The 141,099-nt window shown below is 42.7% G+C and overlaps 10 protein-coding genes and 1 long non-coding RNA gene across 14 annotated transcripts in view; 6 read left to right on the top strand and 5 right to left on the bottom strand.

Moving 5' to 3' along the window:
• LOC311029059 (regulator of G-protein signaling 20-like) overlaps positions 1-21 on the bottom strand; it is a 5,119-nt gene extending 5,098 nt beyond the window's left edge. The window contains exon 1 of the mRNA XM_084033942.1: positions 1-21. This exon is cut by the window's left edge and continues 88 nt beyond it. The gene's annotated coding sequence lies outside the window, so the exon portion shown is untranslated.
• Positions 22-5,316: 5,295 nt separating this feature from the next.
• On the top strand, positions 5,317-28,246 carry LOC311028701. Its single transcript, XR_014598768.1, has 3 exons — positions 5,317-5,378; positions 5,895-6,018; positions 28,129-28,246. It is a non-coding gene; the product is annotated as an uncharacterized lncRNA (long non-coding RNA).
• A 5,927-nt stretch (positions 28,247-34,173) lies between these two features.
• Positions 34,174-39,540, top strand: LOC311029063 (delta-type opioid receptor-like). Its single transcript, XM_084033952.1, has 4 exons — positions 34,174-34,293; positions 34,533-34,785; positions 36,884-37,236; positions 37,538-39,540. The coding sequence occupies exons 2-4, from the start codon at positions 34,541-34,543 to the stop codon at positions 38,062-38,064; spliced, it is 1,125 nt and encodes a 374-aa protein (XP_083890078.1). The 5' UTR covers positions 34,174-34,293; positions 34,533-34,540; the 3' UTR covers positions 38,065-39,540.
• A 609-nt stretch (positions 39,541-40,149) lies between these two features.
• On the top strand, positions 40,150-43,735 carry chmp5b (charged multivesicular body protein 5b). Its single transcript, XM_084033771.1, has 8 exons — positions 40,150-40,303; positions 40,954-41,058; positions 41,685-41,731; positions 41,868-41,961; positions 42,063-42,134; positions 42,781-42,889; positions 43,184-43,299; positions 43,398-43,735. The coding sequence occupies exons 1-8, from the start codon at positions 40,235-40,237 to the stop codon at positions 43,446-43,448; spliced, it is 663 nt and encodes a 220-aa protein (XP_083889897.1). The 5' UTR covers positions 40,150-40,234; the 3' UTR covers positions 43,449-43,735.
• Positions 43,736-43,762: 27 nt separating this feature from the next.
• Positions 43,763-48,095, bottom strand: fastkd3 (FAST kinase domains 3). The gene is made up of 7 exons (XM_084033770.1): positions 47,164-48,095; positions 45,367-46,863; positions 45,189-45,274; positions 44,497-44,671; positions 44,342-44,411; positions 44,129-44,243; positions 43,763-43,984 (listed from the first exon to the last, which is right to left on the bottom strand). The coding sequence occupies exons 2-7, from the start codon at positions 46,829-46,831 to the stop codon at positions 43,886-43,888; spliced, it is 2,010 nt and encodes a 669-aa protein (XP_083889896.1). The 5' UTR covers positions 46,832-46,863; positions 47,164-48,095; the 3' UTR covers positions 43,763-43,885.
• Positions 48,096-51,512: 3,417 nt separating this feature from the next.
• myl12.1 (myosin, light chain 12-1) lies at positions 51,513-54,228 on the bottom strand. The gene is made up of 4 exons (XM_084033955.1): positions 54,113-54,228; positions 52,748-52,954; positions 52,384-52,545; positions 51,513-52,038 (listed from the first exon to the last, which is right to left on the bottom strand). Exons 2-4 carry the CDS (start codon positions 52,929-52,931, stop codon positions 51,866-51,868), a joined length of 519 nt encoding a protein of 172 aa, XP_083890081.1. The 5' UTR covers positions 52,932-52,954; positions 54,113-54,228; the 3' UTR covers positions 51,513-51,865.
• A 3,534-nt stretch (positions 54,229-57,762) lies between these two features.
• Positions 57,763-82,085, top strand: myom1b (myomesin 1b). Of its 2 annotated transcripts, XM_084033767.1 has the most exons (40): positions 57,763-57,917; positions 58,288-58,493; positions 60,066-60,200; positions 60,304-60,478; positions 61,969-62,126; positions 62,292-62,384; positions 63,347-63,435; positions 63,714-63,755; positions 65,740-65,901; positions 66,379-66,540; positions 68,318-68,459; positions 68,736-68,932; positions 69,167-69,220; positions 69,309-69,433; positions 69,512-69,695; positions 69,773-69,947; positions 70,031-70,152; positions 72,246-72,263; positions 74,612-74,808; positions 74,904-75,030; positions 75,163-75,347; positions 75,454-75,568; positions 75,633-75,789; positions 75,870-75,976; positions 76,055-76,099; positions 76,191-76,327; positions 76,417-76,561; positions 76,843-76,902; positions 77,214-77,281; positions 77,393-77,506; positions 77,999-78,086; positions 78,175-78,213; positions 78,301-78,406; positions 78,499-78,662; positions 78,836-78,872; positions 79,005-79,027; positions 79,238-79,293; positions 79,389-79,604; positions 81,172-81,313; positions 81,383-82,085. In XM_084033767.1, the coding sequence occupies exons 2-40, from the start codon at positions 58,339-58,341 to the stop codon at positions 81,604-81,606; spliced, it is 4,740 nt and encodes a 1,579-aa protein (XP_083889893.1). In that variant the 5' UTR covers positions 57,763-57,917; positions 58,288-58,338; the 3' UTR covers positions 81,607-82,085. The 2 variants fall into 2 exon arrangements, with proteins under 2 accessions (XP_083889893.1, XP_083889894.1); XM_084033768.1 differs by lacking the exon at positions 72,246-72,263.
• Positions 82,086-82,857: 772 nt separating this feature from the next.
• LOC311028741 (phosphatidate phosphatase LPIN2-like) lies at positions 82,858-92,941 on the top strand. Of its 3 annotated transcripts, XM_084033487.1 has the most exons (20): positions 82,863-83,019; positions 85,657-85,857; positions 86,563-86,658; positions 86,750-87,024; positions 87,103-87,219; positions 87,381-87,507; positions 87,587-88,025; positions 88,319-88,418; positions 88,519-88,706; positions 88,940-89,033; positions 89,123-89,192; positions 89,285-89,368; positions 89,477-89,556; positions 89,909-90,068; positions 90,174-90,322; positions 90,403-90,489; positions 90,599-90,751; positions 91,381-91,495; positions 91,592-91,695; positions 91,786-92,941. In XM_084033487.1, the coding sequence occupies exons 2-20, from the start codon at positions 85,666-85,668 to the stop codon at positions 91,928-91,930; spliced, it is 2,775 nt and encodes a 924-aa protein (XP_083889613.1). In that variant the 5' UTR covers positions 82,863-83,019; positions 85,657-85,665; the 3' UTR covers positions 91,931-92,941. The 3 variants fall into 3 exon arrangements, with proteins under 3 accessions (XP_083889612.1, XP_083889611.1, XP_083889613.1); XM_084033486.1 differs by having other exon boundaries at positions 82,858-83,019; positions 85,606-85,857; positions 91,381-91,695; XM_084033485.1 differs by having other exon boundaries at positions 82,859-83,019; positions 91,381-91,695.
• Positions 92,942-93,087: 146 nt separating this feature from the next.
• On the bottom strand, positions 93,088-101,351 carry emilin2b (elastin microfibril interfacer 2b). Its single transcript, XM_084033498.1, has 9 exons — positions 101,161-101,351; positions 100,934-101,059; positions 99,733-99,914; positions 98,010-99,620; positions 94,452-94,661; positions 94,319-94,372; positions 94,191-94,241; positions 93,993-94,109; positions 93,088-93,589 (listed from the first exon to the last, which is right to left on the bottom strand). Exons 1-9 carry the CDS (start codon positions 101,277-101,279, stop codon positions 93,264-93,266), a joined length of 2,796 nt encoding a protein of 931 aa, XP_083889624.1. The 5' UTR covers positions 101,280-101,351; the 3' UTR covers positions 93,088-93,263.
• A 345-nt stretch (positions 101,352-101,696) lies between these two features.
• Positions 101,697-124,742, bottom strand: smchd1 (structural maintenance of chromosomes flexible hinge domain containing 1). Its single transcript, XM_084033142.1, has 47 exons — positions 124,457-124,742; positions 122,823-122,898; positions 122,427-122,585; positions 122,242-122,324; positions 122,008-122,141; positions 121,801-121,915; positions 121,428-121,547; positions 121,024-121,184; positions 120,836-120,929; positions 120,541-120,745; positions 120,329-120,461; positions 119,702-119,882; positions 118,910-119,104; positions 118,718-118,831; positions 118,511-118,617; positions 118,335-118,417; positions 118,138-118,251; positions 117,555-117,631; positions 117,321-117,444; positions 117,090-117,231; positions 116,786-116,879; positions 109,955-110,027; positions 109,421-109,560; positions 109,197-109,325; positions 108,895-109,116; positions 108,625-108,767; positions 108,412-108,497; positions 108,204-108,322; positions 107,833-107,988; positions 107,621-107,749; positions 107,431-107,510; positions 107,138-107,295; positions 106,902-107,017; positions 106,729-106,790; positions 106,305-106,392; positions 106,069-106,200; positions 105,774-105,935; positions 105,560-105,686; positions 105,104-105,223; positions 104,679-104,764; positions 104,467-104,589; positions 104,181-104,362; positions 103,142-103,251; positions 102,600-102,670; positions 102,363-102,531; positions 102,111-102,269; positions 101,697-102,005 (listed from the first exon to the last, which is right to left on the bottom strand). The coding sequence occupies exons 1-47, from the start codon at positions 124,583-124,585 to the stop codon at positions 101,923-101,925; spliced, it is 5,865 nt and encodes a 1,954-aa protein (XP_083889268.1). The 5' UTR covers positions 124,586-124,742; the 3' UTR covers positions 101,697-101,922.
• Positions 124,743-124,845: 103 nt separating this feature from the next.
• On the top strand, positions 124,846-131,114 carry mettl4 (methyltransferase 4, N6-adenosine). The gene is made up of 8 exons (XM_084033143.1): positions 124,846-125,265; positions 125,810-125,875; positions 126,105-126,480; positions 126,734-126,803; positions 126,939-127,113; positions 127,193-127,299; positions 127,387-127,478; positions 130,819-131,114. The coding sequence occupies exons 1-8, from the start codon at positions 125,032-125,034 to the stop codon at positions 131,052-131,054; spliced, it is 1,356 nt and encodes a 451-aa protein (XP_083889269.1). The 5' UTR covers positions 124,846-125,031; the 3' UTR covers positions 131,055-131,114.
• The last annotated feature ends 9,985 nt before the right edge of the window (positions 131,115-141,099 follow it).

Here is a 141,099-nt window from a genome sequence, read left to right as displayed (position 1 = left end):
CTGCGCGCATGCGTTTTCCTGCAAGTGTGAAAAGATTTTTCCTTTTTTTCTCTCTCTTCTTCTTCTTCTTCTTCTTCTTCTTCTGCGCCCTGTGCATTGACGGCCAGAACACGCGTGTGCGCGCTCTGTTGCAGCGATGGCTTCCTCGGGACAGACTGAGGCTGATTACTCATCTGTAATAAACTTCCTGATCATTTCTCGTGAAAGACATGCATTATATTCCCTCTCCTACGAAAACCCCATGATGCACCATCTGTTAAAATGCATGGAAACGTAAGAAAGTAAAATCATCGCAAGGTAAATGATTGACTCCTGGCTGTCCAGCTGTCAGTTTGGAGATGATTTCATGTTAAACTGGCGGATGTGTGTAGATTGAAAGAAGTCATCGACACAGAGGCGCTGAATAATTCAATTAAACATCTGGAAAACCCCAAATTTGCACATCTGCAACTTCTCTTGTGGTGCAACCAGAAAGTGCAGTGCCGCTTAAGTCCACCAGAGGTCAGCAGCGGTCCATTTAAACGCACCGGAGCTTTGCTGGTGTGGAGAGTGAGCGTATATAATATAATTGTATGAGTATTTCCATATTATGCTATTTTGCATTTCTACATTTCAGAGTGAAATTGATTGACTTTGATATTAATATTTGGATTTTTAATATTTATTTTGATTTCAACTTACACTTAACTTGTATATAGATATTTTATTACTTATTTTCTTGTCTTAATTATATAATCCTAGCTTTTCCTTCTACGTCTGCGAACAACAATGTGAACGATGCAGAAAAGCAGAAATTCCTTGTATGTGTGTACGCCTCCTTGGCCAAATAAATGAATTGTTAAGGATTGAACCAGAGGTCCCACATTTCAGATGTCTATGAGTTTTCAGCCAAAAAGACATTTAGCTAATAACACTTCTCTCGTGGCTTCATTTAACTGTTTGAGGCGTGAAGAGGACCGTTCGATGTTGCACAAACAGGCCTGCTGCTTACGTGATGAGGCGCCAGAGACACAGAATGGGCAATTATCTGAACAGAGGCCTACTTGACCATTAAGTAGCCTCATTTCATGTATAAAATCAGCGTTTGGATTCAGTATATCATTCATTACCATCAATATTTCATGTTTTGAGTTCAAACACATTAGTATTTTATTTGTCTTCTTCCTGAAGTGCAAACCGAACCGAAACCACAACCCAAAAACCGCAAGACAAAGAAAAACATGTGCTCTTTGAACCCCATCATTATTTTCTGCACGATTAAGCATCTCATGACCCTTTGGAGGAGCAAGACCCTTAGATACAACAGTAAAATGCTACAATTTAATAATGTAACGTATGAGATCATATGCTGCAGAACCAGTACTTTTATATTCAATACATTAGAATTTTGAATACAGGAAATATAGCCAGTCCTTTAGGCTGTGAAATTCCTGTAAAAGTAAAACTTCTTCTCAGTTCATTAAAACTGAGAAATGAGCTCGGCCCCTACAAGCAGAGTGAATTTAACTCACTGTTTGTTGTATTATTGACAGCAGCCATCCTTGCATGAATGAGCCATTCAGCTGCTGTGGAGCTGGATAATCTGACCAAAACAGAACATATACTGTGTATTCCACTGCAGCGTACGGTCCCATAGGTTACTATCTCCCAGTCACACATAGGAGGAGGGCGACCAATCAAACGTGAGCACATTGTGTGCAGCACGTATTGGCGAATGAGATTATCCAGCTGAAGTTTCAAACATCAAAATTGGAAATATGCTAAAATGGTGATTGCGGCAGAAGACTATCTGTCCCCCTTCCACTTTGTATGTGAGACACGGTTATAAAGCAAAGTCAACGCAGGAGTCTCCCCCTCTAAGCCTCGTCATAAATCATACGGCTCGGGGCCGAGAAGAATTGCTTCTTAAATGGGCCTTGCTCTCTGATGAGATAACTGTTACCCTGATGATCTACAGCTGGAACATGTGAGCACACGTTTTTCATCCCGCCACACGGGCAGTAAGCGCGTATAAGCTGTCAGCACATCTCGGCTCTACTGTATGTGCGTTAACTCTAAATCCAATACGGTCGCAGCCTCGTACGAAATAAGATCCAGCCTTCCACAACACGTTCAGTAAATCAGCCGCGGGCTGCGTTTACAACTAAAAAATGTGCAGTTACAGTCACTCCGGTTATTATGTTCCACATTTTACCCAACCTTGATTCATTATACGTCATTATTCCTGCTTTAGAAGTGAGTAAAAACCTCTTAATGAGGATTCAAGAGGCTCTTCTACTGGTGCTCTGTAGCATAAAGAGGATTTACACAGTGCAGGGTTTATCTCGGAGCCACAGAGGTTTCTGCTGTGACGAGTCCTCCTCGCTGATTAAACACCTTTTCTCTCTCCGCTGAACAACCGCAAGGTGAAGATACATGAATGTGTCCTCAGGTACGATCACATCCACGAGACGCAGTTTCCACTTGATTCAGAGAATTTGCTGCATCCGAACCACTTTTTGATCAATCTGACTCAGCAGAAGAAGACTGGGGGGGACTTTTTTGGAAACTCCATTATTTAATTGTCACGTTTAGCAGTATTTCTTTACGTTGCTTTTGTTTTCATGCTCTCTTTTAGCTCTGATTTTGGTCTCAACCACCTCCGGAGGGGAAATATAGTTCCCTTTAGCACCAGCTAGTCTAACTGCTAACTATATAACTTGTTATCCTTATGACCTTTTGACCCCGCGGCATTTTAAATCTGGCTTCCAGGCAAAATGGTCAAACAAATCTTGTTTTACATTCGTTTGATTGAGCCGAGCCTTATCTAGAATGAGCTCATTACAGCGGTTTATTGATCAGTGGTGGCCATTTTCCCCCCCTTAGTTTAAAATTGGAACACTTTTCAGTGAAAGGCAGTTCCAATTGGACTGAATTGACTGAAGTGAATTTTTCAAACTGGAGGAAATTGGTTTGTCAATTCGCCTGCAGGAGAGAAAACAACAGAAGTCTGCAAACAACTCAACGGAGGGGAGCCATCATTCAGCTTCATTCACTTTCAATTTTTGCGATAAAATGACGACTTCAAAAGGGTCATAATTGGTTTCCCTGTGGGCCCCATAAATGCCTTAAGTGCTGTTACAACTGTCATTTTTAAGGTTGTTGTTTTTTTGCCTTTTGTTGTGGAAAGCGACGCCCAGCATCACCCTCCATGTGATTCTTTGAAGCAGGGAGGCGGGGGTGCTTTTCAGGATTCGCAGGAGAATAAAACTAAACTCATTTCTCATTCAGGACTTAAAAATGCATGACTTCATTCTGTGCGAATGTTCCCGCATGCATAGTGAATAATGCTTTCAAGGTCTACCAGATCCCGGTGCGTGGACTTGTTCTGTATTTCTACAGGCGCACCTTCATTTCCAGAGATATTCACCCTCTGATGACAGCCTCCTCTCTCCCGGGAAGGCTTTCCTCCAGATATCTGATCCTGGCTGCATTATTTTTTTCTCCCATTCAGCCAAAAGAACATCAATGAGGTTCGACCTGAAATATTCCAGTTATCCCAAAGGTGTTGGATGGGGTTGAGGTCAAGACTCGATGCAGGTCGAGATCTTCCATAACAAAAATAATGGTTCCCAACCTGTCACAAGGAGGTTTACATGTCTTTGATTTTTGCTTTATTTTTGTGAAATACTTGTTACTTTTTACTACTTCATCCCTCAAAAACTCCTTCAAATAGACAGGAAATAATGAACACAGCAGGAAGGCAATAACTCGTAATGAGTAGACATTGATTCATTTCAAGGAGGGAGAAGCTAAAGGTTGAAAACATCATTGTATGCTGTAGCATTAAGATTATCCAAACAATGGAAATCAACCCAAAGTCAAAAGCACATGAACTCCAACATTAAACCTTTTCCCCATTAAAATAAACCTATTATATATGTAGGTTTTTAAAATGCGGGGCTAGAGTCTGAACTTTGAGGACAGCACATTTATTGTACCCTTCATATAATACATTATTAGAATCGTCAAAATCCCCATTTCACAGCACTTGGTGTGGCTCAGTGGGGAAGCACTCAGCCCCTTTGGGTTTTTAAAAAAAATCTAAGTCAGGGTTGAACAATAACAGGAACACCTGACACTTCAGCGTAACGTAATACAATAAAACCGCCCTGCAGTCAGTGATTCGTGGTCCCCTGGGGCTGTTAGGAGACGCACAGAGGAGCGGGTAATGGAGTGATGAGGACGGAGCTACTTCATATTCACGCCTCATTCACCAGGAAGCCTGAAGCCAAAGAAAAACTGAAAAGACATCAGAAAAAGAATATAGATTCTTCTTCTGTTTTTTTTTTTCTTTTTGCACCTATACTGAAACCGTTGAGTGGATCAACCTCTGGTTCCTGGTGGAGTCTGACTTATACAACCAGCACAGCCAGTCAGGTGGTTGTCTTCCACGTCTGTCCGTAAGCCTGTTAGGGTTTTAATGTTCCTCCGCGTCCATTTTCTTCTTTCTTGCTCTGTTTCAAGGTTTAATTCGTCTCCTCGTGGGACAACACCTTGGAAAATATGGTGACTAATTAGAGATCTCTGAGGGATAAAGTGAAGGTTGGGGGAAATGAAACAAGCGGCTCCAAAATAATTGGACTGAGATGGGCGATGGCTTGCGGATGTACTACTGCACTGTGGTGGTAAAAAAAAGGAAAAAAGAGGTGTTTTTCCCTCCACATCCTTCATGATAGTTGGTTTCAAATTTAAGGATTTGTCATCCATCATATTCGCTCCCTACAGGGGAGAGATCTGCTATAAAACAGCCCCCTATATTAAGTGTAACATTACTTTCATTCCCCCAGCGGCAATATGGTTAGCTATATAATAAACGGAGAGAGCAGTATATGGACGCAGTAAAATTGAGAAAAAAATCATGAAAAACTTAGACAGCAAACTGTGTAACAGACATAAATAACTAAAATGTGTTCTTCCACCTTTTTGTTTATTTGTTTGTAAAAAAAAACCCTGTATAATGATCACTTACAGCCCATAGTGTATCTGCATCTCTGCCCTTCCCTCCAGACACTTTCGCTGCAATTATCTACCTGTCCACCAGGTGTCCTCAGACGTTTCCACCTGCAGTGACCCCTTTTCCTCATGTAAAAACCAGTAAGTTCATCATGAAGTTGGATGGAAATGATTTATAATTAAATTGAAAGTAATTTAGTTCATTAAAAATGTTTTAGTATGGAGAGTAAGATAACTTATAAACAAGGTAGGGGAACTGAAGAATTACTTTGTAAAAAAAACACATATTGTTCCTTTAGTTTCGTTTGTTTTGCCACGTAGGTCAGGAAGAAGGCCGGAGGGAAGGAAGGCTTGTTCCGGGACATGGAGGACAAATAATAACAGTAAGTTAACACACACTTGTCTGTTATTATATAAGTTAAAGAACCCAAACGGCGGTGTTTGTTTGTGTGAAGCCTGTAGTAGCGAGTAGCTGAAATCACGTACGTTAGCAGCTAAGCTAGCGGCTGCTAGTTAGCTTAGCTACGTTGGTATCGCCCAATCGATGCTGCCTTCACGTGCTAGTCGGAAGATCCGACTTCTCACTTGTGAAATCGGAATTGTTGTCATGTTCAAGTGCTTTGTTGTCGGGAACTGTGGACATGGTTACGTCAGCTAATGAAATAATGGGATTTATTTATTGGTTTGTGATTCTTTAGTGCTTTGTGAAGCTAGTAAATCACCACTTTTATCAGACGTACAGAAAAGAGAATATGCATGGCCACTGTGCACCCTGACACTGTGGATTCTAGCTCTATTTTTGCAGATTCAGGAAACCGTTAATTTCTGTGGCACAAGTATTTGTATCTATTTGGTAAAAGTGAGCCACTTTACTTAACCTTCTCACTGTTTCTTCAAAGGTCACCTTCTCTTGATGTTGGAAGTAAAGATGGTCCTCCCTGCACTCCATCGCCCTGTCATCATGTATTCTGCCGCCTGGAGCGATGCCTCGTTGCATCATCGTGAGCGCCCACAGCACAGTAGGTAACTCACAGCTAACGCCGTTGGCATTTTCCTTTTTTATTTTTCAGCAGTTTGTTTATGACAAAACTAGCAGGAGGACTCAGGGTGGCAGATATGCATTGAGTCATTTAGTCCTCGATGACTCATCAACTACGAAACAACAGCTTCAAACTTCAATGACATAAATTCTGTTTGTATAAATATATATACTAGTTCCCTGTGACTATCAGCTAAAAGTTTTGCCCCTTAAAGAGCATGAATGGATCATTTATTTGTCAACCACAACAAGGAGTCAGTTTGCTGCTGTTGTTTGAATATATTAACCTCCATTAACTTTCCACAAGAGGATTTGAGAGGTTAATTAATTACTAATTAATTATACAGGCAAAGGCTTTGGGTGGAGGTGGTGGAGTGGAAATAGTTGCTGTGCTTCTTGCAGAATGATATGAGGCAGCAATGTGGCTTCCTGGATAACTTCACCGCCGATTGAAAGGCTTTAAATTGTAATTGCAGCAACGGGCCGTTTATTACTTGCGGCACCGTTTGAATCTCTTTCAACGCAGAAGACGTAAATGTCATCCAACGTCTCTGTCGTCGTTTATGGCAAATTGCTGTTTACCTACAGAAGGGACCTGAGGACACATGATGGAAATACAAACATAACAACAAGATAATTCAGTCACACAAAGCCGTCATCCGACCAGTTAAAGCACTCTGAAGTAGGGCTGTTCGATTTTGCCTAAAAATAAAATCTCGATTTTGTTCTCTCAAAATCCGATTTTCGATTACGATTACGATTATTTTGTGAAATGACAAAAGGCAAAGAAATTATTTCAAATATGCTGCTTTTTTATTGAACATTTCCCCCATTGGGCTTTAAATGCAATTTGCTCTTATTAAACAAAAAATGAATGAATAAAGTGCAAAACTCTTTTTGTAAAATAAATAAAGTTTGAAAAAATATAAGAAAAAAATCAGCAAATCAGCACTTGCAAACATACAGTAAGTTATATTTCCAATTAAATAAAACAAGACATTTTCTAATTAAACTAAACTGGGTCTTTGCATGCTAAATAATAATGTAACCCATGAAGGAGGTAGAGGTGTGTGAAAAATCGATTTTACGAGTTTCACGTTTTAACATCGTTCTAAATACATAATCGCGATTACGATTTAAAATCGATTAATCGAACAGCCCTATTCTGAAGTATTACTGACAATAACACGAAGTAGAACTTTGTTGTGAAGGACATTAATTCTTCTGAACAGTCTCAGTTGAATAACCTCCTGTGACCTTTAGCTCAGTCAGTGTTGCTTTAGATATAAAGGCAGACAAATTGGTTCAAGGAGATACTTCAAACTGTGTTTTGGGGGTTTGATGGGAGGTCAAGAGGGTTTTAATGAATATGAAATGTATCATAACCCAATTCTACAAAGTGCATCAATGCAGAAACCCCTGTAGGAGGCTGCTTATCAATTATTTAAGGTGTTAATTACACACAATTTTCCTATTAGACAATATGTTTTTCAAGTTGTGATCATTGATGTAAATGCCAAAGTTCTTTTTACTTCATAGTGCAATAAGATGTTTAATTATCAGGTGTTATACCCTGAAGTAACAAAGGAGATATATTCATTATTAATACATTTTTTAATCTGAAAGTAGCAGGATTTCTGCCCGTTTAAAAGTATTTCCTCGTATTTACGGTATGCACAGTGGGATTGAACCTGATTCATTTTGCCCAATCATCACGTCCAAAAATAATATAATTTGAAAAATATAATTAAGTGTTCCGCGTGATTCCAATTTGGGTCTTTATTTCTCAAGGCAAGGAACCACGTGCCAATCCAGAAACATTATTTTTCTCATCCCATCAGCCTTTTATGGACAAACAAACAGCTTTTTTTTATTGTTGCAATATTTACAATAAGAGCTTCAAACCCATTTATATTCATGAGTGACTGAGGCATGAATATGGTTATTAAGGGAAAGCAAAACATGCAATGCAATGATTTCAATGCATTTGAAAGATGACACTCTTTTCAAAGCTTTGTCTATTTTTCTTACTTCTTTCAAAAGGCCTGAAATACACGAGTGCTGAGAAGAAAGCTTTTCATGCTAAAAACTTTCAACAATGTGTGTTCTACAGTCCACAGAAAACCACATGGGACAGCAGGATAATATCTATTTATTGTGGAACAACCACAATGTCTCAGTCTCAACAGTTGGATAGATTGCCATGAAAGGAATTGCCTGCATTTATGGCGTATTCATTTGCTGATCCCTTAATTTTCCGTCAAAATGTAACATTTAGAGGTAATTAGCAAGTGTTAGCATGCTGGCTATGATGGTGAAAGTTAGTGGGGGAGTCAGTAGTAGGCTCAATGCAAACAAATGGCAACATATAATCAATATTTTAATATATACTTTATTTTTGCTTAGATTTAATCAATGCAGCTTGAGCTGAACAGACCTGCAGGCGTTGTAGGTTTGAATGAATATGTCTCTGCTTGTTGTCACCGTTCCCCATCAACGCAGTAACAAATGTGAACGATGGGCCAAATCCACCCCGTAATAAATTCAGCACACCTGGGGAAAGTCTCAGAAGCTGTCGGAGCAGATCTGATCCGGTGGCTGTCACGGCTGTTTTACCGTACAGCCGTCTGGACCGAGTGCACACTGTGGAATAATGTCGGTAGTTAGAGTTGCACTGTTGGAATTATTGTATCCACTCACTGATTTTTACTGCTCTTGGTTTAGTGTGAGCTATAAAAAAAAGGTAGAGGAGAATTTAATGAGATTCTTACAGCTACTGTATATGGCACCATGCTGGTTTTTATAGGCTACGGCATCCCAGGAGAAACTCTATGGCCATTATTAAATCCGCTTGTGTATGCGTAGTGTCTTGAAACTTGATTGTGAGTGTATGTGTGTGAGAGAGAGTTTTAAAATGAAATCCCCCAAGCGAAAATCATTAATATGCATTTTCCCCCCACTTTTCATAACAATAAATTGGAAAAAATGCAAAAACAACACGACAACTTCATTCACATTAATAAAGTGTCAATCAAGCAGCCTTTTCTTGAGTCTCCGTCAAGATATCCCACAAGAGAACAGCTGAAATAGTATTAGATGAGAAAATACAATATGAAGACATCAATCAACACAAGGTGAAGAGAACACAATGGAAAATATACATAACAGGGAAGTTTAGTTTGTGTCATGTTGAATATAATTCATGTTTTGAAGTTTGTACAATATGTGAAGATGGACTTTTGTGTTCTAGATTTGATAAACTTTCTTCTTTAATTGTTTGGCAAATGACTACAAGAATCTCGTAAAACACTACGCCAAACCAAGAAACATAATCCATAATGTGGCGTATATACATGGTTAAACAAATGAGGTATAATGTGGTAATTAGTCAGCATAACAGGTGCTGGTAGGCAGCTTCTTTGGACACCACCAGGCTAGCCATTTCCCCCTGTTTCCAGTCTTTATGCTAAGCTAAGCTAACACTTGCTTAGCTTTCACTCCATACTGTGTTTAATGGACAGATATGAGAGATGTATCGTCTTCTCATTAGGCTCTCAAGAATAATGTGAATATGAATAATTAACTGAAGAGAAATAGTTTAATCTATTAGGAATATTATACATTTTTTAAATATTTGTTTTGACACGATTTCACAAATTATTTCAGGATTTTCCAGCAGTTCACCTTTTTAACATTTTTTGTCACAACACAGGTTTTCATTAGCATGGAAATATCTCTAATGGCACTCTATTTCCAATCATTGACATCATGAACCTGTAATCAGGGCGTCTTTGATCATCTCTTGTCTTTCTATCGGAGTCCTTTCTGTCGGTTTGATGCGCTTTGCTGCTTTGATGAGCTTTATGAGGCATCGCTCTTGACTGGGATTGGTTGACTTCTGTGCCATGTCATTTCCTTGCAGTGAGTCAAATCAAAATGATCTTTCATTCCCTACCTATGCATGTTTTTTGTTTTAAATCACTCCTCGTCTTTCAATCAGGTCAAACATGCAGACGGGGCCCACCCGTGGCAATTTGCATCAAAACAGAGAAATAATTGCAGCGATGATGGGCTTGCATGTTTGAATGTAATAACAGAGAGGTAAGATGGATGCAGCCCAGCACAGAAAACCACATCACCATTGCTGCATGGCGACGTCGTAGCTCTGTCTGGTAATGGTGATGGTATGTTGTGTAATGTAAAGAGCTTCATTCTTGCAGTGATTGAATTTTAAACGACCCTGGATCGAATTGGTTTAAGCTTAAAAAATGATTTGCTTCGCCGAAGCAACGGAGGAACAGAGTGAGCAAACGTGCTTTGAGAGTGGAGGGGCTTTCTAGTATATTGACCACCCTGAAAAATCCAGTTTATCACCCAATTTATTTAGCCTGTAGTCTTAAATAAAGTTCTGGTGTTCATTCTTTTAGACAACCATTTTTTTTTTCGTGTTTTGTGGAGCAAGTTTCAAATGAATCTGGTGATGTTGGTTCAGCAGTTAGTTATCAACCATCTGGGTTACGCTGATTTATTGAACACCGGATGCGAAATCCAAACTTGCTGGGCCATTAACTCCATGATAGCTTCTCACCCAGCGCTCACCGAAACCATTTCCTCTTTTTGCTTTCCGTTATGGTTGACCTGGAATTTATGGCCATTCAGAGGTTTTCTCCAACTGTTGACACACAAACACACCATAAAAATAGCTTTTATTTAATCATTCTAGGAGTGATTTTACGTTAAAGCTGCACGTATATATATTTGGGTAGAAATATGTCACTTTTAGAGACAAACCCGCAGAAATGATCACGATCTTGTGGTCTGTTTTAAATGAGCCTGTCATGTTTTCCCTTCAAAGGTTGCAGGATTATGAGTAATTGGGTGATCATTATCAAAGCGCCCCTCTCTATGTCAATTAACACCGAAAAAGCTGCTAATTAACCTTTCAACCACTCCTGACGTCTCATGGGAAATAAGGGCTGGACACCTCGGCCTGCTCGCTGATAAGTGCACTTGTCTGATCAGTTAAAAACCTTCCTCTTTCCACCTGCACCGCTTCTCCCCTCCGCTGTGCGAGCGAAAGGGCAATTGGTCCAGAACACCTAGGATGTCGGCTTCAATCACTTCCAAATGAGCTGACGTGACGTAGCCGACAGCAGCTGACTGTGATCCCACGGAGCCCAAGGGGAGGGCAGGGTAGAAATGATGCATTTAATAAACGGGGTGAAAGAGAACGCCACAACATAGATCATTGATCTGTTATACACACACCACCTTCACCGTTTGGGCTTCTTTTACTTTAAGGGTTTATCCAGTTACATTCTGGATGGTTGTACATGTCCCAGAGCACTCTCTGGCCTCCGCGGGGAGCTTTCAACATCTAAAGACATTCTCGTCACAAACCAATAAATAATGCCCTGTTGATTGAGATATTTGTCTGCTGAATCGATTTACAATCAGACCGGCAGTAAGTGAATCAGCCAGGCTTTGAATAATTCAGATTTATGTAAATTTGAATAAATAAGCTTTTCTCATTTTGCACTGGCCGTACTTCAAAGACAGAAAATCCATCTGACATTAATGACTTGATTGGAAGAAGTGTGTGTGTGTGTGTGTGTGTGTGTGTGTGTGTGTGTGTGTGTGTTAATTCTATGTATTTGAGCAGTAATAAGGACTGTTTTTCCACTCCACCAATTTGAAGTAAATGAGAGCTTTTTTGTTAATTAAAACTTATTACAACAAAGTATTTAATAATTTACGAGACACAAATTAAACCATGTTGTTAGACAGAAACGATGCAGTTCATTTAATGAAATGCATAATGAAAGATGATGATTTAGATTATGACTTGCTAAACAAAGAATAATTATTCCCAACTTACAATGTAATTGTTCAAAGGAAATAATAGAAGTACCTGGTAGTTAAATGCAAATGAGTGTGAAAGTCTGGGCCAAGGCCGATGAAACAATAACTGTCTTAAAAGCATTCTGCCCTTCATTCTTATCTTTATTGAATTTATGAAACATGCTTTAACAAACCTTTCACGTGAGACGTAGCTGCTTAAATACCCTTTTAGTCTGCTGTACAACTACCTCGTACTCCACATATCCCCATCTTCTGTATATAAAACACAAGAAGGTATTCTGCATGAAAAATCACAAGCCCTATTTAATTAGTATTTTAATTTAATGACTGCATTGTTTTTTCAATGTTAACATTTACACATAATTACATTTGTTATCTGATATATTTTCGAGGGGATCTTCTCCTGAATATTAATGACACAAGTAAATAGGATCTGAGTTCCCCAGCGGCTTACTTCTGAGAAAGATTATTGTGTTTCTTTACAAAGATTAGGATCTCTGCCTCGTTGCAGCTCAGGCTATTACTCTTCTCATCCCAGACGTGAGACTGTTTGTGCTGCACTGAGCACAGTCGTATTTATGTGCCTTTGGAAAAACAACAGAAAACAGAGGTGATTATTCGTACAGCCTCCTCTTGAGATGTGACTGGAACAAAGTCTTGCAAACTGCATGCCGCTGATCTTTCTCTGTGTAACACTCCCACACGGCCGGTGTTTTCTTTTATTCCTCAGCCAACCACACATGCATGTAACGACACCCTTTGACTTCTTACCGTATCCCATAAATGCACCGTACTTGTTCAGTCGAAGCTCTCCAGGCATTTTGGTAGCTATGATTCAAAATACAACATCAGGAGCAGCTTCAATCAAACGGCTTAAACTGTACACACACACACACACTCACTCCGTCCTTCACACTCACTGATGTTACACTGCACACAGTGGGTACCGACTCTGCAGTTTCGAAGAATAGCCACGAACAAAACGCAGAACAAAAGTTCCCTTTATTTTGTTATTTAAAACCTTTTATTTTGGAGTTGCAAAATGAGGAAATGTTGGGTTTCCATCAGTGGTAGCACGACTCGTCACAGTGCATCAATGCTCCAGACCTGTTCCTTCTCTCTGGAGATACATAGCCACGTAGCTTTCAAACATGGTGATGCTAAAACGGCAATTTTCTGGTAAACAAATGCTAAATGTGGTTGCCGTGTAAATATCTATAGCTATTATTACTATTGCATCAACCAGTTACCCAGACAGGAAGTGCATCTTATTTAAATCCACTGGAATATATACGAATATACAGTGGCTTTGGCTCGACCTGTGTTTAATGAATTGACCTCACGCCTTCCTGAGATCCAGACTCGAGCCCGGCGACCTCTGCATGCGGTCTGGCTGATCGGATCCCAAAGAGAGCAGTATCCGATCTCTGAACACTTTAGAGTTAATGCGTCCGCCATGATTGGATGACGAGTGTTAGCCACGGCCTATTATAGGCGAAGCGATTGTGACATTAGACAGCCGCCTAACAGGATTGCTTTCATTTGTCACATACAATGAAGGAACATAACTGGAGTGATTGACACTGACAACACAAGACTGTATTACCACGCAGGATTGACACTTTAGCTGCAGGCTGGGTGGCAAATGAAGGGGTTTAGAGGAGGATACAAACATGTAAATACCATTTAGCTGCCTCTCAACATCTGAAATTCAGTTTATGTGAATGCCCAAGGGACTAGGGCTGAGTGATTTTATCGATTCTGCGATATAAATCGATATTTTGTTTCCACAGAAAGTATCGATTTTTTAGCCACGAGTATCGATACATTAAGTCCCATTCAAATCCCCCTGGCACTCTGCTCGCTGCGCCGAGAGACGGCCGCGCAGGATCGCGGCGCCGAGAGACGGCTTCGCGTCTGGTCTGAACTGCACTATCGGTTAACAAAGGCGCCGAAAGGAAGCGTGCTTCGTTCGCGGTGCTTCAGCGGCCGCCCGGTTCACGCCGGCATGACGCCAGGTTCACACTAGCTGCTGCAAAGCGTCACGGCCACGGAAATCACACATGATCCGCTGCCCCCCAGTTCAGACCAGACGCGTATTTCTCCGCGACGGTCGACAAGTGCTTCTGCTCAGCTGTTATTCATTCAGAGCTATTTTTTTCATCGTGGGTAAGTAAATAACCTCATGAAATTAATAAGCCATATTACTGTAGACACCCAAATCCCCACCCCCCGCCCCGTAGCCAGCCCATTCCGTTGCTCTGTGTATGTGTGTGTGTGTGTGTGTGTGTGTGTGTGTGTGTGTGTGCTTTGTAAGTTACAGTTTGCACTTCAATAAATGTAACTTATTTTCTCACCACATATTTGATTTATTTTGTCCAGCATTTGCAAGCTGGAGACTCTCTGTCCAGTCAGAGCCATATATTGTGTAATTGATTCTTTCAGTTGATATTAATTCAATCCAAGTAATTGGAACACTCACAAGATGTCACCAAAATCACACTGTACCTTTTAAATCTTTCAGAAAATGATGTAAGTGTATCGAATTATATCGAATCGTATCGTTGACTGAATATCGTGATTTATATCGTATCGTGAGCTGAATATCGTATATCGTATCGTATCGTGAGATTAGTGTATCGCTACAGCCCTACAAGGGACTTAATGCACACGTTACTGTACAATTTATATTCTGGGGTCACTTGTTCTGTTCCCCGCTGGCTTACGGTATTATTTGTGAGCGCAGAGCAGCCGTTGAACCACCATTTACAATAGATGTTGTTCTGGGTGGAGATAAAAACAAATCCTCCTCTGCACTGAAGGCAGTGTAGTAGAGACCAGCATCACCACTGATACAGGCAGAGAAAATCAAAGATAGTCATGTTTTCAGACATGCCACTATGGAAATAAGTACTTTAAGTGTTTTTCTTGGTGGATTAATGTAGAAAAGTGTGTTCTAATGTTTAATGGAAGACCAAACCCCAACTTTTTAAAACATATTGTATCTTTATTGCATCTTTATTAGCCCAAACTGGAAATTAGATTCCTAATTTCAAACATTTTTATTTTATTATTGAAAATCAGGATGTAAATAATAAAACGTAGTGTAACTCAGAGGAGCTGCTTGTCACTTAAAGGAGAATAGTTGGTCCGCCTTAAAGGTCAGCCCACCCGAAGTGAGCCATTGTACCTCGCTTCAGGGCTAAACCCCTTCACTTTAATCAACAGGTAGCAGGCAAGACACGGGGAAGTTGGCTCGGGCCTTGAGGAGTCGTGGCATTTATTCAACATCACACACTCTGTCTCGACCGGTGACATCAGACCGACAGAAACCTTGACAGTATGTCAGGCAGACGAATTGATGCGGCGGAAACTTGACTTACTGCTCAACAGCTGAACTGAGGACTCCGTTTCCTGTTTTGTGCATAAACCCTGCAGCTGGTTGGGGTGCAACGCTGCGTCTGAACATCCAGGGTTTAGGTGTGCCCTGAGGACGAACACTGCTCTCTGATACATCGGCACAATAAAGTTTATTAAAGGAATCACGTCGCTGTCCTGAACCTCCGTACCTTCCTGGCTATTAGATGAAAGATAACGATGACTCACGCTCATCCAAACCCATACCTTCCCTATAATGTGTCCTCCTGAGGCGCTGGCACGTATTTCTGGCTGAGAAATGTTTCCCAGATACTTTGGGATGAAATGATTCAAACGGCCCTATAATTGCCTCGGGCGTGTAGTTGAGAGCATGTAAGGTCATCGGGTATCCGAACCCGGAGTGGAGTGCTCATTAGCAGGCTGGCCGTCAGGTTATTGACCATTAGTGCTGTGGGTACTTGCTGGTTGTCACCTCTATTAGCCTAAAGAGCAGTCTGGGGAGCTTCTGGTCCCAAAAGGTCTTCAGCAATATGAAGGTGGTTGATGCTGAATAATAGCTTTGATGCTCATACATAATTTATAGCTTTATTCACTGCAATGTATAAGAATCTCCATGTGTTTCACCCTGAAAAGGACTTCAAAATGATTGCTAAATAATCAAAAAATCAATCGGTGTTGTGGGGAATGCAATACTCAGCAGCTCCCACTTTTAATCCAGATGAATGCATTTATGGATCCACTTGCTAGAACATGCATGACAAAGGATATTGGCATTTTTCATGCGTTTTTTTTTTTTTTTTTTCTTCACTGACAAGAGACGTTTTGCAAAATGATTGTGATTTTCTGTCAGAAGGTGATCCACATGAATTCCCATAATAACAACTCAATATCGTTCAAAGTGACATCCACGTCAAGCGGTGGGAATTTGATGAGGATGCTCAATATATAAACATGATTTAGATAATATATGCAGTATACAGTATATATGTAGATACTTGTATTTCTCATTTCGTGTGCTCATAAACAGTGTCACCATGTTGATAACAGAAAATAACATATTAAACAACAGGGTGGGCGTCGAGGGACCGCGGGGTATGCTAACGTTAGCTAGCTATCAACTGGTTGCCGTGGTTTTTGATTGACACTTTTCTTGCTGTAAATGATTAATGTCAGTCTGGGTATTGTGAATGATCAATGGTCCTAAGTCGATTATCAGAGAATTTAAACAAATATATCAATCAAGTTGATCAAATAATTTGACAATTTATCAATCTTTTAAATTCACATCCATTTAATTATTTCCATCATTAATTGCTAAGCATTCTTATCACTTCCCTTTTCTTCAAATATGTTTATTTCTCCAGCTCTTCAGGCCATTTAACTTAAATGAAAACATTTTAGCTGTGAATGATGAACGTAAGACGAGGGGAAATTATGAAACAAGGCTGTTTTCATGATGTCACAAATTTTTATCAAATTTTTTAATTTCAAATCCAGTCTTTATTTCAAACCACATGAATTTACTTCACCTCCATTTCATCGTTAACAGATACAACAACTGTTTATTAATGTTCATGTACAACTAGAACAATTATTTATCTTTTTTTTATTTAATTTTGACTGAATCATGTGAAGACGGATCAACTCAACGGCCCTTAACTTGCCATTAAAAAAGAATATCACAGGTGACCTCAGGTGATCATTCACCTTAAAATTGACTTCCTTTCAGCCAGGAGAAAGTTAATTCCTTGACAGACTATTTATTCTTTGCCTGGTGTTCTGATTAACAGCCACTGCCCTGCGTGCTTTAGACATTAGAGGGTTTTGTTATTGGCTGATGGATGCGTGGTGTGTTCCACTTTGACAGGGCTTATTAGTAAGAGTAATGCCTGCTGTCTCCACGCCACCTCTGGCCTCCGACTAATTGTGTGTGTTGCTGTGTGGGATGTGCTGTTTGGGTTTGCTCGTCATAGTTAAGAATAGAGGCAAGTGTGTCACGCTGGCGGGTGGACGCCTGAACACCTCAGCGAGAGATCGGGGGAACATCTGCTGCCACCACTCAGCTGAAATGCATGATACCTTACAGGAAAACAGCTGAAGAAGGGAAAGAATACATCATGAGCAGCACAGGGAGACATAGTAGGCATCGGAGCTTCTTCCTTTAAATGTTAGTGAATACAGTGTCAGTCTTTTATGTATTTATTTAATCTCAGAATCTCATGAATAATTTCTAAAATGACTCCCAACACACTGTTTAGCTTTTGTGCAAAGACACATTCATCAGGTTGATTCTGTAAAGCAAAATTCACTTTAAATCTTAAATATAGAATCATTTTTTGTTTAAATCATCTACGAATTTTAAACATTTTTTCAATAGAAAAACAGACATTTGGTTTTAGCACTTGTGGCTCTTTAGTCATAAACAAGTTCATTAACGAGCCGAAATCAAGTCTGCGGTGTAGTTGATGGTGTTGAAGCGTTCAGGTGTGTGATTATACGTCTCCCTGCTTCCTCGGCTCCTCCACCAGCAAATACACAAAGAGCCTAATTGGCTCGGCCATCATCGTGGGCTGCACCTGGCACTCAATCCCCACTCTCTTTCCCCTCCGAGACGGCAGGAATATATCTGTGAAGCACGTCTGCAATGCAATCTGGTGGTTTTTACAATATTCATAACGTGGCTGTGTGATTGATGTTGATGCAGTATGGCTCTATCTGACTTCGCCTGGATGCATAAATATTGAATATAACTCTCCTCCTGTAGGTTGCAGGTGTGTAACTTTAAGCCCAGTGGAATCCATTCCACATGGAATTAAAGAAACATCCGACTTGAATTTTCCTACTTTTTTAACAAGAATATAATATCTGACGACACATTTTCATGGAGAGCAATAAACAGTTGGAGTATTGGAGGGGAGACATTTGAATTGGTCCAAAAGAAGGAGTTTTTGTTGATTTATTTTGCTATAAATATAAATACATAAAAGTAGATATATACTGTAGAAACAGCAGAAGGCTACAAACCAATAGAAAAGCGGCAGTTAAACCTCAAAAGGTGGAAAACGTGATGAAAATGTGACGTTTATGTTTGTTTCATGTATAAATTTGAGAAATGTTACAATCTCCTCAACGCTCCACACAGATCTGCTGTTTGGTTTGACAACTACGTCACATTGTTCAGGATTTATTCACTATGACAGTTTTTTTTTTAATTCATACACCACTTTTTCCACACAAAAGTTCCATAAAATCCTCTTGAGATTTTTCAACGTTTCCACAATGTGAAATTTGAAAGCCTGCATGAAAACCATATCCAGCTTCTCTGCAGTTGAATCTTGAAACTGATTGAGATGCCACTGACTTGGTGTTCCCTCGCTGCCTTCGACCGCTCATTTTCCAGTGCCTTAATCAGATTATAGTCTTTGCTATCTGGTTTATTTTGGACGGGAATCTATGAAAATCGACGGCGTAAGTAAAGAGTTTCTTTTCATGGCTCTCAGCATGTCGGCTCCTTTTGAAAACAGATTAATGACACCACTGATGCAGCCTTGCTTAATAGGATTTATAGCTTGTTCACACTGATGGATTAACCACATCAAATATCTGGAAGTCTCCTCCTGTTTATGATGTTCACAAACAAATGCAAATGAGCTCTTAAGTTACTACGTGGCAAACCGGAATCAAAAATATCTCAATTTAATGTTTATTTTATGTTTTTTATCGGAATGTAACTACATTATTGGTATCATTTTGGATTATTCTACTGATTATTTCGAGAATAGTGGTGTCAATCATTCTCAAATTGACTAATTGTTTCAGCTCTACTTGTAGAAACTCTTGTTTTTGAGGGTGCAGACCAGGAGACCTTTTCCTGAAACAGGAAATACATATTTAAATGTATTGGTTAAGGCCTCAAAAGGTCTTTTTCAAGAGGACACTTTGACATGTCCCAGTAGGAAGAGCACAGGTGCTGAAATCATTGATTGCTGAATCCCATTAAGCCTCTTTGCCATGTCAGGTCATCTCTATTTGCCACTGCAGCTTTCAGAACAGGCTTTTAATGTCAGAATATGATTCACCTGCAGTGACTGAACACACACTGACACTAAAGCATGTATATAAAGCATGCTTAATGAAATGTAACCAGCCGAGGAGCATGTGGGCTTTAAAAGAGGACCGTATCCTTATCTGCCCCAGCCCATGAAAACAGGCCATCTGTGTGTTGTAAAGACCAGCCAGTTTTCATGATTGTTTCAGGCTTCTCACTATTTACTGGAAGTGTGACACACAACGGCTCTGAAGTGCTTCTCCCTAGAGAGGCTCCACAAGTATGCCAAAGCCTTTTGTCACGACAGGTTGTTGTTTGAGCTGCGTTTAAAATGTTGCACCGTTTTCTGAATCTCGGTGGGATTCGATTTCTATTTTTATCCTCCTTCGCTGTATTCATACATCCATTCAATCTTTCTGTGTCTCAGCGGCACGCCATACTGTCATTATTCTCCCAGAAGCACTCTGGTCACTTAAAGCTCCATGCGAATGAGAGCCAAGGCTACAGGAGCCAAACTGCTCACAGATGCAGCTGATGTGTCGAATCCATGTTTAGAGCTAATTGTCACAGCAGCTGGGTTTTTAGGAAGGAGATGGAAATTAACACTTTACAGCCTCCAAACGAGGTTTTTCTCTGGCACAGAGAGAAATTACCATCCCATCACATTTTTACTCTTTTAAATCCTGTCACAAGCAAAAATAAGAGTCTCACTTGAAAAACCTAGAGGCGACATATAGTGACAGAATGATCAGGGTGGAAAAAGGCCAGGTCTCGCCCTCTCCGTATTATGAGGAAAAATGAAATAAATGGTTGTGTCGGACTCTCCTGTGAGGAAAAGTCCCGGGAGGCTTCACTTCATCCTTTTGTTGTAACTTCAAAGTGTATTTCACAGGCACAATCTTAACCCCCCCACCCCTCCTCAGATCAGTCGGTGGCGTGGTCTGCCGTCTGCTGCTTTTAATGTTCTGGAGAATTCACACCGGATCTCATTCACCAACCAGTGTAAGAACAGAATCTGCACTTAATGCACATTGGTGCTGACATGGGTTTTAGTCCCTTTCTACAGTTATATAATACAGGAGTTTTGGGATTATAATTGGGACAGAATCATTTCTATAATGCTGTTTAAATAGTAATCAAGTAGTCTGATTACTGTGTTCATTTTAGGACTTTTTCATATATGATATCATATGGACCGACAGTTTATTTTCATGCTTGTTAAATATTTAGAAATGTGCTGAAAACAACACCAATCAGCAGCTTAGTTGCCTATTTACACTACTGATGCTACTTACTTTACTTCATTCTTCATAGTGTATTTTGGATTATACACACAGTCAAAACAATTCAGTGAATGGTGAAGCTGTTGGTTTCATTTCTTTATATTCAAAGAGTAAGCTGCAAAAATGTAGAAAAAGCTACCTAATTGGGTTTGATAGTGTGATTTTGTTGCCCACGTTTTAATGTGTAAACCGGTCATTTCTGAGTTGAGCTTCAGAACCAGAAGCAAATTTAAATCCAAAATATTTTGTCATTTTGAAACCCCTGAATTGAGTATGCATGGCAGGTAGATATTAGGTCTCTCCAGTCTGATATTGCCGTCTTTCCTTCCTACTGCGTTCCTTGTTAGTTGGAGCATACGTGCATAGTATGCAGTACGTGGCGTGAATAATTTAACAGGAAATTGCTGTTATTCTTCTTGCTGCAAATATCCTGCCCATCACAATAACCTCACAACCGTCATTATCCCTGAAATCCGTTTCAAATGTTTCTATTCCGTCCAGTACTTCTTGTGTAATCTGCCGCTAATTCAAACGCATCCGTCATCCACCAGCCTGCTCACAGCACACCTTGTTGTTAAACCAGACATCCCATAATGCACCAAGCAGACCAGAGAGAATGCTCAGAATAGAAATGTGCACATAACAGTCAATTAATTTCCGTCGCGCCCTGTTCTCACCCTTAAAGCGCTGCCATTGTTCATTCCTAACCCGGGTCGAGCGGCTCATCTGGCTCAGCCGGAGCGAGAAGTCGCGAGGTCGGGAGAAAGTCACATCGTCGACGTACGTTTCACAATATCTCCGCCTTATTTGTCTCACCCGTGGCCGAAGCGGTTGAGCCGGATTTATCAGTCAGACAGAGATCAGATGGAGGATCATGAGGATGTAGGGTGGTAACAAATGACAGGAATGGGTCTCAAATTGGGTTTTGGTCAGACAGGCCTGCGGGGGCAGAGTCTCAGAGCTTGTACAGCTCCGGTTCAAACCCTGCTGATGGTATCAGAGCCAGCTCCATCCGATGCTGAAGCTAATGAGGAGGGATTCCCCTTCAGGGGTCATTTAAGAGACAAAAACCTCCACGTAGAAACAAGTGTGCTGGTTGATACGGAGATCTAAATACAAGCAGAACACAACATGCTTAAGGAATTGTGCTTTATTAAAGAAGATAAAAATATTTATTTTACTGGTAACGAGTACAAAACCAATTTTTGTTGCTTTTTTGACATATTGTCGAGTTCATTTAATGAGCCTATTGCAGAGCTTTTGGGATCAAAGCATTTGGGTGTTCATCGTCAAACTCCGTGTGACAACTCCACACTGAGCAGGCAGTTTGTATTACACTAGGTACTTCATTAAGCTGTAGCTGGAGGTACATTTTAATTAGTGCAGAGTAAGAGAGCTGTCTCTGACTGTAGACATCTCTGTGTGTTGTTACCAGTTACGTTTTTTCATTCGCGACGCACCATTTAAACCAAATCTATAGCATTTTCTCTTTTCACGTTGCAATCGATGGACTTCAGTCACTCCATCACTCAGCTCTGATTTTAGTGGTTGTCAAGCAGAGTATGAATCAATAACAACATGCCAAGCCTCTGTCGCCCGTCTTTACGCGCTGATAATTCATCCGCCGCTGACGGGACCTAATAGAAATGCACTTCCAGCACCTTTAACTGCTTGATATATGTATTAATATTTGCCTGACCAGTTTCCCCCAGAAGCAGCTGTGTAATGGATGAGAGCAAATGACTGTCACACTTGGAAAATGCCAGTTCCCAGCGATATGCTGCTGGATTCCAAATTTTAATGGTCCATATGGAGAAAAAGATCATTAGGTCGCCCACATCATGTCATTTCTATCATGCCGTATTGATGGTAGCTCAACCAGAGAACATTAACAACATAAGTTTGTGTCTGATGAACATCCTGTAGCTTTATGGTATGCCAGTGGTGGAAAAAAGTTGCATCAAAATAAAGCACTCATTTCCAGAATGGCCCAATTCACAATATATTATCTTATTCAAGTATAATTAATGAAAACTGACTCATAGTAGTACATTTTCTAATCCAAAGTTTGTTTGTACCTATACCACCTTTTTTAAAATTTTCTAAAGCATTTGTAGATCTTTTTTTTTTTTTTGTACTGGTGATTCAATCAGGAGATTCATAGAAGAGAAAATGAATGAGACTTAGAGGCTGTATCCGAAACCGCATACTATACTGCTAGTACGTACTGATTTGGCCAAAATGTAGTATGCAGTATGCAGTATGCAAACAAAACAACAAGCCCTCCAACTCATACGACCACAGTTGTCGTTGGTCCATGCACTCGAATACGACCTCCTGGAGCGTATTGCGGAGATTCTTCCGCAACGATAGTAGTGGTTAAGGTTAGGGTTAGGTCGACGTGTGGGGGGGGTCTCTGCCGATGATGCACGCGCGGGGGGGGGGGGGTTAGCGCGGGGGGCGCGCGGGGGCGCGGGGGGGGGGGGGTAGCGCGGGGGGCGCGCGGGGGCGCGCGGGATGGGGGTTTAGGGGGGGGGGGGTTGCGCGGGGGGGCGCGCGGGGGCGCGCGGGGGGGGGGGGGTGATTGACGGGGGGCGCGCGGGGGGGGGGTAGCGCGGGGGGCGCGCGGGGGCGCGCGGGGGGGGGGGGGGGTGGGGGGTGGGGGTGGGGGGGGGGGTAGGGTGGGGGTGGGGAGGGTGTGGGGGGAAGATGTCGTGGAATCGGGGTAGGTTTAGGTCGACGTGTGGGGGGGGCTAGAGGGCGCGCTATTTTGAAACGTAACATATGGTCGTAATTCGGTGCTTGACACACGACCTATGTGGTCGTTTTCTCGAGGAGGACAGTCTGAAACAAAAGCAAAATCTGCAGTATGCGAAAAGTTCCCGGATGTCGTACTGATTCGGAGAATATTTCCAGTATGCATCCGACCAGTCTACTCTGCCTACTGTTTCCCACAATGCAATGCGCTGGAGCCTGGATAAATCGAGTAATGACGGAGCAAGAGAGCGTTTCCAGGGGAATGCAAACACCGGAGCAGTACGGCGTTTATATTTGTTATATTTGTTTACATAAGTACAGTGCATAGGCTACTTGATTATTGTGACGAAAGCTATATAGGTACAATAGAAATCCAGGCTGTTGTACATATGAAATGAAAAAAGTACTCTGTTAATTCAAACTTTTTTTTTATTAATATTTGGTGATTTCTGTACATGCAGAGCTCCCGAGACAGCGCTATATACTGTATACTGTCCACTACAAACAGCGGTTAAGATAACTGGCTTGCTGTCTCCCCCGGGACGACGACGCATGTTGGCCGGCGGAACACCTCTGGAGACGGGCAGCTGCCTCTGAGACGACCCGCTCCTTCCGGAGCTTCACTTCTCCGAAAACATCGAGGCAAATTACTAAACAGCCGTCATTTGGGTAAACTAACCGCACATTGGGGATCTAAACGGTTACTTTCTCGCATGAAAAAATATAAAAATTTAATAAAGTGACATAATAACAGCGCTACAGCGGGAAATAAAACAGCTTTGCGCCTGTTTTACAACTACCGCTGCCGGTCGCCACAAAATGCATTCTGGGAAACTTGCATACTGCATACCGCGGTGTGAACGGCGTCGGTCTGCTGAAGTAGCATACTGAATCCCACATTCAGTACGCAGTATACAGTATAACGCAGTATGTAGTAGGCAGTACGGTAGTATGCGGTTTCAAATACAGCCATAGACTTATTCTATTGCAGTATTTGAAACTTGGGTCGTTAAAATTGGAGAAACCGGGGGGAGAGAGTCAGTTTTATTTTAAAAATGATCCAAACCGAAGCCCAGTGAAAGTAGCTCGCAGCACAAGCTCCAAAAGCCGCTAAATCTTAAAGGAAAGTCACCAAGTCTGCAAAACTGACAACCTTCAGGCATCCCTCCCCCAAAATGATCATTACGAATGTAAATGTCAAGCAATAAGTGCACGATCAGAGTCCTCACAGGCAGGTAGGCTGTCTAGTCATTTAATTCTGTCCACAGACACGTCTGAACTATCGGATTGCTGTAATAATTCAAAAGTCTAATTGTGGGGAAGTCGGGGGAGCTTTTTTGGGACCATTAAATTAAAGGCTAATCTTATTGGTGTAATCAGATTACACAGCTCGTTCCTGCACACATCTCAGGACAGATATAATTCATGTTCTCCCAGGTAACCGATCTAATGAAATGAGGCCATTAAGCACAATGTCCCACAGTGTTATTAATATGCTTCCGTGTCCCTGATAATGCCCCCCAAAAGCTTTAGTGCATTAGCGGCATGTTGATGAAACCATATTAATAACAGGGCAACACAACAGGTTTTTTCAGGATGGCTGCTTGTTCTTTTAGCCTAATGCACAGCAGCATTAGCCTCAGTGCTTGGATTATAAAACGTAAAGTCCAATCAGTGCCACTCCAGCTATATGTTATTAAGTGCAGAGTGAAAAAAACACAGCCTGCAGCGTCTCAGCTCAGCATCGTGGTGATTTATTACGTTAACTCCTCCGACGGTTGCCGTTCATTTTCTGTTGAACTACAAAACCACCGCCACAAACACACATTGACTCTTAATGTGTAATAGAGCATTCATTATTAAGCAGCCACATTATAAAGCAATAATTATGGCGCAGCCATGCTAATCTTCATTTTCATATTTGGGTTTCTTCCTGATTTATGAGGCTCGTAGAGCTCAGACACGCTGAGTGGATTATTTTATTATTTTCTTCCCCCAGAAAATCTAAATTAAGTAATATTCCAAGCCTTCGTAAAAGGTCATCACTCAATCTGGTCCGACTGCTGACTATGGATGTCATGGAAACGTGCAGACAAGTGATTCACTGCACAGCCAACACGCCGCATCATACCTCCATCTGTGTGGTGTGTGTCGGTGACTGTGTGCACCGATCCGTAGACGAGGGAGGGAGCTGCTCTGATGCACACATGGTTTCTCAAAAATATTAGAATGTGGAACAGAGTCTGACTTATGCATGATGTGTTTTTGAGAAGGCGAGGAGGCGATGGTGGGCAGAAGTGTGGCCTTTCCACCAAACAAGCTCAGCCTCTCTACGAAGTTAAAGATACGTAATCAACCCCTTTATTATTATTTGATACTGCTATTGATACTTTCATTCTGCCCAAACTGAGTGTGATGCAATGTTTTGTACCATATGTTGTCTAGTCTGTGTTTATATAATTATCCAATGAGCGGCACTGATGAACCTGCCCTAACAGAGAAGGGACAGATTGGGAGATTTGAGGGCATTAGTCAGATTTCCATCCAAATTCAGTGCAAATATTAGCAGAAAACCTGCTAAACCCCCAGTGATTTAATGCATGTTTCCATCCGCTGCTGTTGTGAACATAAGGAGTCAAGATTAACAGCTGGTGGCGCTAATTCTCCAGTCTTGTACGGAAGATGAGGGCAGACAAAATTAAACTAAGTGAAGCTATTTTAAGCTGTTTTAAGAAATACATACCTGCACCACATTTCCTTTGATTGTTCGCTAGGTTTTGGATAGAGCCCTGTAGTGTTTTGGTATTATTACATCTGCAGTGTCAGCGTTGGATCTGCTGTGAAGCGACAACAAATACATGTTTGTCCTGTCTTACTCTCGCTATCTCTCTTTTTTTACAAGAGATATCACGATGAAACCCACAGTACTGTTGTTCTGTTCAGGCCGTCAGCTGAGCATCGTTTTTATGTGGAACAACTCAAATCTCAGGGGCACGATCGTGCTTTTTCATTGCAGAGAGTAATAAAATATATCTTAATGAGCTGTTGAGATTGTATCTCGTAGAAATAAAGCAGCTTAATTCCCGATATTAAATTGTGAATAAGACAACCAAGTTTTTTCTTCTATATTTTCATTTTATCTAAGCGTTAATACAATTATTTTTAGATTGGCCCTTTTTTTTTTGTCTCAATGTTTAATATTTATATTGTCAAGTGTTATTGTGTCCCCCCCCCCCCCCCCCCCCCCCCCACCTGCCTTTATGTCTGCATCAGTAAACTGATAATCATAATTATGTTATTACTTTGTCAAAATGATTAACCAATTCATGTAATGAGCGTTAAAGAGGCTGTTATTTCTCTGTAGCGTGGAGGATGTAACTCTACATAAAATAGGTGAATGACGATTGAACCATCTGTTCCCGTCACTGACATCATGATCAGCAGCTACACACCCGATGCCAACGACACCATGTGACGATGTTGCATTGAAGCTATGTTTGTGTGTATTTGGTCCAAACTGTCATTGACAGGAAGAAAAAAATGTTGCTGTCAGGCACTAAATTGCTCCGTAAATCATTTTATTTTTTAAATAAGTTGTGATGTCATGACATTTGCCGTCACCACATCTGGACCTACTGAAAAGAGACTTTTTTTATCCATATTTTTATTGGGAAACATTCCCAGCAGTGAATGTGCAGAAGCGTGCCAATATCACTCATCAGCTGTTGGAATAACATGTTTTAAAATGTTCCTGTATTAGGAACTGATGCGTAGCAAACTTGGCCGTCTAGTTTTTCACTTTCCCGGTGGAATACAGTGAAAAAATGTGACAGATGTTGCATAAAGGCACATGTCACTGATGAAACAGTACAAGTTATAAATATGAATATAGAGGCGCATGCGGTTTGATGAACACTTTATATGTAAAATGGACTTAACCCTTTTAAATATATGTTTTTTGCTAATTTGTGTCGATAACTGTCAAAATGCAAAACAGCATGCTGTCAATCATTTTCTCAGGACTCAAAAAGCATAGTTTAATCCTGCTTCTCCTAGTTACTGTTGCACTTCTTGGACAGACTTTTATTTCTTGAAGCTTGAAAACGACGGCATTTCGTCCAAAATTGTATACTTTGCACTAATTACTCAATGTGTGTACCGTTCATCATACTTTTGTGTGAATAGACAGGAGGATGCATCTGTTTGGACGCCCTGAACTGTAATTATCACGTCACTTCCTGAGCTTAATAGCTGATTGGAAACGCGTAACCATAGTGATATATATAATAAAACCAGTTTAAATGATAGTGCTAGTATGATGAGCATGAAGAGGAACCATAGAAGAGTGTAATTCCATTCTAACATAACTGTTTGGCTGCTTAAGTGTGATATAGGGAACACTCTCCATCTAGCTTCCTGGTGCAAGTGTTGGCACCGAGAGGCGTCATCGTGAACGGAGGACATCAAAAAACTAAAAGCAGGTTGAAGTGCTTCAATCCAATCATCAAAACCCAGAAACTTCTGATGTGCACTGAAGCAACCGTGCGTGCCGGAAACGTTGGATGTGGCGCGCTGGCATGTATTATGAACCACATACGTCCACTGATGTATTCAGTTTGAGCCGTCAAGGCCAAGTGCGGTATGCATATGAATTCATGCGTGCATGTGGGGGGGAAATACGTGTTTCTGTGAAGCGGAGCAGCTGAGAAACACATCAACGTGCCTATTGATCCTATTGACAGCTCTCAGTTCTCATTTATTCGCAGGCATCCATCAAAAAGTCGTGGGTTCTCTTGTTGACGGTCGGTTGAAGATCACACAGAGGAGGTTCAGTGCACCTTGATCGCCACGACAACGGTTGAATAAAGCAGGACTTCATCCGAGTGAATGCATAAAGGTTTGTGATTGTCTGATGCTAAACACATTTTTAAGGCCAAATCAGTCGCTGCGAGACGAGGTCGTTTATTTTTTATAGTGTGATACGAGGACAGTCCAGTTCAACTCCAGCAAACAAACTAAAACATGATTTATTTTTACAGGAATATATATTTTTTATAATAATAATAATGAAGCTGAATTGACCATTCAGGAAAAACACAAAATTTCGCCTGTGTTATGGTGTATAAACGGTATAAAATTGGCTTTGAGTTTTAACAGTCTGCACGGAAATAGTGATGATTTTCAGAAAAATGCTCCCATGAGTTCAGGCTTGTTTATAATACTATTGTTCAGCATTTAATTTACTTTGTAAAATGATATTTAAACATCAACTCTAACATAGTTTATATGAGGACACATTTGATTCTGAGTAATGATTTATCTTCTCCTGTAAAAGTCTCTTGTCCTCACCCGCCTCATCATTTCTGGCCTCTTTCCACAACATTCCATCACCTCCATCGTCTCCAACTTTTTCACCACATCAACCACTAAATTCTCCAACTTTCCCCGTCTCTCTCTCTCTCTCTTTGATGCAGAGGACCGTCTGCGTGCGGTCCAATCCCTCAGCCATTGATTGTAAACGTCCCGCTCGTTCACAGCGCACACTCAGCGTTTTCGGAGATGATCGGCTGCTCCTCTGGGTCATAGATCAGACGCGGTCCGCCCCGCGGGCTCCACACCTCAAGGTGGACGTCATAAACACCTACAGTATGAATGTGCTTTATGGGGGACTTTTGTCGCATTCACATATCTGGATGAGTTTGAGTAGGAAAATATGTTTATCAATTAAACTATGATGTCAAGCCTGTTTTATTTATAAAGCCCAATATCAGAAATTGGCCTCAAAGGGCTTTTTCATCCAAAAACATGTTGCGACTGTAAAACACTTCCTCTGTTTTCTGTCTTGCTCTAAACTTGTGTCTCATTTTAGTGTTATACATATACAATATATAGGATATTTATAACACGTTTGTTTGAGGCCTCATTGATCACACCTGGCTGTGATCTATCATTCACTGTATGTTGCTCAGAGCAGAGGGGCAGCTAGGAAAGATTTCCATTATGGAACAATCTGCTAATTTTCTTGATTGATATTTTTTCTTTTTTATGATATATTAAAAAGTAGCACAAAAGGAGAAAAACAACTTCCTTAAACCTTAAATGTTGTCTTCAAGTAGCTTGTTTTGTCCAAACCCCAACTGGCCAATACGAGTTGTTATTATAAAGCTCCGTTTATAATACCTCCAGGGATTTTCACAACTAAGGCTACCGAATAGCTTGAAGCTTCATTCATATATTGACATTCAAATTATTATTGATAACTTACACAAACATGCAATAGGCCTCCCTCCCTATCTCCCCCCCTCTCTCTCCATTGATCCTTTATAAGCAGAGTGTGTGCATTGATGGTACATGCATAATTATACTGAACTTACTCAGATGATAATGCAGGCAGCAATTTATTTTGCCATAAAAATGGAATTAGGAAAACAATTTAGTAGTATATACATTTAATTTGAAGTCTTGTGTAAGCAAATAATATGAACAGGAAATGAATAAAAAAGTGAGATTAGAATCAGAAAAAAACCCTTCATATTAGGTGAAAAATAACCATGTTATACAATTAGGGGGTCTTTGTTGTCATGGTAACAATCATAACCAGGGGATGATGTCCTGGTAAAATCCAGGGTGACCATCTAGACCCAATTTTTGTGTCCCTTTGGCACACTAAAATAAGTTTGGACTCGCTGTGTTTGGAAATGGAAAGAAAACAAGGTTGGGAGGAACTACTTTTTCCAGTCCAGTCAATAACGGCTCGCTGTGGTCGCAGCCTTCGAACATACAGCTCCAAGAACACACAATTTATAACATCGAGGGTCTCCTCTGTGAGTTTACTCCGGGGATGGTAGAGTATTTTTTTTCCCAATAACACAAAAACGCATTACGACCTACTCCACGTTGAGAGTAGCTCCACAACGGCAGCATAACAACACACTCAATATCCCACATATGATGTGAATCCTGCAGAGAAAACCTCCATCCTGGAACAGCTGCTCTCTCTCCTCTGAAACCTCACATTTTCCATTTCTGCCTTCTCGTTAGCAGGTGAAGCACAATAGGAGGATGCTTACTCATAACACACACACACACACACACACACACACACACAGTGTGATGACCTATGTTACTGTTATCGCAGAGTTGATTGGAAAAAATAAATCAATAAGTAAACAGAATGGGCTGGAAAATGGTCAGAGAAATTGTAAAAAAATAGAAAAAAAAGCCACATGTGATGCATTATATCCACCTTTTCTTTGTTTAATCATTCATTGTTTTTAATTATAAGGAATGTATGGATTATGTGAAGAAAAAAAGGCATGGGGGAGGTTTTAATTAAACAAAAATGAAAAAGTTTGTAAGGGCACAGTCGTGATCAGAGAAATCAATTGAGAGCCTTTTTCCACACTTGCATTCTTCTATTTATTAATTTTTTTGTTGGAAAAAACAAATAATCTGCTTGAATTGGTCTCCCTCAGACGTCCTTAAAGATTAAACCTTGAGTTCCAAAGGCATCGCTCTGCTTGACTGATTTCAAAAACTCAATTTAGATACAGGATTCCTCTTTGACCCACCTCAACGCAAATGTTACGGCTTCCATCCGTCCTTTCATGCTCCACCGGCCTCCTACACATCCACACAAAACCTGAGCAGACTGAACGTCGTCATCAGTGTTGCAGATCCTGTAAATACGCAGCTAGATCGATCACCTGTCAGACCTGGCGTTGGGACTCGCTGGCTGTGATGCCGTTAGGATGGAGATGGTTAATCATCTGAACCGTTTAGAGTTGAAACGTTGTAATATCTTATTTAATTTTTTCTTGGCGCTGTCACCAAAGCACGGAAATGTTTGCAAAAATCCCAGGTTTCTGTTCTCGCTCTCAGAATAGCACAAAGCATGAGTCACAAACACCGCGGAGTAGACACGGACTTTGAAAGTGATCTACTAAATCTGTTTAATCCCTCGCCGTGGATTTATAGCCCACACTTGAAATACTTGCACTGACAGAATTGATTGAAGTATTTTACTCAGGCTGGCGTATTAGTGTATGAGGACAGGATGGGATTTTGTTAGAATATCAATGTGTTGTATTGATTCCCGACCTTGCATCAGTGCAGCGGAGGTCAGAGACGGTTGGAGAGCCGAGGTGCTGGAGGTGGATGTTTGCCGAGCTCGAACCCGATTTGTTTGGATGGTGATTGATTAAAGCAGAGCGCTAGTTCGACAGCAACTAATTGACATTAGAAATATAATATTTGTTGTGAAAGTTTCACCACGTTCCAAAGGAAGGGTTTTAGCAAGCTTGCTGTGACGTTTAGTGCCGATGTGTTTGTTTAGCCCTAATTAGCTCATGTTAGCATTATTCATCTATATGGCATCGGCATTATGAGCATGTTAGCATGCTGATGCTAGCAGTTAGCTCAAAGCCTATAAGTACATTAAGGTTCACAACTTCATACCAACGTAACACGACGTCAAGGTTAAGATTAAATATGATTATGACACCACAAATTAAATCTCTGATGCGTCTGTCATTTTAACGAGACCACTTTCCAACATATCCAGGTATGTTTATAGGACTCCCAGATCGTCTGTCTGCCTGATACACAAGCACAGCCTGTTGTTCAGGTCTCTCCCAGCATGCAACACTCTACTTTGACCAGGTGGTGGGAAAGTTTCTCAGTTTTCTTCAGAGCCCCGAGGCAGTTCGCTCAGTCTCTGTGAACTTGAACCACTGTCACGGAGCGTAGCGGATTTCTGACCAGCAGGGATATAAAATCAGCCAATTAATAAAAGAAAAGTTAAGTAATGACTTCCTGGGGCCAAAAGAAGCTCATTTGAGCCGCCACACCAAAAGTAAGTTGACTAATTAACATTCAGCATATTCATAGATCACATCTCTAGCATTTTTTAGAGTTTTATATCCACTCATGAAAAACCTCAGCATTCAAACACTTTATACAAAAGATAAATGGATTCATATTTAGTTACACAGTTTTGTTATAAGTGAACAATTAGTGTGGGTAGATAAATAAATTAAAATGTCGCCAGATACCATTTCCTTAATTTGAATGACTCCGGATAATTGGCCTGATTGTTTCACAAAGAAATTTCTGACAATCAACAATTTGCAGTGGAAGCAGATCAGAAATGAGCTCATACTCGGATTGAGTCAGCAGAGAATCTGTTTAAATCGCTTTTCTTTCTGCAATCATGACTTTGGACTTTTCGTTGGTTTCTCTCTTTAAATTCACTATAATTACCGACAGAAGCCGACAGATCCTCAAGGAATCAGCAAGAAGTCTTTTACTTCTTCAGAGGGCGACTCGCATTATGATCCGCTGTAAATAATGCTGTGTCGCCCTAATTTATCCAATGTAAACATCTGTACGTTTCTTATTTTTAGTCTTATGGTTACATGCAGCCATAACATTTAATTTAATTAATTTCAGTTTCCTTTAAATACCTTTATCTTCTTCTGATTTCATTAAAACTCAGTGGAAAATACAAAATGATGATGTTTATTTTATATAGATAAAACTACAAATTTCACTTGTATGATTTCTAGTTCTCATAAGTCTCAAGTTGTTTAGCTGTTTATTTTTTCGCTTGTCAGTCGTTTGTAAAGCACTTTGTCTTGAAAGCTGCTAAAGATCAGTTGATTGATGGATTATGAACATTGATGGATTGATTAAATCTAAATAGAAGTACACTATGAGCATTATTTAAGTATGTTAACTCTATGAAAATCTATATTATTGATATATGTATAGAACCTACAGCAAATGTGTGTTACAAGCAGACACCACTTTGTTTTTTGAGCCGTTATAGACACAGCCAGTAAGTCTAGCTGCAGACGGATGCAGCTCATACATTTGTGCGCTCTGCCATCTCACACACTCCACTGCTTTCATAATACCATGTTCAGCCTGCTGCCAGAGATGCAGCACAAAGAAGAGCCGTTTCCTGGCGCCTACACTGATCCTTAAGAAAAGAGCTCAATGCATCAGACTGAGGGGGCTTCAGAGTCGGAAGGACACTGTACGTTAAGAATATTTCTTCACTGCCTCCTTGAGAAGATATATTGCTCTACAGAGCAGCATTCATGAAGATGAGCACATTTTAAAGAGAACTAATCCAATTAACTGTTATTAATTCGAGAGAATGAATAGAAATAATAACAAAGCAGCAATATTGTGAGATCCGAGGCTGATTGTGTCGACTGTATTGCTTTTACAGAGACGTAGAAGGTGCAATGGGGGGTCATCCTGTGTGCTGGTGGGTGCTTTGAAGCCTTGGTTATATATATAATCTCCACCTCTCCTGTCCCTCTGGAATCCGTCCACTCAAACAGAAATGTGCACCGCCAAGCCGGAGCGGTTATGACCTCAGAGGTGAATACTACATTAATTTCTCCCGCGTCTCCTCCCCTCTGCCTCCCCCTCACCTCCCCCAAGTGTCTGCTTTAACAGAGCAAATTCCTCTCAAATTTGCAGCAGAAAAAATAACATTTTTCCTTTTTCTTGTAGAGAAGAGCTGTGATGTGAATTTCACATTCATCACAAAAGGACAAATTATTTATTATTTATATATTTATTATTTAACAGTTTTTACCCAGATTGTCGGACGCTGTGTGCCTGCAGGTTATTGTCATCTCATCTTGGTTAGTGTGTGTGTGCGCGCGCGCACGTGCGTGTGCGTGTGTGTGTGTGAGTCGAGCCCGACCGCGCGCCGCCTCTCCATCAGCGCGTGTGCACGAGAGTCCGCAAAGGCGCCGCTGCTCCTCTCCAGGCGCGCAGTCAGTGCCATCCACAAACTTTGACGAGCCGTAACCTTCACTTCACCGAGGGAACACAACGACCCGGCCGGGCTGAATAATTAAACAACAACAAACTCTTTCACAGGCTGCGTCCGCTGATTGGAGCCGATCAAGGTGAGTAACTTGGAAGCTTCGAGTTGCATGTGTGTTGACGTTTCCCCATCAAATGTCTGCTGTCTGTTTATTGCATGATCTACAAGTGGGTGAAGTTTGTGTGAGGCTGTCACGGTTTTACCATTTTTTTTCATATCCGTTTTTCTGGCTCAGACACTCCGACGTTACCATTTACGCACATAATTAGGTGCAGCATCACTTCATTGCAAGCATTTTGCGTCCTTTTTTTGAACGTGCAGGTGTCAAAATGGAAATCACTCCGGTTGAAATCTTCAAAGAAGACAGTAAGTGCCTCCCCACGCCGCTGGAAGACTGTCCGCTGAATTCTTCCGCCTGGATGTCCGGATACCCCGAGAGCCGCAACGCGAGCCACGATGAGAGCTGGGAGCCGGAGGGCATGTCTCCCATCATCCCCATCATCACCGCCGTCTACTCCGTGGTGTTTGTGGTCGGCTTGTTGGGCAACTGCCTCGTCATGTATGTCATCATCAGGTAAGAACAAAATAAACATGCAATAATTACAGGGAGTGCCAGAAATACACTAAGTTTATGTAGCAATAGAAAAGGAAGGATATAAATGTGTTTTTACCTTTTTTTTGACTGAATAAATGATAGTTAAGAGAAAATAATTAGTCTTTTTGTGCATGCATGGGCAGCCTAATGTTTTTGGAAACGCATTAAAACAACAGAGGCCCATGCAGATGGATGTTCCCCCACTGTACTGTAAATGTTATTACTCGCAGAGAAGGCACTGGCACCAACCCTTGGGCTTTCACAGTGACCTCAAGGCCATCTGGTCCATGTCATAGTTCCTCTCTCCGAGCCTGGATGCTCAATAGAAACAGGTCCCCTGCTCTGGAGCCCACTAACAGCTCATCCAAAGAGCTTAATGCATGTTAAATGGCTGGGACAGCATCGGATTATAAATATATATGAACTTAGTCACAAGAGACAAAACGGGAGTTAAGTTTCGATAAAAGGCTTGAGATGAATCTTTTCATTTCTAATTTCTAACTGTGTAAAGCACGGCGATGTAAGAATCGATCCTGTCTGCAACCCATTTTATGAATCTAATAACCCTCAAGCTCCCAAGATCTAATACAAATATTCTGTAGAATTCTCCCGTGGCGGACATGATATTAATCACACTTGAAACCAGCGGTGCTTTATCAAGCTGATGGCCCGCTCGCACCTCATTGGCCATTATTTATGGCGCGTGAGAGCCAACAAATCTCCTCTGATGTAATGCGAAATGCAGCAGTGACATCCAGAACGCTTCGTCCATAGACCACAATTACCTCAAATCAGATTGATTGGGACGCCTGTCCTAGAAGCCAATTTTATCACGTTGGTAACGGGAAAGACTGTACGTTTTGCTGTTGATTTAGTGTTAACAACGCCTGAAAGGATTCCCATCCAAACACTGAGGTTACCACGGCAACCCCGGACGCACATTAGACGTTGATCTCTAATGCGTTAGTGGAAGTATCTGACAACCTCATGGCTTTAGATGGTTTGTGTTACAGCTCTAGTCAATATTTTTACATCAACAATGGATCAAACATGTAATGTAATCAGATGATTTTCACCCAACTGTAGTTTTCGGCTCAGCTTTACGGGACATTTAGCGTCTTTCAGCTCATTGTTTTGGTTGACAGTTTTGATTCACTCTCACGGCTCTCATCTGGTTTCATTTCCAGATCAAGCTCAGATAAAACCACTTTGTGCAACCTGCTCAACACTAAACAACTGTCTCATTGCATTTTAAAGCTTTTTGCCTTTCTCATTCCCAACTTATCACACAGTTTTAAATGTTTTGTTTCATGAAAATTCAAACAAAACTACTTTAGGTTTCGGAAAATATCCTGCTTTGGGTTAAAATACAGGAGTTTGTTACGTAAACTAGTAGCGATCATATAAATCAACTCCTGGCTTCTGGTTTTGTACCGGGCAATATCAGGGCCCTCCTGGGTGAAAGTCCTGTGTTTGTTTGGCCACCTACCCACCCCGACTCACTCCCTACAGTATGTGGACTTGCTTGCTCTTCATACTACGCCTGACTTCCTACTTGCTTTATTGCAGTGGCATAAAACGACACACAGAAAGGAGAACATTTTTGGCTTCATCCAATGATTTTATCTTTGGAAATGGGAAAAATTTGGGCTTGATTTTGAGTAAATCATTGTTTTTTTTAAGTAAAAACTGCATCACCTCCTGTGAGCCATGGTGATGTTGCCCTGTCACTATAGATAAGAAGAGCCAATCGGATCTTTTATTAATCCCTTTGCATCCTGCAACCACCACAAAAATTAACTTCACAAGACGAATACATACTGCTGTAATAATTTAATGAGTTGGCGGCATATGACCCGCAATCAGCAGCATACTATTCATAGCAATGAAGTGTTAGTCAGAAAAATGTACATTACGGATTCAAGGAAGCATTGTAGGAGTAATGGACGATGTTTAATTCATGATGAGCCAAGAAGGAGTTCTTCTGAAGAGTCAGCCAAGCAGCACACGGTTGCTATGTGGGTCTCTAGGCTCCGACAGAACCATCACAGGACAACCTTGTGTTCTGCATCAACAGGTACACCAAGATGAAGACCGCCACCAACATTTACATCTTCAACCTGGCGCTCGCCGACGCCCTCGTCACCACGACGATGCCCTTCCAGAGCACCGACTACCTGTTGAACACGTGGCCCTTCGGCGAGGTGGTCTGCAAGGTCTTCATCGCCATCGACTACTACAACATGTTCACCAGCATCTTCACCCTCACCATGATGAGCGTGGACCGCTACGTGGCCGTGTGCCACCCCGTGAAGGCCCTGGACTTCCGCACGCCCATCAAAGCCAAGATGATCAACGTGTGCATCTGGATCCTGTCGTCGGCGGCGGGGATACCCGCGTTCGTCCTGGGTGGCACGCAGACGAAGAGCGGTGAGGAAGAGCTTCCACCATCCCGCTGAATAAAGCTGAAAAAGATGGCAGGCGTGCTTAAAGCATAATATTTTAAGGGCAGAAAATGTATTCTATCGTCCGTCGGCACAGTTTTCCATTTGCCTCACATCCGTCCTGAATATAGATGATGTAAGAAAAAAAAGGTTCCACTCTGAGTGCAGATTAGCCGTTCCATTCCTGCTTGATAAATTGATACAGAGTGGAATTTTATTTACAATAAAAGCACAAGTGCACTTCATCACTTAACTTCCATCTCCTCCCTCCCTCTGTCCTTTTGCAGACATAACTGAGTGTGCCTTGCAATTCCCAGAGCCGTACGTCTACTGGGACACGCTGATGAAGATATGCGTGTTCGTCTTCGCCTTCGTCGTGCCCGTGCTCATCATCACCGTGTGCTACTCCCTCATGGTCCTGAGGCTGAAGAGCGTCCGGATGTTGTCCGGCTCGCGGGAAAAAGACCGCAACCTGCGGCGGATCACGCGGCTGGTGGTGGTCGTGGTGGCCGTGTTCGTGGTCTGCTGGACGCCCATTCACATCTTCATCCTGGTCAAGGCGCTCGTGAGCATACCGGAAACCACCGCCATCATGGCCGCCTACTTCTTCTGCGTGGCGCTGGGCTACACAAACAGCAGCCTGAACCCGGTCCTGTACGCCTTCCTGGATGAGAACTTCAAACGCTGCTTCAAAGACTTCTGCCTCTCGGCCAAACTGAAGGGGGAGAAGGTGCCGGGCGGCAAGAAGATGGCCAGCGTGCGGGAGGCCGCCGTTCCCCTGGAGAACCCAGATGGGACTAGAAAGCAGTCGTGACTAGCAGTGGAACTGTCTTCAATTTCCCACATTGGAAAAGAAGACTCGCATGACCTGGGCCTCACCCATGTCACATCATCCATGTAGTTTTGACTCTGTCGCAGAATTGATTTTCATTATCATTTGGGGTTTAACGTGGGCCAACACTCATGTCATTTCATTCCGTTTTTTTCCTCACAGCAGATTTTGTATTTAGATGGAAGCAAACTTGAGAATTTTAATGGAAAAATTGGAACAAACAGATGAAACGTGATTGGCTCTGTGATGCATTATAATTGTTACATCAGTGTTTAATTGTTTTATGCTCATTTCATTGTTTCTATGCCTTTCTCAAATTCTATCTATTCCTATTATTTCCTCCTATAATGCCAAATGTGCCTTTAAAAGTCCAGGATAATACATAGAGGAGATTGATTTGAGTAATGATAACTCAATGGGGTCAAACAGCAGCTTTTTTAATAGTACAGTTAACGTGTCAGTGGTAGCTGCATGGATCACTGACATCAGCTATGTGCCAAAATCCATTTTCACCCCTGAGAAGAGTTTGAATTGTGCCGATTGACCCCAATGTGAGAGAACTGACTCGTGTTGAACTTTAAAGTCACTGAGAGTTAAAAAAGGAAAAAAAAGCTGCTTTAAAGGGAGAAAAGTGAAAAATCCTGGACTTGAATGTGCTTTTAAAATTTGACAGAGGGCTCTGTATCAGCTTTGACTCTGGATTTGTATCCAGTTTGATAAGTTGTTCAATTTATGATCTATATCATTCAATCACATGTGCTTTGTGTGGCTTTTACCATGATACTAATAGTCCTATTGAAACACTCGTGCTATTACTGTAGGGAAATCAGTGCAATTTGAAGACATAAATGGCTGTTTAGAGAAGTCTGTTAAATGCAGTTTATTCTGTCAACTGTATGTAGTATAATAGCGTGTCTTTACATTATTTTGTATAGATAGCAACTTTGCACATAATTGAAATATACTGTATTTGTAGCATGTGAATGATCATTGCTATGATAATATAAAGCAACAGCTTGATGGACAGTGCTGTTATTTTGAATGTACTGCAAAATAGACTCTGTATTATATAACCATAGGATTGCTCATGGTATAAACACATATATCTTATTAGAAGACAGCTGATATTTACATAATTCAGAAATAAAATCCATATAGATGAATATTCTCTTTCACACTCATGTCCCTAAACCAGAGCTTTGTATTTATGGTGAAAGTTTTTTTTTTCATTATTTACAAACCTCTATGTATACTGACATACAAAATAGATAAAGCACAGACGTTTTGTTACCTGACAACAAAATAAGAGACATATTCTAAGAAACTCCACTGTGACCAGTACATCATTGTTTTCTTTTCAGTCTGTGTGCTTCGTGTGTAAATCTCCTGATGCTGTATATTGGCTTTGTCTGCTGTCAACCCAACAGCAGACGTATTGATCAAATCATCCTGTGTGTGTGTGTGAAATGATGATATATTAAAGGAAGTTTAACAAATCCACATTGATTCTCTTCTCTTGCATCGACGAGCTCATCTTGTTGTCAGTTTTGATTTCTAAATTATCTGCAGTGTGACTGTGATACTCTAATTAAATGCTGCCAGAAATATATTTCTGTTTGCACCGCCTCAAATACTTTTAAATATTTGATCTTAAAATAAATCCCTCACAGTTCATTATTTAAATGTCACTTTGATTGATGAATAACAGTTTTAGTTTAAGAGATGAGTGTCAGTCAGGAGTCTTCTTCAGGAGTATTTTACTCATAGAGATTTACTGTATGCCAGCAGCTCCCTCCAGAGGACGAAAAGTGTAATTACTGAAATATGGTTGATCTGGTGAAAAAAACAACACAGGCCTCATATCATGTTTTGTCTCTTACTGTTTTGTACAAAAAAAAAAAAATCATAAATCATATTTATATATTGATGTTGTTCAAATGTGTTATTGCAAGGGACATGAATACAAACAACTCATTTGAAACACGAAGAGAGCTGGTTGGAGGGTGCGGCTAAGTGGAGCAATGACCACGTGACTCCTCTGACGTCACCTCACTGTTTCTTCCGGGTGTTTTCCTTCAGTCCGGACGGTGAACAGCGACAGCCAGCTAACGCAGCCTTTTTTTAATAGTTTGAAGCCTTATTTTTCGCCAAAATGAACCGAATATTTGGCAGGGGGACACCCAAAGCTCCACCACCCAACCTAACGGACTGCATAGGAACCGTAAGTATTATCCCGAAATAACTTTTTGAGCGATGTCTCGAACAAAGTAAACAAGCTAGCTAGCTGTTGGGCAAGTGTTAGCTAACTTTTATGAGCAGAAAACAGGCCAACGTTTGTTATAAATAAATGTCATGTTGTCATATTAAAGGAACATATTAGGTATTAGTTGTTGTATTAATTATGGAAGACAGGATTGTCCCATTGTGCGTTTTTATCGAACACAACGTATTGATAGTATCGGTCGATAAACAAGGCATTTAAACAAAGCAATGCGATTCACTGGGCACGTAATGAATCAGCATAATGTAATTTCCACCAGGAATTTGAGCCATTTGATTGGCACACAACAGAAACCACGTCGCTCTCTTAGTGAAATGACTGACACCAACCAGTTAAACAGGTTATTTGTCTAGGAAGAGCTATTATTAGCAAACTAGGGTGGAGGAAGAAACATATGACGTGAGTAATGGTACTCAATAAGCCCCAATTAACGTATGTGTATGTATAGCCAAAGGAAAAGCCCTCTATGCAATTCATCAGTTACTTAGAATTGCCTATATTTATTCTGAAAGACCCATTTTAAGATACTTGATATTGAGCCAAAACGTTGATGTCCTTATCACTGTTTTTTTTTAAATTTTTACTTGAAGGTTGATTCTCGTTCAGAGTCTGTTGACAAGAAGATTGCCAGACTAGATACTGAACTTGTGAAATACAAGGACCAGATGAAAAAGATGAGAGACGGACCCTCAAAGGTGAGATTCGTTGTCCATTGTGCTGTAAAATAACAAAGGGAATAAGCTCTTCTCTTGAAAGCCTTAATGATGCCGCCAGGTCCAAATTAACGTCATATTTCAATATAAAGTGAGAATCCACAAACATTTCAATGTTTTTGATAAAAGAGACACACCCATATGCTGGGAAACGCAGACTCGAACCCTTGGTGTAAGGGGAGTATTTGCTATTAAGGAGAAACACTTAAGAAGTAAATTAATGAGTTCTCATCCTTTACTTCTATGTTGTACAATATGATAGTTTTGCACAACACCAATAAATACAGATATTATAATAACAATATGATATCTTTCAGTATCATGAGATGTGTTTCACAACTTATACCTTTTCAAATTCCTTACAGCAAGAAATGTTAACATATTTTTTGACAAACTCATATTTTTATTTAATAAAAGTTCTCAAATGTTAAATGCAGCTGTATCATAACTTTGCTTCAATAAAATTCTACAAATGTTATTTATTTTATTTAATATATATTTAATTTAATCAGGAACTATTAGAAATGAATCATACTTTTTGTTCAGTTCATGTTGATCACCAGTTAATCCTTTTATGAAGTATTCTCAATAATGTTTTCATTTAACAGAACATGGTCAAGCAAAAGGCTCTGAGAGTTCTGAAGCAGAAGCGAATGTGAGTACTTTTATTTCCTGATGTAAGATTGTTAATGGTATTAAATGTGTCAAATGAACCATAAAAGCTTCACGTTGTCCTTGCCAACCATAGTTATTCATTATGGATAACTTTATTTAATCACTATATCTTCCAGGTATGAAAGCCAGAGAGATAACCTCATGCAGCAGTCGTTCAACATGGAACAAGCAAACTACACAATCCAGACCCTTAAAGACACAAAAACTACAGTAAGAGAGTCAATTATCTATCAAATGCGTTTTCTCTCCCGCAGAGAAAAGTAACTGAAGAAAAATGATCTTTCTGCTAACGTTTGCTGTTTCCTTTTTAGGTTGATGCCATGAAAATCGGCCTCAAAGACATGAAGAAAGCATACAAGCATGTGAAAATTGATCAGATTGAGGTATGTGGGTTATTTTTAGTACAGAATTAACAACCAAGACAATTGGCATCACCAGATAAGATGGTGTCACTGTAAATAATTGAGCATATAATATAATATATAATACAATACACCCTATTCTCCCCCTAATGATGTATTTACATCTTAAAAATATTATTGTAGACTAGAAGTTTTGAGGAAAAAAGGGCACCACATTTTCATGGAATTGAGTTACTGTGGTAGAAAGTTTTGAGCCAGTGAGACTTTCATTAAAATGATCGTTTGGATGTTTTAAAGTTTGATTGTATGGGTATTAATCCGGCATATTTTCACAGCTTTACCTTCTCTTAAGACAGCTTTGGAGGTCTGAGCTGCAACTGAAGCATTATATCAATCTCTGCTCTCTTCAAAGCCACCATTCTCCAATGAAAAATATAGCTATTTTTAGGCATTGTCAGTTTGTTTCTTCTGTGCGGTCACTCCTGTCTGTTTCTCCAAACTGGTGGTGTGCCGACCAACATCTACTGTAGACGATACGCTGAATATAAATAAGTAACCTCAAACAACCCCACCTCAAAACTACATATTTGATTTTATATACGTTTTTGTTACGGTGCCAAAAGATGAAATGCCAACATTTTGACCCTTATTTTCTTTTAATATTCAGGATCTTCAAGATGAGCTCGGGGACATGATGGAGGATGCCAACGACATCCAGGAGGCGCTGGGCAGAAGCTATGGCACGCCCGAACTTGATGACGATGACTTGGAAGCGGGTCAGTAAAACACTTCCAGGAATGCAGGAATTTTCCTATGATATCGTATTAAGTATAATGCTGAAGCCACAGTTGCAACAGCAGCCTGCGTTGTACAGCTTTTAAAGAGGTGATGTTCCCCACTAAAGGCCGTTTCTCCAGGGCTTCTAGTGCTCATTAAAGACCCAGCATATATCGTTTGTATTTTACTTTGACCGTAATTTACCAGTAATAAAAAAATGCTCATTGATTTTTACGTTGAGGGGCGATAGAGCTACTGATTGCTGTTACATTGAAGCGATTATGTGTCCACAGAGCTGGATGCTTTGGGAGACGAGCTCCTGATGGATGACGACAGCTCCTACCTGGATGAGGCTGCAACAGCTCCCTCCATCCCAGAGGGCGTACCCGGCGACAAGTCCATGAACAGGGTACGTCACCGTTCGCAGCATATTTCCATTAGTTATGAGTTTTCTCATTAGTGTACAGAACCTTTTCATTCATTTGCATTTTTCTGACTGCGTTTCAGGATGGTGTCCTGGTGGACGAGTTTGGCCTTCCTCAAATTCCTGCTACATAAAGGAACAATCAGAACGCCTGTGCTAGTTTTACATGTATCATAGCCTTTTTTGTATTTATCCAACTGACACTCCCAACCTTATAGTGCAGCACAGAACGCCAAAGTATCTTCTGTCAGACGATTGATGAACATTAAATCAGGTATCTTTAATTAAACTTTGATTATTATTCTGTGCTTGAGCTCATATGTATCCGAGGTGATTGTTTGAATTGGGATTCTCTTAACTTTGTACAGTTTCAGCAGCATGAGTTGCCAAGAAAAAAATAAATTATATTTTTCAAACAATACATCGAAGTCACACAACAGTCATTATTTATACAAAAATCACTTTATTGTCAAGTATGAGTAACTGCATAATCAATAACTTAAAACAGTTTTTTTTCTTTACATTTGTTTGAAAAAATAAATAAAGATTTCTTGAAGAAAGAAACGAATCATCACCAGCTCAGCCTGTAAGTGTGAGGGAAGATTCTTTGGTGCAGATACTCCACCACGCTGGTCTTGTTTCGCAGTTTTTCAAATTCATAGTAAGGGATCTAGAAAAAATAGAAATCCTTATTCAGTCATTTCATAACAATGTTTTTAGGTACCATTTTGGCAGATGGACATCTGGCAGAAAATTCTAAAAGAACACAAATTGCTGACTCCCTAAAGCAAACAACAAAAGTTGGGGGGCTAACCTGAACAACTTCATATCCCAGAAGCCTCAGGTGTCGCTGCTTGATGGCCTCTTTTCCAAGAAGCTGCCTCGAGTTTGTAGTGAACCTCTTCTGACCATCAATACAAAGAGCTATCCTGAAACACACAACAACAGTACGATGTGTTTAAATCAGGTCTCAAACATGAACTTCAGAGGGATTTTACAACTTTGTATAATACATAAAAACATTTACCTTGTGTATACATCATCAATGTGACTGGCAGGCAGCACATATCCGTCTTCATCAAGTTTGATCTCCACGTCTACAAGAACAAAAACAAACGTTGAGGTCGAGCCCTTTTCGGCGTCTACGGGAAACATTTAGGAGATTGGCAGCTGCTCCGTTACCGAGTGTGTAGCAGTACGGCGTCAGAACTTTGGATCCAAAGTATGAACGAGCCCCGAGCAAATCCACCAGTCCATTTTTCACAGAGTTGTACAGATGTGCGTCCACCGGGGTCTCCAGAGAGCGTCCAGACATGAGGAAAGACTTGACGCGGTACTTCGGAAGGAGCTTGGGACCCTGAGGGGACGACAGAAGGTGGGAAGGAACGCAAACACTTAAAGTCTTTCCAACTAAATCCACCCTACAACATCATTTTTGGTTGGAAGTCATTTTTTCTGATTTCTATTGAGCAACTGACCTAAACATCCAAAATATTTAGAGGAAAGCGACATGTAAAATATGTTTTGGTCTAAGCCTTCAGAATAAAAGCACAAGGTCACCCATACTAAACCATAACGGATGCTTCAATACGTGGTGACATTTAATTATTTCAACTGGGAAATGTTCTGTATCCATTTACAAAACTGAGCAACAGAACCCGACAGGTTCACATCTGTTTTGTGTCGGTCTTCAGTCATTATGTGAAAAGTAGAACGTCACCAGTACAGGTTTTATCACAGATAACTGGAATGCACTGGACCTCGCACACTGATCACGTCAAGTAGGAGGGTGTGTATTCAGGTTTGTGGCTGTGCATTGTTCCCTTGTCATTCTGTTCTGCTTTTCTCGTCCTTGACATATCCAATATTTTTACCTCATAGAAAGGACATTCCAACTTCAGAGTCATGTAGAGCTGGGTCAGCTGTGCCAGGACGATCCGGTCCATTCCTGTGCCCTGCTCTGGAGACAAAAAAATGCAGCCGGGTATTCTTTTTAATCACGCCTTCATGAAAAGGTTGGACATATTGCTGGTGTATGACCGGGTGTTTTACCTTGCAGTTGCTGGAGGAAGTAACTGCTGAAAACTTTGGAGACAAAGTTCACAGGGAACCTCTCCACCAGTGTGCAGGCGTGAAGGAGGTTGAGCAGCGTCCGGGGCTGGAAGTGTGAGAAGCGCGTACGTAGGATGGTTTCAACTTTCCCGAACACCTCGCCAGCGTTGGGAGGAAGGTAGCCGAGCTTTCCGAAGGCCATGATCTGCCTCGCCACCTGGCTGGTGCTGTAGTCGTCTGCTCGGTACACGAAGCTCTCTGCAACGGCGTCAAACACAGTCTGGGACAGGATGTTCCTCCGGCCAAAGAACTGGATCACCTTGGTTACCGTCTCTGGGTGCGAGGTGAAGGACATGGTGGGAACGTACCTCTCCATCGCCTCCACGAAGTAATGATCGCTGTGACCGAAGTGCATTAGGGCCCCGAGCACAACGGTGAGCTCCTCATCGGTGAAGCGAGGTACATGCCGCACAGCCTGCTTACACAGATTTATCACAAGAGGCACGGCCTGCGTCTGGTTCAGGGTCACGAGAGCACTGAGCAGCCCGCTGACCGCAGGAGGATCCATGCGGGAGGTGACCGTCATGGCGTGGGTGTGCATGGCGTTCAGAAGGTCCCGGTGTTTTCCATCTTGGACCACGCCACCTTGCAGGAATCTATAGACAGCGATGAGATCTGCCAGGCTCCACTGGGCAGGCTTCTGCTTCTGGATTTGCTCCATCACCTGCACCAGCATCACACAGTTGGGACCCTCTATAGCCAGCATCGCCTGGCCCAGGGTGCACAGCTGCCCCACACTCATCTGCCCTCGGTCCAACCTCTCCTGGCTCTCAGACACCAGCCGCACCATCAACGTGCTCCAAGGGTCCAAGAAGAGGCGAGTGCAAGCCAGGAGAGCTGAAACCAGACCAGCATCTGTCAGCCGCCCAGAGTCCTGCTCCAGCTGGAAGCACAGAGATGTGATGGTGGCCTTCTCCAGCACTGCGGGGTCCTTCAGACAGTCGCCCTCCTGCTCCAGGTCGGCCACACGGTGAAGTGCTGCTGCAGCCATGGTGTCGGACATGATCCCCACGGAGCGCAGCAGTGTGAAGACCTGCCGAGACGAGGAGCAGCTCCCCAGCCGCTGCTGGAAAGCCTGCTCCTCTGCAGCCGTGGGTCGGTGCAGCTGGGTCAGTCGGAACAGGGGTCCCGAGTCTCTGTGGAGTCCCACAGAGCTGCAGGCGACGAAGGACGGCTCCTTAGCTATGGTGGTCAGGTTTCTTATCCCCAAGTCCAACTGGAGCTTCTTGCAGCCCCGTCTGCGGATGCAGCTGCCCGCTGAGGTGCACAGGCAGGCGACACATGAGGGCTGACCTTCACTGCTGGCTCTCGGGAGCCTGGTGGTGCAGACAGGTCCGATGGAGGGGTAACGCTGAATCCCAAACTGCCTGAAGAGTGGAGCTCTCTGGATCAGCTTCAGAGCCATGACCCCGCACCAGGACTGTTCTTCAGACCCAGCTGCAACAACAACAAGACAAACTTTAAAAAAAAAACACAAAAAAGTAAACTCAAACATTCCCACTATGAAACCAAATCAGATAACAACAAGACTAACTCACTCAGCTCCTCCCATCAACTCACTCTTCTGTTAACCAACCTTGAGGTTGCTGTTAGCTAATGTTAGCTACTTAGCTGCTTAGCTTTGCGGCTAGCCTAGAAGAGTTGCGCTGCTCAGATTAGCGTGTTTAAAAGCTGACACTTCGGCTCACAGTGACGAATAAACAGCAAATGGCTAAATTAAACAGGATAAGTTCATACCTGGACATTCCGACGGCAGCACACAGGCTCACAGACGGAACCGGCGACAGCGAAGATGCTGTCCTAGCGTGGTTCCGTAAGGCTCGAGAGGCGTTCAGGGCACCTCGTAAATTTCAGAATTAACTCAAGCATGCACACATGGGGTCAACCCAGGGCCTTAACCTCTCCCGTAATCTTTTCATATTATGTATCCCAATGAACTGGGATTACTTCCTGATGGCAGCACACCACCGTACAAAGTCATGTTATTAACCTCTATGATCTACACGTGTAGTTGTTATATTTACCGATAGCGTGTGAAGGTAGCACCATACAGCTTGCATTTTTCATTTAGACAATAGAGGGCGACATAACACATTTGATAAAACTTTCATAATCCAACTCAAAAGGTTTCCCTTAGTTCCAATGTCATAAAAATATTCTATTGTGGCATGTAGTATATGATAATATGACAGAGCTTTTATAGGACATTTTCATGACACACAATAGTATGACTATTTAGATATTATAAGAACTTTAGTATGACTTTTTATATTTTGTGTAATTTACTACGTGAAATTTGTAATGACATTTTTTTGCCAATCAATATTTATAACATTTAATTGGCATGTTATGTCAACATGCTGTATGTTTTTTTTGTTACATTGTATGTTTTGTTATGTTTGTTGTGTGTGTATACACGTTCTGCAGCTCAAATTGTTCACTGGGGAGAATTAATAAATTGAATTTTTTGAACGAGTTTTTCATTGCATGTCGAAAAAAAGTAATTAAAAAAAAAGTCATAGTTTAGGATGTCGAAAAAATTAGAAGAAAAGTCCTACTATATCAAATTGAAGTGTGACGAAAAAAGTAATAAAAAGTCATAGTATAGCGTGTTGAAAAAAGTCTGCATAGTATGTCGAAGAAAGTAAAAAAAAAATGTTTTTAGCAAGTCCAAAAAATTGACAAAAGTAGGAATATAAGTCATAGTATCTATGTCGAAAAAACTAATAGTATAGCATATCAAATAAGACATAAAAAGCATAGTATAATATAGTATGTAAAAAAAAAGTAATGGCGAAAAAAAAAAAAAAAAGTCAAGTATGGCATGTCAAAAAAGTACAAAAAAGCAATGTATGTGTCGAAATCAGTTTAGTATGTCGAGAAAAGTTAAAAAAAAAAGTCATAGTATATGTTGTAAAGTCATAATTTAAGTTATAGTATAGCATGTTGAAAAAGTCATAGTATAGCATGTCAAAAGGTTTAAAAAAGTCATAGTAAAGTATGTCGAAAAAAGTTTTTAAAAAAGTTACAAAAAAGTCAGTACAGTATGTCCATCCATCCATCCATTTTCTACCGCTTATCCTGTATTTAGGGTCACGGGGGGGCTGGAGCCGATCCCAGCTGTCATTGGGCGAAGGCAGGGTACACCCTGGACAGGACGCCAGTCTATCACAGGGAGACATGTAGAGACAAACAACCATTCACGCTCACATTCACACCTACGGGCAATTTAGAGTCACCAATGAACCTATCCCCATCCTGCATGTCTTTGGACTGTGGAGAACCCACGCTTACACGGGGAGAACATGCAAACTCCACACAGAAGGAACCCGGGCCGACCCGGGAATCGAACCCAGGACCCTCTTGCTGTGAGGCGAGAGTGCTACCCACTACACCACCGTGCAGCCCTCCAGTACAGTATGTCAAAAAAGTAAAAAAAAGTCATTAAAGTATATTAAAAAAAATCAGAAAAGTATGTCAAAAAAAGAAAAAAAAAAAAGAAAGAAAAAAAGGCCATAGTACAGTATGTCTAAAAAAAGTAAAAAAATAAAAAAAGAGGCCATAGTACAGTATGTCGAAAAATAGTAAAAGTAAAAAAAAAAAAAAGCCAGTAGAATGTCGGAAAAAAATCATAATTTAAGTCATAGTACACAAAACAAGTCATAGTGTAGCATGTTGAAAAAAGTCATAGTGTAGCATGTTGAAAAAGGTTTTTCACACCGATGAGATCTCATTACTTGCAGCGCCTTCAAAAGTTGAGACACATTCTCTTCTGTAAAGGATACAAATTTTGGCATTTGCTATGTAAATTATGAGCTCATGTAGCTACTGCTGCTAAAAAGATTGTAAGCCGACAGTCATAGGTGGCATCAACCGTATCACGCTAGTCTGATAACATTACATATGGAAACTAAAAAGTAATAAAAAATGATTGCATAGCATGGTGAAAAAAAAAAAAAAAGTCAAGAGTATGGCATGTCAAAAAAGTACAAAAAAGTAATGTATATGTCGAAATCAGTTTAGTATGTCGAGAAAAGTTTGAAAAAAAAGTCATAGTATATGTTGAAAAGTCATAATTTAAGTTATAGTATAGCACGTTGAAAAAGTCATAGTATAGCATGTCAAAAGGTTTAAAAAAGTCATAGTAAAGTATGTTGAAAAAAGTTACAAAAAAGTTACAAAAAAGTCAGTACAGTATGTCAAAAAAGTAAAAAGTCATTAAAGTATGTCAAAAAAGTAAAAAAAAAGTCATAGTAAAGTATGTCGAAAAAAGTAAAAAAAAGTCATAGTAATGTCGAAAAAAGTAAAAAAAAAAGTTACAAAAAAGTCAGTACAGTATGTCAAAAAAGTAATTAAAGTATATAAAAAAAAATCCGAAAAGTATGTCGAAAAAAGTAAAAAAAAAAAGAAAGAAAAAAAGGCCATAGTACAGTATGTCTAAAAAAAGTAAAAAAAAAAAAAAAAAAGCCAGTAGAATGTCGGAAAAAAGTCATAATTTGTCATAGTACACAAAACAAGTCATAGTATAGCATGTTGAAAAAGTCATAGTATAGCATGTCAAAAGGTTTAAAAAAGTCATAGTAAAGTATGTCGATAAAAGTAACAAAAAAGTCAGTACAGTATGTCAAAAAAGTAGTCATTAAAGTATGTCAAAAAAAGTCATAGTAAAGTATGTCGAAAAAAGTAAAAAAAAGTCATAGTAAAGTATGTCGAAAAAAAGTAAAAGTAAAAAAAAAAGCCAGTAGAATGTCGGAAAAAAGTCATAATTTGTCATAGTACACAAAACAAGTCATAGTATAGCATGTTGAAAAAGTCCTAGTATAGCATGTCAAAAGGTTTAAAAAAGTCATAGTAAAGTATGTCGATAAAAGTAACAAAAAAGTCAGTACAGTATGTCAAAAAAGTAGTCATTAAAGTATGTCAAAAAAAGTCATAGTAAAGTATGTCGAAAAAAGTAAAATAAAAGTCATAGTAAAGTATGTCGAAAAAAGTAAAAAAAAAAAAGTTACAAAAAAGTCAGTACAGTATGTCAAAAAAGTAAAAAAAAGTCATTAAAGTATATAAAAAAAAAATCAGAAAAGTATGTTGAAAAAAGTAAAAAAGAAAGAAAAAAAGGCCATAGTACAGTATGTTGAAAAAAAGTCAAAGTAAAAAAAAAAAAAAAAGCCAGTAGAATGTCAGAAAAAAGTCATAATTTGTCATAGTACACAAAACAAGTCATAGTATAGCATGTTGAAAAAGTCATAGTATAGCATGTCAAAAGGTTTAAAAAAGTCATAGTAAAGTATGTCGATAAAAGTAAAGTTACAAAAAAGTCAGTACAGTATGTCAAAAAAGTAAAGTCATAGTAAAGTATGTTGAAAAAAGTAAAAAAAAAAGTCATAGTAAAGTATGTCGAAAAAAGTAAAAAAAAAAGTTACAAAAAAGTCAGTACAATATGTCAAAAAAGAAAAAAAGTCATTAAAGTATATAATAAAAAATCAGAAAAGTATGTGAAAAAAGTAAAAAAAAAAGGAAGAAAAAAAGGCCATAGTACAGTATGTCGAAAAAAAGTAAAAAAAAAAAGCCAGTAGAATGTCAGAAAAGTCATAATTTAAGTCATAGTACACAAAACAAGTCATAGTGTAGCATGTTGAAAAAGGTTTTTCACACCGATGAGATCTCATTACTTGCAACCCCTTCAAAAGTTGACACATTCGCTTCTGTAAAGGATACAAATTTTGGCATTTGCTATGTAAATTATGAGCTCATGTAGCTACTGCTGCTAAAAAGATTGTAAGCCGACAGTCAGGTGGCATCAACCGTATCACGCTCGTCTGATAACATTACATATGGAAATTAAAACCCAACGCCGTTGGTTTCAGTAGAGATTGTTTTCATTTGCCCTCACAGAAAGAATTCAGCTAGTGCTCGTCGGTACACGCTGAATGAATTCAGTGAGGAGGGAGTCGACTTGTCAGGTCTCGACAAGCAACCAAAGAAAGAAAAGTTGTGTGTGAGCATTTCACCTATGCTACAGGCAAAATAAAGAGAATAATGCAACCTTATTTCAGTTGTCATTTATGGAAGGGAAACAGTCAGCAAAATACAACTTGATAGAATGCTTTATTTAAAAAGTTCATATTATAAAATGTAAAAATTCCGCTAAACCTGATCACATGAATTGCAAAGACGTATCCCTTCGAGCTTCCAAGGTGCTGCCACATTCACATCTTTGACATGACAGGAAAAACATTTTACAACTGACTTGAATATTTTTCTTCTCATTAAGAGATGTGTACATTTGCAAAACTTGAAGTTCACAACACACAATAGTGGATAGTTATTGCTTTGGTTTGTTTAAAAGGGGGCTTGTACTGGAGAGTCGAGACATGCGGCGCGGCGATCTGGCTGACGGGAGAGGCCAAGAGTGTGGAAAGAATTCTGCTGGTAGGGCCCTTTAATCGTCCTTATCCTTGGCACCGTGCTTGAGGATGCGTGTGAACTCCACGTAGTTGAAGTTGCTTTTCTTGTCGATGGGGGCCTCTCTGAAGAGCTCGTCCACCTCCTCATCTGTAAACCGGTCACCCATTGTTGTGAGCAGATCTCTGAGGTAATCTTCCTGGATGAAACCTGAGGAGAAGACAGTCAAATTAGATAAGGCCAAGACGGCCTGAATCATCTCCCGGAGAATTCCCCTTCTGCTTGCAATGATTGCATTACCATATTTAAGAGTTTGTCTTTACAAAGCTAGATTAGTTTAGGGAAGGAAACTATTTGTAAAAACACCTTTCAGACAGTCTCAATGTCATGTGCTTTACATTAAACGGGTGAAGGTAAGAATTGAAAAAAAAACAAAAACAAAAAAAAACATGAAACCGAATAATCTTATTTTATGGCTCTTTTAAAGCTAATGCAAAACTGATCTTTGTGTCAACAAAAGCACCATAGATTATTTTGTAACAACTCAGAATTTACCTGTCCCCTCCTCATCAAAGCAGGCAAATGCATTTCTGATCACATCTTCAGGGTCTGTGCCATTGAGCTTCTCCCCAAACATGGTCAGGAACATGGTGAAATTAATGGGTCCAGGGGCTTCCATCATCATGGCCTCCAGGTATTCATCAGTTGGGTTTTTTCCTATAAAAATGACACCAGTACGGTCCACTTAGTCTGATGCGTTTCAACTACAGAAGTGGTTTAAGGTGACACTGTCAGCTGACGATTAAAATATGCTTGCTTGTATAACGAGTTTTCCAACAGTAAGCAGTGGATGTGCACACCCACATGTATAAAGTGCAGAACTGATTACAGCAAGTGACTCAGAGGCTCTCCTACTCACCCAGTGAAGCCAGCATATCGTGAAGGTCCTCTTTGTCCACAAACCCATCACGGTTCTGGTCGATCATGTTGAAAGCCTCCTTGAACTCCTGGATCTGAGACTGGTCAAACATGGCGAAGACATTGGAAGTTGCGCGCTGAGGGCGCTTCTTCGTGGTCTTTCCCTTTGCTTTTTTGCTAGACATTTTGACTCTTTATTTGTTTTTACCTGTGGAAAGGAATGAAATGTATACATGTTAGATCATACATCCTGCAGCCAAGAGCTTTCTCCTTAAGGAAACAACTTATCAAATAAATAGACAAGAAAGGAAAAAGACAAAATATATAATAGGTGGAAATTAGACAGACAAAAAAGATCACACAAAAGGGAGTCAATCTGAAGTCAACATGGATCATGCTGTTGCTCAAAATTAGATCACGTCGTTTGTGCCCACAACTCTGTGGGAGGGTATTTTAATTCTCTGGCAGTGATTCCCCAGTGTGATGTCCCACACTGGGCTATAAATGGAAATGTTCCTCATCTTTCTAGGTTGATCAGCTCACTGCCTTCACCGAGCAGCGCAGGAGAATTAGCGATGTGAGGACAGATGCCCTTATGAGGCAATGCTTTGAAAGGAACACTTAGGAGTGTTTTACAGCCACAGCTGAATGTTGACATTTGCTGATGTATTTTCCATTGGCTGTTGATGGAAAAATCGTCTCAATCAGCTTGGACAGCAACAGCTGCTTTGCATCTATTGGGAGACTAATGTGGTGTTATGGCTAGATATTATCTAGGAGAGTTATTATAAAAGGTTTCAAGAACATTCAGATATAGTTAGGAGTGCAACTGTTAACCGTTTTAATTATCAAATGTTTTAATACAACGTATAAACCGCCTATCATACTTTTTCAAAGCAACGCATTCAAATTGCTCCAAAACTCAACGAACTCATCCTCATGCTAATTTGTTTCAGGATATGATCTGATGTCAACGTCTTGCGCATTATTAAGTACGCATACCGTTTGCGGCCTAGCTTGAGCCGCATTCAATTTGCCTGCGTTAGCCCAGTGCAAACGCCGAGCTGTCGCGGGAGTAAACCGGATTCACGGGTAGAGGTTTGCTTATTAATTAGCTAATAATTCACGTAACAAATTACCTATGTATTAATGTATCATCCGCTGCGGACACATTAGCACAGCAGCTAACCGTTAGCCATGTTTTCAGTGCAATCTACTGAACACGCAGAATGGTTAAAACAGCGTATATTCACATTAACGGGCCGCTTGTCACCATTTGTGTGGCATCTCGATAGCAAAACATTTACAGTGTAGTAATGTAAGGTTAGTATACAGAAACAAATCAAATTAAAGGAGACAGTCTTACCTGACAACGACCCGTCTGCTAGCCCGACACTGCTCTTTTCTCAACCACGGTCACCGCCCTTCACTTCCTGATAATCATGTTGTTGGGTTCCGTACAGAACATTCAGGACAAACCAACTAAGGAAGATACGGGGGGTGGCTCATTATGGAAGAAACTATTATCATTCTCTTGAAAAGCAATCTATTGGTTATTTCGGTCTTAATTCAACATTAATGTTACAACTAATTAAATATATTCGAAAACATACTATATTGTTTCATTATTCGTGGTAATAAAATACAGAATATGCCCTCACTACCCCGCAGGAGTAAATGTAACTTCCACCAACACTCCCTTGCCTGCGTTGACATTCCTGGATATGCCCTTTTAAGGAAAGAAAGCCACATCGTCCTTGGCGCAATTAAGGCAAGAGAAAACTTAAATGATCCCCGTGGGGGGGAATGCCCGGTATTATCAATGAGGCAAACATGAACAATGAAAACTTTGTATTTATTTAGTTTTTGTCATTTGATCAATTGTGCCAATCAGATGCACAAACAAATCATTAGAAAATAATATGTATTTTATATATATATATATATTTATAATAAAGAAAACATTAAAAAGTAAGTTACATACATAAACCAAAACATTAAAGGGAACAATGTTGGTGGGATGGATAATAATAGATACTGATGGGAGTGTGAGTCAAACAACAGTTGGTACCCCCAGTCACTGCAGTACAGGGAGCCTTAGTGCTGCAGGGCTTCAAAAGCAAGATGTTCAACTGTTGACTCACGGGTTAAAACAAGCCGGGCTGTCGTTTTTTTCCCCAGTTGTCATATCACTTTTAAAGGGGATAACCAAATGGTTGAACACATGCCACGAGCCACTTCTAGTTATGATATGTTTTCATCAAAACAGCCACCACTATTCCTAAAACAATCTTAACTAGTGTTAATGATGATTACATGGGAGTTGATGGTTAAAAAAAATGAAGTAACTACAGATTTCACTTATGATTGTCTGGTCTTTCAAATGAGCAGGCACAAACACACAGTGTTTATTATTATTATGTTGTATTGTTAAGGTAAAAACACAGAAGCTGATTTGAATCAGCGAGGAAAAGGATGTTTTTATCACTGGGATTACAAATGGAGGTCTATCATCCGGAGCAGCTAGTATGTATCTAGACATTACACATTTAATTTATCTGTCTGTCTGTTTAATTTAATTTCAAACTTTTCAAGTAGATGCAAGTGCATTTTGTCACCTTTTCCAGTAGATCTCTCTGTATTTATTTAAGGAAGGCCCTGCTGAAGCATATACTGTAATGTCACCTTGAACCACTAGAGCGTGCTAGCTTCACATAAAAAGGTGCATTTTCTCAGCGATATTCTAGACAGTTTCTTGTGGTCATTAATAGTTTCTCTCAGCATGTTACCAATGTGTGAGAGCTCATTTAATATGTTTATCTCTAGAACTGTTACCTCAAACATTCAAGTGGCTTCAATGTGTGGGAGTCATACCAAGCAGGGTCTCCTTTTTCGGAAGATGGCAAATGACTCTGCTGTCCTGACGTTGGTCGGGAGTTCGTTCCACCACTGAGGCACCAGAACAGAGAAGAGTCTGGACTTTGCTGAGCGACATATGTTTGATTTCAGCGATGGTGGGACCAGCCGGCCAGCTGAAGTAGAGGAGCGAAGTGCTTGCGTCGGGGCATGAGGTTTGACCAGTGTTTGAAGGTAGATGGGTGCCGTTCCATTGATGGCCCTGAAGGCCAGATTCATCGTCTTGAATTGGATGCGGGCTGCAACAGGGAGCCAGTGGAGGTCACGGAGGAGGGGGGTCACGTTGGTAAATTTGGATAGATTGAAGACAAGGCGTGCTGCAGCGTTCTGGATACGCTGCGATGGTTTAGTCGCTGAGGCCGGGAGTCCAGCCAGGAAAGAGTTGCAGTAGTCAAGGCGGGAGATGACCAGACTGGGAGGAGCCTCATGGTTGGACTCTGCAGGGCCCCCCGGATAATTGAGCTATGCCACTGCCCAAGAAGATCCCATGAGACACAGTTGGAATTTCCTGCACAGCTGAACGCAAAGACATGGCGTTAACATGAACATGATTCATTCCACCCATGTTCACTTGGACAATCAAACAAGGAGGAACGGACAAATAATCAGAAACACCTTTCTTTACAATGCCATATTATACAACTCCACTAAGCTAAGGGAGGACAGCTAGCCTGATTTTGTCCAAACTAAAGGCTACAACATTTTCAAAAAATGATATGATGTGAACTGGGCATACAGTAGATTTGTTTGTCCATTACTTATGCTAAGCTATAAGCTAACTAGCTGCCACCTGTAGCTTCATGGTATCAATCTTTCGTCTAACTTCAGGTAAGAAAGTACTAAGAAAGCACTACAGGCGGAAGAGTACACTGGACACAGAACTGATTTTAACAAGCCGTTTGCATCATTCTGCTTTTCTCAGGGTTAAATGTCATGCCTCTCAGTATAAAGCAGTCGATCATATTATTTAGTTGCTTGTGACATATCACACTTGGAGAATACATCCCATATTCATTAGACAGCATTTAGTGGTATGACCCTGCTTACTGCATTGTATTGTTCTCCCCAGTGTTGATCTCATTTAATTGGTTTAGACTTCAGATTGCTGCCATAACATGCCAGGTATGCTGCTGACTACTGTGTCATCATGAGGGACAATGGTGGGCGAGGGCCAAACAGGATGACAATACAACACAAATGCCTCGGAGGTGTTGTCTGACATGGTCTTTTTTTGCCATGAAAACTCATCAGGTGTTTGAGTTGCAGTCAATTCCCAGAAAATATCAGTGTCAACATGAACCTGCCTGATAAATGGCCTCACTTAAACTTTACTTAACAGGAAAACATTTTTATTTTTATAGGATAACTTAAAGCACCAGGAGTGTCTTCACCCTCAGCTTCGGAGTCTTTCATTTATTTAACCTTTTCTTTTAGTAGGTGTTTATGAGCAGAGGTGACAAAAGGGGACATTTGTATACTTCCACATATAAGCGTGAGACAGAAAGAGAGAGTGATAAAGAGACATTAACAGTGGCCTTTGTTGCGTGTGAAGCAACAATAGCAAAGCTAAAGTTAGCCGCAGTCCCAAATGAGAGCACTGCGGTAGAAGTGAAGACAAAAGCTGAGAGATTAACCAACGATGCAATGACGTGGGCTAAAAGCCAGCAAGGTCGTCATGCTAGTGTGATGGACGTAAAAAAAAGAGAGACATATTGAATTCAATATAAGCCACTTGGAAATCTGGGGATCTCAGGAAAAGCTGAATTGGTGCTTCTTGTACTGCGACATTGATTTAAATATGTAAGCTTTGTCATATTAATAACAGGTCAACTCTTGTTGAACAGAAAAAGATATACATGTATAAGCGAGACAAATGTGACAAAAAGTCTTACATAAAAAATGAGAATATGGACACAAAACTACAAAAGTAAACAGCCTGTGTTTACCTGCATATCAGCCAGTAATGCTCACCGGCAGAGCCCGGCACCCATAAAATGTGTTGCCCTACAGGGGTTGACTTGCCCCCCACACTCTGCTCTCTGCTATATTTATCTCCACCCTCACCATAAAAGGCCGCGACTGCTGCTTGGACACTCTGGCGAGGGCCAATATTATTTTGGTTGTGTAGAAACCGCAGCCCTGTACGCACCTATCTGCAGGTTTGCTGGGATATTGAGCTTCGAGTGTGGAGTTGGGGCATCTTTCCTCTTTAAAGCGTAGGGTTTGAGGCTTTTTGTCCGGGGTAAGTGGCAACGGTTGTGCGATGTGATTGTTGTTGCATTATGTCTGTCTAAGCGTGCTGAGAAAGTGCCTGAATCTTACATCATGTCTTGTCAGCTGATGTTGCAGGTTTGCAATTTGATGATGGTTAAATGTCTTTTCCCTGTTATTTTTCTTTTTGATCAACACAATATTATGCAGATTTTGTCTTTTTTTATATGCTTATATTGGCATCATGGGGATTGTGTCCAGTTAACGATCCATGTTCAGCTATAAAGAACATGTTGAAGTAAAGCACGGCCAGGCGTTTGAAATGAAGTGAAAGTCATAATGAACCTGCAGGTTATTATAACAGCCAATCCACCTGCTCTTGAACACTAACTAACCACGCAGACAATCAGATAGGCAGCGAGAAACTCAGAAAGTTCGGGGCTCGTACCAGGAGCGGCCTGCAGCATGCCTGGATCCATACCGTTCTACCAGAAGGACCACCACCACTACGACCGCGGCTACCGCAGCAAGGAGACGCAGTCCAAACTGAGCCAGTACCAGACCAGCAGCAGATATGCCGCTGGCGCCAGCAGCTCCGCCATCAGCAGCAGGAGCAGGGGGTAAGGAGGAGGAATTCATCAATCCACCTCTTTGTCACAGGGAAGCCCTCCCCTTTAACACCATCTCCCAACCCAACTGATCAAGTTCACCTCCAGCAACCTTGTTGGATCACTTCCCCGTCACAGCCTCGGGAATCTCTCCTGCTTTGCTGCCAAATTGACACCCAAGTAACCATCCTTCCCTCCTCCGAGTCCTCTTTGATCATCCCACACACACACACCTGAGGATGTTTGCTCCTCATACTGGTTATAAACAGCTTTGAATCCTGCATGAACTTGCATGTCGACTGACAGCTGCCCTGTTTGCTTTTCTGCATGCTGACAAACTCCTACCTGTAACTCACCTATTCCTAAATAACTCAAACTATTATTGGGATTTTTGAGTTTTTGTTTAGTTTTTGCTCCTTTCAGGGCAAAACCCTTTGCTTGATAAGCTGTAAGGAAATGCACTGTTATGTTCTGGCACAGATTGGAATAGAATCTTGACCTGTGCATACGAGTCTATTTTTAAAAACTGATATAATTTTGCATGTATTGTTATGTTTTGGGAACTTATGTATTTGTTTCCCTTTGTTTCCAGTGGACTCAAGGAGAGAGTTGTTTACTGGTTATTTTTGTTGCCCATATTTGTGCGTCCCCTGTTGAATATAGGGTTTTTAATGGAGAAGGTCAAATAAGGGTTTTCTTAGTGTATCTGTCTGTTGTTAAATTTGCTTTTAGTGCTGGCAGTGTCCAGTAGTTTGGTTTTATAGCTCATTGCTGTGGATTCTTTGGAAGGAAGAGAGATGCTCTTCTTTTGTGTTTTAGGGATAACAAACCACCCAGTTTATTGGGGATCTTATCTTTTACGGTGCCTGGCAGATATTTAAATCCAGTGATCTGGAGAGTGTGAACAGGTCAGGGGGCTTAGGTTTTCTAACACCATCTGATCTTTGCCTTTACGCTCATGTGGCCGGACAGCCAAGCAGTCACCAAATCTGTTGTTGAGGAGCGGAGGATTATGAAGTGATGACTATTTAACAGTCAGTGTGGTTGAGTTAATGTTGTCGTGGCAAAAACACTGGATTTGTAACCTTTTAATGGAATTCAGGAATGAAACCAAACCCTTTAATGTTATAATCCACTTTAGCAGGAGTTGTTCAGATCCTGGAAAGAGAGTGTAAATGGTCAGAGCTAAAGGGACAGAGACCCAAATAGATACAGGAAAAACTAGGACACTTTCCCTGTCACCCTTCTTGCCCCCGCCTCCTTATCAGGTTCTTGTTATCTCATACCCGGGCTCCTAGCCGCCAGCTCTCAGGGAGCTGCAGATAGTGTTGCCACAGACAAACTCAAGAAAACCCACAGGAGTGTGATAATTGATAATTAGGCTCTTAATTGCATCGGTGGTGCTCATATTGTTTCCCCTATCAGATTTGTTGATGTAATTATTGCGAAAACTAAACCACCTTCACTACTACACTCCCCACTGAACCTTCATCTGCAACCCATCCACCCTGATCATCCCCACATGTTGATGTTATGTTCCTAGTCTGGCTGGGTGCCAGGCTCACGGTATTCTGTATGTCCCAGACTGGAAGTGTCGTCACATTCTGGGCTGGAGGCGAGCAGACTGAGCCCGGTACCCAAGAGAGCCAAGCCAACTTACTTGGCCGTGGACAAAGAGAACCAAATCATCGGCTACGTAGTGCCTATCTTCAGGGGCAGGTAATGAACCCGTCGCCTTATGAAAGTGAATCTGTGCTCCATCTTAAAAGTGATTTCAACCTGCCTTACTCCATCCCCGGCTCTAATCTGCAAACTCCTATAGTGAAGAGTTTGCTGCAGGACTTTCGGATACACGCGCAACAAGGGTGAGGGACACTGCTTCATACATGGCCCGCAGGGATTTGTTCACCAGCGGCGTGGAGATGGAGAGGTCAGAGCAGATCTCCAGGAGGGAGGCCACCCGCGAGACGGCCGAACGCATCTCTCTTAACAGAAGGGTCAGTGGTGGAATTTTACATGCTACTCTGTTGAGGTCACGCAGGAAGCCAAACGCCTTTTACAACCACACGGATAACTGCTTATCATTTTTACATCACAGGACATCGGTGACGTGATTGTGACATATCAGTGTCCAGTTTAGAATTCTTCCCCTTCATGACATCACTCACAACCATGACGTCATTGTAGATACTTCACAGACTCGCTTTGTTTACGTGTGGTATCGCAGCAGATAATCCCAGCCATGACATCACAAACTGGCTTCCCCTACTTGTGACATCACTTCTCTTTCAGATTGTTTTTTTGTTACTTGTGACATCACAGCTCACCCGCTGCTTCATCCCGTTACAAAAATGGCTTTTTGAATCTTGTGATACGCGATAGTGGACTATCTTGCTTTATGGCTTTTACTGCTTGCAAAATCATAATAGACCATTTTGTTTCACGATATCATGAAGTAGCCTTTGGTACGTGTGACATCACAGTAGACCGTTCTGTTTCATGACATAATAGAATATATTTTGTTATGTGTGACATCACACTAGACCGTTCTGTTTAATGGAATTGCAAAATACAGTTTTGTTTCTTTCATCACACTGCAGTTGGTTTCTGCTACTTGTGACATCATAGTGGACCAGCTTATTCCTTGAGATAACACATCATCGTCACTACCGCATTGCATTGGGGGATATTCATGCTGCCGGCGTAGTGTCCAGTGATTTGTATGGATTCATACAAAGCATGCTCGTATGGTATTTCAGACACAACCAGATTGTCTTTTCTTACTTGTGACATCAGCAGACGATATTGGTCACAACATTACAGATTGGTTTCTCCAACTTGTGACATCACAGTCGACCATTCTGCTTCATAGCGTACCGGATGTCACAATCTACACTATTTTGAATGTTGGATCACAGATGGTTACTTCTGACATCATCACAGTCTTTTCTCAGTTATAACTTCACAGTAGATCTTAATTGCAGTACTGCTTAGGAACACCAAGTGCCTGTTAAGTGTTTGTTACTACTATGCCACACACAAGGAAGTTATTAATGTCAGGGTGATTATGTGAATCCCCCCCCCACTGTATTTATCTGTCTTCACTCTGCCAGTCAGCCTTACTACTGGGCGACACATTCCTCAGGAGATCGTGTTTCTTGAGACACAGGGAGGCAGTGTCCCAATGGTGTTGTCGTATGATGTGTTGAGTTACTGGATGCACAACGAGACGGGGCCTCATCACCCCTCGCTATTCATAGGACATCGTGAACAACACACTCGAACCTCGTAGCACGCGTCTCGACTTTAGAGTACATATTCTTGCATGTTTAAAACAAATGTTGGGGATTTTGCTGATTGTAAAAGCTTTGCGTTTGCTTCGACTTTGCATTGTGAATTCCTGGTGATGGAGATGTTACATGTTTTTTTTTTAAAAGGTACAATTGACCCGAGTGATTAAATGCTTCAGTGCTCTCCTGTTTTGTAGATCCATGAACACGGTGAACACTTTAAGCGCATGAACGAAGACAGCCTGATGCACGCCCCGGAGTTTGTGATTAAACCGCGTTCCCACACCGTGTGGGAGAAGCAGTGTGTGCGGCTGCATTGCACTGTGAGCGGCTGGCCCGACCCTCGGGTCGTCTGGTAAGTCACGGACATACACACCTGCAACCTCAGAGCTGTCATTTCTGTCCCCTCAACATCCTGCTTATTCTGTTATCCATCTAGTTTCCACAGCTTTATGAATTCTGTTTCCTACTTTTCAAGTTCTTTTCTGTTTCCTCTCTTTTCCATTATTCCCACTAAAAGGTACAAAAACAATGTGGCAATTGACGCTTTTGCCGGTGCTGGCAAATATAAACTTGAGAGCAGATACAACGTGCACTCACTGGAGATTAACAGGTAGGTGTAGCTCCTCCCATCCACAGTCTTCAAAATACAAAAAAACATTTTGTTCTATAGTTTAATATCTATAACATGTCACCATTGTAAAGTCCTGAAATATGCATACAACTTAGCTTGTGTAGACTTATTTTTCTTACATTAGCTTGACGTATCACCTCGGTATTAGCTCTTCTCTGCATTTTTCAGCCAGTAAGATTATTTCCCTTAATAACTGTAGCCTACTTGCCAAATCCTACGCACTGGACCTTTAAAAAAAATTTAAAATTGTTTTTAAATAAAACAAAATACTCAAAATGCTTGGGTTTCTTTTCACATTCACTAGAAATCAATAAATGAATGATACATTCAAGAACACATAACTTGTGTGCACTTGTAAGTAGGCACAGAGTCAACAGCAAGAGGCAAATATATTTTTTTATCACGTTTGAATTACATTTTTTCCCCACTCATACTTATTTTTTTATCAAATTAGCTTTATCCAGTCATGATGGTAAACAGTGGGAAGAACCAAAGCTCCAGTGTTTCTTTATGCCAGGATAATGTTGATAAAAGCCTTTGTCCCTGACTAACTTGCCCAAACAGACCGACACTGTTACACTGAGAGCCAGAGAAGAGCCACACCGTTTCCCAGGCTGCCCGAGATAACACAAAAAGCATGCCTAAACATAGCCAACGCCATTCGAGCCAAAACCTACAATGAGATTATCTTCATCACATTTTAGTGGAATATGTTGGCCGTGGATAATCTCATGTACAGAGAGACCCACGCCACCTGGTGCACATGACATCACCGGTGGTGTCTATTCCTGGCCAGGGGTTATGGAACGCTTCAAATGCTTGGTATTATATACATGGCTGGGAGGGCTGAGGTGTGGGGGAAGGGCACCGTACACACGGATCCTCAAGCGAGGGAATGTGCCTGTCATGGACGTCGATCACCTGATGCTCTCCTCTTTCAGATGTGATTTTGATGACACGGCGCAGTATCACGTCTCTGCCATGAACTCAAAGGGAGAGCTGTCTGCGTTTGCCTCCATCGTTGTGAAGAGTAGGTGTCACCTCAGAACCATCACCCAAACTGTTTTATAGCTGACCATAAATCACTATCATCAGTGTATTGATTCCAAATGCAAAAGTCATTTTTGTGAATACTTTCTCATCAACTGTAATAGGTCTAAAATTAATAATAATTGAAAGTGTCATTAGAGACCCACTATGTGAAACGTGGCACCTTTAATTTAAATTGTATGTAATTTCTCATATGATATAATGATGTTCACACTGTGGCTGTTTGTATTACTATCTAACTGCTGCTATTCTCCATAGGGTTCAAAGGTGAAATGGATGAATTCCTGCCATCACCCAGACGTAAGTGTGAATTTATTGTACATTTTTTTATTGTATATTGTGTTGTGGAATTAAAGTTGCTTATATGAATCTGTTTGGCCACCAAGGGGCAGAAGAACAGGGTGAAACGTGTTAGCAAAAAGTTGCTTATTTACACACCAACATGTGGTATTTATTTGGATTTCTGTGTATAGCAACCCGACGAATATCTTTGAATGCTACTTATGTTATAGTTAGCTCCGTTTTGGTCTCCACCAACAAAAATGTATGTTTTCAGCTGCAAGATGTTCCATTCCCTTCACCAGCTATAGTTTCTAAATGTGTCTGTGTTCTGTTTGGTGCTTTGTATTTATCGTACAGCTGCTTTAAAAACCGATTTTACAGAAATACATGAACTCTTAACAAGCATTTAATAATGTTGGCGTGTAATATGTACAGACACAATGCCAATGGAAAGTCAATTCTCCTGTAGTGGTGGAAACATGAACTCCCCACTTCAACAAAAATAGGTTTGGATAAATCCAGCATTGTGAGGAGGCCTGGGTGGATGGATGGGTCAAACACGGGACTTTCTCTCAGGAGACCCATGTCGAGTTATATCAAATAATGTATGCTACATAAGAACAAGATGCAAGAAGTTGCAACAAACATAGTTATTTTAATCGCAATTATGATCATCCCTATTCAAAACAAGGATAGTTTTGTAGCCTAAACCTAATGTTAAATTGTTTCCATGGTAACCATGTAACGCACTGTTAATAGGTTGTGGTCATTTCACGTATTTCTGTGAGATCACATTGCTTATGAAGGATTTTTTTTTGCTGAAAACGTCCACCCTCTGCTGCTGGAAGCAAAGTTGATGTGAGTAATGACACTGAATAGCAATTTTTGTGGCTGTAAAAACAAAACAATAAGCTAAACACAATGCTTAACGGCTGATCTGTGATCAGTAATATTAAAAATGATGGATTATGTGACAGATTTCACATAGTCTTTTGATTTAATGTTAAAATAAAATAATAATCTTATAATTATGCATTTAATGAGCATTAAAAAAAATCTATATTATTTCCTGAAGGTGGGTTATTGCTACATGACTGACTGCAGTGATGGGGGGAGGGAGGGGGTGAAGACGGGTCGGTGCTACTGCACTAACAACTTTTCTGTTTCCTTGATGCTGCGGCGACAATGCAGGGACCAGTACCGAAGGTAACAGGGTCACCGGAGTCTGGTTTGAGAACGTTTTGGTGAACTTGATGTTTCCACCGTGTTCATGCATGACCACTCTTTGTCTGTGTAGATATTTAGAGTTCCCGGTATTCTCCTTAAGTAGGTGATACGGAAAAATCTACAGATTTTTCAGCGTTTCTGGGTTGAAAACAATGTTGCCAGTATGCAACCTTGAAATCTTATATGTTCTCTCGAGGTGGGAATGTACTGCTGGGAGAAAATTTTGTTGCCATAAATCAATAGAGCTGTGTAATGTATTGATAAAGGAACAAAATTTGTTACAAAGTACTTCTTTTCATAATAGAGATCATTATTTAATCCATGTACTTCCATATTTTAAATGGTTTAAATGTTTAATTGATAACATAAAGATGCTAATTCAACTAATTCCACAACTGAAATCACTGAATATTACAGGTTTTTTTGTTTCCACCAGGATTTTTAATGTCTGTTGTGATTCACTGTTTCTGCATGATGATCAATTATTTTTTGTGAGCACTCCACTGTTGTTTCAGAGTCACTCTTTTGGTCTGTATTTGTTTTTTGTCCTATTCTTATTCTTATTGTCCTCTTGTTCTCTTTCCACCTTCTTCTGTTTGACTGATCCAGCATATTGTTTTTTTTTCTGTGGATATGATTATTGACGTGATAATGTTGTGTCACTTTTACCGTGCGGTGCAGTTGGTTTGAACACAGTCTAGTCTTTCCACTTGTGTGCAAGGTGTTTGTTCTAATAATGCTAGTCCGAGCTCTGACTCCGCTGCTCTGTCTCTAGATGGCCCGGTGTCTGAGTACGGAATCAACTTCCAGACTCACATCGTTGATAAATTTGGCGTGTCGTTTGGACGAGAGGGCGAGACCATGAGTCTGGGCTGTACGGTCATCATCTATCCTGCCCTGAACCGCTACCAGCCGGAGGTCCAGTGGTACAGAGACGGTACGAACATGTGGATTATTATATGAATATCACACCATTTCTTTCTTTTAACAAATATACAAAGGATAACATGTTAAATTGGATTATAATTATTGATGCATTAATTAGTGGATTTATTTAATTTTGCAGCTACCAAAGGTGGGGTGAATTCTAATTACTATACTGTAGCTTAGCTTGTGAATTTCCCCCTGTGGATCAATAAAGCTTTATCCATAATACATCATAATGTATCTGGTTGATTACATTTTATATTATTAGTCTGCAAAGTAACCAAATGAATGTAGGGAAGTGAAAAGCACACTATTTCCCTCTGAATTGAAGTAAAGTAGACTTAAATTAATGCCTCATAATAGTATGCATATCTAAAAAGTCTAAAATAAATTGTTATTTTGTATAAATACAGATTTTCTGTGCATGTCTCTGCTTGGTATTGTTGTAGTAGTTGTTGAGGTTGTATTTATATTATCTCCCCCCCAGATGTTCTACTGTCTCCTTCTAAGTGGAACCACATGCACTGGAGCGGAGACCGGGCCACGCTGACTCTCACACACCTCAACAAGGAGGACGAGGGACTCTACACCCTGCGTGTCACCACCAAGTCTGCATATGAAACCTACTCAGCCTACGTCTTTGTCCGAGGTGAGCACGTCTCCTCTGACTCCACGTCCCCCTGCCATCCTTGACAACACAAGCTAAATGCAACCGGATTCATCCGGCTTTGTTTTGGTCATTAGACCAAGGTCGAAGTCACGACAGCGCGTCCTCTGGCACCTCATGACAACGCCACGTCTAATAGTCAAAGTGTTGTGTGAGCGACTGGATTTAAATAGGATGAAGTCCCTGGCGTCCGTTTCAATACAGTGGAAAAAGGTGGTCGGTGGAGTTTATATTTGCTGCCTTCAGGGACAATCTGACCTTTAAACCCCAGCTTCTGGAAAATAGAGCTTGGGGTCGCCTACATAACATAACAGAGCGTGAGGGCATTCAACCGATTTGGGTACAACCCCAAAAAGTTCCAAATATGCTGATCTACTTCACATCTACATTTAGAGACAATAAGAGAAAGTGTTTTTATTTCATTTTATGGTGAAAGGTGCAGTCAGAGTTTTTAGTCTGTGATGAAGAGGCCCATTAAAGAAGAGGAAAGGTACAGTCACCATAACGAAACGCTGCATGAGCCGGGCCGGTCTATTCTCAGAGAGCTATGGAATGAGTCTGGCTGTGATACAGATAGATACTGTGAATATCTGCTTCAAGCAGAAACAATAGGCTGCCCAGTTTCCTGACTGCTCTTTGTGGCTCCCTTTGTAAGCAAATACACTCTGGTTATAACTATCACGTCTTGTTCCTTCTCCTCTTATAACTCTTAGTATGGCGTTATAATAGATCACTGGTGAGGTGACATTTTTGTCTATTTTGCTTCCATAACATATCTTCTTTCATACTAAAGGACAGAAAAGATCCAAAAAACACATTTAGGTCTTTATTTTACGAAACCGTGTCTATTTACGTTTTGTAGCTTTCTCCTAAATTCCCCTAAAGTAAGTTTTTAAACAGAATTTCAAAAAAGTAAACAAAGTTTCATATATTTGTTGTACTTGATACATTTTTAAAAGTTTCATTTTGTTTATGGTTGTATAGTACAGGCTGCATATCACACATGCACCCAGTAAATAACTGCTCATAGTTTATCATTCAACTGGGGCTTTACCCCTTAATGTGTCTTTAAGTCACCTCTCTTATCCCCTTTCACTCCGAGGGCGGGCTGCAGCTAATTCTGTCCTCCCGCTGCTGATTGCTCTCGGCTTGAGTTGAGGACTAGAAACATTCCTGGCATCAAGTCATGCAGCCACACAATTCAGTGCAAAGGCAGAGCTCGCTATAAAACCACCAGCTACAGTAGAACCTGTTCATTATAGACACATCTCTCCGGCTCAAAGGGAAATAAATGTTAGAAAAGTGTAGTGCCGATCTCCACCAGGTGTGTCGCCAAAGACCACTGCTGTGATGTTTGAGTGAATTAAGAGAAACAACAGGACGTGTTTTTTACACAGCAGATATGAAGATATAAAGAAAGGAACAATTTGTAATCTGTAGCAGAAACAAAAACAAGAGTCCAAATTGAAGCAGTTGTTGACCAATTGCGCCCCCTACTGGCCGGGGTAAGAGTAGCGTGGAGTCATCAGTCAATAATGGCGTAAAACAGTAATTAAAATATGTTTTCAAAAAGTGTGAATCACTGCAACCATGACAGGTCCTTGAACATACAGTCATAAAGTAATATAAACAATATTAGGCTGTGATAAGCTGTGGACAGACAGAGAGATGCACACACGCAGCCCGATTACATGTTCTCCTGAGACAAAGGGAGTATGCATACCATCAATCCTGAAGATGCTGCTGCTGTTTGTGTTAGATGCTGATGCAGAGGTTGAAAGAGCTCCTGGCGCCCCTCTGGATGTGCGCTGCCTGGACGTCAACAAGGATTACATCATTGTCACCTGGAAGCAGCCAGCTGTCGACGGGGGCGACTCCATCCTGGGCTACTTTGTGGACAGGTCAGTCATCTCAGTGGTCGTCTGGGTAAAACCCCTCAAAGGGTTAAAGGAATGAGAGAATCACAGTTTTAATGTAATGGTCTGAGACATTTTGCTTTTTTTAAAATATCCCGCACCACACATGAAGCAAAACAAACTGAATAGTTACACAGAAAAGACTACAGAGGGGAAAAAGACAGTACAGAATGATATAAAGAATTCTTTAAAAAGTCAGGTGCGAATATAACAATAATATTAATGAATGCAAGGATAATCATCATTGTCATACATGCACAGGTGTGAGGTTGGAACCACCCACTGGATCCAGTGCAACGACACTCCCATTAAGTTCGCCCGTTTCCCCGTCACCGGCCTGGTGGAGGGCCGCTCCTACATGTTCCGCGTGCGAGCCGTCAACAAGACTGGCATGAGCCGCCCGTCCCGAGTCTCTGAGCCGGTGGCCGCCATGGACCCAGCTGACCGCGCCCGCAGAGGTACTGCAGCCGCCACTGTGTGTCTGGACAAACAGCTTGAAACCACTCCCATCCATATTTTAAAATATGTTTTTTTTAAATTGGTCAAGAATGTTATTTAGAAGTATTATTCTTCTGAATATGCATGGTTGGTAATGATATTTTTTTACCTCCACTACCTTGGATCAAATTCTAAAAATTGTGAATTTTGTCACAGAAAAAAGAAAAAATGTATAATGAATTACTAAATTACAGGTACTTCTGCTCCGTGGACCGGCCAAATCATTGTCACAGAGGAGGAGCCTGCAGGTAGGAAATCTAGGTTCTATTTAATAATGACATCTGTGACACCTGGTGATGTGTTCAGGGACCTAATTCTTTCTCCTTGTCTCATCAGAGGGCATCGTTCCTGGCCGACCTCTGGGGCTGCAGGTGACAGAAGCAACCAAGAACTACGTGGTGCTGAGCTGGAATCCACCAGGAGAGAAAGGCCTTGAGGGGGTCATGTACTATGTGGAGAAGGTGAATCACTTCACAACATTTTAAACGTGCTTGCTAAAGGATAAATCCCCACTAACTCCGTGTATCCTCGTTTGCCAGTGTGTCTCTGGCACAGACAGCTGGCAGAGGGTGAACACAGAGATCCCGGTCAAGTCTCCTCGCTTTGCGCTGTTCGACCTCGCCGAGGGGAAATCCTACAGCTTCCGCGTACGCTGCTGCAACTCTGCCGGCGTCGGCGAGCCATCCGACCCGACCGAGGCCACCACCGTCGGAGACAAGCTCGGTCAGAAATTCGTGCATCACGTTAGCAAGGATGTCACATTCACAGTTAATGACCCCAAACGTGACTCTGGTCCACAGATATCCCATCTCCACCAGGCAGAGTTGTCCCGACTAGGAACACGGACACGTCGGTCGTCGTGAGTTGGGAGGCGTCCAGAGAGGCCAAAGAGTTGGTGGGATACTACATCGAGGGAAGCATTGTGGGTAGCAATGTGTTTGAGCCTTGCAACAACAAGCCTGTGAACACCACCAGGTAAAATGACACTTTCTCCTCAACTAAGGTTTAAATAATCATACAAATGTTTTTAATAAAAATGGCCACTACCATACTTGCAGGTTCATCTGCCACGGTCTGATGACGGGGGAGCATTACGTGTTCAGGGTGAGGGCAGTGAATGCAGCAGGGATCAGCCAGTTCTCCCAGGAGTCTGAGGCTGTGGAGGTGAAGGCTGCTATTGGTGAGTAAAACTGAGGATTCACATCCCAGTAGAAGAAACTGATGCAAGAATGATATGTTATGGTGTTGTTTGTTTATTCAGATGTGTGGTTTAAAGGAAAAATCCACCACAAAGAAATTCCCTTTAATAATGTTTAAAAATCATCTGCTGTTGTTGCGTTTCTGAATTATTTTTGCTGTTAGTAAGAGTATATTTTTGTAAATTTCATGGATAAACACAGCCAGTTATGGTAGAATATATTATGTAAAGACATTTCTATGACATTTCATTTCAGAAGAAATATTAAAAATATCTGTGCAAAAGTCATTTTAGTGATAAATTTAGTGTGAAAAACATTGCAGATTGTAACAGATGCTACTCACTACATACAGAATACAATGCAGCCAACACAAATGTGATTTCTTTGATAATATAAAATTTTTTAGAAAAAGCTACATTTGAAAACTATAATCTCTTTTAACATGTAAAAAAATAGAGTAGAGGTAGATGACCTCGCAAAATGACTCCTGAAATGCCCTGAACACCACAGAAGGATTGGTTTGAATATTGGCCCAAATGGTGGGATTGTCCTTTAAATTATGTAGATAAAAAAAAAAAAAAACACCTTAAAGAAATGCTAGAATTGTCATTTTATCATGATGTTGTCTTCAGTTGTTTTTTATATCATCGGCATCTACACTCCCACACTTTCTCCACCATGGTTCCACCCTTTGTCACCCTGTCACATTATTCAGCACTGTTATGAGCCCCACCACCTCCACCACCACCACCCTGTCACATCCACCCTCCCCCCTCCTCCTCCTCCTCCTCCTCCCTGCACAGCCTGAGGCAGGGTCAGGACTTGTAGACTTCCTCTAATTTGGGTCGGTTTGATCCAATTCAGTGGTTGCTACAAACCAGCCCAATGTCACACACCACCACCACCACCACCACCCCATTTCCCTCACCTTTCCTGGGAAAAAAAAGTTGTGTCGGCAACCCCCACACGGTGCTAAAGGTAGCGACACACACCTCCCCCCTCCCAAACCGGTACCCTTAAACTGCACTGAGTGTCTCGTTCTTAACCTCTCTCCTAGCAGCTAACCCAGCAGTGGAAGTGTTGGATAGTTTAGCAATGATTCATGACATCATCGGCGACAGGGACACAATAAATATGTTTCTACTGTAGATCTGAGTCTTTGGTTTCAGTCATATCTGGCAACACTTCCATTCATGATTTATATGACAGTAGGGCAATTTGTTCCAGCTTTATACCAGAAAACACCCTTTACACATATAAAACTTGATCTGTAATGACTTATTAATATCTGAAAATCATAGCATCGTTAATACAATTAAAGCAATAAGTTAATATCTTCACATAAATGATAATATTGAACATATTGTGACACACACACCAATCCTGCTGCTGTGATAATCGTCAGAGCTGTCTTTCTGATTTCCTGCATGTGTTCTCTCTGCATAACGTCCAGCCTTTGGATGTCACTCATTCACTGGCCAGCTTTGTTCTTCTTCTCTGTTTCTTCCTGATGGAACCACACTCACTTCCTGCACTGTTAGTAAACATGCCAGTGTATTTCTGTATGTTGTCAGGGAACACAATGACTTCCACTTTCTGAAATTACAAATAAATGAACATTTCATATAAGAAATAACATTCTTATCCCTGAGGAGAAAATGTAAACGGATAAAAACAATGACTTCATGTGAATTAGATCACCAGTTATTTCATCTTTCGCGTGGAAATGTAAGCGGTGATGTAATCCACTGGCATGCTTACTGAAGTACGGTCATTGCCTGTTCCGTACTGTTCCTGTTCTACTTCACACGCCTGCATGCTCTCATAAAAACCCTAAAAAAGACGATACTCACCTCCTCACACGGATGTCACTTGTTGGTCATCTTGTCTTCATTTTTCACTCCCTGTCAGATGAAGACATTTTACTGTATTTGATGGACTGATGTACTGTTTCTGCTCATCTTCTCTTTGCTCTCTGGATGTTGTGTGATTGAGCTGAAAACTGATCTTCTTGCCTGTTTTTTTTTTTCTTTTCGTTTTTTTGTCTTATGCTTTTCTCTGCTAACTCCTATAGGGGGCGGCATCCCTCATGGTGTGTTGCCGGAGATGGGTCCGGGGGGTAACGCGGGCCAACTAACCGAGCACAGGCCACGCTGGACGGGCACGCATGAAACTGTCCAGTCCCCCCCTGACACTATGCAAAAGCCCAATAAAGCTCAGGCTGACACTGAAGCCAGGCGGGGGGCCGGGGCCGCTAGCTTGGCCCTCGTGCAGCCGCCCAACCCCGCGGAGGGTAAATGCAAGGGGGGCAAGAGAGGCAGTGTGTCCTGGGCCCCCGACCTGGCAAAAGACCTGGTCTCAGAGTCTGTGTCAGTTTCTGACCCACTAACTGACTTAGCTGCACACTTAGACCCAGTCAGTGCGGAGGTTCAGGATCAGGCTGTACTGACAGCCGATGAGCCTGAGACCCAGCAGGCATGTAAGTTCTCTGTAGACCCTTCTGCTAAACGGGAGACAGCGAGGCCCCGGAGAGAGTCGGCAGGTGAGCACCAGTCGCAGATGGGAACCTTTTCGTCAACTCCAAAATAAATGATCATCCATGACAATATTGGACCCTGACATTACCAATAAAATAAAGATTTCCCTTGTAAAATCAGTTCTGCAAGGTTTTACTTTTACATTCACACCCTTTTGACATTATAATAATCAATAAACAGCTGGTGAAGTTCTCTTCTGGTTGTCTTCTCTTTGAGGTAAGTCACTGTGAAACACCACCGAACTTTAACCCGACACAGTCACGCTTGTTAGTAGTTTCCCTGGCCACGACTTTCCCACAATCCCCTCTCACAGGGTGGCTCGACATCAGTCACCTGGCACCTCAGGACCTGCCATCACATTCAGTACAGATCACTTAAATACTCTCTCACACACTCTGTCTCTCTTTCTTACACACACACACACACACACACACGGCAGGAGCCAGCTAATCACACCCTGTACTTTAAAAGTGGGTCATCCAGTCAACACAAGAGCAGGACACTTGTGACCTGAGACCTTTTTGGTAGTGCACTGTGTACTCCTTCAGATGTCCACCTCTCCGACACTTTGGCCAAATTCCCGCCCCTAAAAAGGGGAGCGTATCAAGTTCACGTGACTATTTGTGTACGAAAGGCCGATTTGTTATCACCATGTCACATGATCTTTGGAGAGACCTTTTAGTCACAGTTGCTCCATCATCCAAGTCCCAGCAATCACCATGTCCTTTGTTGTGTAATTTCTGACCACAAATGATGATGGAATATATATATATATAACTATGTTATAAATAATGTTATCAATGAATAGATTGACATTTTGGGAATTTTGTCTGAGGTGTAAAAATGAATAGTTTTATGGGTGCGTATGTGTGGGACGTCAATGCAGAGGTGCCTTTAACTTGCATTATTTCTATTAGCCAGCAGGGGGTGACTGCTGGTTGCAAAAAGAAGTCTCATTGTGTAGAAGTCTGTGAAAATGACACCACTTATTGTCTCAGTAAATGGTCCCCATTTATCAGTAAACACAAGTTTATGGTCTCAATTGATAGTTTCAAGTCCTCTTCAATACAGCAAGGTGTTAATTTAGTGAATTATGCTCCATTTAGAGTCAAATAGACCATAAAGCAGGAGATGCTTTAGGGCGGGGCTCCCTTGTGATTGACAGGCTCTACAGTCTTGTCCGACTTAGCTACTTAGCTCCAAGCTCTCATATCACCTCTTGTTGCAAAAAAACAAGATGGCGATGGCCAAAAAGCCAGAGCTCAAGGCTTCAAAACTAACGGGTGACACCATGGTGATTACATCCACTTTTTATATACCTCCTATGGTTAATTAGTGAGTTTTAGGGACTTCTGGACAGAGTCAGGCTAAATATTTCCCCATTTTCAGTCTTTATGCTAAGCTAGCTAACAATCTTCTGGTTGTAGCTTCATATTTAGCATGTAGACAGTGGTACCGATCTTAAAGCAAATAATTGTATTTCCCAAAATTTCAAACCGTTCCTTTAAGTGTATGATATTAAAAAAGCCAGCTAAAGGTGCAATTGCATTGTGCCGTTGAGGATATTCTGTTACAGCAGGTATTCACCTATTATTGTTTAAACTTCAACATAATCCAGTCGGGACTTCAGTCATGTTTTGATCATGGAAGAGAGGGGATTATAATGTAGCCAATACCTGCTGTAACTGGAAAGGTTTTCAGTCATGGGATGCTGAAGCACAACAAAGCTACAATAACATTTTTCCAATTATTATAAATAAATGAGAGCACCTGGCCCGAAGTGTAAAAATACGTTTGGAAGTGATAAGAATCACCTCATTGTAGTGCTTCCGTATCCCATTACATCACCCATTTCCCCCATCTGAGGCATTCAGGTGTTAATTTGTGTTTCCTGTCATCTCAGCCTCCCCCACTCCGCCCTATGGCATCACCGTCCTGGAGTGTGAGCGTGACTCCATGGTGCTGGCCTGGAAACAGCCAACCTCAGTCGGCGGCGCTGACATCACCGGCTACTTTGTGGATTACCGCGAAGTCATCGATGGCGTGCCGGGGAAGTGGCACGAGGGCAACGTCAGGGCGATCTGCGAGAGGGCGTACAGGGTGAGTCGATGAGTTCGGCACCCCAAATACAGTTTTACACTGTATTTTAAAGCACACTTCCGTAAGGTTTTGTCTTCATGTCTCTTTGTCTCCAGGTGTGTGACCTGAAGGAAAACAGGAAGTACCAGTTCCAGGTGCGGGCAGCCAACATGGCGGGTGTCGGCATCCCTTCGCTGCCCAGTAACACCTTCCTGTGCGAGGAGTGGACCATCGCCGTGCCGGGTTGGTTAGACCTTTGAAAACATACAAACTCATGTTTAATTGATGGACATTGTTTCCCCTTTTCTGGGTTCCAGGTTGCTAATTGACCTCTTTTTTTTACGTCCAATGTTTTGTTTCTGTTTTGGACCACAGGTCCTCCTCACGACCTGCAGATAAGAGAGGTGCGGGGCGACTCTCTGGTGTTGCTATGGAAACCACCTGTGTACCAGGGCCGTGATCCGGTCAACGGTTTCTACGTGGACATCAAGGAAGCGGATGCACCGGAGGAGGCGTGGAGAGGAGTCAACAACAAGGCCACGGAGAAGAAGTACTTGAAGGTTTGCCGATGGTCCTCCTCCTCCTCCTCCTTCTCCTTCTTCTTCTTCTCCTTCTTCTTCACATGTGTGACGGCAGATCTGATGTTAGTCTTCCTTCATTCTGCAGATCAAGAACCTGAAGGAAGGGGAGACGTTTGTGTTCCGTGTGCGAGCTCAGAACAAAGCCGGCGTTGGACAAACGTCAGAGGTGACCGAGCCGGTTCCAGCCGTCACCAAACCAGGTAAGGAGAAACGTTTGATTGATGGCAACCAGCTCGTTATTTCAATACCTTCTCTGGGTTTCAGGCACCAAGGAGATCGTCGTGGACGTCGACGACGACGGCGTCATCTCCATGAACTTCGAGTGCTGTGACATGACCCCCGACTCCAAATTTGTGTGGTCCAAGAACTACGAGGAAATCACAGAAGCAACCCGCCTGACAACAGAAACCAAGGGAACCAAGTGAGACGATGAGTTGAGGCTCATTTCACCCACACACCATCAGCCTGTAGTCTCACTCATGTGAACCCTTTCTCCTGCAGATCCAAAGCTATTTTCAACACTCCCGGGGAAGAGGATGTTGGTATTTACTCGTGCCTCGTCACCCACACTGATGGAGCTTCATCCAGCTACACCCTCTCTGAGGAAGGTGGGTTGTAAATCCAAGAATTAAATGAAGTAAAATGACTTCACTCGATTCATGAACGTCTTTCTCATGTTTTTCCAGAGTTGAAGAGGCTGCTGGAGGTCAGTCACGACCACAAATTCCCCAGTGAGTGCATCAGCATGTAATCACAATTATCTATTAAAGTCATGACACGGACTGTTTCTTTGACTTGGCTCTCCCTCTTTCTTCAAACTAGTTATTCCCCTGAAGTCGGAATTGGCCGTGGAGCTGCTGGAGAAAGGCAAGGTTCGCTTTTGGCTGCAGGCGGACAAGATGACAGTCAACGGCAAAGTCGATTACGTCTTCAACGACAACGCTCTCTCTCACGGGGAGGTCGGTAAACAACTGGTCTTCATAATATATGAGTGATTTTTGTATGTAGGTGTTTAAAGTTTAAAAAGGGCCGTTTTTTTGTTTTGTAGAAATACAAGATGAACTTCGACAAGAACACCGGTGTGATTGAGATGATTATGGACTCGCTGACTCCGGCGGATGAGGGCACCTTCACCTTCCAGCTGCAGGACGGGAAAGCTACCAACCAGTCCAGCTTGGTTCTGATCGGAGACGGTATGTTCAGCCAATAAAGTCCTGATGAGGATCCTGATCACAAATTATATTAAGATGGAATTCAGTGAGAGTTGTGTTTAAAATATACTCTAAAATATGCAAAAACACCTTCCCTGAATGCAAGTCAAAAATTGGGCTACTTTTATGATGATTGGGTCGGTTCCAGGTTCTAGTTATTTTTCAGTACCATCTGTTTCTGTTATCACATAATTAAACAGCAACCAAGACTAAGTGTAGTTTTGAGCTGAGATGGTAATATATTCAACTCCTTTTGCTTTCAGTGTTCAAGGAGCTGCAGAAGGAATCAGAGTTCCAGATGAAAGAATGGGTCAGAAAGCAAGGTACTGTACTGTTTCTGATGAAAGCATCATCACTGCAGCCCCATATAAGACTTATACCACAAATACTAATAAATGTGTTTATTGTTGCATTCTCATGTACTTAAAGCTGCACATAATGTTTATCATTATCGATTAATTAAGTTTCGTTGTCTACAACATGTCAGAAAACCATCCAGAGTCCGTGGACAGACACTGAGGTTCACATTCACTCACTCACAGATGCACAGATGATCCTCCAGCAGAGTCTACTGTCGATCTACGTTTGCGTTACGTTACGATTTGTATTTTTAGAACTGCCATGTTTGTTCCAGGTCCTCACTTTATCGAGTATTTGGGTTACGAGGTGACACCGGAGTGCTGCGTGATACTGAAATGCAAGGTGAGGTGCAGGTTTCTCTTACTGAACTCTTTAAAATAAATAAGAACAAATAAAATAATAAAATAAAAGAAGAGTTTGAATTAGAACTTAAACACATCCTTCCTTTTGCAGGTTGGCAACATGAAGAAGGAGACGTCGGCGCTGTGGTACAAAGACGGACATCAGATCAAGGCAGACGAGCATCTGGGCTTCACCGAAGGAGTTCTGAAACTGGAAATCGCTCAGGTACGAATATGAGAACGGAAGCCTCTGTGAACTGTGAATTAATGTATATGTTTATATATAGATACTCCAAATCTTTCACTTCAGTGTTGGTCTACAAGAATCAGGTCTTTGATAAGTTGGAATAGATATTTGAATTTTTTTTTTTTTATTATTATTATTAAATACTCTAAAACAGTTTGTTATAAATAAACAGCCTTATTTAACATATCATGTTTTAACAATGCTATTAAATGAATGTAAACTTTTAGATGCCAGTTTCACTTCATGTCTCTTTCTGGGAACAGTAAGATTTGTGGTCATGGGCCGACAGCCACTTCTGTTTTTGCCTGAGAATTATTTATTGAGTTTTCCGTTTGTTTGTTGGCTTTTTTGCTTTTACTTCATATTTGTGTTTTCTGCTGATCCCATAGATTGCAGAAGGGAAAAGCTTGTCTTTTCAGATGAATACAAATCAAATTCCTCATTTTTTGACGTTGCTGCTCTCTCTGGCAGATTTCCAAGAAGGACTCTGGCGTGTACGAGGTCATCCTGAAGGACGACAGAGGAAAAGACACTTCCAAATTGAACCTGACAGATCAAGGTATCCTCTGAGAGTCACAAACGCAGTCAACCAATCACGACTGCAGCAAATATTTCACTCAGGATGATCAAACTGTGTTCCCTTCCAGGTTTCAAAGACTTGATGAATGAAGTTTTCAGTTTTATTGGTAAGAAGATACATTCCATCCCATATATTAAACATTTTGGTGCCACATAACAAAATTCTAAATATTTAAATCATATTTGAATTGCAGCCAATTCCTCGACTCCACTGAAGGTCACAAGCACGGACCAGGGCATCCGGATCTACACCTTTGTCAGCTACTTTAACGATTTGCTCCAAGTGACGTGGCAATATAAGTACGTTGTGTGTCTGCTTTGCTGTTTTTGCAAGCATGTGCACATTTATTATTAGATTTATTAATATTTATTTCTGTGTTTCTGACCGACAGGGACTCGGCCATCTCCTTCTCTGACCGCATTAAGAGCGGCGTGGTGGGAGATCAGCTGTGGCTGCAGATCAAGGAGCCCACAGAGAAAGACATGGGCAAATACGCCATTGAGTTCAACGATGGAAAAGGTGGTCTGAAGAGGACCCTGGAGCTGTCTGGTCAAGGTGAGACCACCAGCAGGTTTGAAACTGAGCCACATTCATTGTATTGTGCTGCGTTTGAATGTTTCAGACACTTCTAATGGACTTCTTGCATTTCTTCTTATAATAAGATTTACTATTTTGCATTTAGCGTATCCCATACTAGCATTCATAACCTATTTCTGTTTGTTTTGCAGCATTTGATGATGCGTTTGCCGAATTCAAGAGACTCCAGTAAGTTTCTAATTCCTTGATAACTATCATATTATATTATTAGGAAGTACAAGTAGAAATATGCATGAAAAGTAAGCCTTAGCTTCCACTTCTGATCATTCTTGTGTTCCCTCTTTGTTTTTACCTCATCAGAGCTGCTGCTATTGCAGAGAGAAGTAAGTGCATCATGTTTAAAGTGTCCTAAAATTGTTTAGAATACTTTATAATGGAGTTTCAAATGCTGCAACTTGGATTTTAAAACTAAAAGACAGATCATATAACTCATTCTTTGGTCCTTATCTTTAAAGCAACTACATATTTGTATTAATATTCAGGTATACTAAATGGTTGTTAACTTATATAAATGATAACATTGTTTCTTTCAGGTCGTGCCCGAGTAGCAGGAGGTCTGCCTGATGTGGTCACTATCCAGGAGGGCAAGGTAAACCCTCAGACCATCATAGACTTGATATGCCTGAACATAATCATTATAACTTTATCATTTTGTGTATTTTGTTCATGTCATCCTCTCACCAGGCCCTCAACCTCACCTGCAACATCTCGGGCGACCCCGAGCCAGAGGTCACCTGGCTGAAGAACGACCGGGAGATCACGTCCGACGAACACTGCATCCTCAAGTTCGCGTCGGGCAAGTTCGCCAGCTTCACCATCACGGCCGTGAACACGTCGGACACCGGCAAGTACAGCATCCACGTGAAGAACAAGTACGGCACCGAGAGCGGGGACTTCACCGTAAGTGTCTTCATCGAAGGGGAGGGCGGCAAGAAAAAATAATTTAAAAACAAGCAAGCGGTCCAAATCTTGTCGTAAATATGTGTATAAATGAAAAAATCACTGGCAACATGATGAAAGGAGAGAAACAGGTTTGTGGATGTGTTCGACATTTTGTGTAGAGTATAAAATGATCTCTAGAGGTGCTAAAGGGATGAAAAATCATAATGCATCTAATGATTACAAATCCAGCACCGTGTCCACTCAAAAAAATGTTTACTGGTGCTATATTAGGTTTGGTTTGTGCAAAGAGAGGCTCATTTTACTCTGTTCGCTTTGGAAAAACATTATTTGACGGATGGAAGATAGCCAAAGACGTGTTGTGTTGATAGGAAAAGAAAATCATGCCTTCAGTGTGTAATGTCTTTTAAAAAGCACGTGTTTTGATGCTTTATTTGCCACAAACTTCACTGACAGTAAAACAGTCGTTTGTTGCAAATGAGCTGAAAACATGCAGCGTGTCGTTTCATTAGATGTGACAGTTAGCCCTGTGTTTATTTGAGTGTTGTAATCATGACATCACTTCCACTGTCTCCCTGTCTGTAGTGAACACTGTACTGTCATTACTGTCACCATGGTTACGAGATCACCCTCCACTCCCTCATTAACGATTCAGATTGTGACGATGCTGTAATGAAGGTTATTGGATCACTTCCCCTGTTTCTCCATGAGACTAATAAAAAAAACAAGCATGTCCTTGATCCCCGTTTCCCTCCTCCTCCTCTTCCTCTTTGAGTCGTCTCACGTTGGTTTGAACCCTTCACATATCCACTCTTTTGTTCCAGTCCCGTTTGTTCACTCCCAGTCACCGTTTGTGTATTTGGACCTCCTGAGGACAGACCACCAGCATGGAGACAACCCCCCTCTCTCTCCCGTCACCACCGGGTGCTTGAAAACAAAAACAAAAGATAAACACACACTTTAGATAAAGAGTGATACTCATGTTCCTCATCACTTATAACATGACATTTACTGCTGGAAAGCATTTATGTCAAAATGGCTATTTGGACAGAGCTGGGCTAATGTGTCATCATTTCAACACAATAGATGAAAAGAACGACAGCGGTTTTTATTAGAATGGGAGCTAAAATTATCTACTCGATTATAAATATATACATATATATACGACCAGTATACATAAGGTGTCCTTACTTTTCTGATTTCGTAATAATAATTTGCTTTCCTTGTGTTTCAGATTAAAAACTCATTAAAAAATATATATAGGGTCACCCATAAAGTTGGAATAGTTTGCAAATGTCTAGTATTTTATAGCACCAAACAAATGTAATGCATTAATTATAATATATATATATATATATATATATATATATATATGAACTCGTTTGGATAGACTATGATAATTTGCATTCGCGTGTATCTAGATGATTTAGCGGTCACTGATAGGTCCGACCTCATTGAAAGTCCCGGGTAAGTAGCAGACATCATTCTCCTGCTGGTGTTGATTCTTGTTAGAGCAGAGCCGTCTTGTATCCGTGCTGATGTCTGACTCCGGTGTTTCTCCTCCCAGCTGGAGATCATCGATGAAACCCCTGACTTGGGGGTGACGTCATACTCGACCGATGCAGAGGGAAATGTGGTGTTTGGCCCAAACACTCCGAAGGAAAAGATGAAACAGTCACTCACTGGAACGACGAAGCAGAAACGGAAGGGTGAGAGGGCTGAAATATGAAATATGTGATATGAATATATTATACTTACTAATGATTGTTCTCTTGCAGAATCTGTAACTAAGACTCTTCTCATGGGAAACGCTGGAGACAAAGACGATGAAAAGGTTGCAGTTGTTTCAAAACAACCAGAAGACGCAAAGGGAGACGTTTCTGACCGGCCTGCTGACCAATCAGAAGCCTCCGAGCAGCCTGCAGACACAGTGGAGGAGCCTGGACCAGCAGCTGAAACACAGCCTCAAACACTGAGTGACTCTAGTGGAGAAAAGTATTGATTATTCTCACATATACACGCGTACGCTAAAGGTTTGAAGTGGGCTTTTGAGCTTCATATTGATGCGTTTCCAGTTATTGTAACTTAGACGTTGCATTTTCTCTTATTAAATATTAATAATAATAACCTTCCACATTTGTGTTATAGATTAAGGATCATATGGAACATGAATTCCTGTTGTATGTGATGGACTTATAATAACACTCTTTTCCTCCATGTGATTTTTGATTATTTTGTTCTCTTTTTCATCAAATTTGCTTTAATAAAGGATTAAACTTGATTTAATGATCCCAATTTCTAGAATATAATGCCAGAAGACACAGAGACTTACAGAAGTGAGCTACTCCCTAGTTGGAGGGAAGAACAAAGCAAACATGAGACATTCTTGGGGTGAAATAGGGCAGAATTAATTCTAATCAACGAGTGTAAAAGAGAGGAGGAGAACACAGTTCCTCACATTTAATATTCATTCAAAAATGTTAATAAAAAATGACTTTACCTTACTGGTTTTGATGTATTTATGAGCCTAGAGAAGGGCAAATCAGAAAACAGAAAATATCAGCAATATTTGTTAAGTACTGCTGACACATTTCAGGGAAAATCATATACAAAAGCACACGTTTTTTTTCCATGTCATACTTGTATAAAACGAAACTCGTACGCAGACAAGGTCCTCAATCGAGGAATTTTCTGTGTAAACATCCAGTCTGACTCAGCAAAAGTTTTATGAGGAAGTGAAATGTTCTATTTCGCAGCAGAACTACAGTTCACTTCACTTTCATTTCTAGCTGGTGTCCACCTACACCACCTGCAGCTGATTATGACCCCTGACCTCCAAATTTAGAGCATTAAAAAACGTATGACATGTATGTTTTTTCTCTGCACCAATCAGGTTTTGTGTTTTGTGAACCAGGTCATCCATTGATTCATGATGCAGCGGCTGAATAAAAATCACTATGTATTGACATAAATGCACAACACCCTTCAACTGAACTGGGACACCATATGATTATATGAGACACTAAAATACAAAAGCTAGGTCAAAGGTTATGTAATAATGAAACAGAAACAAGGAAACTGATTTTGTTTTTTTAGTTTTTTTTAGTTGTAATTTTAGAATTTTACATCGATTCCTTTCTGGGTTAATGGACAACCATCTTTTCATTCCTCACAACTCTCTAATAATTAACCTGAATAATTAACCTTATAATTGGACTACGTCCTCCTGCTTTGTGATCACGTGCAGCCTGAGCGCTGCGGGGGTCACGTGCTGTGGTCGGCTTCGTCACAGCAGCAGAGAGAGAGAGAGAGAGAGAGCGAGGGAGAGGAAGAGAGAGGGAGAGAGCCTCGAACAACCCGGCGGAGGAGCTGACTGAAGGTGTGACTCCCTGCGGGTGAGCCTCTACTCCGGCAGGTAGGTGACTTTTCACCAGATAGGAATACGACACCGTCTTTAGGATTCATTTAGAGGCTCGTGCGTAACTCGGCAGATCTCCATCAAATGTCTGTTTTTGAAGATGTCCCTGAACGCATCATATCTTTAAAACACTTTCCCGTGGAGTTGACGTCTACAGGTGCTTTATGTGACATAATATGGTCGATACGAGGTTGTTGTTTTTGAAATGATGTAACAGTCCTCTCCCCCCCTCAGTGGCTGAGAGTGCGCCGGGCTTATCATTTGATTGTGTCAAAGAGCAGATCTGTCCAATGGAGATAAGGATCCGGACTTACTGTATTATATATCCCTATTGTGTGGAGGGACAATCAGTGAATCGGTGTCACTGAGGTTCAGGCTGTTGTAACTGCTGCTCAGCTCGCAGTCATTGTGGAGGGATGAAGCACTGAAACAGCATTCGGTGCTGAAAGGTGGTGGATTGCAACATATCCTGATCCCAGAGCTGCACATGTGAGGATTATGCTTTTTTTTAATATAATTGTACATTCAAAAGTGTGTTTTTATCTGTTTGACTAAATGCTGATTGGTCAGAAATAACAGCTGATGGGTTCATCAAATGGAAATAACTGTAAGGTGCAGTTGTAGATGATCAGCAAGATCCATTTCAACTTACATTACAAACCCACTGTGACACAATGCCGGCTGACGCAGCATCACCTTGGACGTAGTGAGCGTGACATACGTGCCGAGACAGGGAAAGCTAGATTAGTCCTAATCTTGTTTACAGGATTAACGCCTCTTAAGGTCTCCCCGGGGTGTCGTGGAGGAGATCTGGTCCGTGCTGGATTCGTGTCAACAGAGTACGGGCTGTTTTGTAACGTGACCGGTCAGCCTGATTCCAGCCGTTACTGTGTGAGGCGCCCGTGTTGTTGAGCTTTTTAAACCATCAAGTGGTTGCAGTTTGCATCCTGTGAATGAGGAAGAAGCACATCAGTCACCGGCGTCCCAACTCAACATCCACTTCCTCACGTTTGGAGCTTGTTATTATCATGATTATCAGTTAACATGCTTTGTTTTTACTTAGATGATTAATCAAGTGATCATTTTTGGGTTTTGAATACTTTGAATACGTCAGTGTGGGCTCTAGAAAATGGTAATTTGTTATCCATTAATCCAAAAAGAATAATTGTGAGGCCACATATAGTAACACATAGTAGTAGATAAAGTGTCCTGAAGCAGTAACTAAGGAGTCTTCTGACTGATTAACCTAAACAAAGAGGTGCTGCAGAGCTGTGAGAGTTCACACAACGCCGTGTTGTCTCTCATCTGGACTCTTCTGCTTTGTCCGTTTAAATGAGCGATTGCTCTTTTCACTCCACAATGCGAATCGCTGAGGGAGATGCCACAGCAGCAACACGGGACCCCGTTATCAGCCGGTGGCTCAATAACACCGGGTGCCTTAGTAGCAGTTTTGTTCGTAATGTCTCCAGATCCACAAATAATCCACATTATAGAATAAAGTTCCATCTATTGCACAAACAAATAGTCGTTTTGAGGTCTCTGTGGAGACGTTTTGTTCAGGCGGTGGCGACGGGGGCCAAGAGAGGTTATGTAAGTGAGTCAGGACTCAGGACTCAAACTCATAGAGGAGCAGGGTCGGCTGAGGGGGCCTGAGGTCCTGCCAGGGTGACATGGAGCTCTCACAGAGGGTCCCTGTAGAGCTGCAGGACCTGAAGTCCCCTTGGACTCTGGTGAGTCAGGGGGTTAGTTATTCTTTTGCTATCTTATAGGAAACATTTATATGACCTGAAATGTGCAGTGTTGACCTTAAACAATAATGTGTCTCCACCTTTCTGTTGGAGGTCCGAAGGATTAAAATACCATAATTGACAATTTTCTCCTGGTATTTATCACCATCCAATAGTGCTTTATGTTGTTATCAGTGAAAGTCAGCAGAGTTCTAGTTGTCACCTGATAGCTGATTATCACAACGAGCAGAGATATTTCTAGAATGGGAATCTCAGCAGATGCTTATATTTCCATCTACCGTTCAGTGCTTTAGTTGGTGCAGAGGCTGCCAGTCATAGAGACCGACTGGTTTCAAAGTCCAGCAGCTGGTATGCAGCTCTGATTTCAGTGTAAACCTTAATACTGAAACACATTGCTGCAGGTTGCCAGATCTGGTCAGACGTATCCTCCACGTTGCAAACATGCATCTATAAAACGTCCTCTGCAGTGAATATAGGTCCAGGTGAGAACACATGATGACGCTCACATGACGAGAGTCTGACTGGGATGATCAAGAGGAACGGGTGTATTAAAAACTTGGGTTATATCCACCCAAATTGGGCTTTTCTTTGTGGTATAGGAAAAAGAAAATGAAAACCAATATTTCTAAAACCTCGTGGAGAAAAAAGCCTTGTTGCTGCAGTCGAGGGCCTGATTAAGTCTCCATCAGGACTCTTTTGAGGAAAATGGGACAGAGCCGCTGTGTTTAGGGACCGGCTCGCATTTCCTTTCCAGACTATTCTGAACAATAGGAGCCACGTTACCGGGGTTACTGACCTAAAAGAAAGTAGTCCCGTTCTGCTTGTTTCATAGCAGGTAATAGATGCAGAGGAAGTAATAACTAACGAGGAGTATTCCTGCTGGTAGGTGGACACCATGAACTACGTGGGGCAGCTGGCGGGCCAGGTTCTGGTGACGGTGAAGGAGCTCTACAAGGGGATCAACCAGGCCACGCTGTCGGGCTGCATCGACGTGGTCGTGGTGCGGCAACCCGACGGGACCTTCCAGTGCTCCCCCTTCCACGTTCGCTTCGGGAAGCTGGGGGTCCTGCGCTCCAGGGAGAAAGTAGTGAGTGCCCTCGTATTAAAATGACTGAATATTTGTTTTATTTAAGCTTTTTGCTAAATTTTAACTTATGTTTTTAATTTGGAAAACTCCATACATGTCTTACAATGTTCTAATGTCCCAGTGGCTCTCTGCTCCTCCTTCCTCTGAAGGTCTCTGAATATTTCCATCCAACTCTGCACTCCGTTTCCTACAAGGACAGATTGCCCTTTCTCTCTATTTATATTATCTATTTATAGACACTGGGTCGTTGTCAGCTGACTGCACTAAGGTTGAGATAGACAGACTAAAGCTCACTTTAGCCTCAGGAGAGTTTAGCGTTGCAGGTAGTAGTTTGTTGTTGACAGAAGACTTAAAGGGATGTTTTTTGGCGTGTCCTAATAATATAAATGTTGACATCTTGCACACTCTATTATATTATTGTCTACTGTTTTAACAACCTAATTCCACCCAGGCGGCCCAATAAAACCCTGTCTGTTTAATCCAAGGATTGACATTTTTGGCATTTGCTGAAATAGCAATCCTTTGTACAAGCTGTTCCCTGTTGTTTTTCTCTGGATTAACTCTAAATCTTCAGGTAAATCTGTGGCAGATTTGATTTGACCCACAAGCTGTGTATGCATATGGTGCTTTTTCTGCTGTAAACAAGCCTGGAGTTGCACAGTTAAGATCCGAGTATTTCTAACAGAAATGTGTTTTATTTTGCAGATTGATATAGAAATCAACGGGGAACCTGTAGAGCTGCATATGAAGCTCGGAGACAATGGAGAGGCCTTTTTTGTCCAGGAGACCGAGCAGCACAACGTGAGGGTCCAAATCTTCAGTTTAAACTGATGTTGAACTAAACTAAGCATTAAACCTACAATACATACTGTTTTTTATTCCCTCAACACAGGAGATTGTTCCCGCCCACCTGGTGACCTCGCCGATCCCCACGGAGGAGAACCTGTTCAGGAGCAGAGAGCCCAGGTGTGGCGGCCCAGCAGCGGAGACAAGTCCACCTCTGAGTCCGGAGGTGGACCTCCAACAGGGCTCCAACATAGTGGGCAAGAAGAAGAGGAGACGCAGGAGGAAGCACAAGGTCGAGCCACGCAAGGAGGAGCAAACCACGTCTGCAGGCGGGGAGCCGGAGCTGTGTGAGCTCAGCTCGGACGAGGAGAACAACGGACGGTGAGTCGACGGTTTCAAAGATGAGAGTTTTATGTTGTTCGTCGTAAACCTGTTAATGCCATCGCTTCCCGTCTTCAGGGCATCTTCACTCTCCGTGATGAAGGACAACATGGACCACAGGCAACATTCCCCCCTCAACGCGCTGGAATGGGACAGCTACCCTTTCTCCGACGGAGACTGGTCCCCTTGCACTACGTACGCCTGCCCTCTCTGTCCCGTCACAGATTTACATTGTTCATACAAGCATAGTGCAACAATGAGACGGCCCACTTTATCAAAACAGGAAGGGCAAAATAAATCCCATGAGCTGATTACAGCTGACTCGGTGGAAATGTGGTGTTTTTTTTTGCTTACAGCAGGGAGACGTCGGAGCCCGCGACGCCGAAGAGCGACTCCGAGTTGATGGTGAAGCCGTCGGAGAGCTTGCTGAGGGCCGAGTCCCACATGCAGTGGACCTGGGGAGAGTTCCCAGAATCCACCAGGGTAAGACTTGGGTCTTTGTGGGAAATTTATGGGGTTGAAATGCATGCATGTATATTTAAACTGTCTTTCGTGCATCCAGGTCAACAAAAAGGACAAACCGGAGCCAAAGACGTTGACCATCACTCCCTCTGAGAACACACACTTCCGGGTCATCCTGAGCACAAAAGCGATGGAGGAAAGGGAAGCGGAGAGAACCACGGATCTCATTTGCAGTATTATAAAGCCCGAGCCTCGGACCGCCAATGTTGATCAGTGCATCTGCACCCCGCAGCCCCCCGACGCCGCGTCACGCAGCACAAACATTAGCAAGCACAAGCCGGACCTTTCGGAGTCACGGTCCAGCAGTTTTACCTCGGAGCCATGCGCCACGAACTCTGACCTCAGCCCACAAACCTCACGCGCGAGCAGGTGGAAGTCTTCACCGCCTGGACGCCGGGACAGCTGTCCGGCTGGAGCCGGTGACACGGCCGGAGACTCTGCATCCTTTAAACCCACCGACTCCCCCGCCAAGAGGAGAGGTAACACAAACCGCCTCACAGCTGCAGTATTTATCATTCTGTAAAAATGAAAGAGATGTTTCGGCATAATTAGAAGTATCTTAAGACTGAAGAAAGGGGCTCGTTATTCGTTCATTGTTAAATGTGGGTTAAACCCCCGATTCTATAAAGGAGCCTCTACATACGGTTCACATGGACGTGAATGTCAAGAGGAAGGATGTGGTTTCGGTTCGGGCTCTGCATTCGCATGCAAAAGTGAAAAGGAAATAGTCGTTGTTGTCTGAGCAGGCGTCTCCTCTTGCTTTCGTAACAAGGTGTGAGGAAGAGGAGCCAACATCAGGGGCCTGAAGATATTTACCTGGATGACCTGAATGTACTCGAACCCGATGTCGTCGCCCGCTACTTCCCCAAAAGGTACGAAACCTTGAGAACCCTTGTGCCTTTTGTATAGCAACTATTTATGCAACTCTGTGTATTCTTGCTGTGTGAGACCGAACTGTGTGTGTGTTTGCAGTGAGTCTGATCCGGTTCCTAGACAATGGGATGAGCCGGGGAGGCGCTCCGGGTCCCAGTCTCCCCAGTCGGTTGGCAGCGCGGCAGCAGACAGCGGCACCGAGTGTCTGTCCGACTCGGCCGGCGACCTTCCTGACGTCACGCTGTCGCTGTGCGGAGGCGTTGGCGAGAACTCGGAGATCCCGAAAGGTACCAAGATCTAGTAGCAGCACGAACACCAGTCATCACATGTTTAGATCCATAAACAAAATGCAGGATATTTGACTTTAGAAGCAGCAGCTGAACTAAGTTTTTTGCCTATTAAATGCTATGCTTACTACATATTTTACTTTACTTCACCCTTTATTTCATTTTCATATTATAAATACTATAAGCAGTTATCATGATTCATAATTCAGCTTTTATGTTTCATTTATTTGTAGAAAAATTCATGGAGCACATCATCACCTACAATGAATTCGCAGAGAATCCAGCAATAATCGACAATCCCAATTTGGTCGTTAGAATTGCAAACAGGTGAATTTTTCCTCCTCGGACCGTCATCACAGCTTGAATGATATTGGTCTGCACATTTATAGCTATATAAAAAAACACATTCTCCTCAGATATTACAACTGGACGCTGGCTGCACCGTTGATACTAAGCATGCAGGCTTTTCAGAAGAACTTGCCAAAGGTATCCTGTGTGTTTGATAATGTATACACTGATATTAAACTGTATCTGCACTTTATATCTATTCACTTATGGATCATTTGTCTGAATGGCAGACTACAGAGGAAGCCTGGGTGAAGGAGAAAATGCCCAAAAAGTCTGGACGCTGGTGGTTCTGGAGAAAGAGCAGCGTCAAGCAGGTACTGAATATTTGTGTTTACAGCAACACATCAGAAATCCTTGCAAAAAGAAGAAGATTGTATACAAAAACTATGAGACATGATGATATAATAAATGTCTTTCTTCAGTTATCGTCAGAGACCAAGTTAGAGAGACAGGAGTCTCTGAGTGCAGAGAGCCCCGCCCTTCACCCGGCCACAGAATCACAGTGAGTCAGCAGCAGAGCTCCGTCACACGACAACACAAGGTTGTGGGTAAACATGTCCCACACAGGATCAGCACAACGCTCAGTTTATGACTCATAAACTCATAAACTGCTGGGAGATCCTAATTTGTTTTGGGGATTCTTCAGGATGCATCATGTTTTTATGTAAAAGTAAGAAGACAAAAGCATTCTGTCTTTTAAAAAAGCAGATTAACGGGCAGATGAGGAGCTTTACTGCCCTCTAGTGGCTCTAAATGATTGTGCAGGGTTTTTCTTTTTGACCCTGAGTTACATATAAACATGGCTTTTGATGCCGTCTGCCGGTCTCGCTTCAGTCTGCATTCTCTCCTCGCAGGCAGAAAGCAGCAGAGTGGTCCAGCGACGACGAGACCAAAGAGCTGAACTCTGTGGCGCCGGCTCTGACGCCTACTGAGCACGTGCAGGCAGAGAGTCCAGTAGCGGCGCCGGCGTTTCCCTCCTACAAGAAGTCCCTCCGCCTGTCGTCGGACCAGATAGTAAGAGGCGTGATGGCTGATAAAAACGCAAAACTGTCTCCTCACTCACCCATGTGACACTGAAGTAACGGCAATGCTTTTAAATAAATTTTCATCGTCTTCCAGGCCAGCCTGAAGCTCAGGGAGGGGCCTAATGATGTCACCTTCAGCATAACCACTCAGTACCAGGGGACGTGTCGCTGCGAGGGCACCGTCTACCTGTGGAACTGGGATGACAAGGTCATCATCTCCGACATCGATGGCACCATCACCAAGTACGAGGGAGTCTACATAATCCCATTCACGATATTTAAAAAAAAGGTTTTTCCTACTCTGAGTGCTTTTCCTCCTGCAGATCAGATGTGTTCGGTCAGATTCTGCCTCAGCTCGGGAAAGACTGGACTCATCGAGGCATCGCCAAGCTTTACCACTCAGTGCACGAGTAAGATCCAGATGTTTTAAACGTCACATTCAAGCTGTTTATCAAAAAGATTATCAAACAGCAACGCGGCTCCGGTTAAGTAAACGATGTAAATCCCCGACTTCTACAGGAACGGATACAAGTTCTTGTACTGTTCGGCCCGAGCCATCGGCATGGCTGACATGACGCGGGGATATCTGCACTGGGTCAACGACAGAGGTACCCTCCTGCCTCAGGGACCCCTCATGCTGTCTCCCAGCAGCCTCTTCTCTGCCTTCCACAGGTAGGAAACGCTCCACCGATACAGTCAGACCAGGTTTCTGCCTCTGATTTGTTTGGAAAAGTTCATTCACAGGATTAGAGAAGTAAGATGTTTCCAAGGATGATGGATTTGAAGCAGCATTGACCGATCTGATATTGATGGCAATACTTTACAGTGAAGATGCAGCAGGAACGTCTGTTATTTAAGTTCATTCAGTCATTCTGCTTTGTTGTTTTCTTTGCTTTGCTGGAATTGAAAAGGGTTAAATGTATAAATTTCCATCCATTTTTTTTCGTTACAATATAGCAATTATAATGAACAATGTTGAACAATGTGAGCATTTTAGCATAAAACAGCATTAACCATTTAATCAAGTTAATTAATTAATTAAAATTTTAATTTAATTCCAACATTATAACGCAGAACTGTTTTTTTGCTTTAAAAAAATTCAAAAATCTCAGTATTTTATGTTATATTCGCACTGTTTGGTCACCTTGCTGACCTGTTTTTGTGGTAATTTTGACTCTAAAGATGGTTAGAAATGGTTAAAGTTGACCCTGTAAATGGTTCGAAATTAATTTAAAGTAGGCAACTCCAGCAGCAGGTCAGAGGTTAAAATACTCATCATTTCTTTGTCATCGTCTCGTTAGAGAAGTCATCGAAAAGAAGCCCGAGAAGTTCAAGATCGAATGCCTCACAGACATCAGGAACCTGTTTTTCCCAAACACTCACCCCTTCTATGCAGCCTTCGGAAACAGAGAGAGCGTAAGTTTGGGCTTTTATCGGAACTTCTTTCTCGTCACAACAGTTGGATGCTTTTACTCTGACAATCATCATTACCGTCTTTCCCCCACGATCCAGGACGTGTTTGCCTACAAGCAAGTAGGCGTGCCCACGTGTCGGATATTTACGGTGAATCCCAAAGGGGAGCTGATCCTGGAGCAAGCCAAAGGCAATAAAACATCGTGAGTATTAAAACATCGTGAGTATTTAAGCATCGCTGGTTTGCTGTGGTGTCTCTCGGATGTTTGACGTCGCTGCGTTTTCCTTCACAGATACAGCCGGCTGAGTGAGCTGGTGGAGCACGTTTTCCCTCTGAGGAGCTCACAGCACAGCGCCACCTTCAGCTGCCCGGAGTTCAGCTCCTTCTGTTACTGGAGACAGCCGATCGCCGAGCTGCGTTTAGAGGAGCTGCTTTAATAAGTTATAATGATGATGAGTCACAGAAAGTCTGGGATATGAATGTATTCCATCTGTTTTTAAAGCCAAAGTATGACATATCAGTTACTGTTCTTACCATTTGCGTAGTTTGTGTTGCAGTGGAGGTTTAAACTGTTCTGTATGGAACAAATCACTGACTATTGATCTCTCTCCCTGACTTGAGAGCTATCAGACAAAAAATAATACAATGAAATATGTATAGCAGCTATGTTTTCAATCCTTTAAGGCCTTAAATATTTAATGGTCTTGTTATTGTCTTACTTATTTGCTCCGAAGCTCAATGATTTTGCACAAAAAATGTGAAATTATATGACTCATAGTATATAATTGCAATAATGCAATGTGTGTGTGTGTGTGTGTGTGGGGGGGGGGGGGCAAAGCACTTTCTGTACTGTAGATTTTGCTGCTATTTTGGTATTTTTCCAAAAATCGAAGTTAAATTGATAGTAATTTATCTTTGCTGATGACTTGTTTGATTTTGCCATTGGGAAAACTGCATTATTTTAATTCCATGCCTGTTTTTGGTTTTCATCTTTTTTTTGATGCTCAGCTGTAAGTTAAACGTTATGCCTTCTTTCTATGAAAGTGACGCGCTTTGTGTGAAGAGAACACACGGTATTTTCCTGGTTGCGTTGAGTCATATTTCACTTTCCAGTCGATAAACTTCTCTGCTGCTGTTGTGATAATCATGTTTACATTATGATGGAACGAATGAAGCACAAAGTATGTTTCGAAAAATACATTCAACTGTTTGATCTGCTTTTTATTTGTGCGCCACTGAAGAGAACTAAAAATTACTTAAAGTGATTTGTAGTGTAAAGTATGAACTGTGTACACATTATATTTACTATATGTATTAATAAACTGTTAAATGAAATGTTGGATGACGCTTTAATAAAAGCACAGAATGAAAGAACAATTATAGCTTGTTTTACACATCATGTTAGCACCAATGAGATATCTGCAATAATGAAAACTGGTCAGAACTGAGGATGAAGATGTTTCTGAGAACAAAAACACAAACTGAAGTAAAAAATTTACAAATTGGAACTGAAATTCAAATTTTAGCACTTAAATGTAACTTTAGTCAACAATTAATGATCAAGCAAATATATTCATTCAAAATTTAGGTCAAAAAAGAAAACTTCACAATAAAAAATATAAACTAATTGCAACATAAACACACTATATATTAGCATTAACGTTTCCTCTTTGTTCCCTGCAGATTTCCCTCCAATTACGTAATACCACCTTATTAATGTGTCCCCAGTAATGTACGCCATCCTCCATATCAGGTGTCTTTAAAAAGGGGCTACCGTTTCGAAGGGCCGGGGTAGAGAAGCACCGCGCTGAAAGACGACAGGATCTCGGAGGAGGTGGAGATGGCGAGTTTCCCGGTGGTCATGACCAGTCCTGCTCGCTCTCCTCTCCTCAGCGGCAGAACCAGACTCAGCGAGGCTGGGCTGCTGCAGTCGCAGCGATCGCGTGACAGCGGCGCTCCTGAAGGGAAGCCCGTCGAGTCTAACCTCTGGATGCTGCGATTGGAGACGGACAGGACCGCCTCCACCCTCTCGCCCCGCTGGGCCGCCAGCACCGCCGTCACCAGGTAACGGCCGTCAGCCGGGGCTGTGAAGATACCTGAGGACACAGAGATGCTCTTCATTCCCACATCCACCACTCATTCATGGTCTCCAGAGGATTAATCCCACTATACTGGTCCTCTAACTGTCATTCAAGATGGATTGGAATCACTTTTATGAACTCTTAAGTTCAGAGGTCATTTTTCTTGGCTTATTGTAACATCATATATGCTTATTAAAGCGGGCCAATAATAATGTGTAGTACAGCCTATAGTACCATGTGTAAAAGTACTTTGTAATGATGCTACGCCATTAAAATAATAGTTGTTGACAGACATATATTCATAGAACAGATTTTAATTCTATATTGGCATTAAATCACAAATGAACAACAATTAATTGACATAATCAACAGCAATCAAAGTGAAATTTCCAATAGCAAACCGTGGAGTAAAATGTACCTGTAAGAGGGTCATAGTGTCCTCCATCGTTGACCAGCACCTTGTTGAATCGAACGATCCCGACCTCTCCCTGGAACGGGGGAAGGGTCAGACCAGCTGAGAAGGACACCTCCTCACCTGGAACGCAGGGACGGAAACGTTACCTCACAAACATTATAATAAAGGTGGAAGAAACCTGCAGGATGGATACATTCTGACCTGATGCTGTGGCGGGTTGCTGGGGCGATAGTGTGCGGGGAATGTTCACACCTGTTCATCAAAAGAAAATTAGTTTTCTTCCACTCTTCAGTTGTGATGCAGAACAAAAAAAGAGGGGTATTATTTACCTGAGATGAGACGTGTGCTGGGCTTTAGTGAGTCAGCGGATTTAACTGGGGAGGCTATGAAAGAGAAAACAATAAAAACATTAGATGTGAAATAAACCTGCAGAGCAGAGAGAAACATGTCGCCGTGTCTCACCTGGAGCTCCAGCAAAACCCTGAACCGGCATCATGCTGCCGTCCGTCCCTTTGGGCAACTTGGACGAGCTCATCTTGCCGGGAGGTCCCGCCTCTCCGGTCTCCATCACAGGTGGCTGTGGGAGGGGGGGGTCCGGGGGGCCGACCGGCCCCGAGAGGCTCTTACTTGAACCCTGGGGAAGTCCTACGTCCTCCACGGGAACCTGAACACCTGAAGAAGTCAGATATGGAGTGAGTGATGGGGGGCGAAGCTGCAGGTCAGAGAGACACAGGGCCAGATGTTTGGATGCCGTAAATCCAGTCGCAAAGCTTTCAATTATGAGCAAAAAAGGGCAAATGGTCATCGGTTACTACGGCAACCTTTAAGACAACTGAAGGTGCCAAAATCTACTGTAATTATATTGTGTGCTGTAATAAATCTCTCACTGGAATGACTTAGCGAAATGCATAAGCAGTTAGTTAAAATAAATACTTGCTTTTCTTGCTATGACAAGTTAAAGCATCTGCTATGAAAAAAAGACGACGTTCACATAATGATAGAAGGAAATTAAATATATATACACCTTATAATATGTACACTAAACAACACATATTTATGAAGGACGATAAGGTTAGCCAATAAAGATTCAGGTTTGCAAGATTTAAGAAAACTGTCAAATAAAAGAAAATATCCAAAGTGTGAGGAGAGATTTGTCTCTTTTGTGTCTAAAAACGGCTTTGTTTTTGGAGAAATGTAACCAGATATACTGTATTTAACAGTAGAGCAACGTTTGTTGACGGTGGACAGATTTATGTAATTTAAGAGCGCATCGTCACCATAACTCCAATATAATTTAGTTTGTCACGCACTCCTTTTCCCGACTTTCACACGAACCAGATCCACGTTTCAGACGATGAAATGACTCGTTTGCACCAAGAGATACTGACAAACCTCACGGCAATGACATGTCATTATATTCTCAGTTGCATTTCCACCTTTTCGCTTTGATTTTCACTTTCCGAGAGCCGTGCGACTGCGTTTATGTTTATGTTTATGGTTACCGTCGGCTCTCATTAACAGCCAAACAGTGAATGAGTATCGGAGCCTGTTATTATGGACACAAACAGAGAAAATGACAGACCGCTGCCACCTCTCCCATCATTTGGTGATGGGCTCTGAACTGAATGGGAACGCAGCATTGCTGAGAAACCACAGCTGAGACGAACCCTGGAGTTTATCAACAGATCAACCCCCCCCCTACCCTAACCCGGCTGGGGGCACAAAACGTCCAGACAACAGGCCCCAGACTCCAAAAAGGAAAAGGCAGCACATAAAAGGCATACCAGCAGCATACCGAGACACGGCCACATGTTCAATCACCACACAGCTTGTCCCCCCTTACCCTGGGGAGAAGGGTCATTTAGTGTGGAAGCCGGAGAAGTCTGCCTGTTAAACGCAACATGTGGAGAGGGGCCGGTGTGGGACCGTAAAACAGCCCCGAGGGGTCCCTCCTGCACACACGTGCACATGTTTCACTGGTCTGCGTTTGTTAGCGGCGTCGCTCCCTCATATAAAACCAGGTTTGTGGGGGAGTCTTTGATTCAAAACTGATTTCAGACCTCGTGCCATGAGAAAGGCAGGATGCATGTATGCGCTCGGCAGGGTTTGCCCCGATGAAAGAGGCGAGCCGTAAACAGATGCAGCTGGTTCTGCCGGCGACCACACGTTTTGCATCCTTCCAGCGAGGCAGCATGGGAAAGCCTCAAACCCCCCGACAGCTCCAGGATACAGCAAACAAGGCCACTTTCCACATTACACACCACATAATAATTATGACTGCACAGCAATGTGGTAAGTGGTCGAGTCACACGCTTTAAGACTTTGATTGAAGAATCAATAAATCCAGCCTCAGAAGTCCAAAGATAAAAAAAGGAGTTTGCTACATTTCTTCCATCAGGATGACAGAGTATTAAATGAGAAGCTGAAGGCTTTATTGCGCTTGAGGAATTTCTGTCAGGTCCCGTCTTGTTTTTTTTTGGTTGGTGGGGTAATCATGTTTGACCGGAGCGTGTCACTCTACAAGTTGCCTTATCTTCAAGCAGGTCATTGACCTACGAGCGTAACCATGGAGCTTCATCACAAGCAGGGAAGCAGGCTCTCTTATCTCACTAACGGCCCCTAATAGCGCTGGAAGTGAGTTGAGGCTGCAAAAACCCGAGAGGGATTCAGAAACATACACAAATTCTATGCAAACATTGGTAATACTGTTTTTTTTGTGATCAATTATTTATATAATAGCTATTTCAAGGTCAAGAATTGACTTTCTTGCTGATTTCAGTTGAAATATCAACCACTTTTTTCAGGGCCCTTGGGAACCAGTAAAATAAAGCACCGGGGAGGTTGTGAGAAAGAGTGATAGAAGTGTCCAGTAGCACCTAATCCAAACACACTGATGCTGGTGGCTCTGACATGAAGAGGGCCAAGAGTGTTTCCCGTGATAAGGGGGGGTCTCTGTCTCTAATGGACTCCTCTTCGGATAAGCAGGGAGGCAGACGATAGGATGAGGCAGCTGGGAGGGCAAAGACAAACCAGCCATCAAAGTATGAAGATGAAGAATTAAATGCTATATTATGACAACAACCATGGGGCGGAGTGGCAACATGTCCCAGTCACCAAAGACTGGCAACGATTAGAAACCTGGCATCTCTTAATGCAAGACTGGAACCAGGACAAGAACCGGAACTACTTCATTCAGGCTCACCTACCCTGAGATTCTGGACTGGATCGTGTGCTGCATGACCTGCCACACAGACCAGTGAGTGAAAGTGAGCCGGTCCCAGAGGAAGAGGGTCGGCTCGTAAAACGTTATGGGCGTGCTTCTAGTTCACATTTACAACTGTGAGAATTCGAGAAGTCCGGCTTCGCCTCACGGGCATCGTTAACGAGCAGACTCACCCGAGAAATATGCGATAAATGCATGAAAATGTGCATATATGCAACAAGTCTTGCAATCATTTCCAGCATTATGATATTCAAATGTCATCACGATATGAATAAGGTCGACCCAAAAAAAGAATCTGTACATACATACAGAGTTGTAAGAGACACACAAATGCACACTTGGATGCATGAAAAAGTTGAGGCAAGCGATATTTCTTTATGCCAAAAGCATTGCTCAACACAAGTGGGGTTTATTAAATCAAGCATGTGTCTCCAATCAACCCTGCCTCCTTTAAACGTTGATGGTCAAAATGAAAATCCAACTTCCTCTTGCTCGCACGGACCGGATCAAACGCCAATAATTGGACCAAACAAACAGACTCCGGTCCAAGTAATGATCCAAAAGGTTGGGAAATATTACAGCTATTTTTACGCATCTCAAAACTTCTACTATTTAAACTCCTGTGGATAATAACTCAGATATAAACCTGGAAAAAATGGTACAAAGCGAGGCATTGTAACTGGCCACAAATCCAAAAATGGGCAAGGGAAGTAGATTGGTGATGGAGCCACACCCTTCATTTTCATTTGGAAGAGGAAGAATGTATCCGGGTGTAATGTGTTTGCATAGCCGCTCACCTGTCTTCCCAGGATCGCCGTCTGTTAGCACCCGGAGGTCTCGGTCTACGTTAGAGACGAGCTTCTGGAGGTTCTCACAAGTTCCCCTCAGACCTCCAATATCTCGGGAATGAGCTCTGACGGTACCATTCAGCTGGCTGACGCAAGTCCACAACCCGGCGACGTGTTTGTTCAGACCCTCTTTGATCCTCTGGAGGCGGTCGGAAATGGGATCCAGCTTGCCACATAAACGCTCCACGCTAACGATGCGGCTGTCCATGTGTGCGATCTCCTTCCCAACGTCTTCAGTTTGTTCCCGGCATTGGTGGGCCTCGGCTTTCACCTCCCTGCCCAGCTCGTCCAGCTGGTTCCTCAGCTCCCGATTCTGAGTCCTGTGGACCTCCAGGAGGTCCTTGGCCTCCTGCTCCGCCCCTGCTTGAACTTGACCCAACGTGGCATTGAGAATCAGAGACACCTGCAGGTCCTCCACCCGGTCCATGCGGCCGGTCAGATAGCTCAACTCGTCACGTACATCCTCAATGCTGGTGCTGTAGTTGAGGAGTTGCCCCTCCAGGGCTCCGAGGCCACTGATCTGGACTTGTAGACTCGTCTCCACAGCATCTACAGCGGTTCTGCAGCTCTGGAAGTTTTGTTGAATGTTTTCGACAGCGGTCAAAAAAACACCAGATGGGGAGTTGTTGCTTGTATTCCGCAACAAGATGGTGATCTTGTCTTCCATGGAGGCCAGCTGGTCCTCCAGAGTCTTCCTCAGGTCTTGGATGGCCTCGGCCTGTTCGGCCTGTACAGAGAGGCACTGGGCCACGATAGTCTTCTCAGACGAGTTCAGACGGGCCTCTAGGTTCTCCACAAGACGGGCGTCATTTCCTTGATGGACCAGCTTGGTCTTTAGGTCCTGGATCTCGCTGCGGAGGTCCGTCTCTTTTGAGTCCATGAGCTCGGCCAGGCTGAGGTAGTTGGCCTCTTGTCCCTCACACTGCTCTCGAACCGACATGATTTTATAATCGCACGAGTTCTTTGTGTCTGCCAGTTTGATGTCCATGCCCTCCATTAACTCCTCCCTCAGCACGCGGATCCTCTCATCCAGATAGGCCCGCGGTTCGATGTCAGCGGGCGGGGGGCCAGGAGGCGGCGGTGTGGACAGCTGGTTCTGGGCGGCCTCCATCAACAGGTGAATTTGCCCGTCGTGGCGGTTGACGCGGCCCAGCAGGTCATCCAGGGTGTTGCCCTTGGACTCCAGCTCGTCCGTGACCTGGCTCATCTTGTTCATGACCTCGTCCATCTGCGTCGGGTCGCTCCCGAAAGAGAAGTCCTGAATCTGAACGGTGTGGGGATCTGCGCTCCTCGCACTGGCGGGCTGCCTGTAGTTGCTCAGCAGCGTGACCAGCATTTTACTGGCGTCCTCTTGGAAATCCAGCCTCAGATCGGAGGACATGTCTGTCATTCTCGCCTGCATGTCGAGGACCATCTGGGAGAGCCGCTGCACCTCCTCCTCCAGGTGTTGCCTGCTTTGAGATCCTCCATGACCCCCCGATGGCCTGTGACCTGTATGACCTCTGAACTGCCCGTCCCCTACCCACGGATGGTTATGGTTTACTGTCCGCTGTTCTGGAGCTATAGCAAGAAATAACAGAGAAAGGGACGGGAAGCAGGAATATTAATGCTTTTATTCTGATATTTTCAGCAGATACTTGTTTATATACTTGGTTGTAATCAAGTCTTTCACCTTGAGGGACTGGAAGACGTCCAGGGACAGAGGGAGCTTGAGGCAAACGCTCGACTTGAAGCAACTTTATGTCTTTCACCTCCCAGCAGTCGTGGCCCTGGTAGCCTGGGCAACACCTCCACTCCAGCTCCGTTACCGTCTTATACGCAATCTTATACATGGGCCTAAAGTGGGTCCGATACCTGGAAGCATTTAACAGGAGGATGCATGAATACATTCTAAAAAAAATCACAGATGTTGCACACAATGGTATTATTTATAGTTCCTTAGTAGAGCGAGAATAATCATTCTGCACAAAGCTTCCCCTCGGGAATACAACACAAAGCAGCAGAATAAAATCTGTTGGCAACTGAGGGCAGATAAACACCACTCCCATTTGCATTTAATTAATCGGGAAGAATTGGGAAAGAAGCAGCTCAGACTTTCCACCACTTCCACCCATGAGGACACTGTTGGCCCACATGTTGCTGCCACTCTATGATTCACGACATCTCAGCAGTGGATTTGTTGCTCAATGGACACGGATTCAAAACAACCGTAGAATGGCTGCCAGTGTTTGATGTTGATTAAGATATTTATACATGAATATTGTTGCTTTCCAAGTCATGTTTTTGAGATTCCTATAAATATAATCTCTTTATATTACAGCAATTAATTTCAAGAAACACTAAAGGTATCGCAAAGGGAAAAAACTACTTACTGTAAATCAGTGGTAGAAAGCACCAAAAAAAGTACATTTAATGTACTTTAGTACACTGTTGATGAAAAAGGCGGCCATTTATTTCCACTACATTTGGTTGACCTTTTTAAATTTCATCACAAAGGTCTTTAGATTCTAGGTTTATTATACAGCGCCTGGTAAAAACGTTATTATTTATTATATTCTAAATGGCTGACTTCCGGTTAGATTTTTCTTCTTCTACATATTAAGTTGAGCTAATTTGATACATTTAGGTAACATTTAAAGGAGAGGTTTTAGACTTGGAAAATGTTGTTGGATTAAAATAATAATCTAGTAAATACAAAATGAGAATGTTCGAGGAACTAAACTCAAGAAATGTCTTTTCACTTCATAGTAGTGTTTTGTCTGCACAAACAGCCACACTGCATGATAACAGAAACATAATTCTCATCAACATTGCTCAAAAATAATGACAAAAGTGAAGAATATCCGAACTGTCGTGGACTTCTTGGAACTCACATCGCCTGTTGCGCACAGTTCGGCATCCCCGGTGGACACGGCGGAGCCTCCGGCTGCATGAAGCTCTCGGTGCCTCCCACGACGGCGCAGCTCACGTTCTTGTGCACGACGTAGGCGCACCAGTTTCTGCGGAAACATCGCCGGTTAATCGCTCCACTTCCCTCGTTGCGTGGATCACTTTTTCTTCACTCAATTCGTTTGTCCATTCAAATAGAATCATTACTCACTTATTTCTTTGTCTTGTTTCGGTGCCAGAATAGGAGTTTCCCTGAAACGTGCCATGTTGGAACGGCGTTCCGCTGATGAGAGGAAACGCCATCAAAACGTGGATTAGTCCACACCTCATGGTTAACGGGGTTTAAAAACCCACCAGGACGCGTCTCGAATGCAGTTAAGTGATCAGTGAAGGCACCGCGGGTTGTTTCCTCTCTGTGTGCGCAGCGCAGACCTCCAAGCTCCTTCCACTGTCTTTGGATATGACGTTTCGGGACCCCCTCCAACACTGACAGATGCCTTTTTTCCGTTTCTCAGCTCACACCGTCTCCAAAGCCCACATCCAAAACACAATGTCACAGAACTATATCATTTCCGGAGGGTTACATTGGGATAATTATTGTCTTTGGTTGGCAAAGGCACCCTAATTATCCCGTGCGTAAAATACGCGCGGCTGGCAGCGTCTATCTGCCCACATCCAAAGATTTTTTTAAGTTTTGTATTTCAAAAACGTTACTTTTGATTAGAAATAACGACACAGACAAAGAAATCCCCAAGATAATATGTATTTGTATTAAATGTATCATGATATGCACATTCGTTTGTCAGCACTTCTGATTATTACAAAAGTCTTCAAACACAAATCAAATTTGTACAAATACAGAAAATCGATTATACACCTTCTTAAGTAAAACAATTAATAATACAATAACAAACCAATTAATTAAAAAGTATGTGCTCAAACTATCAGGTGGGTCCACCTCTTATATGCATCTCTACTTTGCTCTCTTTGGAATGACGCCAGGCGGCTCACCAGCACTCTCAAGACCTCGTTTCACTGGTCTTACTGGGGATGACACTAGAAGTGGAATACAGAACAATTAGAAATCAACACCACTAAATAAGAAGGAGTAAACATATGTTTCTGGATGTATTCTCCTTACTCCCAGGTCAACAAACATACCGAGTTGTCTCTCAATCTCCTCCAGCTCTTTCTCCTTCTCCTTTATTTCTTGTTCCCTTTTCAACATTTCTGGAGAATGCATCGTTCTTAAGTGATCCTCACGATCCTTCATCCTCTGCTCCCTCTTCTGCAGAGCTGACTGGTAAGCGCTGAGCAGCTCTGTCCGACAAGATAAAAGAGAACTTAAAGCACAATCTGACTGAACAGGGCAAGAAAAATTAGCTTTAAAGGCACGAGTATGAGAGACGTCACCTATTTGTGTTTTAAGAGTGTGGTAGTGTTGAGGGAGGGGGGCTCCAAACACCGCTAATGTGTTCATTGGTGGGGCTTTGTTCTGTGCGCCTCCGAACTTGCCCTTGGCACTGACCCGGTCCCCCTGCCTGGTCAGGATGGTGGGACACGGCATGTTCTTCTGTACCACCTGTGAGAAACGGCACATTTTAGAGGAGAAAATAACCACCAGCGGCTCCACCAGAGAGCATCACTCACCGCCACTCTGTAGTTGTTTGCAGAGTCCAGGTCATCGATCAGAATAGTGTTTCCAAGGATGTTTTTAAAAGCTGCCAGGGGAAGGAGGAAAGAGCAAACGCTGTTGAGACAAATCTAAACATTCTTATCTTCCTCTCTGCTTAGGAAACTTTCACAAAAAGAAGATTAAAGGAGAAGGAAGAGCTTATGGTAAACAAGCCTTAAATACCCTATAACTCATAAATAGAATAAACACCAAAACTATAGACAATCCCGACTTTAAATTCAAATGCATTTTTAATGTGGCAAAAGAGACCACATGACAGGGCCCTGGTGAGGAAACCCCTCCACCCCTGTGAGGTTGGAGTCCAGGTGGAACCATTTACCAAAGACTCAACAGGAGGAGCGGGGGCATGAAGGAAATACCCCAACAACAGCAAACAAAGAGACCTGGGAAGCTTCTGGCAAACCACAGGAACCCCGGGCTCAAAACATAAACCGGCAAGGAAAACACAACAACGATTGCAACACTGAGGAGGGGAAATCCATTCGCGGCAGCTCACCAGTGTTACAGCTCTCCGGGTCGTGGTCGTAAAGCAGGAGGTCTTTGGCGAAGACCGGGTTCCCAGGGGGTTCAAAGAGCCTGCGGCCATTTTTTATGTGCGGCATCGATCTGTAAACAATTCAATCTTAGCAGAGAACTGACGAGATGATCTGAAAAATAGTTTTTAAAGGACCACACTAGTGTTTTTTGAAAGATTCAGCTCCGGAGCAAATATTCTTATATATAAGAGTCATACAAAAAAACAAAGTATATTCAGTTTACGAAGATGTAAAAAGAGAAAAGCAGAAAATCCTCACATTGGAGGAGCAGGAAAAGGCATATTTTCTGTTTGAATAATTCTTAATAGCGCTGCAGATTCATTTAATTTCCTATTAATGAGGTAACATTTCAGCTCTTGTGTTACATTATTCTTGCATGTTCTAATTAGAGCTGAAATGACTAGTGGATGGATGGAAGATCATTGGCAACTATTCCGAAAAATCAATAGTTTAAATCATTTTTTTTCCAAAATGCCACATTTTCTCTAGTTTTAGTTGTTACCTCTTTTTCTCTCATTTGAAAATTAATTGAATATTTCTGGGTTTTGGGACTCTTGGTGAGAAGAATCAAAACAAGTCAACGTCATCAACACACAATCAATCACCACAAAACAGAGCACTCTGCTTCTTAAATATGCCAATAGCTATAGTTGCCATTATTTGTAGTTTAAACCAAAATAGCACCGATTATAGGACAGAGGATGTCATATGTAGAGAATTTGTGATAGTGGGCTACTTTAGATAAAACTGACTCGACTTCCCTGAAGATATCCTTGTGGTTTAGTTGTTTAACAGACTCTTTAAGCAGCTGCCACAAGATCTTTTAATTACTGTTGTTGGAAGGCTTGAGATAGGAGAAGGCTTAGAAATTAAACACTATAATAAGGAATCTCATCAGGAAATCACCAACGGCAAACCTGAAATTAATGTGCAGGAAAACGAGAACTCAACCTCAAAGCTTTATTGAAAAGAAATCGGCCGTCGACACAGAAGGATTACCTTGCGTCCGATTGCAGATAAACACTGTCGAGGGGCATGACCTGCTGGCTGCCTCGGGTGTCGTCGTAGATCCTCCGTGCTGCCGCGGTGGTTTTCGTGATGACACAATCCATGTCGCCCCTGATGTGCCAGGAGATAACCCTCGCAGCATCGTCGTCCTGCACAGAGGCCAGATGGCCAACCTGCATGCAGAAGGTCAAAGGGTTGAAGCACACGAGGCTCTGGTGCGATCTGTGAGTATGCTTTTTGTTATGTTGGATCAGAAATAACGACATAAAAATATCACCATTCCCAAAACATCAGGCCGCATCCTGAATTGATCATTGATGGAGCAAACTCTTCTGGGTGCCTTCAGGATCCGGTCGACCTCAGCATTTCTCTCTCCGAGGAGTCTGTTGATATCTTCCATCTACAAATGATGAAGAAAATATGCAGATGTCATCTCCCGATCAATCAATATATATGTCAAAATGAGTGCAAAGAGAAAGTACATCTTACGCCTGAAGACGGTCCAACTTCCACGTTGTTACTGATGAGCTCTTTTCTGAGGTCGTCCTCTTTTCTGCTTGCAGTCAGGTGGTGATCTATGATGGAAGAATTAGACACCAAAATAAAGCACAGACACACGTAGGGCTGCGGGTTCTTTACATGTTCTTCCATCCGATAGCTCCACTCACATTAATTAAATTAATGAAATGTTATTAAACACATCAATCAAAAGTTGTCAATTTTAATTTGACAAAATATTATTGTTGCTTGTGTTTCTTTAAGAACTTTAGCGTTTGCAAAACAGAAAAAGATGATAATATTATTTGGTGTAATATTATATAAAATATATGGTTTGTCATTAATGTGAAAATATTTCAAATGACACATTTGGGTACATTTCTTTTTTTTTTTTTAAAGAGAAGATAAAATCTTACTGGTCATCAATTCAAGGAGGGCTTTAGAGTCTGCAAAATTCTCTTTGAGTTTAGCAATATCAGCAATGAGCTTATCTTTCCTCTTCAACAGCCGAGACATTTCCAATTGGTTCTCTTCATCTGAAACAGAAAAATAATAGAATAAATAGACGGCCTTGAAACTTAAGTTTAGTTATTTTTTTTAGATATTTGGTTTTCAAGTAATGCCTGGTCAGTTGGATTACCAAAATACGTGTCAACTGTCCATAGTGGAACTACTTTTTTACCACAGAAATAATCTCATAAAAATAGTTGAAAGCAGGCTCATTATTAGTCCAAACGTTTAGATAAGGTTAGATAATTCCCAAAATGCATTATTTAAACATACAAAAATAATTATCTGCATGGTTGGATACCACCGAGTGAGGAAAATGTCTTTTTTGTCATCAAATTTTAGGTCATGTTTTTATATCCTACCATTGTAGAAATTGAATTGGAGCTCAAAAGGAGCCAGAGGCGAGGGAACCTTTGACACTTGAGGTTCGAAGACGAGGACGTACGCACTTCCATTCTCACCGGGGCTCTTCACCATGACAGCCAGCCTCTGTGCAGAATTAATTACACAACTATCATACGTGCATCGTGACGCCATACTAAAACGAAGTGTCGTCTGTGACGAAGGGTTACTCACAGCGATGTGGGCCTTTCCTTCTACCAAGCGGATTTTATAGATGTTGGCTTTGCCTTCAAACAGAGGGAGGATTTTGTTTGGTTTTGCATTTCCACTCGTGTTCTTAATGGAAACGACCACCTCGCCGTCCAGGTCTCGCCCTGCTGGGTTTCCATACGAATCCTGGAATCAGTCAAATCAACTAAATTAGGGTGTTTATCCGCTGATAGTCTGCAGCTTTAAAATGCACATTTCAAACTGGAAAGCTGGTGCAGCTCTTTTGAAATAATAATAATAATTAAACACGAATGCTCACCGTTATCCTCAGAGTCATATTCTCCACCAAGGTTCGGCTGGCAATGACCTCACTGTCGGAAACAACCGGCGTCGCTGGCTGAACGTCGGGTCCCAGTTTGACGGGAAGATTGGCTTCCACATTAATAGCAATCTAGGAGACAGGAAACGGTGCTGAGGTTAGCCGATCCGCTCGGTGAGTCAGGATTATGACAACCACCACGTCTGTGATGTTTCCAGATGTTCGGCTCAACCAACCTGATTACTGAACAAGACATTATCTGCCTCTATTCGTAGAGAAAACTGGATGGTGTGCTTTCCAGCATGTTCTGGGATCTCTTTATCTCTGCAGTGAAGAAAAACAAAAAGAATATTCACATTTCTTAAAGGGATGGTTACAGTTGAACCCAAAGCTAAGCTAACTGCATTCATATGCAGATATCATAGGCAAGATTTTGGTATTGAAAGCACTTTGATTTCCGTTTGTGGTCCGAGCAGTACTGACCCATCAGGTTTGCACATGCTTTGGTTGCATGCAGGGAAACAGTCAGTGTGGACAGGAAAAGAGGCAGAGCCCGTTGGACAAAATGCAATCTTGGAACCCATCAGCTGGCGTTTGATGATGATTTAGAGTTTTATTAGCTACAATCACAGAACCAGAGAGGGAGTAAAAGCATATTACCTGAAGTGAAAACAGTCATTGTTTTCATTTGCCTTGGGTCTACTGCACTTCAGCTCGGCTAACTAGACGAGAGAGGAAACAGTTTTAAAGAAAAGCAAATAAAAAAAAAATAAAAAAATACATACATACATAAAAAAAAAAAGCAGTGACCTGCCCGTTCGTCAGCTACTCACCATTTGTGGAGGCTGTTCTCCTGATGGCTCTCCCTTAAACAGCAACATGGACACATCGGCCGGGTTCAACTTTGTAATCGGCCTTCCTCCATCAGACACCACGGTCACCGAGAAGTCTGAACAGACACAATCAGGTGCCCTTAGTTTGCAAAGAGACGCTAAACCGGTTGCATCTTGTAAAATGAGAGCTCCGCAAACAGAGAAAAAAATAAAAAAATAAAAAAAGAACTACAAACCTGGGAAGACGCCTCCAGCAGTAAGCTTTGCATTGGTGTTAAACTTCACTGACAGGCTGACAGGTTTCGTGGGGTCAGGGATGATGGTAACATTCACTGATGGACCAGGAATGGGTTTCTGTTCGAGGGCACCTGTAAACTCCAGCTGATAGTCCCCCCTAGTGGAACAACAGGGTAATAACACTCCCATTATTGACTGATGACACAACCCCTGATTTGAGACACTGCCATTATTACATTATGACGATAAAAGGTGCTGTTTTTATATCACAAATTATAAAAGTAACACTCACTTTGGACCGTTCACACTACTAACGGTGAAAGAAGCTTTCCCTTCTGCGTTCACAGGTTGTGAAGTAACAGTTGTCTTCACCTAAAACAACAATAATGCATTGTTCTCCACCATCATTCTGCAAGTTCCTGGCCATTACTGAGTAAAAGTACAGGCTGTGTAAATGTGTTTGTGCTGCTCGAGCAGCTGACCTTCAACGTCGGGGGTGAAGTCTTCACTTTGACCACAACCCTCTGGTCTACAGAAGGGTTTCCCCACGAGTCACACAGTTGAACATGGAACGGCGTGTCAATGCCTCGGCCATTTAATACCTGCAAAGGCTTGTAGATAAAAGAGGAAGATATTATTTGACACTTGACAGTTTAACCTGCTGAATGACACAATTGGTGATGATCATTCATACCTTCACTGGTCCATCGACAAATTTAAGATGTGCGGGAACTCCAGCAGTCACTTTAATTATGATGCGCTCCACATAGCTGCTGTAGGTGAAGTGCATCTCTCTGGGGCCGGGAGTCCCGGACCGGAACTGCACTCCCGTTATCAGAACAGAGCCCTCCTGATTTCAACACACACAATTAATTTATAATCACTATCAGTACAGAGGAGGTAAAAGTAACAATCTAAAAAGTATTTTGTATCATAAGTCCTGCATCCAAAATGTTACTTCAGTAAAACAGAAGGAAGAGCAGCAAGATGTACTTGAAGTGCTCGTTATGCATAATTCATTTCTAAATTAAAGTTTTCCTGTAAGTTTGTGTCTCTTTTCCCCACCTGCCACTTAAAGACGATGGCCGATTTGTCCAGACCATCAGCTTCCACCTTCACGTAGTTCATATGGGTGGAGGTGAGAGTCCTGACTACATTATCATACTGGTCGACAAGGTCTAAGGCTGTTGGGGGGGAAAAAGAACGTGGGTTATCCGGTGTGAAAACCACATCCTCAGAAGTAAGAGCTTTGGGTGATTGGGTTTATACTTACTGATGTTTCTAGGCAGGATTTCACCCAGCTTCATGGTGATTTGCTGTGGAGTTGCTTTCAAACGTGTTGGTTCACCTGGCTGAGGCCTACCATCAGAAATAAGGAGGGGGTTTGTAGACTTAGTTTGTAGGTGTTATTTAGTGAGCTTTAGCTTTACAGCTAGGCTAACAGACTGCTTGCATATTTATCATTAGGTGTCGTCAGGTGTCTTACACTATGTTGAAGGAGAAGGAAACGCTCTGGTCTTGGTAGGACACCTGGTAGAGGCGCTCGTCCTGCACCTGCCTGGGCACCTGTATGTCAGGCAGCATCCCTCTGGCCAACTCTTCCATATTTAGATTTCCTGTCCAGTTCATCTTAAAACAAAGTTAACAATGTATTTGAATACATCCCATGTTATTGCTGACTTTCCAATGAGTGAGTTAGTGCAGCGACATGGTTTGCATAATAGGATAGTACAGGAAGCAGAGCAGGTAGACACACCTTCATCACGGAGGCTATTTCTGCAGTGGGAGGCACCTCTTTACCAGCCTCATCATACAGCTTATAGGACAGGTTCCCCAGCAGGCCTCCGGCCAGCCAATCTAGTTTTTGGCCGTTTCTCAGCACCAAATTGTGGTCACCCCTGCAGAGTTGCATGCGGGCGATTCTTGTGCTGGGCAGCACCTTCAGCTCCCTCGTGACCAACGCAATCTTCTTCTGACTCTTGTGGGAAAAAGACAGGATGGAGACGTCATGATTAAAGTTCTAATCAGGGAATGTTCTGCTTTGTTATTGTAACTTACAGGCATGTCAAATGTCACACTGAGGAGTTGTGGTTCCCCGTCGATTATTTTCAGGTTTATGGGCTTCGTCACGAGCTGTCCAGCTCCTGTGGTGCTGCAGTCGGTTGTAGCTGGTGGAAAGCCCTGAACCTGATTCACAAATAGAAAGGATGAGGATGAGTCAACAACCACTAGTTAGAGGTTTACCCACAGGCGGCCGCTGATTTCCCAGCCTCATACAGTACCTGGCACTGAACGATCTGTCTGGGATGAGCGGTGAGGTTTCCAGCCTCGTCGTGAATTTCAACCCCAAATGTGACCGGGTTTCCATTCTCTACCGTGATTGGGTTGTCTTCTGGCGTCACATGGAGGGAATCCGGATTACCTGGAGAACATTGTCATGCAGCTGAGGAATTATTATTTACTGTCAGGATGGTTATTTGTTTTAATTAAAATTACACCAACAAGCAAAAATCAACCTGTTTTCTGTAAAAACATGTATAACAACCTCTTTAATGGTTACCCTTTTATTCTATAAGATTCTGGAAAATGAGGAAAATATCCATCACAATTTCCCATTCAAATTTGTCAAGTCAAATATATTTAATTTACGCTGATATAAAACAGGAAAAGAAGGTAAATCCTTCCATATGAGAAGCTGAAATGTTTTGCGTTTAACTTAAAAAGTGACTTTGATTTCAGATCTTAAAAGCACGTTATCTATGAATAATCGTTAAGTTTACTAGTTATTCTAAAGGAATAAATAAAAGCAGTCTTACCAGGAAATAGACAGACCTTGACAGTCTGCGTGTCTTTCTTCAGTCCAGGCAGGGTCACTGTCAGGTTATACGTCTGCAATATAAAATAAAGGAAGGAAGTAAATGTGAACCGCTGGAGGATACGCAGTAGTTCTATTGGGTATCGAGCTTTTTCTTCCTGTCACATCTTGTCTACATATCTGACAAGTGATATTATAGCTAACTTCCCTTTGTGATGAGGTTGATGCAAAGCTATACATATGAAAATAAATAAATACATTGAATCAATCCTTTCAGGAGATGAACAAACAACGTAGGTTACGAATGTAACTATGGATCTGTGAGACCGAGGGATGACCGTCACTACGGTCTAAAAAGGAATGATCACCTTCGTTCTGCCTATCACCGAGACCATATGTCAAAATAGTCATGTCCATGACCTCCGGAAGCAGAACAACCTGCGTTAATAAATAGCAGAGAATGCTCCCGGGTCAGTCTCCTATCCCTGAACGCCTCAGGATGGTCCGAGCGACAAGGATAGTGACGGTCATCCCTCGGTCTCACAGATCCATAGTTACATTCGTAACCTACGATCTGTTTCGACCTCACTCTGACCGTCACTACGGTCTAAAAAGGGATGACACATACCAAAAGGGTCGCGAGGAACCCAGAATCAATTATTAAAACCTCGCTCGGTCACGGACATGAGGGCGGCATCGCCGACTGGAGGTGGGCGAGTTACATCCACCCTGTAAAAACGGGTAAAAGTGCATGGCGTCGACCACGAAGCCGCTGCACAGATATCGTCTGCTGCTACGCCCCTAAGGGCAGCCCAAGACGTAGCCCTACTCCTGGTAGAGTGAGCCCTCGTACCAGAAGGAACCGGTATTCCCTGCGCCCTGTAAGCATGGGAAATAACCTCCACCAGCCAATGCGAGAGTCTCTGCTTGGAGAGCGGAAGCCCCTGCCTTGCTGCCCCATAACAGATGAAAAGCTGAGAGTGTGCTTTCCGCAAGGACTGTGTACGTGCCAGATAGGCCCTCAAGGCCCTGACTGGGCACAGGGTCAGCAACTCACAGCTCTGCCTGTGAGGTGGAAGAAGGCTGGAATTGAGTCACCTCCAGAACCTGGTTAATGGACTGCGGATTAAGAACCTTTGGCAGGAAAGCTGGATTTGGCCAAAGTGACACACTAGCACCTCCTGCCTGCCACCTAAGGCAGTCGTCGCTAACAGAGAGAGCACACAGCTCACTGACACGTTTCGCAGAACAGAGCGCCAGGAGAAAGGCAGTCTTAAGCGACAAGGAACGCAAATCTGCGTCTAAAATAGGCTCATACGGGCCTACAGTAAGGCTACGTTCACACCCCAGTTACAAGTGACCTGAATCTGATTTTTTCGCTCATATGTGACCCATATCTGATTTGCTTTTGACAATGTGAACAGCACAAGTCGCATTGAATCTGACATTTTCTAATCAGATTCAGGCCACATTTAAATGTGGTACTGAATCGGATACGTATCGGATTTTTTTGAATGCGACCGCAGTCTGAACAGCCAGGTCGCATTTAATGCGACTTTGACGTCATTCTGACCCGCGCTGCACTGTTTTGTAAATGAATGACAAATAAAGTTGATTGAAAAGCGGGCGGGAGCCAAAACACCGCCACACACTGTTTTTAGCATGAAGCCATACAGTCCCACGTTACCGGTTGCCGTTGCCATGTTCGCTTCCGTAAACACCGCTGTGGCGTGATGTCATCAATGATCAACTGCGCATGCGGGTCACTTCAGGAGCGTGAGCTGTTCACACAGCAATCCGTAGACAGGCCGCATTTAAAGAGGTAATGTGAACAGCCAAACAAAAAATCGGATTTGAGCCATAAATCGGAATTGTGCATTAAGACCTGCGGTGTGAACGTAGCCTAAGTGACGTCAAAACTGTGGGCAGATCCCAGCCCGGTGCCCGCAAAGTGCGACCTGGACGCAACCGGCGGGCTCCCTTCAAGAACTGGCAAACCAAGGGATGCCTACCAAGGGGACCATTGTCCACACCCTGGTGAAAGGCCGAAATGGCTGAAGCATAGACTTTCACAGTACTGGCTGCCTTGCCTTGATCCAGTTCAGACTGCAAGAAACGCAAAACTTGTGGCACGGGGCAAGCCGCTGGCTCGAGGCCCATGCCAGCACACCAATCTGAAAAGATCCCCCACCTGAGTGCGTAGCCAGCTCTAGTGGATGGAGCCCTGGCGTTGTTCAGCGTGTCCTGAACAGACACATCTACCTGCTCAACGACGGGCCCTGCAGGGGCCAGACCCACAGACAGAGGGTTTCTGGGTTCGGATGCCAGATCCGCCCGTCTGCCTGTGACAAAAGATCCGCTCTGCATGGCAACTGCCATGGATGACCCTGCAGCAGCTGGAGCAGGTCCGGGAACCAAGGCCTCGCTGGCCACCGTGGAGCCACCAGCAAGACTGAGTGATGGCCCTCCTGGATCCTCCGCAGAACCTGCGCTATGAGCGGGAGTGGAGGAAAAGCATACAACAAGCCTGTCGGCCATTCTTGTGACAGAGCATCCAGGCCCAAACTGCCCCCCTGCCCTGTGAGGGAGTACCACTCCGGGCAGTGTGTCGTCTCCGCCGATGCAAAGAGGTCTACTTGTGCGACCCCGTACCGCATCCAGATCTGGCTTACGACCTCCGAGCTCAATCTCCATTCTCCCGGGAGTGGCCCCGTTCTGGAGAGAATGTCGGCTGCTCTGTTCTCCACACCCGGGATGTGCACTGCCCTCAGTGAAGACAGCCGCAGCCATGCCCAAGTCAGTAACCCCTCCGCCACCTGGAGGCACCGCTGGGACCTTGTTCCCCCTTGGTGATTGACATAGTACACCGCCACAGTACTGTCTGTCCTCACGAGAACGTGTTGGTGTTGCAACACCGGCAGGAATCTCTGCAAGGCAAGATGGATGGCCTTCAGTTCGAGGACGTTTATGTGCTCCAACGTCCATGGGGGTTGCCACATGCCCCTCGCCGTCCGTCCTTCCCAGACAGTTCCCCAGCCTGTCAGGGACGCGTCCGTCGAGATGACCTGTCTCCTGTGGGGAAGGCTCCCCAGTGGGACACCTCGGAGCAAGAACTCCCGGTCCCTCCAAGGGCGCAGGGCTCGGATGCAAGCCCGGGACACACGCAGCCTCACCTGCCTGTCGCTCTTCGGGTGAAGACCGAAGGCATTGAACCAGCACTGCAGGGGGCGTGCCCTCAGCAGGCCAAGAGGAACTACCGCTGCTGCTGCAGACATCAAACCCAGCAGCTTCTGGACTCTGTGAGCGGTCACGAGACCGCCCAAGCGGAAATGGCCCAGCATGCCGAGCAAGCTGTCTGCTCTCCATGGAGTGAGAGACGCCGTCATGCCGACTGAGTCGAGAAGGACACCGAGGAACTCTGTTGGCGGGGTTGCAGGTTGCTCTTCTCGTGGTTGACCGTGAAGCCCAAGAATTGAATGTGGGCCAGAACAGTCTCCGTGTCGCGCACTACCTGTTCTCGGGAGGGGGCGCAAACGAGCCAGTCGTCTAAATACGGCAGTATCTTCAGGCCGCGAGCCTGGAGGGGGGACAGAGCGGCTGACACCACGCGAGTGAAAACTCGTGGGGAGAGTGAAAGGCCGAAAGGTAGGACCTGGAACTGGAACGCCCTGCCCTGGAAGGCAAAGCGCAGAAAGGGCCTGTGTTCCGGGCAAATCGGAACGTGGAAGTAGGCGTCCTTTAAGTCCATAGACGTGAACCACTCCCCCTGCCGGATGGACTGCATCACCACCCTTGTGTGGACCATCTTGAAGGGCAGCACCTTGAGATACCGATTCAAGGGCCTGAGGTCGAGAACGGGCCGAAGACCGCCGTCCTTCTTGGGAACGATAAAATACTTGCTGTAGAACCCAGCGAGCTGTGCGCTGGGCGGTACTTCTGAGATGGCCCCTTTCAGCAGTAACACTTGAACCTCTTTGGCAAGTACGGACATTAAAACCGGGTCTTGTACCGATGTTACCTTGACCCCTGAAAATATAGGGGGCCGCCGCCGAAATTGCAATCGGTAGCCACGAGCCACCGTGGCTACGACCCAAGGGTCTGGGACAATCCCCTCCCAGGAGGTCCGTGACAACTGGGAAGGACAATCGACGGGCACCCCTGGAACGCTATGCGGGACCACTACCGCGGCCCGCACCCCTGCCTATGCCCCGCTGTTGACCCCCTCTACCCCTGGAACGGGAATATGGGGCTGATCTCTGGTCAGGTGGGCGAAATCGCTGGTCACCAGAGGCCTGTGGGATGTTCCCCCTCGGCGGAGGCCGGGCCGGCAGCCGCGGCCTATATCTGCCCATGGACGCCCCGCTGACCGTTGAGGCAGGTCTACGGCACACACGCTGGACAGCGTCCCTCGACGCTGCCGCACGTTCAGCGCGGTCGAGCACCTCCTGGGATCCTGGATGGAAAACATGCCCAGGGGCAACTGGGAGATTCAGCAGCTCCTGCTTGATAGGCTCTGGCAGGGAGGTCTGTGCCAGCCAAACCTGCCTGCGGCACAACACAGCGGAACCCATGGCGTCTCCCACGTCCCGCGTCAGCTGGGCGTGGGACGACAGAGCTGCATCTAGCAGGGCCCTGGCGTCCTGGTCGTCCCGACTCAGCGTCTTGCGGAGTGACGCCAGCGTAATAGCCAGAGCGTTACCCATCCGGGCCACTCGTGCTGCTGCGTTAAAAGTGCGAGTGGCCAGGCGGTCTGTCTTTGCGCACTCCTTACGGGGGCAGCGTGGGTTGGGTGACACACCAGTAAGGCCCAGAGACGTGAGTGCGGCCATCGATGGCTCGACCGGTGGCATGTCTCCGAGTCCAGTCTCCACGGGGTAAGTAGCTGTTGCTAGCTGGCGGCAGCCTGCATTGAACTGCGGACGCTGCATCAACTTACCCCATGACGACCTCAACATCGCCGTGTAGTCAGGCGGCACCGGCACGGGGGGTGGTGGGGTCGCACAAGGGATGCCCTCCCAGATGCCTCCCCTGGGAGCCGGAGCAGGTGTGGGCGCCTCAAGGCCCAGGATGTTCGCGGCGCTCAGCACCCGTGACATCAGGGAGCTGACGGGGACCTCTCCCGCCCCCATGGAGCTGTCACCCAGCTCTGCAGAGCCTGTCTGCAGATCTCCCATGAGGTCGTCTCCTGAGTGGTCTGCCTCTGTTTGGGGAGCGTAGAGGGATAGCACATCCGCCTCGCTCCGTTCCTCCTCCTCCTCACCATGGCTCCCAGGCCTGGATGAGCGGGTGCCCTCCTGGCCAGGGGCCAGGGTATCTGGAGAAGAGGCCCGGCGATCTACCAGCCTGTCCATCTTCTGTGCCAGAGCCTGGAGAACAGAGAGGATCTGGAGCGACTCCGCGCTACCACCCTCGGTCACTGCAGCTGTCGCCAGGCGCTCAGCTGGACGCTCAGCCGGACACTCAGCCGGACGCTCAGCCGGACGCTTAGCTGGACTGTGTGCAGCTCTATGGGACGGCCTGTGGGGGGACTCATGCTGTCGGCCCCGCTTGCGTCACCTCTCCCGTCGGCCCTCCTGCACGTGGCCGCATATCAGGGTGGCCCGGCGTTGTCTTTCACCCCTGGAGAGGTCGCAGGCAGCGCTGCAGGGGTTGTCGACGTCCTCCAGGACGTGTGCGGCCCCAAGACACATGGGGCACTCTCTGTGCCCATCATTGGCACTCATGGAGGCACTGCAGATCCTGCAGTAGTGGGAAGCCATCTCAGACCCAAGAAGCCTAGGTGGCGTTGACGCCTGGAGCCCTCCTCGACTAGTCCACCAAGGTACTACGGTGGCCCGCACCAGCGCACGAATGCACCTAGCAGGCGCACACTAGCCCCACCGACTGCGAACAGCGGTCTAGGGTGCCACAGAACCACAGAGGTGGCCCGCACCTGCGCACGAATGCACCTAGCAGGCGCACACTAGCCCCACCAGCTGCGAACAGGGGTATAGGGCGTGGCAGAGGAGGCGCAACGCACCGAAACAGAAAATGCAAAGCCGAACAACAGGCTAACAATGAACAGAGAACACCTCAGAAATAAATCCAGGTAACACTCAAACAATAAACCACTCACTGCACAAGCAGGCTGGAGTAACACAAAGTATTACAACAACGGAATTACTTACCGCTCTCTGTAATGATAACCAAACAATAAGCTACCGCGCTAGGTGGCCTGCAGCAAACTGACAGGCTAACACAAAATCCGGCTGCACAATGCAGTAAAACACAAAGATGACAGGCAGACTCACGAAAAACTTCGGCTGCAACAACAGTAAAGCACAGAAGACCGCACGGCGGCCCACACCAGTGCGCGAACGCACCCAGTGGGCTCGCACGAAGCCCACAGCTGCGAACAGCCGTATAGGCACTGTATAAACAACACAAAATACCCGGAACTAGCGCTCAACAAACGGTAAACTAAGCCAAACAACAGCTAGCTTAGCTGACAAGAAAAACACACCACTCCAATCCTCGGGGGCAAAATATGCACCCGTACCACGCAGGTAGCGAATTACGTAAGTGGAATGTCTTACCTTACCGAAGTCTCTTCGATACTCACAAACACAGGTCTCTGAGGCGTGAAGGGAAAAAAGACTGACCCGGGAGCATTCTCTGCTATTTATTAACGCAGGTCGTTGTGCTTCCGGAGGTCATGGACATGACTATTTTGACATATGGTCTCGGTGATAGGCAGAACGAAGGTGATCATTCCTTTTTAGACCGTAGTGACGGTCAGAGTGAGGTCGAAACAGATACAGCCTTATTGAAGGAGAGCATATTTTTTTCTAACCTTTGATTTGTCGTAGTTCAGCACTTTCCCCCTTGCTTTGACACTTCGGATGGTCCCACTGTTGTCCAATGTCTCGTGACTCAGATTCAGGCCACTAATTAACAATAATAATAATAATAATAATAATAAACATGTACACATATGTACAAATCAGTTACATAAACTTGCTGTTTTTAAAAAAGCACATGCCAATACATATTTTCAAGCAATAAGAAAAAGGGGTCTTTTTGGTCCGCTGTCCTCCACAAAACTGGGGCTAAACGGTTTCAAACAGTAGATATTAAAATACATTGGGGTGACCCACCTGCACGTGATTACAGGTATGAGATCAGGCGGAGGCGTCGTCGAGTGGTCAAAACCATCTTTTATCATCAGAGGAATGTCGAAAGGCACTCCGACGTGAATGGGTTTCACTTCACCGATAGTGAAGCTCTCCGCAACGCCCACTGAGGAGGAGGAGGAGAACAGTGGAAGTGTGTGATTTGGGGTGAAATGATAATGAAAACGACCGTCTGCGTTTTGAGGTTCTCCTTACCCTCGATGGTGAAATTGAGTTTGTAGCTTGGAAGCTGTCTGCCTCCAAACTCGGGAGCCCTCCCGTCATTTATCATAGTTTGCAGGGTCAGAGTATACGTCCCCAGCTTGGTCAGCTTATCTGCCAAACATGAGATGTTTGCAAAATGGATACATGATCTTTCAGCAGACAGAAATCAGGGCAGACAAAAATTAACCAATAATGACAAAGATGACAGTTAAAAAGAAATGTACCAATTTTTGTGAATCCGAAACCCCATTTTGCCGAATGTTGGGCAACAAAGCAGAGAACCACTTGTTCTCTTTTACGAACTGCATTTGAAATGAAAATAAAACATTCAGAGGAAAAAAGCACAGTGACAAACTGTAAATATCAAGTGGTGACAACTTTTTTTCAGTCATTTATAACAATCAAAAAATCTCTAGTTCCAACTACATTAACTTTAGCTCTCCAAATTTTTAGGAGTGCAAAAAACGATTACTTTCATTATCGATTATCATGTATTTTTAAATAATAAGAAAATGTCCGTCCTAGTTTATCAAAGTCCAAGATGATGTCTCTAAATGTCTTGTGTTCTCTCATTTTATTAAGACATTTGTTGCAAAATTAAAGTAGAAAGTTAGTATGTGCTTACTATCAATTAAGACAATGTAATTGCGATATTTCAATATAGGCAGATTCCACTGAAAGTCTTTGAATTATAATTTAACACAAACGCCCGCCCTACTAATTAATTAACTGGCTTGAATTTCTGCTCTGAACTTATCTCTAAAATAACAGCATTGCACTTTTAAAAAGTGCCTTTCTGTTTCCTTACCATGGTGGACGACTTTGAGCATAACACATAGCTTTTTTCCTACTCCCTGGCCCACCGCCGGCATCGTGGATATCGACGTTCCCGATTTATTTAGAATTTCCACTTGGAGTGGCCCTGAAATGACGTGGGGGGGAAAAAAGGATCGTCATAATATGATCTACACTGAGAACCGTGTGGTAAACAATGCAGCGGTTTACCTAACGGAGTCCCGGCTGGACGAGTAGCGTTCTCTGGCCAGGGGTCCCCATTTGACCAGTCCACGTTCAGGGTCTCTGGAAGCCTGGAACAAATACAACTCACTGGTATTGATAAAGGCTCATCAGGCTAAAACTACTATATCTAGAAGAGATTACGTGTTCGCTCAACTGCTTACTTGGCAGAGTCTTTGTCAATATACATCTTAATGGTTTCATCAGTGGCGTTCTTGTCAATCTTGGAGATAGAGATGGTCTTGACCCTGTCATGAAATGCTTTGGGTTCCTAAGAAACATTGCATATATCAGGTCTGATACGAGTGCACAAAAATGGCTTAAACTACAACAACAAGAAAAACTCGAGTTCTCCGTAATACCCTCCTCACCAGAGTCACTTCGACCTCTCCCCCCTCGGCGAAGACATCTCTGTCATGTTTTCCAAACAGCAAAAAGCGAACCACGCTACCATACAGAATGGGCACCGTTTTCTGAGACTTCACCTGTATGAAGAACGCATGTAGGCATCAATACAGAATAACCAAACATGCACTCTGGAAACACAACAAACAGATGCTCACAAGTTGGCCTGTTTTGTAGGTTTTGCCGTCCCACTCGATGGAGGAGAACGTCGCCCAGGGAGACATTTTCTTAATGGGCACATCTTTCCGTGTTATGGTCTCCTCATAGCCCAAGAACTTGACTTGCTTGTCCCACTTCTCGTGACAGTTTTTCAGCCACTGTGTAAACTCCTTCTGCATGTTACCTCTGCGTTTCTGTGGACATGGAAGTAAAAAAGGTCACTACAACACCCGGTGATTTTTCTAGTTGTTAAATTAAAACGTTTGACCACTAGGAAACAGAAAGACTCCAAAACAGATGTTGTACCTATCTATCCATCTACATGAGCACTGTATCAGTCATTTTCTTATTCCAATTTCTCTGATGTTTTAGCTCAATTTAGCCTGAATCAAAAACCGTCCAGCAGGAGCTTTAGTTTGCTGGGTGCAGAAGTTTCTTTGACATTGATTCTAATTTTGTATATCGTGTAAATGTCAGTTGTAAAGTATGAGGAAGCTGCTGAGCATTATGCAAAGTCATTTGATTAAATGCAAAACTACTTCACAAAGCAGTTTGTATCAAGCCATAGTCTAGCAATGTGCCCTAAGTAACTAAGGGAATACGACATACAGAAACACATCACTGATAGGCTTACTCCTGGACGTCATATTGTTTTGTCTTTGCAATAGTTGGGCACCTTCACCAGGAAGAGCAATAGCTACAGAACTACAGGTGCTAAGAAGAAAACTCTTGAATGTGCGGCTGCAACTTGTTCTAATCAATTAAAAAAAAAAAAAAAAGTATATGGCCACCTGTGAATTAACAACGCAAGTGAAGATGGTGTCCTTCTCCTTCAGTCTCAGCTCCAGGTTCATGAAGGTGAGCTTGTTTGTGCTGACCTCAAATCTGTCGTCAGTGAAAAGTGCCCCGGAGATCCGACGGTAACACTCTTCCAGCTCCTTTGCTCCTTTATTCGGAGTGCACCAGTCAAACCTGTCAAAAAGGACAGCAAAAAATATAAATAACATACTGGTCTTTTAATATTTGCAGTTCAGGTGACCCCCAGCTCTATATCTAAGAGCCAGGAGGTGATTAGTTTTGAGCTTAACAGTTATTAATAAGCATGGGATGACTTGAAGGTCATTAGTTAGGACTTTATAATGAAAAAGTGATTACATTTGGGGGATGTTCAAAAGTCATTATGATACATTGTCTGGGAACTGATCATCTGTAGTTTCATAGCTGTTGGTCATCTGATCTGACTCTCGGCAAACAGCAAAATGGGCATATTTCCCAAAAAGTTCAACTTTTCCTTTGAAATATCTAAATCTTACAACGAGCAGTCAAAATGTATGAACCTTTACAATGAAGGAATGAAGTTACTTCCTATTCTTTTAAACGTTAAAGTCGAAAGAATTAAGCAACAAAATAGGATTCACCCAGTAACTTTGGTGTACGGTATAAGCCGTCCGTTCCAGAAACAGTCAAATATCGGCCTGGCTCCTCTTCCCTGATGCGCGGCTCCTGACTCATAATCATCATCATCGACCTCTTTATCATCATCATCATCATCTGGTAAACAAAAGGACCGAAATTAAATCCACAACTTCAATTAAAAGTTGCCATATGTAATATTTTACAGTTTTAATACCTTGCAGAGAATCTACGGGGTAAGTCTCCCTGTCATAGAGGAAGGGATGATACCGAATGATTCCCTCCACTATGCCGTTGTTATGTTGAGCCTGAAACTCAAACGTGTCCACAGCAGCGTTTATGTACAGGGTCTGCATGTCGGTGTCGACTTCCCTCAGATTCAACGCGCGTGGACACTTGGGAGGCTTCTCCCGCAAAGTGATCTGTTTGAAGATGTGTTGTATTAGCTGGGATAGACAGCATTGAGCTATAAGCAGGACAGAGAAGTCACTCTTTAAGACCAGCGGACTTACCTGAATGTCGATTTTAAGGAGATGATCGGAGTTTGTGGAGCTGCTGCTTGTTTCCTTTGCTTCGACTCCATGGATGTAATAGTGATATATGTGACTGAAATACGCACAAAACAAAGCTGCTTGCATGAAATCAATCAGAGGCGACTTTCCAGTACATACATTGGATGATGTGGGTAAAGTGGACTCACGCTAGCTGTCTGGTCCACACTTGGAAGTCTTTTTTCAGAAAGGCGATGTGCTCAGGTAAGACTCCCGTAATGACCACGGCCGTGAAGCTTTCCTTCCCAGATTCCTCGGCGATAAGGCTGCAGAGGAAGTTGTCTCTCATCGCGTGTGAAGAGTCGCCGGGCTGCAGGAGGAGGATGAAACATCAGACATGAAAAGGAATGTATTCCTATATATTCATCATGTCTGGGAAGTTAAATTCTTCCATAGTTCTCTCTGCTGCAGATTCAGAACAATACCAAACCTGATCAAGTAACCCACATTTAATGCCCTAATTCTTATTGAAATTTAAGATCACCTTGTTTTTAAAGCTCCAAAAAGAAACGTACTTCATCGCTTCATTCATTTGAGTAAGCAGAACACTTACCTTCCTGTTTATAATAGTTCCGCTGTAAATCTCCTCTTTGTTACTCTCTTTTCTCTTAAAGTCCTCTTTGGACAGAACCAGCTCGTGAACATCTAGGGAGCCAACTGGTTTAGAGATCATCTAATAAATGAGAGAAACCAAATATCTGGTTATTTGTTGCTCGTTCATTTTAAATGAAGTCACATTCCTGGGAGAACACTTTGTGATAGGAATAAAAGGAATAAACAACTGTCAAAAACATCACTGTGACACCTTTCCATACAGAAAAAGAAGATTTCATGGGCTACATTAGTATTCCTCTCTATGATAGACTGCTTTACTGTTTTGTGGTAATGCTACACTCTTAACTTTTTTTCACAAAAAGACAACATACCCTGGTCGAATCTCCGATGTAGAAACAAGCCTGTTTTCCTCCGACACCAAAGTAGGATATATCACCATTGAGACTACGAGGGACGGGATCAGGCCGAACATAACCCTCTTCCTTACTGGAATGAAGAAAAAGATGTATAATCAAATCCAACACTGGAATCATACCTTGGATAATCATAGATAATCTGAAGCCATAAAGTAAAGCAACCTTCCAAATGTTGCGTTTTCCCTGGAAAATTTAGAGAGTCTGTACACGGCCCAGTTGCTGAGCTGTTTAGAGGTCATCCCGCATCCGTTATCCAAGACAATCACTGCAGGTTTCCCGAGAGTATCATCAAACATCTGCAAACAGAGAGAGGAGGTCCGTCACTATGACAGCTTAAGATAAATAAAAGGCAGACTGTAATTTGGTTATGAAATGATACGCAAACACAGAACCAACCATCCGTATCTCTATCGTCCTCAGTCCTGTGTTTTTAGCCGTGGCCGAGAGAGAGTTGTCAATCAGCTCTGCAAGCGCATACGCTGGGAAGAATAACAAAAAAAGTAGAGATTTCTGAGTGATGATATGCACCTAAATCCCCACGTCCATCTCAAGTAGAGCGTTGTGAAAATATTAGCACTTACGCAATGATGTCTGGCCTTCGCTAGCGTAGTACTCGTACATGCCGCTCTTGATCAACGTGTCGTAATGAGGCGTGAAGTTGATGTGCTCCTTCGTTGCCTGTGCCAGGTCCTGGTCCTCCCGTTGCAACAACTGGAGGGTGCAGCCATCCTGGAGCTCCTCTACAACAATGAAGAATCGTGTAAAATCATGAAACCAACGTATAACGTGAACTGATCATTTGAAACAGACATAATCACAGAACATTCAGAATAAAGTGAGGAAACTTGGTTACAGGTGATGACATTTAGTTTGTTGCTGCCTCTTTCTTGCCTCTTATCAAATGGGCTCTGGTGCTAAATGATGACAGACCATAGTATCGGCAGCCCGACTCTGTTCCTTTGCTGGTACTTACTCACCAAATGTGTCAAAATCCAGGACAGTTCTGTCCGTCGTGGCCAACACAAACGTTTCATGTGAACCGATTGCAAATTTCTGGAACAAAAGTTTCAAAAGTGAGTATTAATTGTTACTTTTTTTGTCTTCAGTAGTTGTCAATAAAATTCAATAAAAAAAGTCAATTTGATTAGTCAATCAAAAGAAAATTACGTGGCACAAAGTTGATTATAATTGTTTCAGTTATTTACTTTTTCAAACCAAAAATACTGACCAGTCTCAGCTTCTTCAATGTGCAGATTTTTTTTTTTTTTTTGCTTTTTGTCAATTGGATGCAATTTCTTGTGAGTTTGGACCAAAAACAAGACTTTTGATGACAAGAAAGAAGCGGTTACATTTTATCGAAAAATAAATGACAAATCAATTAATTGGAAAAATGATCATCAGATTAACTGAAAATGAAAATAAGCGTTTTAGTCAAACTTCACACTGGAAAAAAAAAGCCTCTCAACAAGATCTTCCTGTTTTAAAAACAATCATGATGTTGAAATAAGACTTGTCCTGACGTGCAGGAATTTGTAGGAAATGGTGTATAAAAACAATCTGGATAATTACACAGGTAACTGATCCACCTAACACAGGCATTTTGTGTGAAACGAAAGCATATACAAAAGTTAGAATCAGAAGGAAGCAAAATAGATTTTTTTTTAGTCTAGTGAAATTCATGCAAATCTGCTGATTTTATCTTGCCAGTTTAGTTTCCTTGAATTTGTGAGCAACTGAATTGTTGACAGGGATAAACTTTTGGACCAGCGTCTCCCAGACCTCTTCAAAAACATGACCAAGCCATAACTTCAACCGGCAGGAAAACTTCCAATAAAAACATGCATTTTCAGTCCCGCTCTGTTTAATTTTTCCCAATTGGAGAATCAATAGAAGTAAATCAATCCACATTATCAGAGGAGAAAAATGACATGTCCTCTCTTTGGATAACAATCAATTGTATCCTCAAAAAAAATGACAAGCTTGAACATTTAACTTGAATAGCTTTTTCTCAGATGATTCCACCGCAAAGTCCTCTTTCAGTTTATGAATGGTTCAATCAATGATAACTTTTGCGTCTTACCAGTTAAACATGATGAGTTTGGGGAGATCTGACATTGAACTACCAATATCCATTCCGTCTCACAAAAATAGTCAAGACTATTATAAACATGATGACTGCCTGCTATATCAAAAGTACTTGAAAAGCTGCTCCATCAACGATTCATTAATTATGATTATGATTATATTAAAGATTTGAATATGGGTTTAGGCGAAAACATTAACAGTCAACATACACAGCACTTTAATTCATGCAATATACAAAGCTGGAGACAGGAAGGACATTGCACTTCAAATCAAAGTGAAATTAAAAATAGCCTTACAGCCATACATTTGTGTATTTTGAATGACCAATTTAACAATGTAAACAATGAATAAATAAATACTACATTATTTGTCGTGTTCTGATGTAGAGTTGAAAAAATATGGCCATAAATTAAAACTCTAAATGTTTGAAAAAATAATTCTAAAGATGTGCTAAAACTTTTTGAACACCCTTGTAGACTTCCTTTTTGTTATAACCGTTAACCAACGTAAAGTTAGCCAACATTACCCGGTGCAGAAGGCGAAGGAAGCCATTGAAGTCCAGACCACTCGTTTCCAAAATCTTATTGGCCTGCTCTCCGGTTTCGAAGCGACAGTCGTAAACCGAAATCCGCCTGCGGACCCGCCCATCCTCCATGGTCCAGGGGGGACCTGTTAAAATGAGCAACTAGCTTGTTTGTCTATAACTAGCTAGTTGTCTTCGTCCGTGTGTAGCTTTAACACGACTTTACGTAATTATAACGCGACTTTTCCACAGGTGTTGACGCATTTAATTCGCAGCCTCAAATAAACTAAATCAAGCTCATCCCCGGACCTTTAAACTGAATCTGTTGGGGCGCTTTCGTTTCTACGGAAGCTCGCTTGGGGACAAAAAACGTCATCTACTTCCGCGAAGTGACCAAAACAGCAATACGCCGCTGAGCTTCCTTAAAAACGCTTCTGTTTAAGTATCATTTCTCGGGAAACACAATCGTGTTGGACCCGTAGGTGCCGTTGGGGCGGGGCAGCGCAACCACACCCTAGCTAGACCCTTTTTTTTAATCGCTTTAACGCCAGCTAGTTTTAACCAATCGGATAGTAAAAATGTCGGTGGTCGTCCAGGACACGCGGGGCTGTGTTTTGGATGCACGCGCGCTCATCGATCAGTGGTATTCACGTTGCGTCCGGGTGAACGGTAACGGCCAGAAGTCGCGCGTGAAGTGTCATTTCAAAAGGCAGTGTTTCCAGATTTTAAAAAGCCATGTTAGCGTGAGCGCCGATGCCGTTGCCGGTGCAGGAGACGCGGATATGTTGCAGAAAACAGACAAACCGTCAAAGGTAAATCATCACGGCTGCTGGTCCCTAATACACACAGAATCACTGCTGACAGGCGTAACTTCACATGTCATTACACAATTTAATGCAACATGAATATTCTTTCTATTCCCTACGATACATCTTAGCTAACCCCATTCAGAAAATAAGAGAAACTTCTTCAAATTATTCACATTATATCTCATATTAATGAGTTAGTGTAGTTTGTCATTATTTTGAGATACAGGCAGTATTTTGAGTATTTTTTGAGTGTTTTTTTCTGACTGGAAATGGGCTTCCATATGATTCACTATCATATTTCAACAAAAACGTCATAAACTGAGGCTTTATTCCAGCACTATTGTGTTATAAACTGGCAACTGATTGTATAAGATGTCTTCAGAGATCAGATATATATGAATCACTGATAAAACAAATTTCACACGAAAAAAAAAAATAAAGAAATCATGGACAAATTGTTTATTTGCAATTGTATTATATGTTCATTGTAAATGAGCGTACACATGCAGGAAAAAAATCGCTGAATTAATATGAATTTGACTTTCAGAAAAGGAAACGGAAACACAGTGAACTCAACCAGGGGGAAGTTGATTCACAGGCCTTCCATGAGAAAGTAGGTTGAATCTCATTCTCTTAACTATTAAGTCTTAGCTGCATGTATCGTAGTATGAAAACGTGAAAATCGCAAGTAAAGTACTTCAAAACGCTACATAAGTACAGTACTTGAGTACATTTAGTTTCTCATTACTAGTTTAATCCATGCATTTCAAATACAGTGTCTGCCAGCACAGATCTCCTACATAATATTGTATTATAAAATAATATAACGTGTGCCGATGCAGATCAGGTCTGTTGTCCTTGAGGGAACCAGGTCCCTGGTGGATTCTGCCCGGTCTCTCGGACATCTAAACGGCATGACAGACACAGTGAAGGAGCCTCTTCCCTCTCAGGAGTGTGGCCTCGCTGCTCTCTGTGAAATGGCTAAAGAGCTTCCTCTAGTGGACGATGAGGAGCAGGAGCAGCAGGAGGAGGAGGAGTGTGTGCAGCTCCTTGTCGATGAGGACGGCCGTACGTCACACGTGGACCCGTTCACTCGGGTGACGGAGAACCGGGCGGACCGGGCCACGGTGGTCACGCTGATGGGAGGGGAATACGTAATACCAGCGCGCGCAGCTTTCCTGCTGTCTGATTTCACAAGAATACAACCCCTCGTCCACTGTGAGTATGTTGGGAACTGAAATGTGTAAATATTTCTCAGGCCATCTGGAACAGATTTGACAGGAAGTCTTACAGCTGTAGTCACTGCACGATTGTGGAAACTTCTTTTCACTAAATAAATAAAATATGGTCATAAATATAACCCCCCCGTCCCTGAATGCATCATTGTAATTCTAGCATCATTCTGTTTTCTCAAGGGAGACAATATAAGTTGTCCCACATTGTTTACTAAAGCCGCCTATTTGTCCCACAGATGGAAGAAGATTTGACTTAATAGTTATGGATCCACCGTGGGAAAACAAGTCTGTGAAAAGGAGTCGCAGGTGATTTGGCATTTTGTTGCGCGCTTTTGGCAGAAAGGAAGTTCACGTGATATTTTATTTATCACCAGGGATGAAATCTGGAGGACACAACCGATAGAGCAGCCTTTTAAAATAAGATGTACATTCTGTATGAAGGTACAGTTCTTTGCCGTCGTCCCAGCTGAAACGGCTCCCCGTCCCCCTGCTGGCATCGCCGGACTGTTTAGTGGTCACCTGGGTTACGAACCGGCCCAGCCACCTGCGTTTCATCCGTGAGGAGCTGTATCCTCACTGGGGGGTAGAAGTTGTGGCTGAGTGGTTCTGGGTCAAGGTACGCACATTTTGCTGTCAGTCACGAACATCTCACCTATTGGTGATGTTTTCAGGATTCATTCTTTTTTTTCCCTCAGGTGACCACATCTGGACAGTTTGTGTTCCCGTTAGATTCTCATCATAAGAAGCCGTATGAGGTGCTGGTGCTCGGCCGATATCGTTCCTCTGCAGGCGACGCCACGGGGTGAGAAACATTTGACCTCTGCGTGTGATTTTCATTCTGTTTATGCGCTAACAATGAACCTGGATGCATTTGTTTAACCACTTTCAGCTCCTCGGAGACGCCAGAGGTTCCCGTGGAGGATCAGCGTTTGATCGTCAGCGTCCCGTCAGCTCTCCACTCCCAGAAGCCCTCACTCTCAGGTAAATGTCGTCACATGAAAGTGCTGTTAGGTATCACTCTGCCACCAGAGGGCAATGCTGGAACATCAGAGATTGTTATCTTGCTTTTCATCTTGGATGACGAGCCCAACATCCCACTACAGCCTGCTATAATATAACCACAAACGCACGGGTCCCAAGTCTGAGTCACTTATTTCGGGTTTGCTGGGTTTGATGTTTAAAATGCACCGTTTTCTTTGTATTCCATGTTAAGTGACATCAGCAAATGCACACAAAATGATGACCACTGTTTGTTATTGAATAAGAAATGGACACACTAAAGTAAAAAAATATATAGAGATTTAAAAAAATGTCATGCAAGTTTAATATCACACTTTTTGAATGCATAAATGGAATACAGCAAACTTCTCAAATAAAACATGCAGGGTCCCTGTGGTATTTGTCAGAGTGGGGACTTCAGCTGCTCAGATTTAATCAAATTTGTCCTGTCTGCACTGATTGTGGTGCTGCAAGACTTGACTTCCAACATGGCCTCCGCTACCTAGAATCAATGTAAAACCTTGACAATGAATATGCAAGGCCTGGTGAACAAGGGAGGCTTGACGTCATGTCCCTCCCTCTCCGGGGACGTGATTTATTGTGCCGTATGGAGAGCAAAACACACAAAACACCGGCGCCCTTTCAGAAGCACAGAAAAGCCTCCCACCTCAAGTGGCTGGATATTGTTAATACACTGATTTAAATCATAATGATGACATTGTGGAGCTGTGATACCATAGAGATTAAGTAGATTAAGATACAGATTGTGTCCGTGGACAAGCCTCTCAGCAGGTTTAATCAGACATGGTTTCTTCCGGCTGCTTTTATTTGCTGTTGTGGAGGTATTTCCATAGCAATGCAACCAGAAAATGTCATTGCATCTTGTCGGTGTACTCCTAAATTGACAGAACGAGCAGCATATGTGCTGCGCGGTGCCTGATTTGCATATTTTTTAACTCCAGTTCGAGGTGAAAGACGCTGGGTGTGGTTCAAATCTGCAAGTGTGATAATTGTAAATTGCAGTGTGTCGTGAAATATTAGAAGGTCTTGACCACCAATGCAAACAGAACCGTTTAGTTATTTAACTACTTGACAATATAATTTAACATATCATGAGATGGAAAGATGAATTTCTTTTTTGTTTTGTTCACTCCTGCAATAGAAATTTCAAATATGTCCTTTTGGCATCATCGACCTGAGCTCTCGTACTCTCATCTCGAGCCACCAGCCCTGTAATTCTGCTGCACTTTGCGAGCTTGTCGGATCTGCCGGAGCCAGTGGGCAGTGACAACGGTGTGAAGCCACAACCCTCGAGTCTGCAGCGCTGAGAAACCCCGACATTCTCCTCCCCTCTCAGATGGGGCTCCTATCGCTGACATTTTTTGGTTGCTATGGAGAGATACGGGACACCATTACTGATACAACACTACAACACATCCTTGCCAGATGGTCAAGCTGCGGGGGAAAAAAGTGTTTGCTCCGGAAAGACCCAGGGCCCCAGCTCGGTAGTGCTTAAAGGGCTGTTTTTAATATTCCTATTGCACACTGCATTACTGTCGACTGGGTAATGGTTCTGTGACCTTTGATCCATGCACCAGTATGTTTCATTGTTTCTCAACTGTCACACCTTTGAAAACAATTTATTTTAAAATAGAATCAAACATTTATTTTCCGATTTTACATCAAGATGGTCCAACTGGGTGTGAAGAGCAGCATCACTACAGGCTGCTTGTTGAGCATTTGAATGATCAATACTGACCTACACTGTCTCGGGATGCTCTGTGGAAGATGTAATTGGTGCGGTCACCTCCAGTGTTGTAAATTTGATCCGTGAAATCTATTGAAAGAAATCTTTAAATTTAGTTACAAATTGCCATAGCGTGTTTGAATTTTGTTTGGGCCAATGGGGGGGCAGTGCAACAAGCTGTCAATAGAAGATTGACATATTAGAACCTCTTACACGTGATGCAGTTCAACTCCTGAGAGAAATATCTGGGTCTTCAGCTGCTAAAATGCTCCACTGTTCATCCGTCTATTGCCTGTTTTCTGATGAGCAGGTAGCATACAGGCCAAGTTTTTTCACTTCAAGCAGCTGCCCCCTCTGTGACTCCATATATAGTCATTTCATAATTTATTAATACAAAATATTAATTAAAGCGGCTTTAAAGGCATAACTATACTGGGAAGAAAATTCCGATGGGGCCAGAAACAAGACCCTGTGGGACTCCGCATGTGCTGAAAATCAGTCATTGATTGCATTGATTGAAAACTATTGGAAATACTGAGACTGAAAATAACTAACATTAAAATATACAATATACCTTCTACTACATCCAAGCATGGTGATGGTGAAGTATTATCATATTCATAGAGGGGTACACAGATAAGACGCACAGTATATCAAGGAAAATGTTATAGAAACAATGAAATTAGTGACTGCCAACTGAACTAGTGGAGTACAACATAATTAGTTTGCACTCACTTTGTTCATCCTGAACCAACCCTAGAGAGAACACGAGGAGCCTGTAAGGCACAATATCAAAGACTGAATATGTTACTTGTCCAGACAATAGTTTAAAAAAAACTAAACTGCCTTCCTTTGCTGCGGGCCTCTTTCGGCAGAAGTTTCGTACGTCGTCCCATTTCAGAGTTAAAACGATAATTGGACCTTTTTATTCTCTGTTCGAGTTTGAGAGCTGAGTCACCGGTTGGGGTGGAATTAGCGGGAGAGCGGCATGTTTGGCCTTTCCTCCCTGTGATTCTGTCTCTCTGACGTGCACAAGGAGAGGGAACGTGAGGCAGGACACCGCATTGTGCAGGTTGGATCGGGTTGGGGATCAAGCTTTTGGGCTCATTAACTTCCCTGAGTGTTGGCTGAGGTGAGTGTCAGGGTGGTGCGAGCGTGCACAAGTGCAGACAGAGTAGCACCGGGGCCGGGGAAGGGAAACGTATCTGTCAAGCGTGCTTGCTCCTGGAATATCGTCTCTTGCAGACTCAAGGTCGCTGCCAGTCTCCCCACATAGTGAAATGTGTGCTGTGGTGTGCAGGTGTTGGGCAGCTGCCAGTGCTTTCAGAGTAACAAGCAAAATACCCCCATAAGAAATGGAAGCAGTGCACTATTCTTACAAGCTGGCAACTGCCCCAGGGCCCCAGAAGAAAAGGTAGTAGCCTTTAACCAGAGAGGGCAGTAAAACACTGCTTTTCAGCCTAAGGCAGGGAGGAGCGGTTATCTATCGGGTCAGAAGAACAAGGGGTCAATAGGGAGCTTATTGTTGCCCCTGAATGGGTTGAACCATTCCTCATTTCTTTTTTCCTCCTCTAGAGGTGTTGAAGCCCTACATCACAGCTGAAGCCAAGTGCTTGGAGCTGTTTGCCCGAAGTCTTCAGCCCGGATGGACCAGCTGGGGCAACGAAGTCCTCAAATTTCAGCACACCAGCTATTTCACTATGACGCCTACAGACGAGGGAGCAGACGTCCCTAAAGACGACAAACCAACATTCACAACAAGCTCACAGGGAGAACCCTCTCCTCCCCGGCCCACCAATGTGGACAAATGACCCACCTCCCAATACGTGTCATCACAATCACTATTTCAGTGCATTTTCAATAAAGATTCAATGCCAGAACACGTCTGTACCAGTTCCTTTTGATCTATACTCCTCGTGCATTTGGGACCTTTGATTTCTTTTTTCGGGAGGGGTCTGGGTACATTTTTAAAGGTAGTGAATCACACGGCTGATGATGCATTTGAAGAGATGAAAGTGCATTTCTGTGCAGCTGTGTTTTAACTTCCCGCACCACATTCAGATAAACACTCAAGGTTCTTTTTTTTTTTTTTTAAGGAATCTTTGGCGCAATATGTGTCTTAAGGATGATCAAAGTATTTCTATTTTTACTAATTTTATGCCTGTTTGAACTGAATTCCAAACCGGCAGTTTCATATTGAATGCGTTCGCTTGTAGCTGTCTTTCAACAGAACTTTTCTTTAAAGTTTCGCTTGATCAACGCACCGCTGCATCCTTCAAGGACGGTGTTCGTCAGTTTTGCCTTGTTTCCACTGGAAGACGCACCCGCTGTGTGTCACACTTCTGTCAGCATTAGCCGCACACCTACCTTTTCCAATCGGGTGGGGCCGCTAATGAGTGTGGTCTCCAGAGAGAGAGGGGAGGTGGGCTGGGGGCTGTCTGTAATGCATGTGAGAATTATGGCCACTGCAGAAACAGCACACATCACAGATCACAAAGCCGAAGTTAGCCATCTCCCCGTCTCTGTCACATTCACCAACATGTCAGTCTATATGAAATTAACCTTCACAGATTCCCTGAAACGAAGCAAAACAACAGTTGCGTATTGGTTTTGATTAGTAAGTTAGGTGAGTTCAAATGTATTTAAAATATGTCCTACAACATACTGGAGTTGGTGCAGTGTGAAAGAGGTTTTTCTGCCCAATACCGCATCAAGAATTCTACCCAAACCTCCCTTGGGAGTGTCCACAGCTGAAGAATTGATGTGGATCAGCTTGGAGGGGCCTCCAGTTGAGCATTTTGATCCCAGTCCTGCTGTGGACCGCTGGCTGAGCTCAAAGTGGGCCAGGCGGTCTGCTTACAAACGCTGGACCAGAGACTTAAGGTTGAAATGGACTTAGAAGGGTTTTTGTGTGTTATAACTTACAACCACTACTAACTACTTTGGTCATGAAGTGTACTTTTCTTATTGAGACAAATTAAATAATTTTCTATTGGAAATGTCTCCTCAGAAAAACTATTATTATATAAAAACATGAATTAATACATTTTCGTTATACTACTAAAAGTCTTCCTACCATACAGGTGCAAAGTCCTCCCAGAATGCGTCAAAATCTGTATGTTAAGAAATGTACTGACGTAAGTTTGTACTCTGTTATTATCTAAGCAGTTCATCACAGTTTCAATGCAGTTTTCAATGCAATGAATGAAGGACACATCCAGCTCTTTCATGCTTTCGTGTTGCAAGGTGCATAATATACATACCTACGGATAAAGGTTACAACGAACAATCCAGAGACAACTTAACTGATGGAGTCTTTTTTATCGAGATGGGGGTGGAGGGGTATTCAGTCGTGCCAATCAGGTTCGTCAAGGATTTCTCATTATTATCTGCGTTGCCACGGAAACTAAAGTCAAATCAAAGAAACTCATCACTCATCCTTGAAAATGTTCTCAATAACAGTCCCTTTTATGAAAGGCGCCGTAAGTCAGTCGGGTATTTGACGCATGCAATGGCTGCACGACGCGTTTTTGTTTCTGTTATGGCTGCGGAGACATTCACGGAGTACGAACGATGGACTGTAATTACAACAGAGTGAAGAGTCCACCTCATCACACTGTCCCAAATACGCTTTCCTATCCATTCTCATCACCCGCTTGTTGTGGCTTAATAGTCATAATCTCTGACGACGCCATCACTCTCTAAAAGCCTCACACTGCAGAGTGATGTCACCGCGGTCGTCATCTCTCTTCTTCTCGGCGCCAGCGGTTGGAGAGTGTCCTGTCAAAATCAAGATGAAGCACCACAGTGAAGACCTGGTCCTCCCTCCTTCTTCCAGAGCATTCATACGTCTGACTTCCTTCAAGCCTACGGTGTCACCTAAAGTGCTCTATGATTTAACATCGTCTCAGTGTTCCCTCACCCCTCTTGAAGGCTAATGGCCTTGAATTAAGTCAAATTAATTGGTGAAATCAATTATTATTATAAATATAAGGAACTTAAAGCTGCTACACCAAGCCGCGTTCGGCTATTTGACACTTTGGGGGTGAGATTGTGTTGTTTTTTAATGTAAAATCTTAATCTTAAAGTAAATAACTTTATCTGTCAAACACATGTGGAGTAAAAAGGGCAATATTTCCCTGTAGGAGAAGTATGAAGCAACATCGTAAAGTGTCTTCACACTGTTTTTTTAACAACTCAATGTTATGACTGTACTTTTCTAACTCAAAAGCCATCTGCTGTTTTAAATCAGCCCTTATCTCCCAAGGCCAATTCTGAGATTGACTGTCGAAAGTTTGGGAGGAACTTGAGTCAAACTACTTTGTTGTTTTACCATCACAGGCTGAGAATGGTATAGTGACTTTAGCATGTACAATTGGTGGAGTATCCCTTTAAATTCCATTATGGTTGGTTAGTAAGTAACAGATGTTTCAAGATGACGGAGAAGGAATGCGTCCTTTCCTCCTGCTTTCATCAGATCAGATACTTTCTTGTACTTTGTGTGGTAATGACAGATTTTTTGCCGTCCCTCCAGTACGTAAGCCTCCACTAGAGACCGTCCCATAATGCCACTGGTAAACTGACAGACATTTTTCCCCACGTAATCGTCGGAATGTGAGAGTTTGAGAAAAATGTTTCCGTAATAGTCAGGAGCTTTGTCAACAACTCGGCTCACAGAGGGAAAAACAAAGCCTTCGGCTCGGAGACGGCCACGCAGCGACCTGGCAGCCATCACGGCTCCGACTCCCACAGGAGGCTGCGGTGGGATGAGAGAGATAATTATTTCCTAGGAGGTGCTGCTGCTCGTCTGTCTCTCCATCCCCTCGGCCCCCCCGTCATCTCTAAGACGCAGCTTTGCAACAACTACAATGTACAAACACTTAGTCGTTTCGTCAGCACCATCAGACAGAATGAGAAATCTTAAGTTGGGTGTGCAGATGTAGAAACCATTCCCACGGTAGACATTTATAACCGCGGCTCTGGTATGCTCTTACATTTCTAACGAAGGGCTCTGAAAAAATAACACCACCAGTGGAGATTTCTAACTGAGGGGTCTCTTGTTTCCCTCTTCTACAAGGTAGAGAAAAATAAGTAGCAATTAAAAGAAAGTAAAGTTCTGATTTCTTCACACTTCCTTATTGTTTCACACAGTATCACGGACACTTCTAGCTCCCTGACTTGGACTTCATTATTCATCAGCAGAAATATTATTTTTACACAGGCAGCGTGATCTTTGATTTCCCATCTAATACGCATTCAAATGATAACATCGTCTCCTCAAAGGATTCATTTACCTCCAAATTTGAGAGGAGAAGAATGAGCGCAAATGCTCGGGCCTGGAATATCTTGAATGTATTCATGAGGATGTAGACTCTGGCAACATAATCTGATTTAATGTAGTGCCATGTACTTTATGAAATGTTTCAAAGTCACCCGAGGGACGAGAGATATCTGGCTGTCATTAAATATACATACGAAGCGAAGGAGAACGAGAGACGAGCATGTTTCAGAGCTAAATCGAGACGCGCTGTAGAGCTCATCGTCGTACAGAGAACACACACTGGAGCGGGCAGATCTCACACTTTTATGAACGACTGTAGTCGGTGCTGAAAAAACACATTATCTGGACTCATCCCTTAATTTGTAACACAATCGGAACATCACAAGTTGAAATATATGAAGTTTCTTTATAAAGTCAGAGTATCTAATTCAAGGGGGTAAATGGTGAAAATAGTAGGTTGTGTTTTGTATCAGCACATGTTCTCTCATGTGATATTTTCTGTGTAGAATTAAGTAATTGCAACGGTTATATTATAACCGTTGCAATTACTTAATTCTACACAGAAAATGTTTCATAACCACTTAAATCTCTGAGTTGTAACTTTAAACAGCACACAATTCCAAGTGTCTTCAATTAAAGCTACAACAAAGCGTTATTACAGTTCTCGTCAGTACTACTGAGTATTTTCGGCCCTTTCAGCTCATTGTTTTGGTTTTTACGACCCCTACTTTGGAATAATGTCATCATGGCTCTCCTTTTTGTCATTTCCAGTTTCAGCAGGTTATTGAATTGAATGACAAGACTCAGATAAACCCAGCATACATTTTCCTGTCCAGCATCAAACTGCAGTAAAAGCACAGCTAGCGACTAGTTGGTGAAAATGTTTGCGCAAGGAGAGTTGGCGGAGACCAAAATGGAGCTAAAAACATTGTGTCAGACGGGATCATAAAGACACACACATCTCGTTCAGTGGTTTGAATGACTGACGCAGTATTGTGAGGTTTTATTTACATCTTATTGCTTCAGTTTGAATGTGATTAACGTTAATTAGTCCTCTCTCTCGGGTTTAGTTTCATGCTGCTCCTCTCCCACGACATACATGTCAGGTTGAGTGAAGGCTTAACTGCCCACTTGTCTGAATGTGAGCGTTAGTAACATGTCTTCTAACTGGCAACCAAGGTTTTTTCCTGCCCTCTGCCCAGTGCATGCTGGGATAGGCTCTGACTCCGTAGAATATATAAATATACTTCATATACTTCCCTTTTCTTCACCTGTTCATTTTGACACTTCCCTCTCCAGACAGAAAGCTCAAAGCTCATATTTCCGATGTCGCACCTCCCCGCTTGCCTACGAGGAAAACAAATGCGACCGATGGAACCATTCCTCGACCATCTTTTCATGGAAAATACAGGAGCCTCATTCACATCGAGCTCATTTTCGGATTCTTTCCAGCCTCCTCGCTGCGCCCCGTCAGTGTCAGCGAGGCCCTAATGGCTGGCGGACAGATGGACGGCTCCATCCATATTCATTCACGGGGCACCTTGCGTCTCTCGTGTGAAGATCTGTCCGTCAGCAAGCAGCGTGTGTCAGTGTGTCAATGAAAAGGTGTCAAAGACAAAAAGGAAAAAGGAACTGTTTGAACATCCAAACGTGAGCAGCCGGTCCAAAATAGTCACTGGAGGAGATAAATTGAGGGATGTTAGTAGCTTAGGTGTCAAAATGGCTGACAGGTGGATGGCAGCGTGCAGGAAATCACTCGGCTCCAGATTTACAAGTCGTCTGCAGCCTTGTTGAACAGAAAGATTCATGACAGCTCCTTTTTGTTTTGTGCATTTAACAAAAACGTGGTACAGGACCGGGTTAGCTTAGCAGGTACATTTGTGAATGGGAGATGAGAAACCCTCTTTTTTCGCTTTGTATAATCATTACTTTGCTCAGGAAAGTCCCGTTAAATATCATTTCTGTGTCAGCGATGGGTCACGTTGCATCACGCTGGATGCATTGCTGCGGGGTAGAAAAACAACGTTCTTAATTCTGTGGGAGGAAAATGAATCTATGCATGTGAATAAAATGCCAAAGGCTGCTGTTTTATACAGCTGGCAGAACCGCCTCGTGTCTGACCACTCGGGGCCTCGCACTCCCCCTGCGACGGCCGAGAATTCCTTTGTGAAATCGCATCTGAGCAATTAAATCTCTGTGATTAAGTCGTATTCGTGCGAGTATCAGCACTAATATGATGATGCTGTTGAGCAGAGAAGAGGTAAGAGGTGATTAAGGATAAACAGTGTGATGCATGTGGTTTAATCCACCCATTATTCAGATGACAAAATGACATCCCTGTTTGTGAAGTCGGAGTAGTTTTGTCCCCGGCTCCAAGTGTAAAACAAAGATAGTTGGAAGCTTGTCTGTGACCCTTGGTGACATTGACCTACCTTCTTATCTCATGCTTTTCCAGGAGCATTGAATCGCCCCCCCTTCCAGCTTGAAATCAGTCTTATACTCCGTGTCTGCTTGGTTGATGAATCATCACAGGTTTCTGGAACTTCATGCACAACTTGACTGAATTTATAATGACTCATGCTGTGCAGCTAAACAGAGCATTATTTTAATTCCGGAGGAGACGCCTAAAGTTTCTAAAAATGCCAAAACACATAATGAAGAAGACATCGTTCACTTTTCTTCTGCAATAGCTAAATGGCATCCGACTGGAGAATTAGCACCACCAGCTGTTTATCTCAAACTATTTCCGGCGAGTAGGGTTTTTTTTCATTAATAACACTTTCTTTTTGGATATTTTGTTAAAATCTTGCTGCTCATGCATACTTCTGAGTTGTTGATATCCAATGCCTTATGTCTTGACATGCATCAATGCATGCAGCTCGAGGAAACAGCTGATGAAGCCACAATTTTTTGAGGGTTAAATTTAGAGTGGAGGTAGAAAAAAAAAATGCCATGAACTATTAACAGGTTATCAGAGCCACCGTGGCACTGTGAGTATGAAGGATGTGGGGTTGTGTTAATGAGGCTGCAGCACTGGCAGACTGCTGCCGGGACGAGCCAGCTACCCAGTTGAGGGGTTTCCATCAATCACAGTCCCAGCGGTGAGTCTACGCCTGCCTAAACTCCCACCTCTGCAGTACAGCAGCAACCTCTATATTCTCCTGCCTTGACCTTTAAGGAATACAAAGACTCATGGAAGCAGAGGTGAGATAAATGGCATATAAACTTTATTAGAGTGGTGAAGAATTTGTAGTCGAAATATGATGATATAATTATCACAAAGCTGCAAATATAAAAATGTAACACGTATCTTTTATAGCCTCCAAACACACGGGGAGCTATCACTTTTATCCTTTGTATCAAAAACCAGAGGGAATATATTGTGGAGTAATAAAAATAGCTCCAATTCAATAAATCCCCGAGTAAACAAAGCCAGCAGTAGGCCGACTGTTTAAACAGGCTGCTCATACAGCAGTATGGATCAGCGCTTTATGGAAAGAATTCGATGGATAACCTTTGTTGAGTATCGACTCAGACTCTCTGGGTTAGGATTCTGATATCGAGTTGACTGCAGGAGAAGTGATGAAGTGGAAGTAGAGCTGTGAGAATTGTATTTGTTCAAAAGTTGCTTTTTGGAGCAACTTGTACAAAAAGCTGTTGTATTGTAACAATAAACAAACTATTGAGGGATTTTCAGGAAGTCACCTGTGGCAAAGTGACACATCTACAAAGTGTACCTGTGTACTTTTTCCAAGTTTTTTTTACTTCATTTTCAGGATGTTTTAGCCAACTTTTGACTTTTTTGACCTTTTAACTGCTTATCATGGAATCATGCTGCAGGGCTTCTTTATGTCATACATCATATACTTCTTATAACTTTGTATGTCAAAGATCAGTGATGCGTGAACTTATTTTAAAGTTCCTGACCTATGAAATATCACTTTCAGATCTGTTAATGTATCACCAATCAAAAAATATAGCATTTTCTAATAATAAGGGATTTCTGATTCATCCACACTGAATTTAGTGAGATCTGTAGCAACGAATAACTAACACCGTCAATGTTTCAGGATCGTAAACTGATAAACAAGCTGACGTCTAGAGCTTTAACAATGTAATTTGTAAAAATGATTCAAGCCTTCCAAAAGCCTTCATGTGTTTATCTGCTCTAAACCTCATCACCTTTTATGTTGATGTCTTTATGTTGGCTAGGACGTGTCCTCGTCTCAGACCTCCATCCTGACAATCGTACTGCTATAATGCATGAAGTTGGCATTGTGCTTGTCAGACGGCTGATTCACGCATGTTTCTGTTGGTCAGGCCGTGTGGATGGACTCTCATAGCTGATAAACACATCACTGAGGTCTACCGTCTGCCTGATTCAACACAGTCTCACACTAGTGGGGTGCTTGGTCAGTGTCACTGATGGCATGTCAAAATATGTCTTTTCAAACTAAACTTACATTTTCACAGAAAACAAAAAAAACCCACTTACGTTTAGGAAAAGAGCTTGGTTGTCTAACGAGTGATACAGGAGTCATGTGACAGGCAACTCGGATCAGTCACGTAATGACACTAATGTTTGGCGTGTTGGAAGTGAGAACAATGGCCTGCGTTAGTCCCGATCCTCAAAGCCTTTTCTTTTATACAGAAGAAAAGTGAAAGTAATTAACTAAGCTGTGTCTTCTACATTAGTCATCAACTGATGAGGATGCTAATCTTTAGCATGGGTCATGCACCTTTAAATTGTTAAATGTCTTCTATGACAAGTTTAAGATCCCTTTTTATAAAGATTCTTGTTTCTAAACGAGTCAACAAAAAGTATTTAAATGTTAGCCGAAGACGGCATTTTAAACGAACTCATGGAGCTCACGTTTAAAATGCCGCTAGCTAGCTTAATAAGCTAGCTAGTTTAAAACCTGCCTGCATTATCTGTAATGGTATCTCTCTGTGTGAATGAAATATTTCACTGAGAATGGAAATCTCAACAGGTGATTTTACTGTGATCTGACGGATAAGCATCTGTTGGTATATTAACCTCAGCATTTTCTTAACAGATCCTGGTCCATCAGTCCTTTCCAAGACCCCTTCTCCAACAAGATAAAAGATTAATGAGTTTCACCTTTAACGCTGAGTGGCTGTGATGGAAACGTAATGAATTTCAGGTCAAATAAAGGTAGCCTGAGGTGGGAGACAGAGGGGTTCAACACATTTGACTTTTCTAAATGTTAATTGTGACAGAAGGTTAATTGATCACCACAAGTCAAATTCTCGCTGATCTGTTTCTGCTGTTCTTGTGATCTGAACCCCGGCCTCATAACTTGAGCTTTTGGCTTATTAGTGATAACAGTCACCGAAAAAACTTTACATGCAACAAACCTAAAAAAAAAATAAAAAAATAAAGAAGTTCAATTAGTTTAAATGGCACTTGCAAATGCAGAAAGGTCTTTAAAGCTGAGCTGTAATCAAACAAAAGACTTCCACCCCTGGAGCTATGTAAAATATTCTCCCTCTGTGTTTTAAATATTTCTATCATTACATATCAGCAACAAAAGAAATCCCGTCTCCCACACACTCTTGTGGCTTTTATTAACCCACAAATTACAATTTCAAATATTTTTGCTCAGCATCGGGGACCGGATGCCCCACGGCACCTGTCACGCCACATAAAGCTTTTCTGTTTGGTTTAAGTTACATTTCATGGTCCACACTATATCACTTCCTTCGTTATTCCCCCGCGCTCCCGACAGCTCGCAAATCTGGCACTAAGTACGTCTCCTCCTCCCCCTAATGGTATAACATAGTGTGTCCGGCGGTTTAGGGAAATCCATTTTCTGGACGTTTGTAATTACTCTACCCTCGGGGGTGGGGGGGGGGACTGTTGCTGTAAACCAAATTAAGCAGCAGTTGAAATAACTCAGGCCTGCCAAGTGAGACTAGCGTGAGCACACTTCCTCGAGTATAATGCTTTTCCTGGTGTATTTCTGTGTCGCGCCGAAGTTAAAGGACTGTGTTGAAGGGATGCTGCGGAGTGACACGAGGAGCGAGAGAGGTACTTTAGAGGTGCTTCCTCTTGCGAAACGGGTGAGGATTTTTCTTCTTGAACGAGGTTGTTGAGACATCGTGCCGCCGACTGGCCCAGCGAGAGAGAGCGGGAGAGAGAGAGAGAGCGACAGGCCAGTGACAGGCCGGGGCACACGGGCCCTCAGTGAGTCACTGATATGGGACAGCGATGACATGCCGTCACTTCGGTATGCGGCTCTCCAGGGCTCTGGAGCTCTATTTTAGAGAGGAGAGACTTGCAATAGCAAGGCTAAGTGTGAGAGAGGGAGAGGGCAAAGGAATATAGAGAAACACCAGCCTCCTTTTTTCTCTTCGAAACCGTGACCCTGTGAAAAAAAAGGGGAAATTGACGCCATTGAAATTGCGTCATCGGGCCCCTCCTGAAAACACGAGTCCATCAGCCATTTCAGAAGGAGCCCAAATACGTCACATGTTTACGATGAAGTGGCAAGCCCCCCCCTCCAGTGACTCCAGTAATCATGACTGTTGTCCACTGGGAGCAATGGGGGGAA

Source organism: Eutrigla gurnardus (genome assembly GCF_963514095.1).
Source record: "Eutrigla gurnardus genome assembly, chromosome: 18".
In the NCBI taxonomy this organism is placed as follows: domain Eukaryota; kingdom Metazoa; phylum Chordata; class Actinopteri; order Perciformes; family Triglidae; genus Eutrigla; species Eutrigla gurnardus.
Note: the sequence above shows the minus strand (reverse complement) of the source record. Positions and strands in the feature narration are given on the sequence as shown.

Coding starts and splice junctions, on each gene's coding strand:
- smchd1 (XM_084033142.1), bottom strand. CDS start 124,585: ATGGAGGATGGGCGGGTCCGCAGGCGGATTTCGGTTTACGACTGTCGC. Junction 120,930..121,023: donor GTGTGGACCAGACAGCTAGC/GTGAGTCCACTT, acceptor TGCGTATTTCAG/TCACATATATCACTATTACA. Junction 107,511..107,620: donor CTTCACCCCCGACGTTGAAG/GTCAGCTGCTCG, acceptor TTGTTGTTTTAG/GTGAAGACAACTGTTACTTC.
- fastkd3 (XM_084033770.1), bottom strand. CDS start 46,831: ATGGCTCTGAAGCTGATCCAGAGAGCTCCACTCTTCAGGCAGTTTGGG. Junction 45,275..45,366: donor CTTCCTCCAGCAACTGCAAG/GTAAAACACCCG, acceptor TTTTGTCTCCAG/AGCAGGGCACAGGAATGGAC. Junction 44,244..44,341: donor ATTGATGATGTATACACAAG/GTAAATGTTTTT, acceptor TGTGTGTTTCAG/GATAGCTCTTTGTATTGATG.
- LOC311028741 (XM_084033486.1), top strand. CDS start 85,666: ATGAACTACGTGGGGCAGCTGGCGGGCCAGGTTCTGGTGACGGTGAAG. Junction 88,707..88,939: donor GAACTCGGAGATCCCGAAAG/GTACCAAGATCT, acceptor ATTTATTTGTAG/AAAAATTCATGGAGCACATC. Junction 90,069..90,173: donor GCCTGTCGTCGGACCAGATA/GTAAGAGGCGTG, acceptor ATCGTCTTCCAG/GCCAGCCTGAAGCTCAGGGA.
- chmp5b (XM_084033771.1), top strand. CDS start 40,235: ATGAACCGAATATTTGGCAGGGGGACACCCAAAGCTCCACCACCCAAC. Junction 41,732..41,867: donor GTTCTGAAGCAGAAGCGAAT/GTGAGTACTTTT, acceptor TATATCTTCCAG/GTATGAAAGCCAGAGAGATA. Junction 42,890..43,183: donor TGACGATGACTTGGAAGCGG/GTCAGTAAAACA, acceptor ATGTGTCCACAG/AGCTGGATGCTTTGGGAGAC.
- myl12.1 (XM_084033955.1), bottom strand. CDS start 52,931: ATGTCTAGCAAAAAAGCAAAGGGAAAGACCACGAAGAAGCGCCCTCAG. Junction 52,546..52,747: donor CGATATGCTGGCTTCACTGG/GTGAGTAGGAGA, acceptor TCATTTTTATAG/GAAAAAACCCAACTGATGAA. Junction 52,039..52,383: donor CTTTGATGAGGAGGGGACAG/GTAAATTCTGAG, acceptor TCTTCTCCTCAG/GTTTCATCCAGGAAGATTAC.
- myom1b (XM_084033767.1), top strand. CDS start 58,339: ATGCCTGGATCCATACCGTTCTACCAGAAGGACCACCACCACTACGAC. Junction 69,948..70,030: donor AAGCCTGTGAACACCACCAG/GTAAAATGACAC, acceptor CCATACTTGCAG/GTTCATCTGCCACGGTCTGA. Junction 75,031..75,162: donor GTGGACCATCGCCGTGCCGG/GTTGGTTAGACC, acceptor TTTGGACCACAG/GTCCTCCTCACGACCTGCAG.
- LOC311029063 (XM_084033952.1), top strand. CDS start 34,541: ATGGAAATCACTCCGGTTGAAATCTTCAAAGAAGACAGTAAGTGCCTC. Junction 34,786..36,883: donor GTCATGTATGTCATCATCAG/GTAAGAACAAAA, acceptor CTGCATCAACAG/GTACACCAAGATGAAGACCG. Junction 37,237..37,537: donor TGGCACGCAGACGAAGAGCG/GTGAGGAAGAGC, acceptor GTCCTTTTGCAG/ACATAACTGAGTGTGCCTTG.
- emilin2b (XM_084033498.1), bottom strand. CDS start 101,279: ATGAGGTGTGGACTAATCCACGTTTTGATGGCGTTTCCTCTCATCAGC. Junction 99,915..100,933: donor AACTGTGCGCAACAGGCGAT/GTGAGTTCCAAG, acceptor AAATGCTTCCAG/GTATCGGACCCACTTTAGGC. Junction 94,373..94,451: donor GGGTTTTGCTGGAGCTCCAG/GTGAGACACGGC, acceptor TCTCTTTCATAG/CCTCCCCAGTTAAATCCGCT.
- mettl4 (XM_084033143.1), top strand. CDS start 125,032: ATGTCGGTGGTCGTCCAGGACACGCGGGGCTGTGTTTTGGATGCACGC. Junction 125,876..126,104: donor CACAGGCCTTCCATGAGAAA/GTAGGTTGAATC, acceptor GTGCCGATGCAG/ATCAGGTCTGTTGTCCTTGA. Junction 126,804..126,938: donor TCTGTGAAAAGGAGTCGCAG/GTGATTTGGCAT, acceptor TTCTGTATGAAG/GTACAGTTCTTTGCCGTCGT.